This window comes from Micromys minutus (assembly GCF_963924665.1).
Source record: "Micromys minutus genome assembly, chromosome: 29".
Classification (NCBI taxonomy): Eukaryota; Metazoa; Chordata; class Mammalia; order Rodentia; family Muridae; genus Micromys; species Micromys minutus.
In genome coordinates this window covers 32,480,461-32,622,590 of record NC_137964.1, presented here as the reverse complement: position 1 = coordinate 32,622,590, position 142,130 = coordinate 32,480,461, and the positions used below count along the sequence as shown (strand labels likewise).

The 142,130-nt window shown below is 48.2% G+C and overlaps 5 protein-coding genes and 1 pseudogene across 10 annotated transcripts; 2 read left to right on the top strand and 4 right to left on the bottom strand.

Moving 5' to 3' along the window:
- Positions 1-1,615: 1,615 nt before the first annotated feature.
- Positions 1,616-25,486, bottom strand: CABP1 (calcium binding protein 1; the record flags this gene model as incomplete). Of its 4 annotated transcripts, none has more annotated exons than XM_080940678.1 (7): positions 1,616-1,723; positions 5,232-5,379; positions 5,590-5,699; positions 7,478-7,621; positions 8,142-8,172; positions 12,299-12,478; positions 24,893-25,486. In XM_080940678.1, 7 exons carry the CDS (start codon positions 25,484-25,486, stop codon positions 1,698-1,700), a joined length of 1,233 nt encoding a protein of 410 aa, XP_080796804.1. In that variant the 3' UTR covers positions 1,616-1,697. The 4 variants fall into 4 exon arrangements, with proteins under 4 accessions (XP_080796804.1, XP_080796806.1, XP_080796805.1 ...); XM_080940680.1 differs by lacking the exon at positions 24,893-25,486 and adding an exon at positions 17,859-17,903; XM_080940679.1 differs by lacking the exon at positions 12,299-12,478.
- Positions 25,487-64,807: 39,321 nt separating this feature from the next.
- Positions 64,808-67,645, top strand: POP5 (POP5 homolog, ribonuclease P/MRP subunit). Its single transcript, XM_080940685.1, has 5 exons — positions 64,808-64,842; positions 64,919-65,061; positions 66,081-66,230; positions 66,395-66,478; positions 66,558-67,645. The coding sequence occupies exons 1-5, from the start codon at positions 64,823-64,825 to the stop codon at positions 66,668-66,670; spliced, it is 510 nt and encodes a 169-aa protein (XP_080796811.1). The 5' UTR covers positions 64,808-64,822; the 3' UTR covers positions 66,671-67,645.
- Positions 67,646-67,827: 182 nt separating this feature from the next.
- Positions 67,828-96,968, bottom strand: RNF10 (ring finger protein 10). Of its 2 annotated transcripts, none has more exons than XM_080940656.1 (17): positions 96,371-96,968; positions 86,360-86,556; positions 79,870-80,069; positions 78,334-78,424; positions 76,983-77,167; positions 76,772-76,908; positions 75,752-75,912; positions 75,183-75,308; positions 74,687-74,942; positions 74,350-74,483; positions 73,049-73,166; positions 72,771-72,872; positions 71,825-71,980; positions 69,820-69,920; positions 68,540-68,597; positions 68,302-68,460; positions 67,828-68,018 (listed from the first exon to the last, which is right to left on the bottom strand). In XM_080940656.1, the coding sequence occupies exons 1-17, from the start codon at positions 96,525-96,527 to the stop codon at positions 67,942-67,944; spliced, it is 2,415 nt and encodes an 804-aa protein (XP_080796782.1). In that variant the 5' UTR covers positions 96,528-96,968; the 3' UTR covers positions 67,828-67,941. The 2 variants fall into 2 exon arrangements, with proteins under 2 accessions (XP_080796782.1, XP_080796783.1); XM_080940657.1 differs by having other exon boundaries at positions 67,828-68,015.
- Positions 96,969-101,943: 4,975 nt separating this feature from the next.
- Positions 101,944-120,676, top strand: COQ5 (coenzyme Q5, methyltransferase). Its single transcript, XM_080940870.1, has 7 exons — positions 101,944-102,152; positions 105,514-105,663; positions 108,387-108,608; positions 112,903-113,009; positions 118,867-118,955; positions 119,595-119,706; positions 119,786-120,676. Exons 1-7 carry the CDS (start codon positions 101,951-101,953, stop codon positions 119,885-119,887), a joined length of 984 nt encoding a protein of 327 aa, XP_080796996.1. The 5' UTR covers positions 101,944-101,950; the 3' UTR covers positions 119,888-120,676.
- On the bottom strand, positions 104,760-105,196 carry LOC308439119 (ribosomal protein uL24-like; annotated as a pseudogene). The gene has a single exon. The product of its transcript is annotated as a ribosomal protein uL24-like (transcript).
- Positions 120,677-122,506: 1,830 nt separating the features above from the next.
- Positions 122,507-124,926, bottom strand: DYNLL1 (dynein light chain LC8-type 1). The gene is made up of 3 exons (XM_080940691.1): positions 124,806-124,926; positions 124,501-124,638; positions 122,507-122,919 (listed from the first exon to the last, which is right to left on the bottom strand). Exons 2-3 carry the CDS (start codon positions 124,630-124,632, stop codon positions 122,782-122,784), a joined length of 270 nt encoding a protein of 89 aa, XP_080796817.1. The 5' UTR covers positions 124,633-124,638; positions 124,806-124,926; the 3' UTR covers positions 122,507-122,781.
- Positions 124,927-142,130: the final 17,204 nt, after the last annotated feature.

The following is a 142,130-nucleotide window of genomic DNA, read 5'->3' as shown; positions in this document are numbered from 1 at the left end:
AAGCTAAACCCACCGATTACAGTGGCTCCATTCCACATCGCCAGGTTGCAAAAGTCCATGGCCGACTACAAACGACAGACCCTAAAGATAACAGAAACCTATGCCCCCATCGTGGGCTTCACCTCCTTACACCCAGGAAACAGGTTCCGAGAGGGCGCACCGCTGTATACAACTACCCAGAGTCACACAGCAAACAAACCTAACTGCCACAGAGCAGCAGCCTGACTCAGCCCTTGACACCCCTTCCTCTCCCCTCCTAGGGCAGGCCAGGCCTGCTCATGCCCTGCAGGAACAGGGTCGCACTCCACAAGCATCTGTTTCCATCAAGTCTGTCTCTCTGACCAGTCTGGAGTCTCCTGGCAGTCAGGAGGCAGAACGGCCCCTGCGCGGTGCTTCCTTCTCCGGTACTCATCTCCTCAGACAACCTTGTCTCTCCTGTCCTCTGTGTTAGAAGGAAATAAGGGGGAACCCGCTCAAATGGTAGAACACTTGCTCTGCTTCCCTTGAAGCCCTGGGTTTGGTCCTCTGCACCACACAACCCAGGGCTGTAAGGCACCAGCCCTCCTAAGGTAGGCAAGTCTGTGTGCGTGCGTGCAGGATCACAAGGTAAAGGTCAGAGCTGGAGTGATGTTTCACCGGCTAAGATCTGGGTTCGATTCCTAGCACCCATATGACAGTTTATAATTGTCTGGTAACTCCAATCCAGTTCCAGGGAACCCAGCCCCTCTTCTGGTTCCTAAGGCACCAGGAATGCACGAGGTGAAGAGGCACACAGACCGGCAAAATGCCTGAGCTCATAAATAATAACAGTAAAGTGCAGGGTTATTCACGGCTCGGTGAGAGGCCGGCTAGAGACTCCGCCAAAAAACTCAGAACAGGATCTTACTTGAAGCAGCTGCCCAGCTACTTCAAGTCTCCCTGTTCAGAGAGGCCACATTTCCAGGGTGGCGGTGGTGCAGGCCTTTGATCCCAGCACTCAGGAGGCAGAGGCAGGTGGTTCGAGTTTGAAATCGGCCTGGTTTACAGAGCAAATTCCAGGACGGCCAGGGCTACACAGAGAACCCCTGTCTCAAAAAACCAAAACTCAAAAACTAACCCCCACCCCCAAAAGATGCCACATTTCTGGCCTATGTGATGTACAAGAATAGAAGTTGCCGGGTAGCGAATACTCGGTCAATGTATGTGGCCGGCCAGAAAATCCACCCAGTTCTGGGAGTGGAGAGGGTTCTGGGGAAAGGTGAATTTCCTCTATCAGGCACAAAGCAAAAACTGTCATTCTCTGCATTTTTTTTTAATTGGTTCTGAGATCAAAGGGCTAGGCGAGCTGGGACAGGCATTGGGAGGGCGCTGAAAGGCTCTGCCCCGGGGCAGACATGCTGTGTGGGGTCTGCTGGCGGGCTCCCTGGCCCACCCAGCCAGCAGCGGCTGGGCACATGGCACTTGGCGCCTTGCGTATCCTCTACCGGCTTGGCACTGTGGCCTCCTCGCCGGCGGGCGCCCCCTTTTTCCAGTTGCAGGAGTTGTGAGTCTTTCACAGTGCGGAGGGGTGGGGGTCCGGGGTGGGCACCTCCCCGGGGTGCAGGCAGGCCCCATCCGCCAGTACATCCTGGGCTCTCGGCAGCTACTGCGGGGTGAGGCGAGCTCAGCTCTTCTCCCCGCCTGGGAGTTGGCAGACCTGGAGCAGCCCCTCGGCGGCCTCAGCGAGACATCATCCGGACAAACTCTGGGAGGGGACAGGAGCGGGTGGAGACAGTGACAATCAGCAAAGGACACCATGGCCAGGCCTCTCTTCATCACCTCTGAGGCTGTGCTGTCCCCCACCCCCACGCTCCATCTTTATAAAGCAGCCCTGAGAGCCTCTGGTCTGCACGTCTGACCCCTGCAGACATTCGCACAGCTCCTCTCGGTGGGGTGGCCTCACCGGTCTGACCCAGCCTGATATTTCCAGCGCAGTCCCCTGGGTATATTACAGTTTTATGGTTTTGGTTTTTTTTTTTTTTTTTTTTTTTTGTTTTTTTTTTTTGTTTTTTTTTTTGTTCGTTTGTTTGAGTTTTCTGTTTGTTTTGTTTTTAGTCCATTCTCTTACAGAGGAAGATCTTGGCTGTGACCAGGATTTGGCAGATGTGTTTATAAAAAGATAAGGGGGTGGGGAATGTTCTGATGGATGTGTGGTGAGGTGTGGGGAAAGAAGGTACCCCAGCGGGGCCCGTGCTGTGGCATTCCTTTCCCCTGAGGGACCAGCCACATATAGAACAGAATAGAGTTTATTCAGGGCATGGGGAGGGGAGTTAAGAGGGTAGGTGAGACAGAGAAAGGCAAAGAGAGAGACAGAGAGTAGGGAAGTAGGGTCGGGCCACATGTGGCGGGGGTGGGGGAGAGGATGAGGAGAGAGAGAAAAAGAGGGTAAGAGTGAGGAGGGGGCAGCCCCTTTTATAGTGTCAGAGGTTTACCTGGCTGTGGGGCCGGGCAACTGTTAATAAAGCAGCTACAAACATCCATATTGGGAATTCTACACTGGCATACACCTTCAACTCACTGGGATAGATACCCCTCCTTTATTATTTTAAAAGAGACTTTTCTCTTTTTTTTAAATGTATGTGAGTATACTGTAGCTATCTTCAGACACACCAGAAGAGGGCATCAGATCCCATCACAGATGGTTGCTGGGAATTGAACTCAGGACCTCTGGAAGAGCAGTCAGTGCTCTAACCACTGAGCCATCTCTCCAGCCCTTATCTCTATTTTTAATGACTGTGGGTGTTGTGAGGGCAAAGGAGGCCATGAGGTGTCCTGGAGTCGCAGGCACCTGTGGGGCATGGGATGTGCTTGCTGACAACCTGGAGCATCTCCCTTAGCCGGGTTTCTACATCTGACCATGGAGGCCCCTCTTCACCCAGTATCACTCACTCGCTCTTCCCTTGAAGGCAGGCTGTTCCCAGAGAAGACCTCCTGACCCTTGTGTTCTGGGCACAGGCCAGCACACATTCATCTTGGCTCTCCACCCAGAAGGCAAGTTCCTAGAGCCTAAGATGAGTGTTACTCTTCCGTATACACAGTGCCAAGAATGGGGCCACGGCTGACTCCAGCCTTGGTCTGTATCCCAACTCTCTATGCACCTACCCACTCAGTGTCCTGGGACTCTCTCTGTGTAGATCAGGTTGGCCTTGAGCTCACAGAGATCCACATGTTTCATATGAGGTGATAGAAGTACAGGCCAGAGCATCATGAGAACAAGAAGCTATACATATAAAGCTATTTATAAAAGCACATGCTGCATATTTTTTAAAACAACTTTTAAAAAAAAAACCTATGTGGATCTTCCCAGACTGTGAGGTTTTTTTTTTTTTTTTTTTTTTTTTAAGATTTATTTATTATATATGAGTACACTGTACCTGTCTCTAGACACACCAGAAGAGGGCATCAGATCCCATTACAGATAGTTGTGAGCCACCATGTGGTTGCTGCGGATTGAACTCAGGACCTCCGGAAGAGCAGCCAGTGCTCTAACCACTGAGCCATCTCTCCAGCTCCACATGGCACATATAGAATAAAGGATTGTCAGGAGTTTTATTGATTCCTTTAACTGCTGTTGATTAGGCAGGTGTGTCAGCTCACATATTCAATCCCAGCACTCAGAAGGCAGAGGCAGGTAGATCTCCAATTCTGAGGCCAGCCTTTCCAACATCAGTGGTTTTCAACCTTCCTAACGCTGTGACCCTTTAATACAGGTCCCCCTGGTCTAATGACGCCCAACCCTAAAATTATTTTTTGTTGCTACTTCATAGCTGTGATTTTGCTACTGTGATGAATCATAATGTAAATATCTGAGATGCAGGATTTCAAATATTCAACCCTCTGAAAGGATTGTTCGACCCCCCAGGCTGAGAGCCTCCGGTCTACAGGACAGGTTCTAGGCCATCTAGGGCTACAGAGTAAAACCCTGTCTCAGAAAGAAAGAAACAAAGAAAGAAGCTATCTAGTGAATTCTAGTGAATGTTATCTATGTGTGAGGTGTTTATTGTGTAGTAAATGTTGAGATAAAGGACACAAAGTTCCTCTTCTCTCAAATTTCAAAGTCCAGTAGGGCAGCCATCCGGTACAGGGTGAGAAACAGGGACGGATCTGAACGGATATGCAGGTTAGGAAAGAGGAGGCTCAGTCTGCAGAAGAGGGAAGCAGGAAGGAGTCTACTACTGGATATTGGAAAACAAGTAGAATTTCACTCAAGGGTGGGTGAGATGGCTCAGTGGGTGATTGTTGCAGAGACTGAAGATCTGACCTTGATCCCCCAGGACCCATTTGACAAAGAAAAGAACCGCCTCCTACAGGTTGTCCTCTACATTTAAGCTATTGAACGTGTGTGTGTGTGTGTGTGTGTGTGTGTGTGTGTGTGTGTGTGTGTAAGCGCACACACTGGATAGATAATTAGATGGATGATTATAGATTAGATAGATAGAAAGGAGAGAGAGAGAGAGAGAGAGAGAGAGAGAGAGGAAAGAAGAAAGGAAGAAAGAAAGAAGGAATGCAATTTAAATGATTTATCCCAAGTGGTAAAAAGGAACCAGGCACAAAAGCCAGCGTATTCACGGGAAGGCCTCACAGAGTCACATGTTTTAGGCAGTTCAGATGAAGGAATATTTAGATGCTATGGCTGGAAAAGTGAGCTGTGGTCAGATGTCAGAGGCCTAAGGTCATGCTGAGGAACTGAGATGCTCCGAGAACAGCATGAGAGAGCAAACAGTGACAGCTGGGACAGACTGACACAAAGGTGGACAGATATACAGGATGCAGACCTGACGGGGAAATGACAGGACAGACAGCTCAATGGCTGCAAGGACTGATGGAACAAAACACAGAAGCAAAGGGGAGGGGCGTGGCTGGGAGCCCAGGTACAGAGACGTATGCACCGGTGGACGTATAGCCGAATGAATGGATGCAGAATAAATCGATAAATGCACGGATAGATGTTGTACCGATAGCCTTTAGAGACCATGACAAACTGAACAGACACCTGGACGGATGAAGAAATGAACAGGTGAACGGTATGAATGACAGACAGGTAGAAGGACGCACGGACGGGGATGGCATGGGTCGCCATACACAGATAAGTTGGAAGAAAGGCAAGGGGGCATGGCAAGGTACAGAAAATTGAGTGGATTGGTGATTTCCTAGTGCGCCTGCGCCTAGAGGGCTCCGTGGCTGGCCCGCCTCACACCCGTTTCCCCGCCTACCTTCAAAGTCCACTCGTCCATCTCCATTGAGGTCCACGTCTCGGATAATTTCCTCTATGTCGCGGTGTCCCACCTGATGACCCAGGAGCTTCCTCATGGCCTCTCGAAGCTCGCTCGTACTTATCTCCCCGTCTCCATTGGTGTCAAACTGGAGAGTGTGGAAGGGTGAGAACTGAGCGTGGATGGGCGGCAGACCCCAAGACCGAGCGGGGTTCCCCCTGTGCCAGGGCTCCTCTCCTATCCACGACCCCTCCCGCAGTCTGGGACTAGGATCCAGGGTTCAAAATCCTTTATAGTCATCCCGCGATTGGGACTCACTCAGCCCGCCCACCCCTGCCTGTCGACACCTGTCACTCACCTCCCGAAAGGCATCTCTCAGCTCCTTTACACCGATCATATCTGCCGTCTCCGCCAGGAGTTTAGGGCCCATCAGTTCCACAAAGTCATCAAAATCCACGTGGCCGCCCACTGGAGCAAAGAAAAAAAAGGGGGGGGGGACTAAGCTACGTTTGATCCACACGCTCTTCATCTCTGACTCAGCAACCTCCTCGGACTCCTCCATTCTGGATCCGGTGTGTGACCGAAAGCAGCGAGGTCAGACCACGGACATAGGGCTTGTCAGGAAATGACTCAGGGTGGCCAGGGAGCCCGAAAGGAAAGAGTCACAAAGTGGACAGAAGGAAATATAGGAGAAAAACATCAGGCCGCAGAGCCCGGTGAGGTGTCAAGATGAAGAAGCCAAGACGCTCTTGGAGGAAGGCGGAGGGAGGACGGATATTCAGCGTACCGCACCCCAAGCCTTACTTTTCTCGAGCTGTGCATTTATTTATTTTATGTATGTGGGTACACTTTTGCTCTCTCAGACGCCAGAAGAGGGCGTCAGATCTCATTACAGATGGTCGTGGGCCACCATGTGGTTGCTGGGATTTGAACTCAGGACCTCTGGAAGAACACTCAGTGCTCTTAACCACTGAGCCAGCCCTGACTACAACTTTCAGTGACTGCAGGAGATCCAGCTGGAGGAGTGGGGATAGGGGACCCCAGCATAACTTTTCTCTGTGTTTGTACACATGCATCTATGTGTATGCAGGCACATGCGCATCTATAAAGGCCAGAGGTCAACGTTAGGCACAATCCTCCATTGCTTTTCATCCTACTGTTAGAAGCACAGTCTCTCACTAGCCGGAGGCTCACTAACTCAGCTACGGTACTAAGTCAGCAAGCCCTACCGTTCTTTACCTCCTTAGCCCGTACTGAGTCACTTGGTTTTCTCCTAACCACCACCACCACCACCACTACCTTCACTACCACCATCATCTTCCTTGAGACTGAGACTTATTATGTAGTCCAGGCTGGCCTCAGACTTGCTCCATAGCTGAAGGTGACCTTGAACTTACATATATTTTTTAAAAGATGTATTAGTCTATTTTATGTGTATGGGTTTTTTACCTACATGTTTGTCTGTGCACCACATGCATACCTGATGCCCCACGAAGCCAGCAGAAGGTGTCAGGCTCTAGAGTTACATCTATGAGACTCCGCATGGGCGCTGGGAATCAGACCTGTCCCCTGGAAGAGCAGCCAGTGCCCTTAACTGGGGGACCGCCTCTCCAGCCCTCATCTAGAACATCTGCACCTCTGTCTTCCAGGTGTGCTCTCAGCACAGGGGTTCGGGGTGTGGTGGGGACAGGAGGATCTCAGAGGCTTGCTGACCAACCCTGCTTAGCCAAATCAGTGAGCTGGGGACATGTGCCACCAAGCCTGGTCTACGCATCCCTAAGGACCAAACCCAAGGCTTTGAGCATGCTAGGTCAACAGCATTCTACCAGCCCAAGCTACACCATCGCCATACCAATTCCTTTAGCAGGCTCACACTCCAGTGTCCCCTGCAGCAGCTGGGCTGAGTCTATCCTATATGGGCCCCTTCCTGTCCCTTCCCATTTCCCTGCCCCTTTCCTTCCCTTGTGTGACAAATGCCTCAAACCCAGATCCATCCCTGTTTCTGTAGAACCCAGATAAAGACACAGGACCTTGTAATACCCACAGCATCCTCTTACTTCTTGCTGTGAGCCCAGTTTTAGGCTGCTGCTCACCTAACGCCCTGACTTATTTTCATTGCCTTGTCACGACCCCGATTTACATGGGAGGAAACCGAGGCTCAGAAAGGACGAGCGGTTTGCATTGGGCCACAAACAAGATACAGAAGTTGATCCCAGGCCTGTGTGACCTGGACGGCAGCAACTCACGGTTCATGTTGATCTGCTGGGACAGTTCAATGAGCTCCATCTCAGTGGGCATGTAGCCCATGGTACGCATGCAGTTCCCCAGATCCCGGCAGTTGATGTAGCCATCTTTGTCCTTGTCAAATTCTCGGAAGGCCTCTCGGAGCTCTGGGGAAGTGAGCCGGGGCAGGTGTGGTCAGAGATGGGACCCAAAGAACTCTTAAAGTCAAAGCAGCCCAGGGCCAGCCCAGAGAGGTATGCCCTGGTGTCCCCTAGGCCCCTGGCTTGCCCAAGGCTCTCTACAAAATGATCCTTGCTTTGTCCTAGGGACTGTCCCAAGCTGAATCTGCCTCTCCTCCCACCAACACCTGGAGGCAGGTGTATATTTTTAAGTTCAAGGCTGGACTAATTGGCAGAGTGAGTTGGCTGGACAGACGGAGTACAAAGAGAAATCTTGTCTCAAAAAACCAAACCAGCTGGGTGTGCTGATGCACACCATTAGCCCCAGCACTCAGGAGGCAGAGGCAGGTGGATCTCTGAGTTTGAGGCTAGCCTAGTCTACAGCATGAGCTCCAAGATAGCCAGGGCTACGCAGAGAAACAAAACAAAGCAACAATAAAACAAAATAAAAACCACCTCCTATGCATAGGGAGTTGAGCAGCCCTTTCCCCTAAGAGCCCGAGCTTACCTTCAATCTCCTCCGGCCGTAATGATCTGTCCTGAAACAAGAGAACATGTCACATTAGCAGCAGCAAGGGACCTAGAATATACAATATGCCCATCCTATGGGGGCATCCAAGTGGCAGCAGGCAGTAGTGGGGAGGTGATGGGAGGTGAGCAGAGGTCTGTCTGGACCTTGAGGGAAAAATACGGAGTCTCCAAGTCTTAGAACCCGAAGGGCATTGACAGAGATGTCCCACACCCAATAGTCCCTGCAAAGACTGGACCACTGAAGAGCTGCTTCCTTCTCCAGACACAAGCTGGAAACAGGGCTGGTCCAGAGGCAAACCTGTAAATAAAATAGGACCCGGGGAAGTCACCACAGAGGGAAGAGGCCACCTTGCAACACCAAGAGGAGCCTGGCAGGAGAGGCCTGCGCAAGATGGAAGATGGAGGTTGCTACAGGAGGAGAGCAGGTAGAAGCCACTCAGGCAACCCCAAGAGAGGAAAAGGGGCTCAGGGAACATGAGGAAGAGCTGGAGTCCAGCTTCCTGGGCACCGCCCCACCTTCTCCCATGCCCGTACCTGGCCCATTATAAGACTCAGCATAGGACCTGGGGGCTCCAGTGTCCAAAAGCTGCATATCTGTAGCTTCCAAAGGACCCATATCTCCAGAGGGAGCTAAAGAAACCCCGCATCCAGGTATTAAAACTGCTGCCAGAGAAGTTTTCAAAAAACAAAGTTTAGAGGAAGTGTGAGGTAGGCCCCTGATGATGACGCCATCACCCAGGCTCGCCTGTCAGGTCCCTGATGATGACGTCATCATTACCAGGCTTGCCTGGCAGGCTTCCGATAGTGACTGCTATCACCCCAGGCCTGCCCAGGAACTCCTGGTTCAGAATAGGTATGGGTGCCACATTTCAGAGTTCCTGCTCTCTGCCTTAGGACAGAGAGAGTGAGAGGGAGGTCTGGCTACCCTACGGAGGCTCACAGCAGGCACTGGCTCCCATATCATTAACACGGACATACAGGAACACCATAGTGAATGTGGGGTATCTCAGCTGTTTCAGTCAGTGGAGCCAAGAAAGGTGGAAGCCACGGAGACAAAGGCACCCAGTCTGAGGACCATGTCAAAGGGAAGGGTTACGTTGATGTTCAGACTGTATGAGAGTTTGGCATGAGCAGGCTACAGACTTCTCACGTCCTCTCAGCGGTTATTTCTAGCTGAGGGGAAAGGGTTGCTCCAAGGGAGTTTGTCTGTGTGATGTGGTGTGGCTGCAAAGCTTTTTCCCTTCCGAGGCTGGTACACAGCATGATGGTCACTCCTGCTCCCAGACGGAAATATAGGTTCCTGGACATTCTGGGGGTAGCCAAAAAGACATATTTCCATGTATTATATCACCAGTAAGTGATAATAATTGTACAGTCATTCTTCACTATCAGCAGGAGATTGATTCCAGAAACCCCAGGCATGCCAACATCCAAGGATGCTCAAGTCCTTTACGTAAAATGGCATGCTGTTTTGCATATAATTTACATACCTCCTCCAGTATACTTCAAATCATCTCGAGATGACTTGTTCTATTTATACGATGCAAATAGTTGCATTATTTAGGAAATGGGGACAAAAAATAATAACTGTGCGTTTTCAGGGTAGGTTCGAAGTTTTGTTCCTCTTACTTAAATATTTTTAAAGACTTATTTTTATCTGATACGTATGAGTGTTTTTCCTGCGCGTGTATACGTGCACCACCGGCTTGCCTGGTGCTCCAAGAAGCCAGAAGAGAACAGCAGATGCCCCGGAACTGGAGACACACACAGTTGTGAACTCCAGGTGAGTTTGGGGAGACTGAACTCATGTCGTCTGCAAGAACAGCAAATGCTCTTAACATCTGGGCTCTCTCTCCAGCCCCAGATGCAAGGTTTTTTTTAAAAAAAAAATTATTGTGTGGTGGTGTGGAGAGGCAAAGCAAGGTACTACCTCACAGTGAACCTACAACAGCAGCCCTGGGGGCTGTACCCAGGCTCATCCCTGACCCCAAGCCCCATGCAGGGCAGTGGGGAACATGTGTTGTGTTCTGGAGTAGTTAGGGTAATACACTGGCATATGTAACACTCCTGGGGTTGGGGGAGAGCAGGCAGCCTTGGGAACACGCGTGTTTTCTTCCCAGTTTGTGCGGTTAGGAGAAGCCCTCAGAACCTAGAGTCAGACAGACCCAGGTTTAAGCTGCCTCCTAGCTGAGGGTCACTCCTGCTTCTGAAGCTAGCCTCCTCAGCTGAAACATGGGTGAGTGCTAGCATGTGCCTCATAAGGAGTTCGTGTGCATTCCCCAAAACATGTATTTAGCATGTGAAATTAAACCAATGTGATCTACAAATATTTGTATCCATAACAGCCTCATGACCTGCTTCCCGGGGACAACTCAAGATCCCTGTAGGAGGCTGTTCTGTGCAGCCACTAACCACCCATGGCTACTAATATTTGAATTGGAGGGCTAGGTATATAGTTCAGGATAGAGTCCATGCTTAGCATATTCAAGACCCCCAAGTTCAACCCTCAGCCAAAACAGAGCTTTTTATTAAAATCAAATGAAATAAAAAATTCCATTCATTAACCACATCCCTAGAGGGTAACTAGGGTAACTAGCTCTGAATAGGTGCTGCTACACTGGGTACCACAGCGCAGGAGACCAGGAGAGCATCTGAGCCCATGGCATTGCTGCTCAGGACACAGAATTAGGCTGTCTGAGTTTGGAATCCTGTTCTGACACTTGCTGGTGTGACCTCAACTGCGTTACTGTATGGGACTTAGTCTCCTCACTGTGCAGGCGAGGAGAACAGAAGCCCCTGCCTCTGGGAATTGGACCTTCTGGGAGGCAATGAACCAAGACACTTAACATAGCGCTGGTTTCCTCAGCACACTGTAAGGTTCTCAAGGAGTCTCATATACTTGTTCATCTACATACATGCAGGTGTGTGTGCACAGGAGTGTGTGATTGCATTTGTAGGAGCGTGTGTGTGTGTGTGTGTGTGTGTGTGTGTGTGTGTGTGTGTGTGTGTGGAGGGTGGGGGTCAACCTTAAATGCTTTCCTTAGGAGCCTTCCAACTTTTTATTATTATTATTTTTCAAAGATTTATTTTTTTATTTTATGTATGTGAGTACACTGTAGCTGTCTTCAGACACACCAGAAGAAGGCATCGGATCCTGTTACAGATGGTTGTGAGCCATCGAGTGGTGTGGTTGCTGGGAACTGAACTCAGGACCTCTGGAAGAGCAGTCAGTGCTCTAACCACTGAGCCATCCCTCCAGCCCTTAAATTCTTTTTTAACTTGTAGGTTGTGCGTGTACAAGCACATGAGTGAAGATCCCTGGGGGGTGGGGGTAGAAGGTGGCAGTAGATCTCCATGGTACTGGAGTGAGAGTCATGTGTGAGCTATCTGATATGGGTATTGGGAACTGAACCCAGGTCCCCTAAAAGAGCAACCACCAAACCACCTGGCCACCCTTGCCCCCTCCACCTTATGTTTTAAGATGAGGCCTCTCTCCCTGGGGCCTGAAGTTCACTGGTTCTGGGCCGGCCAGTGAGCCTGAGGATCTCCCTGTCTCTAACTCTTCCTCCTCACTGCCATTACGTCAATGCCATTGCATTTTAGTGGGTGTGGGAACCCAGTGCCGATCCTCAATCAAATACTCTCTCTCCAGCCTCTACTCTTATTATTTCATCTTTAAAGCTTTTTTAAAAAAAGAGATGTATTAAAAAGAGAGAGAGAGATGTATTTTATGTTACATGTGTATGAGCGTTTTGTCTGCATGAATATGTGTGCGTGACATGCATGTCTGGTGCCCACGGAAGTCAAATGAGGGCATCAGATCCCCCAGGAACTGGGGTCACAGATGCTTGTTAGCCACCAAGTGTGTGCTGAGAGGCAAACCCGGGTCCTTTACAAGAATAGCCAGTGCTGTTAACCGTTAAGCCATCTCTCCAGCCCCCTGCCTTAATCATTTCTTGCTGGTAGATACAGACTCACTTTGGAACCATGAGTGGGAAACTTCACGAATCAGATTCACAAGTTGGGGGTTTGTCAATTGGGGTTGCTATGTTACAAAACCCCCTTTTCTTCCCTGAACCTCCTCATGCCATGTGAAGCCAGGTTGAGCTGGCTGCACCGGGTCAACTTACGTACAGGTTGTCTGTTCTCAGCGAAACCCTTTCGGAGAAAAATGCAGGCAGGACCCAGCAGGTTATGCATGACGGCACAGTTCTGGGCCAACACCATGAGTGGTCCAGGGAGCTCACCGCCATCTGCCAGCCCATCCTCGCTTGTCTGCACCGCCATGTAGCTGGTCTTCTCCTCCTGGCGCATCTTCAGCCAGAACCAAGCAAATAAAAAGAGAGGGGAGGTGTCACCTCCATGTTCACCTGGGCCCTCCCAGCCCCGGCCTGGCTGTTGCTTCTAGAAGATCCTCGAGAGTCACAAGATGAAGTCCTGATTGCTTTACCGTGTACAAGGGTGAATATGTAATTAATCCGACTGATGGAGACTCCAATCCTTGGCTGAAATGTCCCATGGAGAGTTAGATGTGATGCTTGAAGCAGGCTGTTCTGGAGAACACACACACACTCATACACACACACTCACATACACACACACACACACTCACATGCACAAACACAACACGTATACACAGAGCATCACATCACACACTTGCGTGCATGACGTTCAGAGTGAAGCCGAGGGAGAGGTATCTACCCTAACTCAGGAGTGTCACACAGAACCATGTCCTGTCCCTAAATGTTTCCAGTGTCCCAACTCAACCCCGGAACCTAAATCCTGTCTCCCAGACTTCTGGTAGACTCAGGCCCTGCCCTAGTAAATCAATGAAAAGGGTGGCGAGGCCCCGCTCTCCCACCCCCACCAGTAGAGCGATACAGAGCTGGTGTGACACAGAACAGACAGCTCGTGCAAGTCTGTTTGTGACTGGAGGTCACAAACCCATGCCACTGCTGACAAAGAAGGCAGGTGGGGGGTGGGAGTGGGGGGCAAAATGGATGCTGTGTGCTCACTCTAATGGGCAGTTCTATTCAGCGCACTCTAGCCCTCAGGTGCCCAATCTGGTTCACAAAACATCAGTGGCTCAGACAAGACCCACCTGTGCCCAGGCTCCACCTGTTCGTGACGGGCTAACTGGGCAGCCTCCCAGCAACGCTCCTTTCCTACCCGCCCTCTTTCCCTGGCTCCATGCCCAGGCTGGCCTCCTTGAGCTCCAGAGGCTGAGGCAGGGGCCTTGCCATCTGACCAAATATAGCTGTGCTCTCAGGCCCCAGGCAGCCTGAAGATTCCCACACAGTTATTAAAAAGTCAGCACTGCCCCACAGACCTTCCCCTTAGGATAGCAGCGGTGTCCAGACACAACATGTGGCTGGATCCGGGCCTCCCAGAATTCCCAGTGCCTCTCCAGGTCCAGCACTGTGCCCTGCAAAGGACAGCCTCTCTTCAGTGTGGGAGCTTGTAGCAGAACTTTCCCAGGGACAGCGGGTTAGCTGGACTCCCAAGAGAGCTGTCTGTCTGAGACACACAGAATTAGATGCTCACCATCCCAACGAGCCCTCTTCTAACTAGCTGCCTCTAGCTAAGCACACACACAGGTATGGGGTGGGGGCAGCCTGTTCTGTTGAAACTTCCCTCGTCTTCTTCTCTCAAGCTTCTCCCCAAGCCTTCTGGGAGTTGGTAGGGGCTTTTGATGGAGACTCACCTCCAGCCTCTTAACACCCTAAGCCCCTTCCGGACCTCGAGAAGGAGATACAGTGGCCCAGACCAAGGCTCAGGGGTCATTTGTAAGGAATCTCTGAACTCGAAGGGCATCCACAGATTGAGGCTCATTCTAGCTTGAATCTCTACTCCATGTACTCACGCCTCTGAACCTATGCTGGAAATGGCAAAGACCAGAAATCCCTTTCCTCTAGGAAGGGGTCCTCAAGAAGCCCGGGGCTGGATGGAGGGCTAGCTCCAGGAAGTAATCTTATCAGAGATGCTTGTGGAAAGCAGACTTTCCATTTCTGGCCCAATCTCACACATGTTGGCTCAGGGGAAGCACAGACTGGGGAGGAGAAGGAGGAGGAGGAGGAGGAGGAGGAGAAGGAGGAGGAGAAGGAGGAGGAGGAGGAGGAGGAGGAGGAGGAAGAGGCTGGTGGCACAGAATCCTAAGTATTTTAGTGTGCTGGCTCTGGACATCGTCCTGGGAAAAGCTCTGGCTTTGTGACCTTGTGGATTCCTTGCATCTCCCCGTCCAGCATCCTCCACATTCTTGGAGGTATCTGTAATCCACAAGGCTCTAGTGAGCCAACAAGTGAGCTACGTACGGCCTATAGAGCGCTTTGCAGAGCGTTCAGAACGCAGTAAGAGCCAAATAAATGAAGTTGCCGTAGTTACCGCAATGAGGCAGACAATGATGTTGGTGGAGCAAGTTAAGAGATGTTGGGAGCCAGAAGGCATTTACTTCTGGCTCCAGGGGAAGTGGGGGAACATCTGCCAATCAGCAAAGAAATGAAAAGGATGGAGAGGAATTTGCACCCACAAAGGATAAGCCAGTGGTGGCTGGGAATTTCCACTGCATCTCTTGAGTATAACTCTTCCTGGCACCACGGTGCCCCAGAAGGCAGCCACTTTCCCCCAGCCAGCAAAGATTGCACCTGACAGCCGGAAGTAGGCTACCTATCATCGGGTTCTTCTTTCCCAGCTTCCACCCAAGGAGCCGGGCCAGGGGCCAGGAGTGCCTAGCCTGGATCCAGGAGAGGCCAGAGTATTAGAGAATGCTGTGACCTCTGGCTCTCTAACAGTACAAGCTGCCCAAGGGCAGGCGGGTCAAAACTCCCCGATTGCGCACGCTCAGGGAGAATGTGAAGGGTGTGTGCTCAATGAGATGGGAGGGGGCAAGTTGCTCTACAGAGCAGGCAGTTGAACTGGGCAATCTCGAAGGTCAGATTTTGGAATTTATAAATAACATTTCTGGCACTGGGAGAAAGAAAGAAGAAAAAAAGCATGCACAGAATCCCAGTCCCAAGTTTACACAGTGCAGGCTCTCAATCCTGAGCTCTGCTTGCTAGCGACAGAAGGACCTCAGAAACCCTTATCTCTGGGCCCAGCTCCCTTCTCTGCAAACTAGCCAGGGGAAGTATTCAGAAGAAAAGAGAGAGTGAGATGGGCAGATGTATGATATGTTGTAAATAATCAAAGAAAGGAAGGAATGAAGGAAGGAAGGAATGATTCCTAAGAGTCCTGATCGGTTCTCTCAGGGACTCAGAGCCTCGCCAGCTGCCCTGTGGCTCAGTGGTAGTGGAGGAACAGGCTCAGCATGTGTGAGGCTCTGGTAATAAAGTCCACCTGGGTGTGGTGGCTCACAACTACACTATTTTTTTTTTAATATGCAGCCAATAAGGTAGTAGGATCTTGAGTTCCGGACCTGCCTGAGCTATAAACAGAAGCCTCATCTCAAAAACAGCGATAATGACCACTGATCTGTTCTGTTTTTCTTTCTATTCTTAAAAAAAAAAAAAAAAGTGTGTGTGTGTGTGTGTGTGTATGTGTGTACTGTAGCTGTCTTCAGACACACCAGAAGAGGGCATCAGATCCCATTACAGATGGTTGTGAGCCACCATGTGGTTGCTGGGATTTGAATTCAGGACCCCTGGAAGAGCAGTCAGTGCTCTAACCACTGAGCCATCTCTCCAGCCAAGTCCTGTTCCTCCGATGATAACGAGAATCCTAACACGTGTCTAGTGCTATATATCTTGCACTGTGCACGGTGCACAATCATTTTGAGAGTTAAATATCAGGCGCTGGGCGTGCACACGCCTCTGATCTTAATGCTTTGGAGGCAGAGGCAGGAAATTTATGAGTTTGAGGCCAGTCTGGTCTACATAGTGAATTCCAGCCAGTTACAGCTGTACGGTAAAATCTTGTCACAAAACAAAACAAACAAAAACCAAACCAGAGAGAATAGAAAGAAAAAGCTTAAGTATTATGAGACAGGTGTACTGGCTCATACACATAATCCGAACACTCAGGATGCAGAGGCCAAAGTCTCAGAATAAAGCCCTTGTTTCTAATAAACAAAACAAATAATCAAGAGCTACCTACCAGGCCTCGGCAGTGTGTAAAGGTCTGAGTTTGATTCTCACAGATACACACGTCGCGACGCTCGAGGGAATTAAATCTCAGAAAGTTAAGGAATTTGTCCAAGATCACATGGCCAGAAAGAGGAGCCCCGTGTGGTCTGACTTCAGTGCTCTGCGGTGGAAGGGGAAATGGGAGGAGGCAGAGAATAGAACTTGCTCTTAAGAACCATATCCCTCTGCGTTGGCATTTGCCGGTGGTTCTCTAATTCAGATCAGCTTTTGGCTCCCCAAATTACCTCCCAGGCAGAAGCCTCCCCTAAGAGAATGGCAGACTCCGAGGCACAGTGGAAACTTCAGCCCTCTGAGCTGCCCAAGGAATGGCTGAAGATTAAATGGAATTTGATGTGAGCAGCTTAGCCAAACGAGGAAGGCGACAGGCTAAAAAGCCCCAAGTGTCCTAAATTGAGAGGTCAGAAACCTAACGGGGGAAGATGAGGCGGGACCTGAGTGAAGGCTCCATCAGCCAATCCAAGACCTTCGCGGAGTCACCTGACCCCCAAAGCCCCGCCCCCTCAATTGGCAATCATATTTCATATTTGGAAATGGAAAACACTGGAGCCTGAAATCTTTATCAGTTTATGACCTGACTACAACCATCCGACAACATATACAGAGCCCAGGCCGAACGAACACACTGCATACACAACCCAGACCCTCCTAAAGATGCCCGAGGGAGAGAACGCTCGCTTTCTCAAAGGAATTCTTTCGAAAGAAGCCCTGGCGTGCAAGTAAATCCACCCTGGAAAGTGACACGTACAATCCTGACCTACATATCTCTTGGGCACCGTGTTTCTCAAAAGAAGCCATCCTGGCTTCTAAGACAGCGTGGTCCTGACTCCCACGCCTGACTCAAGAGTTAACTGTGGGTAGACTCAAGAGGGAAAATTTCCTTGGTTAATATGGTTCCTTCAAAACCCATAGTTTTGAAGGCTTCGGCCAGTGATTCTCAACCTGCAGGTGACGACCCCTTGGGCAAAGTTCTGTCTCCATGAATACTTACATTACAGTTCATAACAGTGGCAACATCACAGTTCAGGAGTAGCAACAAAAATGATGTTATGGTTGGGAGGTCAGCACCACATGAGGAACTGTGTTAAAGGGCTGAAGCATTAGGAAGGTTGAGAAGCACTGTCTTAGTGGGTACCAGGGAGACCCTCCGAACCCTGTGGCCTGCCCCTGAAGGCTCTCCGATTCTCTAGACTCTAGGGTAGCTATGCACACCGACATCCTAAGAACCCATCCTTTCCATGTTACAACCCTGAAGCCCCAAAGTCACATGATCTCTCTCTTGCCTCTTTCGTGAATCCCAAATATGGCTTTCCGGGACCCCATGACCTCCCGCCCCCAACCCCAAGCAGCTTTAAGCCCTAACTTTAGCTCAGAGCCTGTCTAGAACATAAGAATCTGCCAATGAAAGGTGTCTTGAAGTCGGAAGAGGAACACGGTTTTGGAGAGACACCCTGGGAAGGGTAGAGAGCGTCAGATGCCCACCCACTTCATCCCCTCTGGGGTAGGCAGCAAGATGCCCCCAACCCCAGTACCAAGACTTGGAGGGTCCAAAAACATACCTTTCTTGAGAGGTTTCTTAGTGGCGACTTGACACAGTTGCCCATCCTACACTGACACAGCCCCTTTGGTGGTCTCTGGGTCCATGAAGGAGGCTCCTGGGGGGCCAGAAGATCTCAGTCTGGGTCACTGCCAACCCCAGCGACTCTGCCTGTGCTGCTGTCTCTCCAGGGCAGAGCTAAGCTGGAGCGCGCGTGCTCCTCTGCCTGCCTGCTCCCGTTGATTTTTTTTTTTCTTCCTGGCGGTTTGTATGTGCGTTTGTGTGTCTAGGTTTAACTTTCTGGTTAGTTTCTTAAGGAGCCAAAGGCAGAAGGGAAAAGTGCATGGCACCGGAAAAAAAAAAATCCCCTGGAGAGTAGATCACAGAGGGCATTGGTGCTGGGAAGCCTTTCGGGATCATCAACATCAGATTAGAGCATTAGAGCTGAGCCCATTCTCTCCCCTTCCCTCAAGCCCCTCCTTCCCAATGCTGCCAAATATGCAGGGAGATGGCCTTGGGGAGGGGGACCCAAGGTGGCAGCTGCGGCTGGGAATTAGGCCAGCAGATCCAGAAGGGGAAAGCTGGCTAGTTTGGGCCCCCAAAACCAGGGTGCCTCACAGCTTGCAAAGCTTGCCTTGCGCAGGCGCGCGGGTGCATACACACACCACACTAACCACACACATGCATGCACACACAGGACCCCAGGGAGATGTATGCCTCGTCTGAAGAGCACTAAGCCGGACAAGCATGCCTCATCAGCCACTGGCAATTCCAGCTGAATGAACAGCAAGGTGGTTCTCAGTTGAGGGCCTGGGAGATCTTGTGACGTCTCTGTTACGCTCCATTTTTCACACTTGCCTCATCCTTGACATCGAATGAGGCTCCGGGGCTGGCAGCCCAGCTGAGCCCACAGCTGTCGTCTGCTTCTTCCTTATGCTCCCTCTGCTCTGTAAAGGCTCCCTGACCCTTGGGAAGCCAAGCGATGGCCTTGAGGGGAGCAGAATGAAGGCGGTGCTGGCACAGAGGACGTGGCCAAGGTCTCTGGACCTTCCCATCCTCGGCCCAATCCTGACCGAGGGTCTTTCACTGGCTTCGTTGGAGTGCAGAACAGGGAGGCTGCCTTTCTAAAATGGTCCTCGAAGTCCCACAGTTGGAACTGTACAGACGACTGGATGGTCCTTGTCCATCCAAATTCTAGCTTTGGCGAGAGAATTCTTCTCATGCCTCAGATGTCCGGGTTTGAGCGCTGCAATGGTAGGCGGGTACTCAGAGAAGCATTCCTGTTTCCGTGCAGCCGGCTTCCCCCCCAGCAGGGGGCGCCAGAGACAGCCCAGGAGGTTGACCCACTCCCTGGCCCCTGATGCAATCGCAGACACCAGTCCAGACTGCTTCCTCTCCCAGGGACTTTGTCCATTAGGGTGTCTGGTCAGAAATCCCATTAGGGAAGGTGGCTGGGTGCCTTGCCCAGTGGGTGGCACAGGCTTCTTCCTACAAGGCTAAAAAGGAGGTCGCTGGCTGGTTCACTATGGCTGTGGTGACCAGGGAATGGTTTAGCCAAGGCAGTCTCTTGATGCCTTGTTTGGGCCATACTCCTGGAGGAGGGGAAAAGGGAGGGGCCACTCCCTGAGCACAAAAGGAGGAGCATGGGTGGAAACAACTAAAGGGCCGGAAAGAGGGTAAAGATGCCAGAAAGCTGGAGGGGGGCGGACAGCTAACGGAAATGCAAAGCAGCGAGGAGGAAGCACTCGGCTGGTCCAGGGGTCAGGGTCAGTGACCTCTGATGAATGGGGAAGGATCTGGGGTCTCAGGTTGAGCCCCGGTGCTGCCTGTGATCGCCTTCCACCCCTGAGCTTCAGTTTCCTCCGTTAGAAAATGGGACTTTCCCTGACTGGCTAATACGGCGCATACAGGAAAGCCTGCGGTACATAATCGGCGCTGATAAGTAATTATTCAAGTGGAAGGAGGAAGTATCGTTTGCCCGGCGTTTATGTGCCGGGTGCTGTGCTTGGCTCCGGGAACAGTGAAGCGGAACAACAGCAACGGGAGTTTACATCCTCACAGGTGGGCAAGAGAAAGTGAGGAGCAGGATTATTTTACTCTGTTTCAGATACACGCTAAGGAAGAGAAACACAGGAACGGCTGGAACCTGTCCTGAAATCCCTGGTGCAGTGGGTGTGGGCGGCTTTCTACTCTCTAGGGAGCGCTAACCTGCCTCTGGCATTAAGACCCACTGAGAGTGGCTGGGGAAGTGCTTCTGTGCTGTGCGCTTGCTGGTCTTGCAGAGGACCGGGGTTTGGTTCCCAGCTCCCACAGGGCAGCTCACAACCTTCTGTAACTCCAGTTCCAGAGGAGCTAATGTACCTCTTCTGAACTCTGAAGGCACCAGGCACACATGTGGTACATATACATGCAGGAAAAAAAAACATTCATACACATAAAATAAAAAAATAAATAAGTCTTTTTAAAAAAAAAGATAAAAGACGCACCGAGGATAAGACGCAGAGTCAGACCGATTGCAATGGGTCTGATTCACTTTGGAACCTCTGGAGCTTGTCTCTTAGATACTAGAGCACCTCCTTTGGACTTTAATGGGTGGTTAGTGAAACAATACTCACCAAAGGCCCTGCCCAGTGTCTGGCGCCTAAAACCTGTCCCCCTTCCTCTGCTTAGCACTGGTCTTAAAGGGCTAGATGCAGCATCCACTCATGCAGTTATTCAGCCCTGGTGACTCCTGCCCCCTGCAGGCCAGACTCAGATATAACAGGTGCTTGTCGACCTTGGCTTTGTATGGCTCTGTCCTTGGAAACTAGAGACAGAAGACAGACAAAACCAACCAAATGCTTAAAGAAAGCCCATCCTGCCAGGCCGCAAGATTGTGCAGTGGGTCAACGTGCTTCCTGCTGAGCTTCACAACCTGAGCTGGAGTCCTGGGACCCACGTGGTACAAGGAGAGAATCAACTCCTGAAAGCTGTCTTCTGACCTACACTCTACACACACCCACACACACACTTGCAATACATGCACACACCTTTGCACACATACACACGTGCACACACAGGTACGCATGCTTCTGCCTCCCAAGGGATGGGATTCAAGGTGTGAACCACCACACTTGGCAGACAGACATTTTAAATAAATAAACTGTAGGAAAATTCAGAGTCCATTCTGCTTTGGGGTAAGAGTGGGGTTGACACTATTTAGGTTTTAAGGTCCAGAAGGACCAGATATGGGGTTTTAGAGCCTCCTTAAACTAAACTGGGCAGTGGGCAGAAGGTTTGACCTTCCCTTAAAAATGGAGCAAGGCTGAAGGTTGGGCGTTTCCTCTAAGAAGTGAAGAGCACTTTGTGGCATACACCTTTCTTATACTCTGAGCTTCCCTGGGCCTCTGGAGCCACGCTTTGGATTCTGAGTGGGATAATAGGATCAGAGAGTGAGAAGGCTGAGCCCATTGCTGGCTATCCCTGATTAGGAGGGGGCTGGACTCAGGCCTTGACCAATAGATCTAGCAGCAGCATATGAACATGGTGATAACCCAGTGTCAGGACACTCAGGGAGAGAGCTGGGGTACAGCATGAGGGATGCCCCGTGACGCTTCTGATGACTTCCCTTCCTGGCCAGCTCAGTGCCACTCAGGTGACAGGTGCTACCGTTTATTTACTGTGTGACCTCTGGCAGGCACTGCCCTCTCTGGAGCCTGTGTTCTCGTTTCAAAAACGGGAGATGATGACACAAACCCTCCGAGGACAGACTCTGGTAATTTCGTTGTGGATTCTGAACTGAGGTTTTGAGTACCTCGGCCGATGACCGGAAACAGCTGGAGCCAAACGCAGGCATCCAGACCTCCCAGAGCGTGCTCATCCACTGACTCAGCCATTCCTAGCATCACGACTGATGCAAACCACAGGCTGACCTTCTTTTCCCTCATCCCAGGCCCCAAAGGAAAGGCAACAGATATTCACAGTCCTCGTCTTCAAGATGCGGGCTGATGCAGTTGAACCCACTGGACCTAAACCATCACGGCCCCAGCCCAAGTCCTCATCAGGGACAGGGAAACCCACGAGTCACTCACAAACGCTGTGATGCTTTTGCCTGTTGTGTGGACAGGACTGGTCCCTCCACATCAAGAGAGATGTTTCCCTGGGGTGGAACCAGAGCTGGGGGTGTTATTTGCTTTTAGTCTTCTCTCAAGCTCTGGAGCAAGAATGGGTGTGTCCGTACCTCAGTCTTCCAAGGCCCAAGTCCCCACAATGTGCTTACTCAAGGCTGTGTCTCACACCCCACAGTCTGCCTGGGGATGTGGGTGATCGGTCCTTACCTGGTAGAACTAGGGACAGTTTACTGACATTGAGCTCTGAGCCCATTTTTTTAAAAGCCGTCCCTGCCCGGCACAGAGACAGCATCCCTTACACAGCTAACTCAGAAGGTTCTTTTAATGGCTGTTAATGAACACTGTCACATGATCGCAGGCTGCTCCTTAGTCTGTGCTCGCTGTGAACTGGGCCTCTGAGATCCTTCATCTCCTCTGACCCTCTTCACTCACAACCCTGCTAGGCAGCTTTTCCTCAGTCTCATTTCTGGATGAGGAAGCCACTGCCGCTGAGAGAATGACGACAAGGTCACAGAGATACAGAGTGACTGAGTTGGAAACTAGGGATCTTGTACCATCCCAACACCTCAGCCTTGAAGCCACAGTGTCTCCCGACAGGCAGCAGAAAAGCTTCAGGTTGTCACTGGGGGGATCTTACTTCCCGTTTTCCCAGGTGTGGAGAGTCTATCTGGATACCTCTAGTGTGCCCAATCATGGCTCTCTCTCTCTGCTGCTACCACAAGCAGCCTTATAGTTAATTAGCATCAGCAACACCAACATAGATGCAGCCCTGGCTTAGTGGCACAGAGCAGAGCAAGCTTTATACCTAGGCCTGCACAAGCATCTAAATTCCCCAATTCTCCTTGAGACACTAGAATTGATCTCTTTCTTTTTTTCAAATAAATAGAAGCCCTGATGAGATACAGCAATTCACCTAAGGCTTAAAAAAAAAAAAAGAGAGAGAGATAAATAAGTTAGTGGCGTGTGAGCAAAAGACCCTTTGTCCTCAGTGGATCCACCTAGAACTTTCTGTGTTCAGGACCCCACTTTGCCTTCTCTAAGTCTCCACCCTGTCTCTAAGGTCAGAATGTTCAGTGCAGGAGAGAGCAAGGAAAGACTACTTCCTCCTAGGCAAAAGAGACTGAAGGATCTGACCCCCGCCCCCACCCCCAAGCTGGGTTAGTTGTCCTGATCACACTGATCCCTCAGAGGAGTCACCAGGAAACTCAAACTGAATGTGCTGGGGGGTTGGGGGAGGAGGAGAAAGTCTGCAGCTCTGAGAGGCAAGAGGTTCCAGAGGGAGGTAGTAAATATTTCATGGAACCTTCCAGCTCCTCAAGTGACCCTGTGACATTTCAGATCGTGGAGCTGGAGAATAGTCTCCACTTAATGGCTGAGCAGTTGGAAGAGGTGAGGAGCAGGCTGTTGAAAAGCTCTGATCTCAGACTAGGGCCTCTGCAGGCAAATGCTGCAAGTGTAGCAAGCAACGGTCCTTACCCCCAGATTACTGGCAAACTGAATAGTCAGCCTGTGACTGGGCACCTTCCAAAACAGCCCAAATCTTGACTATCCCACCGCTCCCTTCCTAGACTACCACCAATGCCCAGGAGAAAGTAGGTGTTCAAAAAATGCTTGGTAACAGAGTGAATCTCAATTCCCCACCCACAACACAGCGTTTGGGTGACAACCCAGTCCAGACCCACAGATCACTCCTAACATGCTTCCGCTCCTTGGAACACACAAACCACTGCAGTGAACATCTCCCTTGGCACGTAGCCAGGCTCTCTCTCTCTTTCTCTCTTGCAGGGCTCTGCATCCAAACCTCTACTCCTGAGCGTGGCTAACAGGGCTCCCAGGAGGAACAAAGCCAGGTGCCGCTGGCCCCATCACACCATCTCAGCAGTCCCGTGCAGCTCCTTTCATGACAGAGCCCCACCTGCATTAGCCACTGCAGAGTAGTATTTTGAAAAGGAAGCGAGCAGTTCAGAAGCCAAAAACACACGCGGCCTCCTGATCCCGCACAGCCAGTCGGGAGCTAGATCCAACCACGGAAACGCTTAGACCCCTGCATCTAAAACCACGCCAACCTTCTGATTGCGAACTCACCGACTCCGTGCGTTCGATTCAACTACAGACTCAGAACTAGAGAAAATCTTGGCTGTGCTCAGAAGTTCACCGGTTCCCGTCTCCCCTGCGACACAATCCTACACTGTAGCCTTGAGCTGTTGATACATTCCTGGTTGACTGGAATCCTTGCCAGGAAGGTGGGGAAGGCGTGCAAGGAACAAAACCGAGTCACCAGTGACCTCTTAGTGGCCTTCCTGACCCTAGAAGGCACACCAACTCAGGCTTGGATTTTCTGGGTCTTATCCCACAATTGTCTAACTGCCATCCAGATGGCATCCCTGGAATACCATCTTCCTTAAAACACTCTCAAGTTCCAGATGGAGCCGTAGGTCTGGACAGACCCTTCATGCCTGCCCAGACATCTCTTTCCCTCCCCATTTTTCCAGTCCCCTAACTTTCCCCAGTCCTCTGTGGACACTCTAAGTCACGGCTAGTATAAATCATCGGCAAGCAACTCGGTGTGCTCCCAGGCCCTCCCCTTTGCCGCTCAGACTCCAAGCCCTTCGCTCTTTCGGGTCGCCAGAGGCCAGAGGAGCGGGTTGGCGCCGCCTGCTCCAAGCGCAGCTCACGACCCCGGAAAATCTCCCGGAGGATTGCGGAGGTCCCTCCGGCAGGTGCGAGGCAGGCTCGGCTGAGCTGCGCCCAGGAAGAGGCCCGGAGTGTGGACAGCGCACAGGGTGCTGAATCAGACACGGGGGTGGCGGAGCGCCAGGGCCGCGGGAGGACTGGATGAGCCGAGGTGCGCCCCGACTGGGCAGAGCAAGAAGGGCCGGGGACGCGCCGCCGCCGTAGGGTCCCGAGCGCCGGTGCCCCGAGCGCGGGCGAGGGGCGCGGCCCTTACCTGGCCGAAGGCGGAGCTGAGCATGGGGCGCAGCCGGTGGAGGAACGGGTCCGCCTCGGGGGTGCCAGCGGGAGCCGGGTCCCCGCGACCCCGCGATCGCAGGGAGCCCCGTAGACCAAGAGCCGGGGCCAGTCCCCGTTCCTCCCCATCGCGCCCGCGGGCCGGCGGTAGCGTCTCCCGGGGCCTGCAGTGTGCCTGGGGCAGCCCACGCCGGCTCCCGCGCGCGCCCTCGTCCCGCGGTACGGGCCGGCACAGGGGCCTCCGCGAGCTGGGGTCCCCGCACGGTGGAGGCGAGCTGGGGCAGGGATCGGGCAGCCGGCGGCCACGCAGCCCGGGGTCCCGCGCAGAGCTGTGGCGGGGAGCCCGGCTGCCCCCGCTCGCCGCCGCCGCCTTGAGCAGCGACGTCTTGGACTCGCTCTTGGCGATGTGCGAGCTCATCGCGGCGGGGCCCGCGCTCGCATGGCCCGGCGGGGGTGGCGCGGGGCCCCCAGAGGGCAGCGAGCGGGGCGCCCGGCGGGAGCCGAGCCCGAGGACGCGCTGCAGGCGGGCGCCGTCCCCTGGCCGCTTAAATGCGGCCCCGTCGCCGCCGCCCATGTGACAGCGCAGCCTCTGCGCCCGGAGCCTCGAGCTCCCGGCGGCCGGCGCTGCGGATCTGGGGGGGCAGCCTGCTGTCCCCCGAGAGCCCACCCCCGGCTCTCCCGCGGCCCAGGTGCCGCCGCGCCCCGCCCCTCGCCCCGCCCCGCGCTCGGGGAGTCCCGCTTCCGGGCGCCTCTGGTGGCCAAGGGGGCGCTGCGGCACTGAACGTGAGCACTGGGGAAGGGGCTGGCTAACCTCCCCCAAGGAGACTGGCGGAGCCCCTTATCACGCGCGGAGGATTCCCTCAGTGTCCGGGATCGGCCGGTCGCTCCCAAAGTCAAGCAAGGGTGCACTTTCCAGAGAGAACAACTTTGGCAATAGGACCAAAGGGGTGCAGGACGCTAGAGACTTGGCCAGGATGCAGGCACTCCGTGACACCACCCAGACAAACGCAGGAGCCAGATGACCTGGAAGGATAAAGCTAGGAGTGTTTTTATGTATCACTCATCCGCCTTCCACAGCGTGTAGCTGGGACTAGGATTGTCCCGGCGAGTCAGCCACAGAATTTACAGTTGCCACAACAGAAGAGGAGCCAGGTGGCATCTGGCTGCAGCTACCTGTCCCGGAAGTGCCTGGTGGTGGTCAAGTTCCAGGTAAGACCCATTTGCTATGCTTGTTTCTCCATCCAACCGTTACCTCTTGCCCTTCTAGCTGTTGAGAGACTCCTGCCCTTGGTAGGCAGCCAGGAAGTCACACTGGGCTGGCTTCGATCTCAAACCCCAGCTCCGCAGCTTGCCGTCTGGGTAGCTCGGGCAAGTGTCATCAGCCTCCCGAGCCAGTTTTCCCCTTTCTGTGAAATGCAAATGGTTCTTCCAAACTAATTTCGAGGTGACATCAGAAGACATGGTGCACGCGAAAGACCTGACCGGGAGCTGGGACGGGCATACATGTGGTTAGCAGCTTCTCTCCGGTCTGCACCCCCTGAGGCCCTTGTACGAAGGTGCTTAGTAGTAGGGGAGCTAAGATTTGGAGGTCAGGACCTCGCTGTTCTAGACTGCCCATGCTCCGCCCCTACAACCTGCTCAGCGCTTAGCCTCATTAGGATAGATGGGCAGATTCCCAATATTACTTGGGCTCCGAGGAGGACCCTCTTTGCTGCATGGTGTATGTCTACTCACATGCGTGCAAGAAAGAAAGATGGGTCTAGATGTGGTGACATATGCAATCCCGGCACGTGGTAGGCTGAGGAAGCAGGATCGATAAGAATTTGAGGCCAAGTTTGGCTTCAGAGTAAGACCCTGTTTAACTATTTTAACCCTTATGTGGGGGGGGGGGTTGGAGGGGACCTGGGTGTGGTGGCACATGTCTGTAATCCCTTGGGAGTTGCAAACAGGAGGATTAGAATAAAGAGCTCCAGGCCAGGCTGGGCAACACGAGACCCTGTCATAAAAATCAATCAATCAATCAATCAATCAATCAATCAATCAGTAAGTAAAAGGAACAGGCAAGGTGACACACCACTTTAATCCCAGCACTCAGAAGACAGGGACAGACAGATCTCTATGAGGCTATCATAGTCTACAGAGTTATAGGCCAGTCAGGGCTACACAGTGAGACGCGTCTCAAAGCAAGCAGGCAAGCACATACACAAATACCAACCAACCAACCAACCAAACAACCAACCAACCCCAGCATGGCCAGGAAAAGCAATTACACAGAACAAAAATGAACAAGAAAATGAACCAGCATTTGGAGGATTAAAGACAATGTACACGCAACATAAACCTCAGGAGATGAAGAATTGAGCGGAATCCCTCAGGAGCCGATAAGCAGCCAGGGCTGACTGTAAATCCCTGCTGTGCCTGCCACTCGCTAACCTTTCTGAAGCCTAAACACTCCTGGGACAAACCTCTGTCGACTGCTCGCTTTGGAAACCCAAAAAAGCTGGGCATCTCTTACACAGTTATTAACGCAAACGAAATAATATGTGCCTAGCATCTGCTGTCCAAACATGTGTCCATTCATCTAGCAAATACTTGCTTATGCGTCAAGCCATGCAAGGGTTGGAACTTGGGCCCAGCAGATGCTGAGCAGCCACTCTGCCGTGCACTATACCCAAGACTAGACAGTGCCGTGGACAACTATCAGAGGAGACATCTCTACATATAAAGTATACAATGACCTATGTCTCCTTCTGGGAAAAGATGGATCTGACAGAGCAGAGAGATTCAAATACCTGGAGGAGAGCGTGTGTGTTCAAGAAGCCACCAGACAAGGAGGGCTGCAGTGAATATGAAGGTGGGAGGAAGGGAAGGCAGGGGCCAGATACTTGAAGACCTTGGGTAGTAGGACTGTTCATAACAAGACAGCATCGTCACCGTGGGCGTGAGTGTGGAGATACGGCAGCAGGCAGGTGTTGTCCCAAAGTACAGGTGAGAGGTGATAAGTCCGGGACTGGGGTGACAGTTGGTGGAGGTGTTAGGAAGGGGTGAGATTCATGAGATGGATAAAGAATGGTACAATCCAGCCAGGCAGGGTGGGAGGTGTCTGAAGTCCCAGCATTCTGGAGGCTGACGATGGAGGACCTGGGGTTCAAGATCGTCCTTGGCCACATACAGTTCAAGACCTGCCTGGGTTGTGAGAATTACGAGAAAACCTCGACACAAAGCAAGACAAACAAAGTGTAAGATCCGGTTGTTCTCCAGGGGGAAATATATGTATATCTATACATTTATTTGATATATATCAAATCGAGGAGGAAGACAACTGTAAAATAAGGAAACCAGGCAATTAGGGAATTACAGGCCAGGTTCTGTGGAAGCCCAAAAAGAGAACCTTCAGGGAGCCAGAGAAGGCTGCAGAGAAAAGTGACATTCAAAAAAAAGGTGTTTTTGCTTAATTAATGTACAAGTGCTCTGTTCCATATACACCCACCTGCCTGAAGAGGGCATCAGATCCCCCTATAGATGGTTGTGAGCCACCATGTGGTTGCTGGGAATTGAACTCGGGACCTCTGAAGAGCAGTCGGTGCTCTAACCACTGAGCCATCTCTCCAGCCTCTTTGAAGGGCAAGTGAATTTCATCGACTGACTGAAGAAAGTCAGGGGAAGGTTGGTCCACGTGAGGATGTCAGGACGTCTACAAGGATGGATGAGTGTTCTTGAGAAAGTGCCTGGCTACTGAAGAGGAGGACATAGATGGAGTTGTGACATAGGCCAGGAAAGGTGCTTGGAACATGACATTGGAGAGATTGTACTTTACCCCACAAGTGATGGGGAGTCCTTGAAGAAGCAGGGTAGGGTGAGGTAGGGTGGGGGTAGGGTGGGGTGGGGTAGGGTGGGGGTGAGGTAGGGTGAGGTGGGGTGGGGGTGGGGTGAGGTAGGGTGGGATGGGGTGGGGGTGTGGGTAGGAGGATTGGAATGATGCTAACAGAACTACATTTTTTTATTAGTTTGGTTTGGTTGCTTGTTTGCTTTTAAGCAGCCATTTTGGGGGAGTTTATTATTAAGACTGGAGGAACAGATCAGTTAGGTCAACTAGGTTCACAGGACTAACGGAAGTTAACAAATGCAGCTTCCTGGTCTTCATCAGGGCTCACCGGGGTGAAAGGGAGAAGGATGTAGGAATTCTGAATCGGCAGCTCTGCCTTGATGTCTCTGTGGGGGACAGCAGAGACAGAAAGACCCCCGCAGCTCAGGGACCAGACACCCTACACCCACCCTGTTCTCCAAAGCTTGATAAAGTGGCGTCAGGAGTTACATCGTACAGGGGTGGGGTGGAGGAGGAAGAAATCCCAGAGGAGGGTCCAAAGGTTCTGCGTATGAGTTAGGAAAGAATGAGACATGGGAAGCCTTGTTTTGGGGACCCAGGAAGTGGGTCATCTGAGCATCAAGTATGACCCAGAGTCTGTGTCTATGGCCTGGACTTTTGCGTGGAGCGCAGGAGACCATGTTCATTGCCACACAAGCAACACAGGATGAGCTTTGGTGAGGACAAACAGAATCAACAGAGACAGCAACGTGCTGTCTCCAATGATAGGATCACTCTTCCTGGGGGGGGGACTTTATATTCCACAAGGCCAATAAAGGGCTGGAGAGGCGCCTCGACCATTAAAGGCCAGCTCACACTTCCAAATGTCAAGCGTTTGGTTCTCAAAGAGCAAAAGAAACATTTTCACTGAGATGCACAAAACCAGCCACAGCAGAGCATTAATGTGTTTCTTCTGGGCACCAAGCACTGGGAATAAATATCATGCATTTCCTCATCGATATTGCTTTATTTGTTCCTTACATTAAAAAAAATCTACTTACTTCGTGTGTGTGCCCGAATGTGTGTGTGTGTGTGTGTGTGTGTGTGTGTGCACCACATACATGCTGGAGTCTGTGGGGGTCAGAAGTGCGTGGCATCAGGTCCCCTTGGAGTTATAGGTGGCTGTGAGCCACCGCGTGGATGCTGGGACCCAAATCTGGGTCGCTGCTGAGCAAGAACAAGTGTTCACTGCTAAGTCATCTCTCCAGCCCCCACATTTTACTTATTTATTCAGGGGGAGAGAACACACCCCAGGATGTGGAGGTCAAAGGTCAAGCCAAAGGCATTCTCCTTTCTACCACTCAAGTCCCGGCCCTTGAATTCAGTTTGTCAGGCTCGGAGAAGAGTGCCTGTTATTTCCTGAATTACAGCCTAGCCTGGTCTCCAACTTGTAGCAATCCCCCTGCCTCAGCCTCCTGAGAGCTGGGAATGCAATCATAAGCCACACCTCAATTAGCTTCTTTGTGGATTTTTTTTTTTTTAAAGTCTGACAGGCAAGTAAAGTAGATATAATGAAGAATTTAGCTCAGATGTGGGGAAAATTGCAGACATGTTATTAAGGGATAGAAAGCTGTGGGCGTGGAAAGAGAAGACGGCGTGCCTCACCGGTGGGGAGATGTAATGAAAACGTAGTCAGTATGAAGTACCCTACCAGGTAGAAACCGTTTTCAAGTAACCCTTTGGATTATACCTACCTCTTCAGCTTTCAACGTGCCTTCCCACCAGGCCTTGCGTACACCTTTGGGTGTTACTGTATTATAATTGTTAAGTAATGACACGTTGTGCTGCCATTTGACTGTGAGATTCAACAGGTGAGAAGCGTGCAAAAGAAAAACTGCTTCTGATGTTCTGGAAAGAAACCCCCTCACCTCGAAAGGGCTCTGAGACAGGGGAGAGGGGCTGGACCATGGCATCAATCGGGAAGAATTGCATCTGTCTGTCTTATGACTCAAGAAAACTCGCAAAGGAGTTGGGCAGGGAGAAGGCCGCATTCCCAATGTGCCCACGTCCCCCTTGGAACACCACTGTTTGATGACGTGCGGCTAACCAGAGCCTGCTTCTGGCTGCTGCAGTCTTGCAGGGCTGCCCGGCATTTACACGGTGGCTCCTGGATTAATTCTCCGGGACACCTCATCTCTGCTTGCTTCTTTCTGTTGTCAGAATCTAATTCTGCTCTTAATCCCCCCTTGTTTTCAGATCACACAAATCTCTCTGTTAGGTTTCAGAAATCTGGGATTACAAACTGTTCTCAGGACTCCGAGGTCATTGGTGAACACAGGAGAATGTTCTCCTGGGAGGCGGAGGGGAGGGTCTGCGCACTCAAGAGAGGATTCCTTCCAAAAATCTGCTTTTGGCCATCAGTGCTCGTTGCTTAAGAGGATTTCAAGATTTTCCAAGTAAAATGAAAAAGAGTCTGAGCTATAAGAATGCATATTTGGGTCAAAACCAAACGCATTTAAGACCAAGCCCATCGCCACATGTAAATAATTTAATACAAACCACAAAACAAGCAGGAGAGACTGAACAAAAATAATCAATACTGACAAGAACGGACAACTGGAACAGCCTGAGGGTATAAATCATGGCTTTCAAAATGGCAGCATTAGAACTCATTTGTTACATGGATGAAGGAAAAGGAAGGCTGTTATTTGTTTTGATGCTTAAGCAAAAAAAGTCTTGCCAAAGAGAGAGACGTTCTGTCCCACAATGATCATTAACTGCCCTCCTTTCATCATCTTTACGTGTTTGTTTATCGTAGGGAGCATGGCGGTCTTTGTGCTTACAGACACGCACTAGAAGGACCCAGAATGTCATGCGCACAGGGTCCTTCCTTCAAGGGAAGGAATGAAAAACCCATTTTCTGTTCAGACAGCTGGAGCAGATGTGCTTTCTAACCTGGTGACTTTGGTGCAATCCGAGTGGCCCAGGATGTTCCATCCGGCCCACTCTCATAAGCCTGTCTTCCTCAGTCCATCTATAGAGACGCCTTTACTGAGGGTGACTATCAACTTTACTAAGAGTTTTAATGGAGTAGGCTTTGGGGACTGAACTCAGCCATTAGGCTTGGTTGGCATCAAGCGATGGGCCATTTTGCTGGCACTGGCTGCTCTTTTCATTTAAAAAAAAAAAAAAAAAAAAAAAAGGTGCATCTAAGCTGTGCATGTAGCTCCAGGGTAAAAAGCCTGTTGGGCACTCAAGGGGTCCAGGTCCTGTTCCCAGCGTTGCACACTCAACCGATTTTCAGCTGCCAGGAAACACCCCCACCTTCTTGTCCCATTTTGCATATCCCTCTTTCCCTAAGGACAGCTGTTCTCCCTCAGTCTGGAAAGCTGACTGGTTGAAGAAATGACAGTCCCCAGTGCCTTCCCTTCCACCAGCCGTTTTGTGATATTGTATTATCCAGGCTGGGCTATAACTCACAACCCTTAGGTCTTAGCCCCCCAAGGGCAGGGATTACAGATCGGACCACCATGCCTGGCTTCTTAATTCTTCAAGCCTGATACTGAGAGAACTAAGTTAGCCAGAGCCAGGCTGACTCCATGACAGGCTGAAAACTGGCTGTTTGGGAGACTAGGCCTAAGTTTCTGTTTCCCAGAAACGAGAATCCAGATCCAGGGACCTGCGGTCAGCCAACCACCGCCTCGAGCAGCCAATCCGAGGACATCTTGTCATCTGGTCTGAAGTAAGAATGGGTGGCTAGAATGAGTAAGCCACCCCTTCGGAAGTCTCCAGAGCCTAACCAATTGTAGAATCAGTCAGACCCCTGGAGACAGAGCTGACTAGTCAAGGTAAAGGCGCACACACCTCTCCCTGGGATTCCCCTAACAGACCATAAAAGCGGAACCTGTGATTTCGCCAGAGGTCTCCATTCCCCAAATGGGGAGGCAGACCTCAGCATGCAGGAAATTCAGCTGAAGAAACGCTCTTTGCTTTGGCACCCCATTCGAGTCTGGGGTTTCGTTCTTCAGCGAGATTCTTGAGCCTTAACAATGCCATACACTCAGTGTTCTATCAGCCAAGTGCATATCGACGCACACAACACACGTCACCGTCATATCGATGCAGTCTCCATTAGACAAGAGGCAACCCAAGTTCAGATGACCGACTCCAATCACAGCGGCCCCTTTACTTACTGTCTTCCTGTCTCGTCACCACTGGGTACCCAACTCCTAGCACAAAGACCCTATCAACATCATGGATGCTTGTCTGATACCGTCTTATTTTTATTTTTTATATAGATTACGTTTGCTGTTCTGCCTATACGTATGCCTGTGTAAGGGTGTCAGATGTCCTGGGGCTGGAGTTATAGATGGTTCCAAGCTGCCATGCAGGTGATGGGAATTGAACCTGGGTCCTCTGGAAGATCAGCCAGCTCTCTCATCTGCTGAGCCATTCTCCATCCCTAATACTTATTTTTAAGTCCATTATGTTTACTTATTTAGTGTGTCCGTACGCACGAGCACGTGCCACGGCATACAGAGGTCAGAGGCCAGCTTTTGAGGCTCTGTCTGTTCTCTCCACCAGGTGAGTCTCGGGAACCAGACAGGTTGTTCATGTCTTACTCTCAGTTAGTGAGAGAGTAACCAATTAAAAAGAATCAAGATGGGTCTAGAGAGATGGCTCAGCGGTTGAGAATACTGTCTGCTCTTCCAGAGGTCCCGAGTTCAATTCCCAGCAACCACTTGGTGACTCACAACCATCCGTGATGGGGGTCTGGTGCCCTCTTCTGGCCTGCAGGTGTATATGCAGGTGGAATGCTGTATACATAATAAATAAATCTTTAAAAAAAAATCAAAATGAATGTGGGGGTGGGAGAGCACACCTGTAATGTCAGCTTTTGGGATGTGGAAACAGGAGGCTCGATAGTCCAAGGTCATCATTGGCTGCATAACAAGTTCAAAGCCAGCCTCAGCTACCTGAGTGACCCTGGTTCTCTTTTCTTTTAAAGGACGTTATAGACATTTTTAATTAGTCCTAGGCATTGAAATGTAACTCGGTAGGTAGAGTGACAGCCTCGAGTGCTCAAAGCCCTGGGTTCAGCGCCAGCCTATAAAAACCTGGTGTGATAGGGCACATGCGTGTACGCTCAACATCCATTAGGAAGAGGCAGCAGGATCAGGAGTTCGAGATTGTCCCGAAAGGAATGGCGCACAGAACACATCGGTGCCGTCTCGGACTCCTATGCTTACATTCAGTAGAGGATGAGAATTCAAAGACCAGCCGACATGACATGGCTAGTTTTCTCCCCAGGACACGTCATTTCCTTTGTATGCGCAGCCAGGACCCTGAGTGGCCTGGAATCATTGACGTACAGAGATGACCTTCAAGGACCGGCTGTTTTTGCCACGGCCCGGAGAGTCCTACGTTTGAATTGCCGGGAGGTTCCACCCATGATCAGAGTCAGCTGACGATGAGGTCTGCGAACAGGAAGGAAGGTTACGGTTATGGCTCTTGGTGCCGCGTCTGGCCCCGCATCGAGCAGGCTGCAAACAAGGTGGATTTGGTAACAAAGAAGCCCACAGCACCACACGGGAAAACAGAGAGGCTTTAGAGTTCCGGAGCCTCTCAACAGACTCAAGTATCTATCAGATGAGGTACCCGGAGGCTCCAAAGTATGTTTACCTCTGGGCAAGGACTATTTCGTAAACACGCACAAAGCAGGCTCCTTTGCTTCTGAAAGCTGGCCTATACCTCAGTGCCTCTGTGAGAACGTCCAAATATTGAGGGCCTAGCTGGGAGGCTCTTCACCTTACAGAGCCATGAGATCATTTTTCCTAAGCAGAGGCGACATCACTGGCCTAAGGGTACCGCCCTATCTAGGGAACAATCCTCTCTACGAGGATGTGACTTGCTCTGGGCAGATCGGCCTACCCTCTGAGTTCAGGCAGCCCCGTTTCTACTCTGTCTACTTTAACAATCTAGACTACGCAGGGTCCAAGCTGAATGCAGAAGTCTCTAGCTAAAAAAAAAAAAAAAAACGGAGGAGGGCTTTGGGGGAGGGGAGAGCCCTTTCGACTTCACTTTCTGCTCTCTTTTTATCGGCTTTCGGCATTTTCAATTAATCTTGGAATGGTCGCTGAAGGCAAGAAGCCAGCGGCGCTTAAGGAATTGGGAAAGTGCAAAGTGATCCAGGGAAACGGGCAGCGAGGGACCCCGCCGCTGAGGCAGACGCTGTGAGCCGCTCTCAGGAGGCTGGCGAGGCGCGCGCGCGGGTCTCTGCATTGGCACCATCTGCCGATTCCTCGGGAGGACAGAACAGACCAGCGAGCCATGAAGATTCGATTATGTAATGCTGGAGGATCGCTTGTTTTCAAAAGGGAGACAAATGGAACGAATTGATTTGTTTGTCAAAGTCATGTCACTAAAGGAGACCAGTCCCCTCCTCTTCCTGGAGGATCTCATCACTGAGGGGAGTGATTTCACACGCTCGGAAAACAGGAGCCCAGGACTCACAGAGTCAGCTCAGATGCTAACAGCAGCGCTTGGGCCGAAGCCCGGTGAGCCACGCGGTAGAAGAAAAGAACCAACTTCAGCTAACAGTCCTCTGACCTCCACAAGTGCACACACCCACCCACCACGAAATAAATAAATGCAAGACTGTAATCCACTCCATTCATAAAAACAAGTCCATTTCCAAAGTTGTGCTGGCAAACCCTTTTCTGGCTTCTCTGCTTGAGAAATGACCGTTCTGCCGGTAGCTAAAGGGCACAGCCACAGCAAGGAACATTAATGGCACCCCGCCCCCAGCTTCAGTTCCTGTCTGACCTCTCTTGCTTGCTTTCAGGGAAGTAACATCTAATCTTGGAACCAATGGGGTCATATTATTATTCAGAACTCTAGAAAGTGCTTTGGAAGCAGGGGAAACTGTGTGTGTGTGTGTGTGTGTGTGTGTGTGTGTGTATCCTTGGTCCTCTCCAATTGGGTGTTGGGGCAAACTCTGGCTTGGCAGTAACCGCTTTACCTGTGGAGCTATCTTGGTGCTCTCCGCAAGCATCTTTACTTCTCACACCCCTCCAGTCTTCCCGATCCACACCTTCCCGTTCTTCACGCTATTCTCTGTCCTGGGTTTTCCCTCCGGGAAGGAGCCTGGCTCCCAGAATCCTCCCTTTCTGGGTTCTTTAACTTCCTTCTCAGCTGTCACATCTGAGTGGTGGCTGCTATTTCTATCTCCTTGGACATCTTACCAGTCTTACAGGTTCCTTGTGCCCTTCCCAAACCCTGTAAATCATCCCTTTATTAAATCCTCCTCTGATCGTCTAATTTGGGCGTACCATCTGTTTCTTCTACAGACCCCGTGTGACACACACACACAAGGTCACATCAGCCCGTGTTAGACCCTGCACCGCGTTAAACTCAAAAAACAAAAGCAGTAATACAGTAGGCGACAGCTTCTTATCATCGGTCTATGCATTTACCTTTCCCCGAAGCTACGCTAACAACGTAAAGAGAAAGTCTAAACCCTTCTTTACAACATAACTGTGCAGTGGGGTTTGTACGAGCTAAATATAATTCCGAGAACAAGCTTCTTCGTGCCATCAGAATTCATGTTAACACAACTATAAAGAGAAAACTCCAGAACTGATGCCCCAGAGTCAAGATTTAACAGAAAATATAGTTCAGTATTTAAAAAAAAAAAATCAATCCAACAAATAAACCAGAGTCGACGTGGCCAGTGAGTTTTGGGGAGGTGGAGGAAGTAACAACAGTCATGTGCTGGGTGGGATGGGGTCTTATTTTTATGAAATATATGTACTTTCAAAAAGGCGAATTTGGGCTGGTGAGGTGGTTCTGTGGGTAAGGGTTTTTGCCAACAAGCCTGACTACCCGGGTTCGGTTCAGGGTAGAAGGAGAGAATCGACAGCCTTAAGTTGTTCTTTGACCTCCACAGGCCTGCTGTGGCACACACACCCCAACCCCTCCTCAAATAAATAAATGTTTAAAAAACCCACAGAAACGGGGCCCACTGTAGCAGGATCTGTCGCAGGTGCTCCCATGCTCGGGAGGACGAGAAATCACAGAGTGCAGGTTTGAGACCTGCGTGGGCAACAGAGGGAGACCCTGTGTTTCAAAAGGGTTAAAACAACAAACAAACAAAACTGGGCTCAAGAGATAGATCACTGTGAAGCTTGCAGAGGAAACAAGTTCAGGTCCCTATGTAGGATGGCTCATGATATCCTGCAATACCAGCTCCAGAGGTGAGGACCTCTGGCCTCCTCTCACACCTGTGCTCACAATCTAAAAAAATAAATACTTTGAAAAGTTAGATGCAAATTTCATTTCTATAAACCAAACAGTATGTTTCCTGATCGGGAAGCGTGTGCTATTTGTTTGTATAATAAGTTAGTAAAATAACCACCTTTTGATGTCCTGAACCAATTACGGATGGTTGTGAGCCACCAAAGTGGGTGCTGGGAACTGAACTCAGGACCTCTGGAAGAGCAGTCAGTGCTCGGAACCACTGAGCCATCTCTCCAGCCCCAAATAACCACCTTTTGATGTCCTGAACCAATCAAATCACGAGGCACATGGACTCATTGTCCTTCTAGTGAGATTTATCCTCAGTCTGCAGGGCGGAGTGCTTGTCTCCCGTGCTCCTGAAATAGCAGAAATTATGAAATGGAATTTAGAGGAAAGATAAGGGAATTGCCATTTATAGACCACACAAAAAAACTCAAGGCAATTTGCATCTGTTGGGCACATTTAACCCTGAAAATAAACACGTTTTCCATTGCTTTCTTATTTTCTATATCCAAAAAAAAAAAAAAAAAAAGCAAAACAAAACAAAACAAAAACCTATGTAGAAAAAAAATCAGCACGGCAATCCACTTTTTTTCTTTTTCAAACCAGAAGGCAAAGTGAAAACGTTATTCGGTGTAGGATTATAACACTCACATCCACAGCTTCGACGGCTTCCTACTGCTCTTGGGATCGAGTCCAGATTTCTCCACACAGCCGGGCTCCTCTTGAACATTCCTACTCTCAACCCTCCTTGCTGCCACTGCCTGAAAGTCCTTAGCGGTTGGTTCTTGTCCTGCTGCAAGCTCTCATTATCTCAAACCCATCCCTGCAATCTCCACAAAGCTTACACTTCCCGGGGAATGTCTGTCTCCCCAGCTGGGCCCATGGCACTGTCTCATTAATGCCAAACACCAGAGAAGGGAGTGCATGTAGTTTTCTGCTTGATGCTGGCCGTTTGCCACCATTTCGGTCCTTGGTCCATTTCTTCTGGCCCCAGGAGGGTTCCCTGCACTGCCTCTCATAAATACCAGGGCAGTCTAAACCAGGTAGATGGGCACAGTCTTATAATCCCAGCCAGCATTCAGGAGGAGACAGCAAAGACATCAGAAGGCCAAGGTCACCAAGAGTGAATTTAAGGCCAACCTGGGCTACTTAAGAGTATATATATTGTTTAAAATAAAACAATTTTAAAAATGTTTTAAAAATATATATTGTTTTAAATAAACAAAGGAAAAATAAACTGTGTGGAAGTCAACAGAACTTTCCTGAAGCCTCTGGAAGCTATGCACTCTGCCTTGTCCTCCCCCTCACACATATGCTAGTTGGTGGCTTCAGGATGGGGAGTTCCCACTGAGGTCCCAAGGACAGTGGGAGGTCCCTCAGGCCTCTTACCTGCAGAGTTGGAGCCCCTGGTCACCTGACTATGGTCGTGACTGACAGCTTTATGTTTGTTTGGATTTATCCAAAGGTTGGAGACATAATGTTGGGATAAGAACTCAGATTTCTCAGCCTCTCAAATGTCTGTGCACTCTGAGGTTCCTCTTGGTATTTCCAAAAGTCACGCTCTGGTCTGGAGCAATGGCTGAGTTGGTAAAAGTGCTTGCCTCAAAAGTACAAGGAACTGAGTTGATCCCCCAATTCACATAAAAGCAGAAATGAGCAAACACCCTGAACTTAGGCTTTGTGCACCTTACGAATCCCAGTACTGGAAGCAAGAGGTAGATCCTTGAGCTGCACTAACTGGTCAGGCTGGACAAACCAGTGAGCTCAGGTCACTGAGAGGCCCTGCCTCAGAAAACAAGGTGGAAGGTACCTGAGCAGGTGCATCTCTGTGTGTGTGTGTGTGTACACAGATACATACATACTTAATATATACACACATACACATAACATTTTTAAAAGGTAAATTAGGGTTTGGAGTTGTCTTAGTCAGCATTTCTATTCCTGCACAAACATCATGCCCAAGAAACAAGCTGGGGAGGAAAGGGTTTATTCAGCTTACACTTCCCACATCGCTGTTCATCACCAAAGGAAGTCAGGACTGGGACTTAAGCAGGTCAGGAAGCAGAAGCTGATGCAAAGGCCATGAAGGGATGTTTCTAACTGGCTTGCTTCCCCTGACTTGCTCAGCCTGGTTTCTTATAGAACCCAGGTCTATCAGCCCAGGGATGGCTCCACCCACAATGGGCTGGGCTCTCCCCCCTAGATCACTGATTGAGAAAATGCCTTATAGCTGGATCTCATGGAGGCATTTCCCCAACTGAGGCTCCTTTCTCTGTGATAACTCCAGCTTGTGTCAAGTTGACGCAAATCCAGCCAGTACAGGAGTGACTGCTCTGTGGTTCCGACCTACTCAGTCCCCAGCACCATCAGGACCACTCTCTATCGACTCCAGACCCTGGGGTCCGATGCCCTCTTCTGGCTGCTGGCGGAACTGTATGCAGACGGAACCCATAGGCAGATGTGGAGACTGAGGAATGGGGTGCCTTGCAGGGTGGGATGTGAGGTGGCATTGTGGAGGGCCTCACGGAGACACTGGCTGCTGACTTGAGTGAAAACCTCTTCCTCTAGTGACAGTGATGAGTCCCCAGGAGAAATAAAGAGGCCGTTGAAGCAGAGGGTGAGGAGGGGAGTAGAGGGTCCCAGGACAGATGGAGTCCAAGCAGGCATGGACACCACAAAAGCTTTGGCTCCGCATCTGGACGTGGTAGAGCACACCTTTAATCCCAGCACTGGGGAGGCAAAGACAAGAGGATCTCTGTGAGTTCAAGGCCAGCCTGGGCTACACCATGAGACCGTTTCTAAACAGAAAACAGTCTTTGGTTTCAAATAAGATAGAATGGAGAACGGATATAGCCTAGTCAAGTAAAAAGGGCAGATGCTATTCCATCCATCCCTCTGTCCATCCATCCATACCACTGAGAAGCCAACTGGACACCCCAGAGTGACCCTAGGCGGTTGAGTGTGCTATTTGTGCTGACTACAAAGCCCAGAAGAGAAAACAGGATTCTCAGCCTTGACCTTCCTCCTGCCCACACTTCCCTGAAGCTGGGGAGAATGGCCCCAGGCAGCTGCAGGGCTCTGCACTCCGAAGGCTCTTGGATACCTGAAGGTTATAAATAGCATCCCCTGTAGCGGGAAGGAATTGAGATGCTCTGTGAGTCAGTACAGCAGAACTACAGCCCCCCATACATGCATGCATGTGCGCATGCGTATACACACACACACACACACACACACACACACACACACACCAGACCTCCCACCCACCCCTGGCTTCAATATTGCTCTTCTAGGATACCCCATCTGAGACACCCCCCCCCTTACCACTTAACCAAGCCAGGGACTCTGCTTCCACGGCCCTTTCTGCCCTTCTCCACTTCTTCCTTCTCCCACGTCCCACCTTCTGGAAAGCCAGGAAGTCCACTGTCTCATTAGATCTGAGGCACGGGTTTATATAAGGTTTCAGCTCAGATTCTATAGTTGGTCCTACCTGGATTCTGGGTCCAACTCTTTGAAGTCTGTAGTCTGTGTGTGTGTATATCTGTGTGTCTGAGTGTGTGTGTGTGTGTGAGTCTATGTGTGTGTGTGTCATTGTGTATGTATGCCTGTATATGTGTGTGTGTGTGTGAGTCTCTGTGTGTGTCTGTGTGTGTGTATTTGTGTGCCTGAGTCTGTGTATGTCATTGTATATGTGTATGTCTGGGTGTATATGTGTGTCTGTAGTCTGTGTGTGTGTGTGTATCTATGTGTCTGAGTGTGTCTGTGTGTGTGTGTCTGAGTCTATGTGTGTGTGTGTCATTGTGTATGTATGCCTGTATATGTGTGTGTGTGAGTCTCTGTGTGTGTCTGTGTGTGTGTATCTGTGTGCCTGAGTCTGTGTATGTCATTGTATATGTGTATGTCTGGGTGTATATGTGTGTCTGTAGTCTCTCTGTGTGTGTGTATCTGTGTGTCTGAGTGTGTGTGTGTATCTTTGTGTCTGAGTGTGTCTGTGTGTGTGTCTGAGTCTATGTGTGTGTGTCATTGTGTATGTGTGTCTGTACATGTGTGTGTCTGAGTCTCTGTGTGTGTCTGTGTGTGCCTTTGTGCCGGAGTCTGTGTGTATGTCATTGTGTATGTCTGTGTGTATATGTGTGTCTGAGTCTGTGTGTGTGTAGCTGTGTACATGTACATGCATGTGCTCACGTCACAGAGCACATGTGGAGGTGAGAGACCAGGCTTCAGGGGTCAGTCCTCTCCTTCCACCCACGTACGTCCATGGATCAACCCCAGGTGCGCAGGCTCGGTTGTAAGCACCTTTCCTGACTGAGTCATCTCAGAAGCCCGCCTCTGCCAATCCTGCGACCCCTCGACCTTCACTTCACTCACGACAGCCTCGTTCATAAAATGAAGAAAAGAAGAAGAAGAGGAGGAAGGTGGTGATGGTGAAGGTGACCTTACCTGCTCCGAGGAATTGTATGAAGAGTCAGAATCCGGTGCGCAGCTCCGACTTTGGCAGGCAGTGGTTGCTCAGCAAACGGAGAGCTACAGGCCCTGTGCTCGACTGTCCTACAATCCAGACTGACAAGAAGACAGCTGCCATCGATCCACTCACACCTGCCGTGACCTTGACGCCTGGAATCCTGACCTCTAATATCTCCAGCCTTGGAAACTGAGTGTCACGGTCCGTCATAAACAGGAACCTGGAAACCAAGTCTGGGAGAGAACCATGTGGCTTGTCCAAGGCCACACTGTACCCCATATGGCAGAATCTGTAGCCGGCAGAAAGACTGTCATTTTGCCAGAGGCCCAAGGACACAAGCAGATGCTGTGTGCGCTTTCCGCTTGCCTGGCTAGTGGATCCAGCTTTTGAGGGGAGACACTCTCTGCTTCTCTCCTCTGCCTTGCAGCCCACCCCAACCCCCCAAGGATCAGGTTCTTTTGTTTCATTTTTATTTTTAAGTCTGCTTGTATAGTTTTTTTTTTTTAAGTTTCTTTTTAAAAAAGATTTATTTTATTTACACGAGTACACTGTAGCTGTCTTCAGACACACCAGAAGAGGGCATCAGGTCCCATTACTGATGGTTATGGTTGCTGGGACTTGAACTCAGGACCTCTGGAAGAACAGTCAGTGCTCTTAACCACTGAGCCATCTCTCCAGCCCCTCTTATTTTTAGACAGGATCTCCTGTAGCCAAGCTGGCCTTAAACTCACTATGCAGATGAGGATGACTTAGAACTTCTGATCTTCCTGCCCTACCTCTGGGGTACTGGAATGATGGGTGTGTGCAGCCTTGCCTGGCTTGTGTGGTGATGGGGATAGAAACGTGATAGGCAAGAGCACTACCAACTGAGCTACACCCGCAGCCTGTTCATAAAGATGACTAATTCAGGCACACTGCCTCACGCCTATAATCCTAGTGTTTAAAAGACAGAAGCTGGAGTTCCAGGCACATGGTGAGACCTTGTCTCAAAAAAATTTTTTTTTCTTTATATTTTAGGTATATACTTATTATGTGTATGAGTGTGCCTGTGCATGTCTATGTGAACGCAGATGCCCTCAAAGTCTAGAGGTGACAAAGTGGTCCTCCTGGGACTGGGGTCATGAGGTGCCTGACGTGGGTGCCGGGAACCGAACCGGAGTCTTCTGCAGAAGCTGCAGGAGCTCTGAATGCTGACTCATCCAACTCTCCAGCCCCCGTCTCTCTATATCGGGTGCACTGCCGTCTTTCCAGTATTAAATTATGCTCATTATTTATGCATGAGAGTTGGCCGTGTGTGCCCCAGTGTGCAGGTGGAGGTCAGAGGACAGCTCGCAGGGGTTTGTTCTCTCCACGTGGTGTGTCCCAGGGATCCACCTCAGGTCATTAGATGTGGTAGCAGGTGGCTTTACCTTCTGAGCCCTTTCTCTTGACCTTATGTATTTGGTTTATTTCTTTCTCTCTCTTTCTTTCTTTCTCTTTCTTACTTTCTTCTCTCTCTCTCTCTCTCTCTCTCTCTCTCTCTCTCTCTCTCTCTCTCTCTCTCTCAGTGCAGCCCTGGCTGTCCTGGAACTCACTGTGTAGACCAGGCTAGCTTGAAACTCATTGAGATCTGCCTGTTTCTGACTCCTGAGTGCTGGAATTAAGGTTGTATCCCACCAAGCCTGGCCCTTGTCTATTATCTAAGGAGAAATGTTTAGGTATGATTTTGGCCTCACCGATTCCCATACCCTTTGCTGTCCCAGGGGTGCTGATGGAGCCCTTTAAATTCCTTTCACTGTGTTACAGGCCATGTGTTCAGGCTGCCGGACAAGCCTGGGTTCTCACCTGGCTCTGTCATTTTCTAGCTGTGTGGCTTTAGGCAAGTTCCTTCATCTCCCTGGGCTTTGTGCAGTACGTATTAAGTACTCTATTATGTGACAGGCAACCACAGCCTCCATCTTTGGGAACTTTTCTTTTGGTGGGGAGGGGTCATAGAGACATAATAAGTGAGCGAATAACTTCAGAAGGGCTATGTTAACGAAGATCTCAGAACAAGGGAATGTGATCCACACTGGGGGGGGGGGGGGGACTTCAGGAAGAAAGTGACATTCAGCCAGGGCAGCATGGTGGTGTACACCTTCAATGCCGGGAGGCAGAGGTAGAAGGGACTGGATCTCTGTGAATTTGAGGCCAGCCTGGTCTACATGATGATGAGTTCTAGGATAGCCAGAGCCCCATAGAGAGACGTTTTTCTTAAAAAAAAAAAAAAACAGAAGAGAAAGTGCCATTTGTTCTGAGTTTGGTGCAGGGAGCTGAGAGCAGAGAGGGAAGAGGTGAAGTCAGAGCACAGGCGGCCCTGTGCATCACACAGCTCCGGATGCGGCAGGGGACCAGGCAGAGAGCATCCAGCAGGCACCCAGGATACTGTAACCGTTAGGACTGGCAATCGTCACTGCTGTCCTCCGTCGGGGACCCTCCTGGCGCTCCCCTTACCTCTCTGCCGGTCCTCGCCACCACCCCTCCCGGATGGCAGGAAAGGGATGGATCCCAGCAGCCAGGAAGCCGCATCCCCCACTCCCTCCTCCCTCCTGTCTTCCTCCAACCCCTCCCACCGCAGCCCAGTGATTTTCCTGCCTCTTCACAAGGCGATTTTATTAAACATCTCGAAAAAATATTCTCTCACTCCCTCTCTCTTTATTTATAAAAATCAACTTAACACCCTGCTCCTTTGTTCTATTTGGATTCTGGAACAGCCTGGTTTATATTTAGCCGAAATCCCGCTCCTTTCCCCGCAGATTCCGGCTCAGCCCCAACTACAGGGGCACAGGGGGTGGGGGGCGCAGAGGGTTTGCAGGGTTGCTCCCCGCGGGAAGAGAGCATCCTTCCCGTGCTAGCTAGAGATTCCAAGTCCAGGCTGGGCCAACTTCCCGGTCATCCTCTATCTCACACACATGTCCCCGAGGGAGAGAGGCAGAGGGCAGTGGAGTAGGAAGACTGAGCCCTAATCCGTAGCCAGGCTCTGAGGGGCAGGTGAGTATTTGTGTGTGGGCCTGGGTTCAAGTTCAACCTCTCCTCAATGCCCTCTCACGCCTTGCCCCCGTGATCCCCACCTCTTCAGGCTGCTGAGGAGAGGCAGAGGGTGTCCCCATGCTTATGACACTTGAGCTGGCAAACCGGGGCTATCCCACAGAAGTACGCACAAGGAGCTCTGAGCCACACAGAAGCCGCTTCCTCCACAAAGCCTTCCAAGATTAAGTCCCATCTATTCAACTAACAGCACCTACCAACTCACACTGAAGTTCCAGAGACAAGATGAGCCAGGGCCTCACAGGACGTGACTTGAGCAGATCCGGAGGTGGACAAAGCCACAGTTGTTTTCAAGAATACACAGGCTTGCTCTCCCACCGGATCCCAAGAAGCACTTGGCACACAGGGACTCCACACAGAGCAGTGCTTCCGGCTGTAGCTGGGGGTCCGAGGACAGTATACGCTTCCAAACTTATCTGGCAAGGCCCTGGTTCCATCACTACTACAAAGGGGGCGGGGCAAATAAATTTGAACGATGGTTATAAAAACCGGAAGAAGGAAGGAAAAGAAAGGAAGGTAGGCTAGATCCAGATGTAAAGTTGGGAAGGGGCTGTTGGGGCTCTGAAGTAGTGGGAGGCGGCAACAGTGGGTAGCTGTGACTGAGGCTCATTTGATACGCGTTATGAAGCTGTCAAAGAATCAAGAATTTTAATAAAAGACATTACTTTTCAAATTATTGTTGTTAATCATCATTAATTTCAACGTAATCTTCACAAAATACGAAAGTAGCCAGTAAGAAAATGCAGAGATGCTTAAACGTCAGGAAGCACAAATGAAAGCCACCAGATCCTACAAACAGCTTAGAAGGGCTAAGCGCATGGCTAACTACCTTAAGGCCTTACGGTGATCAGGCAGTCTTCAGCTGTGAGAGAAATCAAAGTCTGTACACGGCCCAGTGCACGTGAACCTCAAAGACATGTTTTTCACCAGGTGCACGACACATGCCTGTGATCCCAGCACTTGGGAAACTGAGGCAGAGGGATTGGGAGCTCAAAGCCAGCCCTACTATATAGCGAGACTCCATCTCAAGGGGGAAAAGATCAGGGCTGGAAAGACAGTTCAGTAGTTAGTAGCATGTGCTACTCTTGCAGAGGACTTGAGTTGGTTCCCAGCACCAACCACAGGTAGCTCACGACTACCTGTAACTTGAGCCTCCGGGAACCCAACATCTCTGAGTTCCCTAGACATCTGCATTCGAGTGTGCAAGTGTGCATGTGTGTGTGTGTGCGCGCACACACACATAAATTTAAAACTAAAAGTCTTTTTAAAAAAAGAAAATAATCAATAGAAAGCATATATATGTACATATATACATATATATGAAGACACATGTATGTATGATAGCATATACTTAGAATTATGGCAGGTGGTTCTGGAAACACTACACACCTTTAATCCCAACAGTTGGGAGGCAGAGGGGGATAACTGATCCAGCCTGGTCTACAGAGTGAGTTCCAGGACAGCCAGGACTATGAAACCCTGTCTCAAACACACACACACACACACACACACACACACACAAGCGAACACTTATTACTGAGACAAGGAAAACAAAACCAGCCATGTCAGGCAGCGCCTGCAAGATGGCTCAGAGGATAAAGACGCTCGCCAGGTGAGCTCGACACCCTAAGTTCAACTCCTGGGACCCATCCATGTAAAAATGGAAGGAAAAAATTGACTCCATAGAGTTGTTCTCTACCCCTCCCAATCCCCCTGCTCTGTGGTGTGTGGGCGCACACACAACGATCGTCCATTTTTATTTATTGCCTTCTATCTGCGAGTGTCTGCACATGTGTATGTGCGCCACATGCATGCCTGGTATTTTAGAACACAGAAGAGGTGTCACATCACCTAGAACTGGAGGTACAGACAGTGGGGAGCTGCCATGTGGGTTCTGGGAACTGAACCCTGGACCTCTGGAGGAGCAGCCAGCGCTCTAACCACTGGACCACCTCTCCAGTCACCTCTCCAGTTCCACCAAACCTATATATATATATATAGGCAAAATGACTGAACACAATGCATTTATAAAAGACACCCTGAGATCGGCCGATAACCACAAGATCTCAGTATCTTTAGCTGGCAGGGAAGTACAAATTAAAATCAAAACTCCGGACACTCCTGCATATGTGTCAGGGTGAATTTCTCAGATGAGCAAAGCATCTAAATACACAGTGCCGGTGAGGATGTGGGGTGTGGGGCAGCAGATCTGCCCGGAAGACTGACAGCTGCTTAGGAAGCCAAACACACACCTGTCTCTGCTCACGATTCTTACCTGAGAGAACTGAAATGTGTATTTATTCGAAAAGCCGATACACGACTTTCATAGCTTTATTCTTAAAAACAAAACTTAATTTTGTGTGTGTCCCCGCCTGAGTGAGTATATGTGCAGCAGTCCAAAGAGGCCAGAAGAGGGCATTAGATCCCTTGAAACTGGAGTTACACGTGTTGTGGGTGCCGGGAACTGAATATGGGTTCTCTGCAACACGGACTTGTGCTCTAACCCCTGAGCCGCCTCTCTAGCCCCTCTGGTTAGTTTTATTGTCAGCGTGATACAATCCAAAGTCAGCAGGAAAGATAGACTCTGGGCTGAAAAATTATCATCAGATCAACCCAGTGGCCATGGCAGTAAAATGTGTTTGTTTGTTTATGGAGATAGGGTTTCTCTGTGTAGCCGGAACTCACTCTGTAGAGCAGGCTGGCCTCAAACTCACAGAGATCTGCCTGCCTCTGCCTCCCAAGCACTGAGATTAAAAGTGTGCATGCACCACCACGCCCAGCCCTTGTTCTTTCTATGGGATAGATACTGCTCAGCTTGATCTAAGCTCTAGGGCTCAAGCAATCCTCCTGCCTCAGTCTCCCAGCTAGCAGAAACTACAGTAGGTACCCATTGCACATAGGACCTCGGGTTTCAAAGCAGGGCTCAGGGTAGGTCCTGCCTCTTGGCATTCAGTCACACCTTCCTTGCTGATCAGGGCTCCCCTGAACCCCTGGGAAATATGGAAGTGACAGTCTACAGGTTTTGAGAAAAGCCCACAAGACACACCATGGTCTTGCTCTTGATGGATTTTTCTGTAGAAGCCAACATCAGGTCCTGAGGGCACATGCGCAGCCCTGGGGAAAACCACCCGCCTCTAGGGTAGCCAAGGTCACCCAGCCAAGCCTTTAGAACATAAACTATGTGACCACTCCTGACCTCTGGCACCACAACACTCAACCTCGATACTCCTGACTTCTGACTCACAGAAGCCAAGCAAGGTGTCTGTGTTGGTGGCACAAGCCTTTAATCCTGGCAATCGGGAGACACAGGCAGGTGGAGCTCTGGGTTTAAGGACAGCCTGGTCTACTGAGGGAGCCAGGGCTACACAGAGAAATTCTGTCCTGAAAAAAAAAAAACAATAAATAAATAATAGGTAGGTAGGTGGATAGGTAGATAGATAAGGCAAATCGAGATAAAGGCAAATCGCAAAGTTTTGTGTTATTATTCAGATCAGCACAGGCCCAGTGTTGTCACAGATGCTAAGGGAACCTGGGACAGGACGATCAATTGTGCTGAGGAAGGAGTTCAAGGCCAGCCAGGGCAGCCATACACAGCAAGCCCCTGTCTCACGAGTCCGTAATTAGACGCTGCTGTTACAAGTTATTACACTTGAGGGTATTTTGTTTTGCAGTGAAGTCAGCCAGCCTTCACTGAGCACTAACCCTGCGATTTGATCTCTCCAGGTGTGGTAGCACACACACCCCGGTAGCTCAGACGCTAGAGCAGGTGGATGGCTCAGAGTTCCAAGCCAGCCAGGGACGATACACAGTGAGACCCTGACTCAATAAATAGGGGCTGGAGCGATAAGTTCTTAACTGCTAAGAACATGCCCTGCCCTTCTACAGAACCCGAGTTCAGTTCCCGACACCCATGTCTGTTGATTCACGACCACCTGTTAACTCCGGGTGGCGGAGGGACTGATTCATGGCCTCCCAGGCCCTGCCTTCCTGTGCACATAGCATGCAGGTGCACAGACGTGCACACGGACAAGCCAGCAGGATGTCTCAGTGGGTAAAGGGGCTTGACACCAAGCCTTCCCACTAGAGTTTAATCCCTGGGACTTACATGATGGAACAAGAGAACTTACTGCTGAAAGCTGTCCTTAGACCTCCACATGAACACTGTCATGTGCACACTGAGGCAGGTGGATGGCTGTGAGTTCTTGGACAGCCAGGGTTACACAGTGAGACCTTGTTTCAAAATAGGAGTTTGGCCAACAATAAATAAGTCTTAGGGAGTGAAGAGTAAATTCAAGGCCGGGTATCCTCAGTTATGTACCAAGTCTGGGGCTAGTCTGGGCTACATAATGAGCTCTGGGTCACCAGGGTTGCATAGTGTCTGGGGCAGGGGGTGGGGAACCCTAGAGAGGGGGTGAAAGAATAAAAAACAAAACCTCCCTACTTTAGATGGAAGTAAAAAAGAGCAACAAGAAAAGGGATGCAGAAGAGACCGGGAGGGCGAGTCCCTGCGTTCTGTGGGCCCCAGGACTGGTGTGACCACAGTCCCTCTTTCCTCCCGACCTAACAGTTGGTTTAAGCCAAGACCCATTCCAACATATTCCCCACCCCAGCCAGGGTCAAAGCTGGTGAAGTTCTGAGCGTGGGGATTAACATAGCCCCAGGACACCCAGGAAGCAGCCCCAGCGAGACAGCTATTTTTGAAAAGCAAGCAAGGCCTGCAGGCGGTCCTGGCAGAGCCTGGAGCTCGAAGATGGCTGAGCAGGGAGCAGAGGAAAACAGACAGCTAAGGCAAAGCCCACGCCCTGTCCCTATGACGTCAGCCCCACGCACCGTGACATAAGACAGTGGTGGTGGCAGCGGCAGCAGGGAATTGGGCGGGGCATCCTTGCGCTCCCTTGGATGCACTTTTATAAATTGTGGTAAGATATTCATAACCTAGAATTCATCCTTGGGAATTTTTAACAACTCCCTCCCGGGGCTGAGTGACATTGAGGACCGACCGAGTTCTTGCTTGGAACAGGGGAGTGTGGATACCAGCCAAAAGTCTTAGTTCACCAAATGGTGCGGGGAGGTTTTGCTCTATTTCAGAGCAATTCTGAAATTGGAGGGCAGCTCATTGCTCTGGGGCAAAGCCCGGGCCAGGGATCAGGAAAGAGCTGATGTATTCCATCTTGCTAAGGGAAGCTGGAGAGGAGATAAAAGGAGAGGGGAAGTAGGGGGAGAGGAGGGGACAGAGAGCAGGTGGGGGGGGGCGGGGCATGGGCATCCAGAGCCAGCCATCAAGTCCCCCAAAATAACTCCCTGCTTCTGCAGGAGAACCTGGAACCAATCAAGGTGGGAACAATCCAAAAATCCAGCAGAAAGACTGCGGGAAGCATTGGGGGCTGAGGACAATAAGCAAAAGATGTATTTGTCCCCAAGAAGGGTTGTTGTCCCAGAAAATGGTTCGTTTTCCTAAGGCCTCCATTAGAAGAGCCCCAGTGGCTGACATATTCCTACTATGTTCCCCATGTGCTACTGCACATAGCTAACTAAGCCTGTGGACTCTGAAGGGAGGCTGCTGGGATTTGAACACACACAAACTGCCTGTCTGTCTCTGTCTCTCTCTCCCTTTCTTCCTTCCTCCCTTCCCCAACCCTTTGGTTTTATTTTTTTTTTTTTGCTTTGTTTTGTTTTTTTTGGGTTTTTGTTTTTTTGTTGTTGTTTTGAGACAAGATTTTCTGTGTCCTGGAACTTGCTCTGTAGACCAGCCTGGCTTTGAACTCAGATCCTCCTGTCTCTGCCTCCTGAGTGCTGGGACCTGTGCCTTTGGCTGTGGATCCCTCATCAGACGGCTTTCCCACACTAAGCCTCTGTTTCTTTCAACTGGAAAGTTGAGGATTTAATTCGTACTTGCCCTACAGGAGAGTTGAGAGCAAGTCTTCAGTGTTTGGCAATTTTTATTATGAATCTGCCCAGTAGTTCGGAGGTGAAGAGAATTAACTTTTATCTCCTCCCCCATGAGGAAAGAGAGATTCCAAAGCTATCCTCTGACCTCCACATGCATGCTATGGTAAGCAGCACCTCCCAATTAGAATGGGGGGGGGAATAGCTGTAGAGATGGCTCAGTGGCTAAGAGCACTTGCTGCTCTGGTTAAAAAAAAAAAAAAGTTTGGTTCCTAGCACCCACATTAGGAGTTTACAACTGTAACTCCAGTTCTAGGAGACACAGCGCCCCCTGCTGGCCTCTGTGGCATCTGCACACATATGGTGCACATAAACTCATGTAGTCACAAGTACACAGAAGGAAAAATAAACAAAAATTTAAAATAAAGTTACTGGTTGGAGAGATGGCTCAGGGGTTAAGAGGACTGACTGCTCTTCCAGAGATCCTGAGTTCAATTCCCAGCAACCACATGGTGGCTCACAACCATCTGTAATGGGATCTGATGCCCTCTTCTGGTGTGTTTGAAGACAGCTATAGTGTACTTATATAAATAATATAAATCTTAAAAAAAAAAAATCTAGATTTTGATCCACCCCAACTGTCCTGGCCCCTCACCACCTGGGGAAGGAGGACAGTAGCCTGCAAGCAGCTTCCTGCCCCTTACTCGCCCCCTCTCTCCAGGCAGAAAACCCATTAAGGACACTGGAAATGGTCTCTGAGCATTCAGGGTTCATCGAGGACATGTTGCTTTGGACATGCTTCTATATGCCCTGGTCAACACCCCTTCCCTTTTCTGAGCCTCAGTGGGAGAAATGATTTCTACCAAAGGCAGTTATCGAACTAGGACCCGAGTGGCCTCAAGCTCTGGTTCCCCGTTGGGCCGGACAGCCCATTAAGCCTGATCGTGAGGTTGAGCTCCAACCAATGGGATGAGACGCAGTCACCACATGCAGTCCTTGGTCATGTGGTTCCTAGCCCCCCATCTGGGTTGTGGCACACTGTTTACAGAAGGGGATTGCCTTGCTCAGTTATTTCTTTGTTTTGTGTGTTCCTTTGGGGACAGTGAGGTTGTTCCTCTACCGTCTGTTTCCCTAGTGGCAGAACTTGGGGCAGTAATGGGAGATTCTAATCCTGGGGTGTCTACCGTTTTGTTCTCTGGCTCTATGGATGTTGGGGGTAAAGGATGGAGCCCAATGCTTGCAGGCTGTTCCCCTTCCTCTTCCCCGGGATGAAGGCCAGGGAATGGGGCCGGCAGGTGCTGCCCACTGGAGAGGCTGCAAGAGAGTCATCCACAGCCTGTCTGGCTCCCGTGTGCCATGCACTGTCCCATATACAGGGAAACAGCATTGTACAAAACAGATGACACTAGTGTCGTGTCTTTGTGAGACTTTCCTAACTGGGGGAAAGAGAGCACCAAGTAATACAACAGCCAGAATAATTTCAGAAGGGGGTGCTTTGTGAGCAAAATGAAGCATTGTTGCTGCTGCTGCTACAGTTGCTGCTGCTGCTACTGTTTTTGGACCAGGCTAGCTTCAAACTCATTATCTTGCTGAGAATGACCTTTTCCTCCTGATCTTGCTTCCACCTCTTAAGTGTTGGGAATACAGTCATATGCCACAACATTCTGCTCAGGAAAAAAAAAAAAAAGCCACATCTTTATAAAGCATGTCCTGTGGGCCAGGCATTGCTAACAGATGTTAAATCATTCAAGTCCTTATGACAGCCCTGTGTGACTCAAGGTAAAGTCACCACCCTTATTTAATACATGACGGGAGGAGAGCAGAGAGAGGTTATGTATTTTTTCTAATGTCACACAGCCCTTAAAAGGGAGAGATGACACTTGTACCCAGGTTCCACCCAGGGCTGGCTGGTCAGGGCAGCAGTAAGTGGGGCAATTTGTTCAGGGAGGCGTTCTGTGAAGAGGCTGACGTTTAAGCCGAGATGCAAAAAGACAAGTGGAGTTCAGGAGGCAGAAGGTTCCAGATGGTGAGAACACTGACTGTAAAGACCCTGAGGCTGAAACGCAAGGCAGCCAGCTCTGGCTGCAGCAGAGGACACATGAGGTCAGATGGGGGCCAACTCAGACACAAGGGGGTGATAGGACATCTAATCCCTCCCCTGGGACATTATGAACCTTCCTTGCTGTTCTGAGGGACACTCAGACATGTGGCCTAAAACGTTTTTTGACAGGAGCAAGGGTTTCTTCTCCCCAGAGTCAGGCCAATTAGCCTCCATGGTTCAGCCTCTTCCCAAAGCATTCCCAGGCAGTGATCTTGGTGCCTGAGAGGATGGAGGATGGCTTTATCTTTCCTCACCCAGACAAGGAAACATGGAGGAATGCCTAGCTGCTCTTTTGGGTGTGTCTTAGTCACGGTATCTATTCCTGCACAAGCATCATGATCAAGAAGCAAGTTGAGGAGGAAAGGGTTTATTCAGTTTACACTTCCACACTGCTGTTCATCACCAAAGGAAGTCAGGACTGGAACCCAAGCAGGTCAGGAAGCAGGAGCTGATGTAGAGGCCATGGAGGGATGTCGCTTACTGGCTTGCTTCCCCTGGCTTGCTCAGCCTGTTTTCTTATAGAACCCAGGTCTACCAGCCCAGGGATGGCACCGCCCACAATGTGCCTTCCCCTCTTGATCACTAGTTGAGAAAATGCCTTACAGCTGGACCTCATGGAGGCATTTCCCCAACTGAGGCTCCTTTCTCTGTGATAACTCCAGCTGGGTCAGGTTGACACAAAACCAGTCAGTGCAAAGGCCAGAGTCTAGTCATAGCCCAGAGAGGGGATGCAACATCCCAAGGCTTCAGGGGGAATGTTGGGAACTGGAAAGGACCCCTTCATACTTTAGACTGGCCCAGTGTGGTCTGCAATGCATCTTCCCCTGTGTTGATATTAGGAAAACTAATACCATGTACGGTAGTTGTGGAAATTAATATGTGAAAGGCATGTTCTGGGGGCTAAAAATGTTCTCGATATAATCTGAACGGTGATATGGATATAGCTCAATGTTTTTTAGCATGTAAAGCCCCTGGTCCTTTGTTAATACCATATACTGTTGGCTAGCCTTAGTATGAAACGTTCCATAAATATTTGTTGAGTCAGTCCCAGGACTTTTCCATAAAGTATTTATCTTTTATTTGATCCACAATACTCTTGAGGCCTCAGACTCAACACTGTCTAGGATTGAGTTCTTTTATTCATCTGTGTCTTCCTTCTCCCCCAGGTTTCCCTGGCTGCCCATGTCTTCAGCTCAGAAGGGACGGCTCCCAGCTCTAAGGAGGCAGAGAAAGTGGATCTCTGCGAGCCTGGTTTATATAGTGAATTGCAGGCCTTCCAGGCCGGCCAGTTAACACTACAAAGTGAGACCTGGTATCAGCAGACGACACACACATACAATTCCAGTCCTTGGGCCGAGTGGTCCACTGTTTTTGCTTCCCAGGTGTGGGTAGTAAAGGTATGTGTCATCATTTCTAGTCCCAACTCTCTTTAAAAATTAAAGATGGGGCTGGAAAGAGGGCTCATTGGTCTGGATTCCCTCTTCTGGCTTCTAAGGGCACCCCACATCTCACAGACACACACACACACACACACTTTTTGTTTTTTTTTAATTAAAAGAGGGCTAGCAAGATGGCTCAGTGAGTAAAAACCCTCCCAACCAAGCTTAATGACCCATGTTGCGGGCAATCATCATCACAGGTGATCTTTTTGGGATTTCCTGGCAGAGGGAACCCCAAGTTGTCCTCTGACCTCCACATGCATACAACACCACGTGAGCCCTCCATCCCCAAAACACAGATGTACCCGAGCACAGATAAAGTGTTTAAAGCATAGTTCAAGGTTATTGCTCATTAGTCTCAAAACTTCAAAAGTGGGGGACAGGGTGATATATAAGGGCTGTGGGGGAGTGGAAGGGGGCCCTCTGTTCTCTTAGTCAATCAGGACGGCTGCATCCAATCACCATGGACTGGGGGCGGAACTCTATCCCATGGAAATGGATTGCTAGCTCCGGAAGCTGAAGGGGTTGGCTCAGCCAGTTCTGGAGGAGTCCTACTTACTGGTTTGTTCCCCCTGGCTTGCTCAGCCTGCTTTCTCAGAGAACCCTGGACAGCCAGTTTAGAGATGGCCCCGCCCACAGTGGGCGGGACACTCCCATTAATCTCTAATTAAGAAAATGCCCTACCAGCTTGTCCACTGGCCACTCAGATGGGAACATTTTCTCAGCTGAGGTTCCCTTTTCCTAGATAACTATAGTTTGTATAAAGTTATAAACTAGCCAGTATAACAACTACCCTTAAAAAAAAAAAAAAAAAAAAAAGCAAGCAAGCGGGCTGGAGAGATGGCTCCGAGGTTAAGAGCAGTGATTGCGTTTCCAGAGGTCCCGAGGTCACTTGGTAGCTCACAACCATCTATGAGGGGTTTCGATACTACAGATCATAAATAAATAAATCTTTAAAAAAAAAAAAAAAAAGGGCAGGGGCATGGTGGGGGGGGAGGGCAGCACTCTGGAGACAGAGGCAGGAGGATCTGAGTTCTAGGCCAGTAAAATAAAAAGCTATTACTACTAATGGTGTGTGTGTGTGTGTGTGTGTGTGTGTGTGTGTACATGATGGTGTATGCGTGCCACAGAATGTCTGTAGAGGGCAGAGAACAATTCTGTGGTATTGGTTCTCTCCTTACATCCTTCCATAGGTCCTGGACATCAAACCCTCTGAGCCACCACACCGGCCCTGAAGTCTCCCATTTTGTAAACCTTACTTTGTGTATACGGCTCTTCCTACATGCCTGTCCGTGCATCCTTTGTGTGGCCGACACCCGAGGAGGTTGGAGTGGGTGTTGGATCCTCTGCCATCGAAGTTCTAGATGATCGTGAGCTGTCATGTGGGAACCGAACCTGCGCCTCTGCCACAGAAGTTCAGCACTGAGCTGTCTCTCAAGCCCCACTGAGGTCTGTAGGTTTGAGATAGGGTTTTGTTCTGTGTAGCCCTGGCTGTTCTGGAACTCACAGAGATCCTCCTGCCTCTGCCTCCTGAGTGCTGGATTAAAGATGTGCACCACCTTCCCACCACTGAGGTCTTTTCTTCAGGGTACTTATTTCACTCAGGAGGCTTAAGAACTGTTCTTTTTTAAAAATTTATTTATTTATTATATGTGAGTGCACTGTAGCTGTCCTCAGATATATCAGAAGAGGGCATCGAATCCCATTACAGATGGTTGTGAGCCACCATGTGGTTGCTGGGATTTGAACTAAGGACCTCTGGAAGAGCAGTCAGTGCTCTAATCACTGAACAATCCCTCCAGCCCCATGACTGTTGCTTTCTTACCACATTTTTCAATCTTAAGGCATTGGGTGGCCACCTACTATGTGCTGGGTGCCATTACTAAGCCTAAATTAGTGTAGCTCACATCCTAGGGAGCTTTCTCTGAGCCAGCCACTATGCTAGGTATATTATTTTGAGACTGGGTAGCCCAGGCTGACCCAGAACTAATAAAGATCCACCTGCTTCTGTTAGGATCAAAGGCGTACGCCACTGTGCCCAGCTCGCAGTAATTTTGTTTTAAAGCCAGCATGGGTGACCCTGAAACTTGTGACTTAAGTTCTGCTTCACATTCATTGAGGGCGGGTCTGCATCGGTGTCTCAGCAGGGTTTGGGCTGGGATGGCTCCATTTGTGTGGGTAGCAGTCCTGTAGGCTGGCCTCTTATGTTGGGACAGTTTGACCTCAGTGTCCCTTCATGGAACCTCTCCATGGGGCTGAGGCCATTCACAGAATGGTAACTGGCCACCCTCGGCACATGCTGGTAATCCTGGTACCTGGGAGGTGGAAGTTGGAAGATTGAGGGTTCAAGGCCAGCGGGGTTCAGGCAGGCAAACGTACATGCAAATAGAGCACTCTGCACAAACAAATCTTAAAAAAAGTAATATCCATCAACAGAAAACAGCCATCAAAATGGCTGGGGGCAGTCAACTTGTCTGACCATCATAACCAGTATGGGAGGTAGGTATTTATTGGGCTCAATATGTTATTTATTACTTGGTATGGGGGGATAGGATCTTGATATATAGCCCAGGTTAGCTTTAAACTCCACAATTCTCCTGCCTTATCTTCTCATGTGCTGGGATTACAGGCATCCATTACCACATTAAGTTTATTGTGCCCATTTTATAGGCCGGGAAACTGAGGCCCAAGAGCATGCAAGACACGGGATGTGGAGGCTGGCTGTAGACCAGGTAGGGGCTGAATTCTCAGCCCTTTACCCACCATCCTGTATTCCACATCTCTAAAGCCCCCAAGTCTTCCTTACCTGTTATTCTGGCCTCTGCCTGACCATGTGACTTCCATCATGTGACTCTCTCTGGATCATAGTCACTGATCACAGCAGAGGTAGTGAGTGATAAAGGACACTTCAGGCCACATCAACCTGGCCACTGGTTGATGCTAGTGACTGACCAGTTCAGACCGAGGAACACTGTTGAAGCCTGGACTGTCACAGACAGGCTACCACATGTAGATCCCTGAACTATTCCCCACACACACCTACATACCACGCTAGGGGTGGGGTCTAGCCTCTGCCTATTCCCAGCCCCCAAAGGCCCCGAGGGAGGCTGAGGCAGCCACCCCCAGATGTCTATTCCTGTCTTTGGCCTAGCGCCGGGCTGGGGAAGCAACAGCTATTTTGAGACCCTTCTCCCTCCAAGCGTGAGCGGTGGGAAGGTGCTGGGAACATCCCGAACTAGGAGGCTGTCCGTCACAGACTTGCCCTGGATGTTGGCCACCCCAGGATTCTGTAGCTCTGCCGCTTTCTGCAGCTGAGGTGACGGTCCCACTCTGAACACTGCCATCAGCCTCGGATAACCAGAGGACAGATTCCAGGGAATTTTTGCTGGAGTCCAGAGCACGGTGGGACTGGCACTGGCCATTCCAAGCACGGACAGGAGTAGCTGGACCAGACCTGCAGGCCCCAGAGGCTGCCCTGAGCTTATATTCAGGAAAGATGTGATGGTGAGCCAGGCGTCCTCAGGACCAACAGAAGCAGCCTGATCATCCCCAAGAAGAAACCGAGAGTCGGGGGAAGGAACCGGCATCATACGCTGGCTCATCGATAATCCCAGCATTTCTTTTGCAGAAACAGCTACATCAGCTCAGAGGGCTCTGCTTTATTGTCAGCTGAGGTGAACGCTAGCAATAATATGCTTTGGGGAGACTGGGCCCAGGAACCAGGAACTTCTTCAGATTATGAACCTAACTATGCATACATGTGTCCAGTCATCTAACCTATACATACATGTGTCCAGTCATCTAACCTATACATACATGTGTCCAGTCATCTAACCTATACATACATGTGTCCAGTTATTTAACCTATGCATACATGTGTCCAGTCATCTAACCTATACATACATGTGTCCAGTCATCTAACCTATGCATACATGTGTCCAGTCATCTAACCTATACATACATGTGTCCAGTCATCTAACCTATACATACATGTGTCCAGTCATCTAACCTATGCATACATGTGTCCAGTCATCTAACCTATACATACATGTGTCCAGTCATCTAACCTATACATACATGTGTCCAGTCATCTAACCTATGCATACATGTGTCCAGTCATCTAACCTATACATACATGTGTCCAGTCATCTAACCTATACATACATGTGTCCAGTCATCTAACCTATGCATACATGTGTCCAGTCATCTAACCTATGCATACATGTGTCCAGTCATCTAACCTATACATACATGTGTCCAGTCATCTAACCTATGCATACATGTGTCCAGTTATTTAACCTATGCATACATGTGTCCAGTCATCTAACCTATACATACATGTGTCCAGTCATCTAACCTATACATACATGTGTCCAGTCATCTAACCTATGCATACATGTGTCCAGTCATCTAACCTATGCATACATGTGTCCAGTCATCTAACCTATACATACATGTGTCCAGTCATCTAACCTATACATACATGTGTCCAGTCATCTAACCTATACATACATGTGTCCAGTCATCTAACCTATGCATACATGTGTCCAGTCATCTAACCTATACATACATGTGTCCAGTCATCTAACCTATGCATACATGTGTCCAGTCATCTAACCTATACATACATGTGTCCAGTCATTTAACCTATGCATACATGTGTCCAGTCATCTAACCTATACATACATGTGTCCAGTCATTTAACCTATACATACATGTGTCCAGTCATCTAACCTATGCATACATGTGTCCAGTCATCTAACCTATGCATACATGTGTCCAGTCATCTAACCTATGCATACATGTGTCCAGTCATCTAACCTATGCATACATGTGTCCAGTCATCTAACCTATGCATACATGTGTCCAGTCATCTAACCTATGCATACATGTGTCCAGTCATCTAACCTATGCATACATGTGTCCAGTTATTTAACCTATACATACATGTGTCCAGTCATCTAACCTATGCATACATGTGTCCAGTTATTTAACCTATACATACATGTGTCCAGTCATCTAACCTATACATACATGTGTCCAGTCATCTAACCTATGCATACATGTGTCCAGTCATCTAACCTATACATACATGTGTCCAGTCATCTAACCTATACATACATGTGTCCAGTCATCTAACCTATGCATACATGTGTCCAGTCATCTAACCTATACATACATGTGTCCAGTCATCTAACCTATGCATACATGTGTCCAGTCATCTAACCTATACATACATGTGTCCAGTCATCTAACCTATACATACATGTGTCCAGTCATCTAACCTATACATACATGTGTCCAGTTATTTAACCTATGCATACATGTGTCCAGTCATCTAACCTATACATACATGTGTCCAGTCATTTAACCTATACATACATGTGTCCAGTCATCTAACCTATGCATACATGTGTCCAGTCATCTAACCTATACATACATGTGTCCAGTCATCTAACCTATGCATACATGTGTCCAGTCATCTAACCTATACATACATGTGTCCAGTCATCTAACCTATACATACATGTGTCCAGTCATCTAACCTATGCATACATGTGTCCAGTTATTTAACCTATACATACATGTGTCCAGTCATCTAACCTATGCATACATGTGTCCAGTCATCTAACCTATACATACATGTGTCCAGTCATCTAACCTATACATACATGTGTCGTCATCTAACCTATACATACATGTGTCCAGTTATTTAACCTATACATACATGTGTCCAGTCATCTAACCTATACATACATGTGTCCAGTCATCTAACCTATGCATACATGTGTCCAGTTATTTAACCTATACATACATGTGTCCAGTCATCTGTTCAGAGTGTTGTAACAAAACTCCACTGTGTGTTTTAAACAATGAACATTTTTTTTTTCACAATCTGGCAAAGCCCACAGTTGGTGTCTGATTAGGACCTGCTTCCTGGATTATATACAGCTGTCTTCTTGGGGTGTCCCCAAGTAGCAGAAAGGTTGAGAGAGCTTCTGGGGTCCCTCTCATTGGGGTACTGTTACCCATCTCGAGCATCTCAGCCTCTTAACCTAATTATTTCCAAGTCACCTTCAAAATACCCCCTCTCCTCACCTCATGGTGAGGTTAAGATTTCAACACAGGAATCATGGGATACAAGACCATGACTGCCCAACATCAAGAGAAACTGGTACAGAAGGCCACATGGGAGCTCAGCACAATGGCTCCTTTCTGTAATCCTCGGGAGAAGTGGAGTGATCACCCCAAGTCTGAGACGTTCCAGACCAGCCAGGTTGACGCCATGAGTCAATGTGTTAAAACAAGAGTTGTAGGCTAGCCTGAGCTACTACTCCCTGTGAGACCCTGTTTCCAACTAAGGGGGCTTGGGGGTGGCAGAGAGGGATGCAGTTCTTGAGTAGTGTGCAGGAGGCCTGGGTTCAATCCCCAGCACTGCATAAAACAAAGTTCAGTGTAAGGGCAGGATGCTCAGGGCTCGACACAGAAAATTCAAGGGCAGCCTGGGCTACAGGAGGGAGGCTGTCTTAAAAAAAAAAAAGACACAGGATAAAAAGCGAATTTCTCTTCCTACTTAACACTTCTAATTTCTCTCCCCAGAGGCAGCCACCATCAACAGTACTCTTGTGTCACCTTCTGGAAATTTCCCATGCAAATAAAGACAAGAAAGCGATACGGATTGTAGCCAAATACACTATCTAAAGTGGGGTGCGTCTGTACAGGCCTTGGATCCCAGAACTGAGGGAGTTGAAGCAGGTGGGTCTCTGTGAGGTTGAGGCTACCCAGGACCTTGTCCTAACTGTTCCCTTAAAAAGAAAGGAAGGAAGGAAGGAAGGAAGGAAGACAGAAGAAACCCTCCACAAGAGTGTCTGCTTCAAATGCTACTCCTGAGCCCTTGCCTGTGTGCAGCTGAACAAGTAAAACAGGATAAATAATATCAAATGCACACCTTATAAAGTGGCTGTGATGGTTAAACGCGCGCACACACACACACACACACACAGAGTCTTAGAGAGACACTGTGGTGCCTTTTGCCAGGTCATGTCAAATAAAGGTCATTTTCGTTCATCTTGTCCTTGGAGAAAGGAGTCTAATTAACAATCATTGCACGGGGATTGGAGAGACTACTCAGCAGTTAAGGCCAGATGCTTATCCAGAGGACCCTGGTTCTGTTCACAGCACCCACATGGAGGCTGACAACCATCTGTAACTCCAGTTCCACGGGAACTCACGCCCTCTTCTGGCTTCCACAGGTACTGCATGCATGAGGCACACAGGTATATAAGATGGCAAAAACGCTCAAACTTACACACACAACCCAACCAAACAAAAACCCGTTGTGGTATACATAAAGTCCGGGTGGAGAAGGAGCAGTAAAGCAAAGATTTCTGCCCTTGGCACTTCATATTTATTCGAGGAGTGAATGATCCCCAAAGCCAGTGGCCGGGAAAGATGTCCACGGGGCAGCAAGATGGAGAGCTCCATCTGCGGTTGAGGGAGGAAATGTGCTCTAACCTCCTCCACACAGTGGCTCCCCAGGCCCTTGGTCAAAAAAATAGGAACGTCAACTTTACTTAAATTGTCTCCATACCCATCTTATCCTTTTCTTTAAACAAACAAACAAGCAAGCAAACACAAACCCAACAGGGCTGGAGAATTGAGGCACAGAGCAGTGGCTGCTGGGAAAACTATCAAGTGTCCTGGGCCAGCATCCTGCGTGGCTGCAGCATCTAGACTCTAAAAGAGACTCCCTCGAAGCCAACGCGCCAGGAAGAGCATCAGGGCTGGGGGTGTTCCTTGGCAACAGAGCACTTGCCTAAGCACATTCCCAGCAGCTCAAAATAAAAGCACCTTAAAGCTGGGCCTAGTAGTTCATGCCTCTCACGCCAGCCCCCAGGAGGCAGAGATGGGTGGGCTTCTGTGAGTTTAAGGATAACGGGATTTACCATAAGGCTGCCCTGGACAGCCAGGGAGACTATCTCGAAGAAGAAAAGAGCGAGCAACCGCTCAGGGAAAGCACACGCACCTTGTAGCTGCCTCCTGCCGTCTCCATGTAGAGGTAGGGTTAGGAGTGTGTACGTGTGGAGGACAACTTCCCAGGACATCCACTACGCAAGTCCCCGAGATCCAACTCAGATCTTCAGGCTTGAAGGCAAGCTCCCTTCCCCACCATCTCACCTGATTCCCGACTGACCATTTTAGCAACTACCCCAAAAGCCCCTCCCTAGGGAGTTATCCAAACTTCTAGTCTGATAACGGTTAGGTGAGTTGTTTCGAAGTAGGTTTTTAGAAGGCATTGCCTGAGCTAACCTTTTGGTTCTGTGGCTGATCCAAATGGTCAGCGTAGGAGTGGGGGACGTCAAACCAAAAAAGCAGGGAACCCAAGCTCCACTCACCCTGATCCGACCCACGCACATCTGACCTGGACTAGGCCCGGTCTTTCCAGAACCACGGTAATAATAGTAAGCGAAACCACCCCAGGATGCGGGCGGTGGGTGATGAATGGGCTCGACGCACGGGTTTGGGCTCAGCGGGGATTAGGCTCCATCCCTCGTGAGTCATGCCTGCCTGCGTGCGTCCGCCTCCCTAAGCCTCAGCCCCTTCCTCCGCCTGACGCCGGCCCACGGCTCCCGCCCCCGCGCGGCGGGGACCCGGGTGATTGCAAACAGCCGCCGGCCTCATTAGGAGACGTGTAATTAGCGGCTGGCGGAGCCGAGGGCGGGGGCTAATTACCGCCGGGAGAGGCTGCGCCGCCGCCGGCCCACCGAGAAGCGTCTGGCCCGCCCGGCTGCCCCGGACCGGGGTGCTTCCTCCGGATGCCAGCCACGCGCCGCCAGCCCGGGCCAATGAGGCCCCACCTACACTTGCATCCTAATAATCCCTAATAATTGGAACTGGGGGGGGGGGGGCTGAGCGCTTAGAGACGCGGGGTCGTCCCGGACAGCACCGGGCCAGATCCGGGATCCGAACCCACGCCTATTGGCTACGCTACACCAGATAGACAGTGAGCGCCGGAGTAGAGCTGAGACTTTGGAGACGGATGCTTTCAATGTTAAATTCCGGGCCTGTACCGAATTAGGTACGTGACTCCCTTCAGCCTGGGACTGAACCGCATCTATAAAATGGGCGCAGGGTCAGGATCCAGAGACTGGTGCTATTTTTAGGGAGGCGGGAGCGTGGCGAGCTCCGGCACACCGTAGGCCTCTGGCACCCCCTACCGGCCTAGGAGGGCGCTGGTTGTGGACAAAGGTTGCCGCTAGATTACAATTGTGATCCCAGTCTGAGAAGCGAGATCTGTGGGCCCTTAATGCCGTGGGCTAGGAGAAGAAGGAGAACTCATCTTGCAAATAGTCAGCTGTGAAATGTCTTGCTTTACGCTACCACACATGGCCAGGTGAGGCCATGACAGCTGTACAAATAACGGAGGTGGGGGGAGAAGGAGGAGGAGGAGGAGGAGGGAGGAACCAACTACTCAATGTTGTCCTCTGATCTCCACCTTCCAGCCGTATCAAGTACACACCTCCATATTTCTACAACAGATAAATACATCCATTTTTTAAAAAACGACCCCGCTACAAAGCCTGGCACCAAGAAACCCAGGATAACCAGAAAGTCTGTAGACAATGTATATGAGGTCCATCAAGGGAATGCTGACCGTCTTAATGGTGCATTTGCACACTGCAATACTGAGTGCACAAGGCACAAGGAATGTCTGTAGCAGCACAGGCGACGGGGAATATAGTCAAGCAGCTGACTTACAGGTGTGTTGCATGGCGCAAGCATGCCGTAATATATACACATCCAGGCCAAGGCCTCGCAAATGTTATCTCTACAGAAACAGAAACGATGGCTTCTTCTCGCTAAAGGCTTTGGCAAGGACCTGGGAATTTAGGGAGCACTGAGGCTTGTCTACATCTTAATAGGGCAGTGGTCACACAAATCCACCCCACTCAGTCGCACCATTAAGAATGTAGAAGATAAATGAAGTATACCAGGTGTGGTGTCACACCCCTGGAGTCCCTCCCGGCCCCTGGGAGGCTGAGGCAGTATTGTTTCAGGCTCCAAGCCAGGCTGAGGTAGAGTGAGATCCATTTTTTTTTTTTTTAAAATGCAGGGGAGTGGTGGCACATGCCTTTAACCCCAGCACTCAGGAGGCAGAGGCAGGCAGCTCTCCAGACCAGTCTGGTCTACAGAGCTGTTTCCAGGACAGCCAAGGTACAGAAAGAAACCCTGTATCAAAAACCCAACAACAAGAACAATAATTTGTTATCTATTAATCACAAAGATATTCAAATGAATGAGTTGGAAAAACGCATTTTAAAAAATTATAATTCTCTAGTCTTAACAGACAAAAAAAGGGGCTGGGTGTAGTAGTGGAATGCATTGGTAATTCCAGCGCTTGTTAGGAAAAGACGGGTTCAGAAGTTCGGGGTCGTTCTTGGCTACACAGTCTGAGGTTAGTTTGTGGAAAAAGAGACAAAGAAGAGAGGTGGGAAGGGTACTATATTGTTTTTGAAAACCACTTGACAAAACTCACCTCCACAAAACTGTCAAAATTCTCTCAAAGAATGAGGCGTATTTGGCAGTACTGGAAGCTTCTGCTCTTTTTTTTCCCCTGCTCTGACTTCTTAGGTCCCAATTCCTGCGACACTCTCGGACTTTAAGTGCAAGGCTGGCCTCAAACGTTCACCTGGAGACCCAGAGAACCTGAGTGCAAAATCCCCAGCGCTTGCCTGAGGCGGACGCATGCGCTCTTACGCTCGCCGGGAGAGGCGGAGCGTGGAGATTGACAGGGCAGTCGGCCTGTCGTAGCCTAGTCCCGCCTTCCTCCGGCATCCGGCGCGGACGCCATGGTGCGGTTCAAGCACAGGTAAGCAACATCTCCTGGTGCCGTCCCCGCTCCGTCCCCGTGTGCCGGGCCGCGCTTACCCCGCTGTCCGCCGCAGGTACCTTCTGTGCGAGCTGGTGTCCGAGGACGCGCGCTGCCGCCTGAGCCTGGACGACCGCGTGCTGGGTGGGCTCGTCCGCGACACGATCGCCCGTGTGCACGGGGCCTTCGGCGCCGCCGCCTGCTCCGTGGGCTTTGCAGGTACGAGGGCACCGCATACGAGGAGCAGGGTGCACTTTGTGGGGGGAAGTCCGGCCCAGGAGCCGCGTTTTGTACGGTAGTGGAAGGTTCTAAACAAGCGAGAGTGCAGCGAGTCCAAAACTGAGCAGAAAGTGCCGATCGCGCAATGAGACAAAGCGAAAAGTTCAATACCCAGCCCCGGGTGTGTGCCGGAGGGATTCTGTTTACTGCCCGTACTAGTGGGAGACGGGTGTTGAATTTATGACTTTAGCATGTTTTAAAATGTCACAATTATCCTTTGAAGTTTACACCGCCTGACATCGAACAGACTACACAGTAATTCTCATATGGAAAGGTAGGATGAAAGCCTTGTTTTTCTTCAAATGTCACTTTTTTAGCTTAGCTCCTTCTACCGCAAGCACACTTGAATTACGCAGAATCAAACATACATAAAACAAAGCTTACTTGCTTTGGGTGAGACTCCCGAAGAGGGATCTAAGGAACCCTGTTGTTTTATGGTTATGACCAGCATTTTCTCCAGCAAGGATTTTTTTTTTCCCCCCTGCAGCGTTAATAATGATGGAGCTGCTCTCTCCATTCTTTGATCGGAGTGGTCAGCGACTACTTGACAGTGGAAGTTTTCCCCAAACACTTCTCAAGCTGGGTACTGTAGCCCATGCTTTTTACCTCTAGCTTCATCCCCAGGGAGCAGAGGCAGGTTCCAGGCCAGCCAGGATGACATAACTACCGGTCTAGAAGCAGAGCAAAAAAAAACACCACCAAACTTTCAAGATTAGGTGTTATGAGCACATGCTGATCTTTCAGAGAGCCTGGATTTCATTCCCAGCATGTGGAGCTCGTGTCTGAAGGATGACACCAGGCATTCGTACAAATTTCGTACATGCAAGCAAAATATCACAAGATTAAAAATCTTTACTATGATGCATCCTCCCATGTGACATTTGCCTGTGATAGGGTTTTTTCTGGTTGGTTTATTCTGTGAATGGGGAAGGGCTTCCTAATTTTCCTTTCCACTGTAGTTCGATACCTCAATGCTTACACTGGAGTAGTGCTGCTTCGATGCCGAAAGGATTTCTACCAGCTCGTGTGGTCTGCTCTTCCTTTCATCACATACTTGGAGAACAGAGGACACCGTTATCCATGCTTCTTCAACACATTACATGTGGGAGGTATGAGTGGGGTGTATGGTGGCTGTTGTCATGGAGTAATAGGTTCAGAGCAGTTGCAGGTGGGTGGGTCTTCTGCTATCCACTGAGAACAAGATGTTCCTCCTACCACCCAGCCCGGAAAGATTTCACAAGCTGTTGTCCACAAAAGCTATTTCATGTGCCAGGTACCATTAGAACCTGTCAGAAGTTCCTGATTCGGTACAACAGGAGACAGCTGTTGATGTTGCTGCAGAATTGCACGGATGAAGGTAAGCAAAGCCGGGCCAGTGCCAGCAGTCACTGAGGCTCAGTGGGTAAGATGCCCAGGGACATCTTCCTTTGCTGTAGGAGAACGGGAAGCCATCAAGAAGTCTGTCTCAAGAAGCTGTCTGCTGGACAGAGAGTCCGTTGAAGAGCTTTCAGACAGTGCTGGTGAGGAGGTTGCAGAAGCAATGGAGTGACCTTGTTTCCAGGCCCACTTGTGGGAACAGGAAGTGACAGCAGCATCCCACAGTTCTCCAGTGGAATGACAACCAGAGCACAGGTGACCAGCTTGAAGTGGAGAACTTGCTGCCTTACGTTCTATCCATGGTTGTGAAAGCTCTGTGCAGACATTTTATTCATGGGTGTTTTATATTTTATTCCTAAACCACAAAAAGTACTGTTGGCCAGGTCTATAGCACTTGCCTTGAATGTGCTCCCTGTATGGTTCTAGAGTTTTAAATATTCCTAGACCCTTAATAAATGAATACATGTAAATCTGGGCTTGGTGGCACACCTCCTTAATCCCAACACCAGGGAGAGAGACAGGTCTGGTCTACAGAGTTCCAGGACAGCCAGGACTCACAGAAATTATTTAGGATCAGTTCAGTACTGTGTCCTAGGACAGCAAATAGCAGGGTCCCCAGTTTACCTTTGCTCAGGTGACATGACAGGAACCGTGGCTTTCAGCTAGCCCCAATGAGGTATGTACTTGGGAGGGTGCTGGCTGATGAAAATATCTAAATACTTTGGTCCCAGCTGGAAGGATTGGGAGGTATTAATTAGCCTTGTTGAAGAAGGTGTGTTACTTTGTGTTTGGGGTGGAGAGGCTCTCTAGCCCACTTGTGATCTACTTGTTCTGCCTGCTGTGTTGCTCCCGGCTTGCCTGTCTGTCTTGCAGAGCTTTTTGTTTCCTTTAAATTTAAAACAAGTTGGGTTCAGGAGCTGGGGTTCAGAGATTAGAATCTTAGAGATTCAGAGCACTCTGGCTGAGGATCTGGTTCAGTGTCCAGCTCCCACATGGAGGCTCACAAACAAATGTTAAGTTGCAGGAGTCCAACAGAAACAGGCACACAAAGACTGCAAGGGGCTGTGAAATTACCCTGGGCTACCTGCTGGTTGAGATAGCAGAAGCATTTACCAGGAAAAAGTTTTAAAAAGAAGATTGTAGAACAGTGGGGACAAGCCCAAACTTCAGTAAGCAGTGCTGCTGCAAACAACATTGAAGGAGTCGAATAAAAAGGGTGTCATGAAGGCGTCTGTTATGAGTGTCAATACTTTATTTTGGTGTAAAGAGGGGAAGCTGGAAAATACACTGTATTTAAAATTTTCTTGGTTCCCCTCACTTTGTGGAAAGACCCGCCCCCCGCCCCAAGCTAATCAATCTGTTCAAACTCAAACATTTAAAAATTACAGCAGCAAAACAAAGCACAGAGAAGAAACCCGATGGAGAAGGCGCCTGGGCAAGTAGTCACTTGGTGTGGACGACCGAGGTGCTGAACAGCAGCTTCTGCTTCTGTCTCTTCCTCTTCTTCCCGCCTCTGTCTTCTGAGGGGAAACAGTGAGTGCACTTAGCTTACCCTGCCAACCCATGACCCTGACAGGAGTGGGCACTGAGGGTGAACAAGCCAGAGAGCACGGGGTAGCTCAACTGTAACTTTACATCAGGAGACCTGATGATCCCTGAAAACATGCAGAGTGCACATGCAGGCAGGGAAAACACTCGTTCACATAATAAAGACTTCCTCAGAATTCCACTTTTGGACCTTAAGAATTAACCTGGGTGGAAATAAGACACCTGCCACTAACCTGAGCTCTGAGCTGCACTTACCAGAGAGGGGGTCTGAAGTAGCTGGTGTGTCCAATTTCATGAAGGCTGCTTCAATAGCTTGGCTGAAGGAATTTTGGAAACTGGGCACAGGAACACGGTCAGAATTATCACTCTCCCCATCGCTGTCCACAGGGGCGGGAGGAACCAAGCTATTGTCCTCTGGAAAACAGGAGTGTTATGATTGTAGAGCTTACGTGAGGGGATGGGCTCAGATCTGCCCTTTCCAGCCCACTCTCACCTTTCTTTGGAGCAGTTTTGGGCCACCCATCTGCTTTTGCTTTGCCAACCCTCAGCATCTGCCAAATGGGACAGAAGGAAGAATGTCAACGTCTGGCCAAATGTCCTTTCCAGGATATTGCTAGTCCTTCACAGGACTGTCAGTCTCCACCCTGACCGATGACAGCAGCAAAGTGTCCTCAGCCATGAGTTAGGAACTTCTTCTCTGCCCTTCTCAACCAGCTGGGTATGGTCCTTCACACCAATAACTAGTATTTGGGAGGCTGAAGCAGGAGGATTACCTTCAATTCAAAACCAGTCAGAACAATGTGAGTTTTAGAATAATATGGGGCATAGAAACCTTATCTCAAAAAATAAAGACAAAACTGAGCATATAGTTCCCTCTGGGTTGTTTTTGTTTTTATTTTTTTTTAACCCTATGCAGGTGAGAATCTTGAATAGCTCTGACTGTCCAGGAACTCACTCTGTAGACCAGACTGGCCTCAAACTGGGATTAAAGGTATTTGCTACCACAGGCAGCCTACCTTCCAGTTTAAAAAGCCGTATGTGCACAGAGCCTCCTCTGAAAAGCCTTACTGTGCTTTTTGTCCACCCCTCTCCCCCTGTATTGGCTTTCAAATGAAGCCTTAAGCCAAGGCCTGGTTATTTTCTATACATATGGTAAATCAGAATAGTCCCTCTGCCCTTAAAAGGAACTGCCTTCATTTTACATGATCAAAGCTTCTACCATAAGTTTCACCTCGTAACCTTTTCTGGTTGAGGGGATAGAAGTTCTTTTATTTTGGGACAAGTGCTGGAGACACGGGCCTGAACGGACTGCCTTTATCATCTTCCACTGGTCATTTTCCTAGTCCTATGGTTTTTAATCTGAGTAGTATGACACGGTGCCCATAATCACCAATAGTTGTTCTCTAAGAAATATTTTAGGTGTTTAATCTAAATATTTTAGGTGTTTAATCTGAAACTAGTCATGAGGAGATATCCAAGGTCCTAATTAACTAATACAAGCACAATTGGTTAGTGCGAGGTGCTTATAGGAATTAACTGATATAGCCCTTGCCTAGAACACTATCCATTTTATAAGAATTTAATAATGATCTTAAATAATTAAGACTTAAATTCTCAACTACTTCCATGAGCTTTGTTCTCAGCTGGCTGGCTGCCCTCTACAATAGGTAGCCATTCTCACCTAGCTGCACTAGAGATTGGTATCCATCCCTGGAGAGGTTCCCAGATAAGCAGCAGAGCTCATGTGAGCTGCCTCTCAAGCAAAAGATTTACCTGGGCAAAGGAAAGGAAGGGAGAGTCTTCTTCCAGACTCCCAACGCAGAAGGAGGGACTGCCCTGACTGGCAGTGGGTGACAGAGGGGTCAGCAGAAAGTCTGAAAGGAAATCAGAGACCTGATTACATGAGTCGGCTTCCAAAAAGTCAAGTATCCTTCTAATGAGAAATAACGAGAGCCAGGCATGCTGGCAACTACATGTGACCACTCCGGCCATGTAGTGAGGTTCAGACCAGTCTGGCTTCTGAGTAAGGCTTTGCCTCAGAGAGGGAGAAGGAGATGGGGAGGTGAATGGAATCAGGTCTGGATAACTGCTATTAACTTCCCCATAAAAGAAAAACTGAACCTTGGTTCAAACATTAATCCTGCTATGTTCTTATACAAAAGCAGTAGGCACTGCCTACTCCACGAACACAGAGAGGGGCTTCTTGAAGCTACTGTGACACTGGGATACAACCACAGCAAGACGACCCTGCCCTTAAAATGCTACACCTCCCACTGTAAGGTGCACCAATGAGTTCACAGAGTGAGACAGCAGGACTTTCTAAAGGAAAAACAAAAAGGCTAGCTAGCTCTCATAGACCAGATGTTTGCTGTGGACTGGTTTTATGTGAATGGACAACTTCAATAAAAGAAACATCCAGATCACTATTATGGCTGCTATGCCCTGGCAGTCAGGATTCAAGACACACAAGTCTTCCTCCTAGAGTCCTCTGTAGGGGTCCATTCTTTCTCACTTACAGCTTTGCATCCCACACATCAGTCTGCTGCTGCAGGCAACCGCTAGGCTTTGGGTAGCGTGCATCTTGTCCCTTTCCTAGTAGCAAGCCGTTCCACACCCATCCAATGCTATTTGATACTTTCAAACTATTGTGCCTTAAATATCCACACTCGCCAAACAAACAACACTAACGCTAGGCAAGGAGAACTCTATGCCCCACAGTGTGGCCAGTAATCTATGCAACTTCCTTCTCAATTAACTGGAAAAACATGGTTACACAGCCTATAGAAAACAAGTTCTAGCCCTGGTTCCTGGCACTAAAGTTCCTGGGTGTTATTACTCTCAGGGTCTGTGCTGCAGAGTTTTTTTATGTCAACTTTACACAAACTAAGGTCAGCTATGAAAAGGAATCTTAATTCCATTGAGAGAATGCCTCCCTAAGGGTGACCTGCCTTTATGCAAGTCTGCAGGGCTATTCTTCACTGATGATGTCAAAGGCCCAGCTTACCTTAGCAGATGGTCCGTGCTCAACCTATAAAGTTTTAACTAAGCCATTTCTCTACTGTGTACTCAGTAAGTCTAACTTTGCCCCTACAAATTACAATCAACATTACACAAGGACATTGTAAACATTAAACATGGGAATAAAAAAAAAAGCAACAGATGAGTCAAAAAAACAATGCAAGTTTTAAGAAGCTGCAAGGTCTAAGAAGTGAGTGCAACCAATGGGAAAGGGTAACCAAATGGTAAGAATTTAACCTGGCTTATGACTAACTCTCAGGGTTTCTCACTTGGGGGCTGGAGAGATGGCTCAGTGGTTAAGAGTACCGACTGCTCTTCCAGAGGTCCTGAGTTCAAATCCCAGCAACCATATGGTGGCTCACAACCATCTGTAATGGGATCCGATACTCTCTTCTGGTGTGTCTGAAGACAGCTATATATAATAAATAAATCTTTAAAAAAAAGTTTCTCATTTAAACTGCAATGTCGATCAGAGCTGTGAATTCAGACATTAGGAATTTGCTTAGGGTCAAGGCCTGTAACTAAGAGCACTCATGCTTCTTGCTGATTGACTTGAGTTTGGTTCCCAGCATCCATTAACTCTAGTTCCAGGAGATGGGACACCCTCTTCTGACCTCTAAGAGCATTAGTTATGTATGTAGTACACATACATACAAACAGGCCAAAAAAAAAAAAAAAACCTCTTATACATAAAATTTAAAAATTAAATCAAATTAGAGCTCTAGCTAGTAGCAGAATTCACCACATATCAACTATTTACCTGCATGGGAACCTGGACTTCTACTCAGAGGAGACAGGGATAGGGCCCCATGGCCCTCAGTGCTGGTGGGACCCAAAGCAGAATCAGAGGAACAGGTGTAGGAATTGAAGGCAGGAAACTGCTGAAGGTTCTCGAGGGGAATGTGGACCTCGGGATCTGCAAAGCAAAGGCAATGACAGGTCTGTTTACAGGAGTCTGGAAGGCCTGGAAAACTCAAATGAGAGTCAGTCTCCCCCCAAAAGACTGGATGTTATACAAACCTATGTAACTTCACCACTAGGAAGGCACACAGCTCAAGGTCAGCCAGGCCTAACAGTGAGCTACTGTCTCATAAACTTCTTGAGACATTTGTTTTCTCATAGTTAGGGTGTGTGTCAACTACAAAGTTCTAGAAGCCGAAACACATCCTTACTCCACACTCCACATTAACCAGTGCAAGATGTGTTTACCATTCTAAATGGAACCCAAAAACCAAGTCCTTCCCAGCCAGGCACTAAAGCCCTTGCTTTTTCTGACTTTCTTCCCACGTGGGTCTCCTCAGGCAGCCCGTGCTCCCTGTGAAGCCCAGAGTGGCCTTGAACTCAGGATCCTCTGATTCCAAGTTTACAGGTCTAGCTCTAGTCCTAGGTCTCCAGTGGGTACGCATGCTCCAGTTACTCCAACCCCCGGGATTTAGCAACTGATTCTTCGAGTTGAATCAGAAACTGCTCCCTGCTCAGCAGAGATCTCTTCTCACACCCAATCCTGGATGTTTCCCCTGGCACACTGAGCAGCCTTCCATGATAGGTAATTAAAGGTCTGTCACCCCAGCCGTGGTGCATTTATCACCTTCACTACCTCAGTACAGGGAAGAATGAAGGAAACAACTGGCAGTGTAGGCAGTGTAGGCATGGAGCTGCACAGAATCACAGGGCAAAGCAAGCAACGGAGCGAGCTGGAAACTTACACCTGCCCTGTCTCTTGTTCTCCTCCAGTTCAATTCTGCGCTCTCTGCGACGCTCCTCGCGAGCCTTCTTTTGGCGCTGACGCTTCCTTTTCTCAATGTCATCTGTGGGTTGGTCAAGTCATAAGGAAGACAGATCAGCCGCCACAGCTACATGAGTATAGCTAAGCCAGTGGGGACAGCAGACCAAGATGGATGCATCAAGTGTTTCAGGATTCAGCTCAAGCCCCTCCTCCCACTCTGGGTTGCACATACAGAGAAGGAGAATGGGGCTTTCTCACCTGAGAACATCTCTAGGGTTTCCTTAGAGACCACAGGAGGCTGCAGAGCCAGTTCACAGATGCTGAACTCACAGGTGAGTGGCAAGTGAGAGAGATATCTATGACGCTGTCGGACATCCTACAAACAGAGTCGATGCTCAGCTACTCTTGAGAGCAAAGAACCCCAACAGCGCATGCTCAGCGCACACTCAGCACAGGACTATGCTGCTGCTCTAGGAAAGCCTGACCCATGCACAGCCTGCACTGAGACACCAAACTCAGGGCTCTTTGGACTACGCCACAAGGGAGTAGACATCCTGGTACCGGACGACCTAAAGCTGTCACTATTTCTGACTGTTAGGTCCTCACTCAGAGCAGGGCAGAGCACTAGCTCACATCTACACTGGGAGCCAACAATAGTGCTAGAGGGAAGGAAAAGTAAGGCACAAAGCCTGACTGCTAACTTCAGTTTCTATTCTTTTTCTCTATTCATTTCATGCAATACAATTTTGTACAAATACAGCATATTTTCTAAATGGCAAAACTTCACACATGTAAATCATCACACCATAATTCAGAGTTATTTCCAAACTCATATCTGTGTAACCTAGCTTAAAGCATCCAAGCACTTTGGGGGTTTGGAATATCCCTTTCAAGAAGTAAGAAGAGAGAAAGAGCAGGGTGTGGTGATGTACACCTTTAATCCTAGAGCTCAGCCAGCCTACACAGCTACTACACAGCTAGTTCTAGGGTAGCCAGGGCTTCATACTGAGATCCTGTCTCAAGAAATAAAATAAATAAAAATAAATGTAAAGGGTGTGTGTGGAGGGGTATGAGACAAGAACGAATTTCATTTGGAATGAAAAAATAAGATGTCAGTAACCCAAACTGTAGCAATGACCAAGACACAGGGGCAGTATAAACTGACACAGCCCTAGCACAATCAGAGGCATGTGGGGCTGTTACTCAAGATTACAATAAGCTTAAAAAACAAAAACATCAACCCCCACTCCCCCGCCCAAAAAAAAAAAAAAAAAAAAAAAAACCCCAGAAACAAACCTGAGCAGGTCTGAGATGGAAATAGGAGGATCAGAAGTTTAGGCACTCTTGGCTGTACAGCCTAGGCTGCATGAGAAAGCATCAAAGCCAAGAAATAGCCAAGTGCAATGGTGCATCCAAGTATGAAGCCACCTTGGTCTATAGAGCAAGTTGCAGGACAGCCACACAAATGAGCACAGTAAGGGCCTAAGGACTTGCAGCCTTACTATGGTGAGGTCTACCCCAAACAGTATCATCACATACTGTTCTACATAAAGTCTCACCTCAGACATGGAATACCCGGCAATCTCTACCACAGTTGCTGAGATCTTCTCCGGGCTCTGCTCCAGGCTGCCGTACTCCCGAACAAGGCAGCGCACGTTGACAGGGTGCAGGAACATGTGCTGTCCATCTTCCGCTAAAGACAAGAGGTCTATCACAGAAGCCTGGGCCAGCGTTCAGCATGGACCTCTCCAAGCTAGACCCACCATTCCCACTTGCTGCTGAAAAGCTGTGAGCCAACCCCCAGGACCTAACAGATACCCCCGATCTGTTCAGAGTAGCAACCATCCATCTCCTTCAAATACCTGAGGCAGCCCAGTCCTCTTCCTCAGGACTCACCTTGGTAGAAGTAGTAACAAGGAGAACTGCTCAGCTGTGTGAAGCCTGGCTTAGTGATGGGCTCCTCCTGGCTCAGCTCAGTACAAACGGTCCCCTCTCCAAGACTGTCATCGGCTACCTCTGAGTCCTCACAGGCTTCTGGCTCTGATGCTGCTTCCTCCTCCTCTACCAAAGGGAGAGCGAGAGGACCAGGGGGGTCCAGAGAACAAACTTGTGCAGCTTCTTCATCAAAAGCAGACAGATACTCTAGCACACCCTGTTGGAACAAACCCCAGTCAATTAGAAAGTCCTATGCCCTGCTTCACGAAATGATGTGGCAGAGGCAGCCTATGTCCCCTAGGTGTTGACCTGAGCTTTCCTGTTCATTACCACCCCCCGGGAAAAGGTAACAGATCTAGTCATGAGAACACAGTCAAGTCACCATCTCTTCTTCACAACAGTGCCACCCTCACAGTGGCATCTGAACAAGTCACTCCCTTGTGACAGGCACACTAACCTTCCTGGATTGAAAAGCAGACTCCTGGGCCAGGGGAGCCATCAGCACCAGTTGTTCCAGAGCAGCCACAACACCAGTGACCTCCCCTTTGCTTTCAGCCACTCCTGACAGAGCTTCTTCCCGAATCTAAGGCCACCAGAAAAAAAGAACAAAGCAGACTCACTGTGAAGGACAAGCAGTGATTCTCGTGACTCAAGCAAAGAACCCCTGATGCAGGACACGGGCTACTGAATTCCTTTCCTGGCTAATGCCACTTACTCCAAGATCTTCCCTTCCTGAAACACTCTCCCCACAATGTTTCCCCAAACACCTTGAAAACTAAATGTAAGTATGTTCCTAGACAAGTAAAAAACTACCTTGCTTAATCAGGAATTCAACTCAACTAGAAATCCCATTGTTACAGTGAGTCCAAAAAAAAAAAAAAAAATCATTTTGAGGTGTTGCCTTAGCCTAGAAAGTCTGAAAGCTCTCTGCGCCATCCCCTTTCCTACTACCACTTAAATGGGCTTCCAGCCCCCCACCCCTCCAGGAGCTAAGGGAAGTCAGTTTTCAGTTCCCAGTGTACTCACCTTAACCTCCTGGATAGCAGCCTCAATAAAGCAGGACTCAGGAGTGTGCTTCTCCTCTGCAAGCTGCTGCTCCAGTGCTACTTTCTCTTCCAGAACTACCCGGTGCAGCACCTGCTCCTTAGAGGCCAGCAGCAACTTGGAGTACTGGCTGTGCTGGTCGTCTACAAGAAAACCAGTGGATCAGACACAGCTGGGGGTGGGGGTGGAGGTGAGGGCACACGAAACACAACTGTCTGACACATTCCTTCTCAGCCCTAGGCAAAAAATGGGGCTAACAGTACAACCTCCTGGAAATATAACAAGTATCTTAAACTGGGTTCTTTCAAAGAGCCTAAGAAGCCAGAAGAAGTCACAGCCACTAGTTCCCTAATAAGAATGTGATTGACCCATAGGTCTAACCATAGGAAATGGTCGGGAAGATGGTTTTCTAAGAATGAGGCTCTGGCATGGTGGCCTTTAATCCCAGCACTTGGGAGGAAGAGGCAGGCAGATCTCTTGTGAGTTCCAGACTAGTCTGGTCCCAAAAATGGGTTCCAGTCCAGCCAGGAAGACCTAGGGAAACCTCATCTCATACAAAACAAAACCCAACAATATATGTCAGCCAAGCATAGCCAATCCGTCTCAGGAGTGAGTGAACTGAGGAGGCCTCACTAAGATTCAGGGGAAGGATCATGGATGACTTATTTCCTTCCTTCCTTCCTTCCCCAGTACTGTGGGTTTTTAAACAACAGAGTCCCATGAAGTTCAGACTGATTCCAACTTGTTATGCAGCCAAGGGAGACCCTGAACTTCTGATTCTCCTGCCTCAGCCTCCCAAGTGCAGGAATCTGAGGTATGCACTGCCATGCTGGTTCCTCCCTTGTATTCCTGCTCTATCCCTGTGCCGCATCCTCTACCCTTGCTTTGAGACAACTTCTCACTATGCAGGTAGGTTAAAATTGGCTTAGCCAAAGGACAAATTCTATGATTAGTAATATGCACGTAATATTCCTTAAGGACTATTTACCCTCTCATGCTTACCTCCTAGATTAATAGGATGGTCTACGTTCATCCACTTGGATTTAGGCAGGGCCACCAACACTCCTTTCTCTCTCTTCATCAGCTGCATTGTAATGGTGTCACCCACAACATACTGTCGAGACTCTGTGGCAACAACACTGAGACAAAGACATTTAGCTGAAGCAGAGTGAGGAGGCAGCAATCTAGGGTCTAAGTTACCTCCCAGTCTTACCTCTTGAGATCCTTCTTGTGCACAGAGCTGTAGCAGATGGGACATTTGCTCCAGGTTTTCTCACTGAGTGAAAGATAGTGCAGGATGCATGCCCAGCAGAAAATGTGCCCACAGCGGGTTATCTTGGCTGCAGTGGGTGGATAGAGGCATATGGGGCAAGATGGCACTTCATGGCTACAGATGCGCTGAAACACAACGACACCGTGTCAGAGCTTTTAGACCTGAATCGGGGCTGAGAAAGGCAAATGCCTGGTGAGACTGCTGAGCAATGAAGAGCTTGCTGCTCACAGCCATCTGTAATGGGATCTGATGCCCTCTTCTGGTGTGTCTGAAGAAATTGACAGTGTACTCATATAAATAAATCTTACAAAAAAAAAAAAAAGAACACACTTTAAGCAAAGTAAGAAAGTCACAATCACGATCTAATCCAACAGAACAGGTAACAGATACTTGAAGAGTTCTACATTACAATTAAAAAAAATATATAAATCACACGATCCCACTTATGTAATTTTTAAATATACTTATAACAGCAGGTAAAAAGTCCAGACCTAATTTATTGATAACTTCCACAAGAGTGGTGAAGATCTTCATTTTGTGTCTACTTTTCTAACCAATGTACATAAGTGGTTTTTTGGTGTTTTTTTTTTTTTTTTTTAAGATTTATGTATATGAGCACTGTTATGTTCTTTAGACACACCAGATAAGGGCATCAGATCCCATTACAGAGGGTTGAAAGCCACCACCTGGTTGTTGGGAATTGAACTCAGGACCCCTGGAAGGGCAGTTGGTGCTCTTAACCACTGAGCCATCTCTCCAGCCCAAAAGTATTTTTTCTTATAAAGCATCCTATAACATTCCCAGGTGATTTTATAAATTTTTAAAATAAGAAGAACCCATATTTGTCAAACTAATCACATACAAGAAAGAGTGATTGTTATTTTGAAAGTAGCTGTCACACATCCCATCAGGACCAGCAAGGAGACATGTAAGTTCATGACCTCAGCACCAACAAACACAGCAGAGGCTTTGCAGAAAACATATCGCCTGCTAGTTTGATATGAATTATGACAAGGGACTGCCAATAAAGAAACGTCCATGTAACTGGGCTCAGCCTGGTCCCGCTAATAGACTCAAGGTTATGACCTCCTCAAAGAGGGTTGGTAGATCCTTTACTGCTTATTGGACCTTGGAGCAAAGCCTTCCTCAAACCTATGGTAACAAAGGGAAAAGTGTGCCACAAGGCCAGTCAGAAACCATAGCCCAAGTTTAACAGAGCTAAGAGCTGCTGTGCACAGGCAGCCTTTATTCAGCTCCCCTCTAGTGACTTAGAAAACTTGAAGTCACTCACCACTTGTTCCACAAAGTCCCAGTTGACTAAGGTGTCAGGGTCAGCAAAGTGAGCTGCGTAGTCTTGGTCTTCAGACACCACAAACTGGCAGCTGGAAACAGCAGGAAACACAGGCAGAGAGCAATCTGTCAAAATCACCAAGACCTCACAGAGTTCCCCACTTCAGGAGCAGCTGTGGGTGCCAAGATGGGGTGGCATGGCCCCACAGACTTCAGCCTCAGGTATGAGCCCTGGCTCTGCAAGGAGTCCAATCTCAACAGGAAGACGCCCAAGCATTTCTTCTGCTTCCAAGCTCTAATAAGCTCCCTGTTGTTCTCCCCTGAACTAAAATTAACCCAGACTGAGACTTCCTCCCTCAGCCCTTGGACCCATGAACACAGCTCATCCTCAAGGCAGTGGGAAGCTGCTCTGGAACACTGGAGTGCAGTCCAGCTCATACCGAAGGCCCAATCCAACATCTAATGACTCCGACAGGGGACGGGAGGGGTAGAGCCCACTTTCCTGCCTACTCCATCTTTCTCTGTCCCTAGCAATGAGTATTCTTACAACCGTGGAATTTACCCCCTGGCCTCCACACACACAGGAGCACAGGAATACATGCTGGAGCTGGCAGTGCTCTTGCTGAGCTTGGCCCCCAGCACTCATGCCCGGTGGCTCCAGCTGCCTGTAACTGCAACTCCCAGGGACCTGCACATGTACCGCTTCCAACACCAATGTACACATAGAACACACAATTTAAAATAAATTCTCTGGAAAAACAGAGTGCCTACCTCTTTTTTGTTGTTGTTAAATAAAGGTTAACAAAAATTTATGTGTATGAGTGTTTTTTGCCTGCATGTGTCTGTCTGTGTTGCAAAAGAGGGCATCAGAAGGCCTGAAACTAAAGCTATAGGTGGCTGTGAGCTGCCATGTGGGTGCTAGGAATCAAACCTAAGTCTTGTAGAAGAGAAAACAGTCTCCAAACCTCAAAACCACTTCTCTAGCCCACTGAGTACTAACTGTACATTCCATCAAAGCCACCTGCTAACTGGAGTCCAAACCTCGAGGGAACCAAGGCATCTCTTCCTGCTCACAATGGCGGCCTAGCTCCAACAATCTACAGCCTAAGAAATAACTGTGGGAACTGAATAAAGAAAAGAACCCCAGTACTTGGAGTCAAGTGTGCCCTTTGACCCAGGGCGGCCTGTCCAGAAGGACTCTCCTATGAAGACTTCTGTTTGCACCCCAGTTCTTCCTCTGCTAGGCTCAGCACATGAGCACAGGAGTCAGAAACTTCTCTCTGCTCTCTACCCTCCATGGCTGGACCCACTGAACAGCAGAACTGAGTGCACACAATGTTCCTAGTCCCGGAAGTCAGGGCAAGCGCTATCTATGCTGTCTAAACACTGAGAATACTCACTCAAGCAATATGACAGGAAAAAAACAGAACAAACTTCTTTGTGTTTCTTCATGACTGTTTAGATGAGGTTTCCTCCCAGAATTCCATTCAACTATCCAGTTTCATTTCATCTTTGCCCTGGAAATGGAAATACTCACTTGGCCTGTAAAAAGAGTTCCTTGTTGAAAGGCTTGTGTCCCCACTTGTTTCTTTTCCCCCAGCTGCCATGTCCACTGCCTTCAAAGTGACCTGCCTGGCCACGGGGTTCAAAGGTGAAATTTAACAAGTGGTTCAGGTTGATCTTCTTAGGGCCAGAGAACTGGGCAGGGCTAAACTCTGCCCGCTGAGCCTCTGCTACCTAGAAAGAATGACAGCATTTTAGAGTGAAAGATTTCGCCAATTTACATCAGAAATCAGGACAGCCCCACCTTCCACACGGCTGAGAATACCAAAACACTGGCTTAAATGCTCACTTAAGACGTGCATGGCAGTGAGGACAAAACTGCCTTCAGCATCAGCATCCCCTAACTGTCCACTCTGCCCCGCACAGCCTTCTCTAGTCATTTAGAAACACCAAGAGGAACTTAGCAAATTAAACTTTCCATAGTCCTGCCTTCTTTTATTGGCGGTGTTTAGTACTTAGAGTCTCATAAATGCTAGGCAAGCATTTTACCTCTACGTCAAACCCACACCCACAGCTCCACAACACCTTCCCCACCCTTTAAGGCTTTAAGTCTGCTGGGTGTGGAATGCCTTTATTCCCAGCACTGGATGGCTCATGCAGGTGGATCTAAGTTGGAGGCCATCCTTGTTTACAGTCAGGACTACACAGAAAAACATTTTTCTCAAAAAATTAATTGAAAACTTAAGTGTGCATGCACATAGAGCATACACAGAAATGAGTATAGGTGTCTATGCACACCGATAGACCCTGTGTGGGTGCTGGAAATCAAACTCTGATATCTGTAAGAACTATATTCTCGAAGTGCTGATCCTTCTCTCTAACCCCACATGCCTCCATGCTAGAGCCATATTGGTCTGGGGGTTCATTCTGGCACAGTGACTAGAGTCACGATTGGGAAATGGAGCAGGGCAGCCGCTACCTGCCAGGTCACTGGATCCTGAAGGACTCCTGTCTAAGACGCCATCACTGACCAATAAAGAAGACTGATGGAATTAGAACATGGAGGCAAACTAGGTGCAACAAGAAATAAACCTGTGGGAACTATATTCACAGTTTAAAAGGTGTCAGGACACCAAGGTCCTCACTAAGTCCTCAACAACCCAGGCGCAACTGCTCACTCGGGTTCCCACTCCTCTCTAACATCCGTTGGGCTGCTCAGTGTCAGTATGTCCTCCTTGAAATAATGATCTGAGGAGCGCAGCTGTGGGAAGATCTCAGAGGAGGATTGCTCACTCACTCTCCACCCCAAACTCCAGCTATTTGATGTGTTCTCTCCACCAGAGCTGTATCTTCAGTTCCCCATTCTCTGTCTGTCTGTCCGTCTCTCATTTTTTGAGAAGGGTTTCTCTATGCAGCCCTGGCTGTCCTTTCTGGATCTCCCTCTGCAGACCATGCTTAGCTTCCAACTCAGAGATCTGCTTGCCTCTGCTTTAGTACTCGGACTAAATTAAGGTCAGGGCCACCAGCCCTGGCTCTTCTTTAACTTGTTTTTTTAAACCCCAAATATTTATTCATTTATTTATTTAAAAGATTTATTTATTATATGTGAATACACTGTCACTGTCTTCAGACACACCAGAAGAGGGGAACAGATCTCATTACAGATGGTTGTGAGCCACCATGTGGTTGCTGGGATTTGAACTCAGGACCTCTGGAAGAACAGCCAGTGCTCTTAACCACTAAGCCATCTCTCCAGCCCCCCCCCCATTATTTAATATACAAACAAACAAAAGAAAAAAGAAAAAAGGAACTCCAACAACAAATGTAACAATTCAATGTATAGTCAAACTTAAAGATGTTTAGTAAGCTCATACCAGCAATGCCAGCACTTGAGAAGGAAAAAAACAAAACCCAAGAGAATTCAAGAAATAAACAGTAATAAGCAAAAAAAAAAAAAAAAAAAAACAGTAGCCTGGAGGTGGTGTCACATTCCTTTAATCCCAGCACTCCAGACACAGAGGCAGTGAAGTTCAAGGCCAGCCTATTCTACAGAGTGATTTCCAGGACAGCCAAGGACACAGAAATTCTGGTATACACTATCATCACAAATTCAGCTACCAGGTGTGGCAGCTCACACCACTGCAAGGGGGTCTCAGCCTGTGTTACAGGGCGAGTTCTAGGCCAGCCTGAGCTATAAAGTATCTCCAGAAAACAAAACAGCTATGGCATACAATTCCACCATTTCCTTCTTCACAAGGCACCAAACCCACATCAATGATTTTGAATTCATACACCCCATCTCCCGCCCTGCAACACACACACTCTGTCGGGGCTGGAGAGATGATGGCTCAATGCTAAGGAACACCAAGTGCTTGCCCAAGACATGGATTGGTTCCCAGCACTCACATGGTGGTTCACCAATTCCAGTTCCAGGGGATCCAACACTCTGTTCTAATCTCACTGGGCGGACACACACACTTGGGGACACACACACTCGGGGACCCACACACACACACACACACCTGGGCAAAGGACTCATACGCATGAGTCAACTTGGTCAAGAGCATCCACGGCTCTTTTAGAGGACTCTGGCTCCCAGCATCCACCCAGTGGCTCACAACCATCTCTTCCAGGGAACCTGAAACCTTCTATGTACACACATGAAGGCAAAACACCCATACATTGGTAAATAAATTTCTAAAGCTTCTGGCCTACTCAAAGACACTCCCCCATAATTCCTATCTATGTTCCCAGTACACCAACCTCTCAGTTCTTCTCCATGACCCTCATCCTCCGCCTGTCTCAGGGAAGCACTCCTATGGATGTATCTTCTAGGCTGTGCTATCTTACATAGCAGCTACTGCATACACACAGCTCCTGACCACAGGAAATGTGACGTCAGATACAGGCCTCACCATGTACACAGACTGGCCCAGGGTCAGGTAGTCCCAGTCTCCTGACTGGGTTACGGGCACATGTTACTGCACCAGCTTCTCTCCACCTTTCTACTGTGGCAATTAGAGTTCCTAAAGCCATGCTGCTGAAGCCGCAGCTCAGGGAAAGCAATGACTAGCACAGACCAGGCCCTGGCTGGATCCCCAGAACTGCTAAAGAAGATAAGAATCGCCTGGTGTGGTGGCACAAGCCTTCAATCCCAGGGCTGTGTAGGCTGAGGCAGGACTGTTTAAGGCCAGTCTCCTGGTCTACAAATTTTCTAGGCCAGCCAAGGCCATGGAATAAATAAGTCCCTGTCTCAAAATCCAGCACTCGTTGCTCATGAAAAGGACCAGGGCTCAATGGGCTCAATATTGAGCAGCAACATAGCACCTTACAGAGATTATAACTCAAGTTCCAAAAGATTTCACATCTTCTGGTCTTTTCTAGCATCTGGCTCAAGTAGTGCACAGACAGACAAGTAGGAAAAACATTCAAAACACATAAAATAAAAATTTAAAAATCAATGTAAAAGAAAATAATAAATATAAATAAAACACATGAGAGTTTGGGGAGGTACAAAGAAGCTGTGTCTGAGACACAGCCTCACTATATAGCCAACGATGGCTTGAGTTAGCTCTTCCTAACTTCTACCTCCCAAACGCTGGGAGTGTAAACTTGTGGCTTACTTTTCCATTAGACCACATCGCTCTATAGGTTACACCATGCTGCTGACAAACACTTCACTGTCATAACTGAGCATCACTGTAATGGAATTACAGTGTCCGTAATTCTTGTTTATGGGGTTGGTGGATTGTGTTTGAGACGGGCTCTCACTCTGCATCCCTGACTGGCTTGGAACTCACACTCTAGAGCTTCAACTCAGAGATCCACTGCCTCTGTCTGGACAGAGTGGAATCAGAGGCATATGCTTCCACAGCTGCTTAACTGCAACAACTTCCCTCAACCTCATGTCTACCTCAGGTTACCACACCAACGCCCTAATCTCCAAATCCCTTTGCTTATCTGGCTTAGTCCTGTCCAGTCATCCTTTAGGGTCATCCTTCCTATCATCTGAATTGAAGCAACAAAACCTCCCTGCCCATCCCCCAGGAGCGCCACTGCAGTACACTTAGAATGCAGTCCCACAGGAAGTCTCAATGCAACAGACCCTTAGACTCCAGCAGCCATGCTGCAATTACACAGTGCATTCATCCCACTCCAGACCACCTCCATCCCTCAGGCTCCCAAACCCACCCTCTCAGTTCTCCTAGTCTGAGACAACAAGCACCAAGAGCAAAGAATGCCAGCTGCCTGCTGCCCGCCCCCTATAGCCATGCTCAACCAGCAAAGCTCTTGTATTCGCCGACCCTGCTGTCCCTTTGACAGATCAGTCAAGGACTATGCAGCATGCCCACGTTTCCCTTGTACCTTCATCAGCCACCCCATTAGGACAGATAATATTGTTGCTTCCCTACCCCTAACTATAAAATCTCACCTGGCTCACATTTTTTCTGATTTTTAAAATTTTTTAAAGTTTTTGTTTATGTATTCTTTTAAATGTAGGAGTGCTCTGTCTGCAAGTCAGAACAGGGTATCTCTTTATAGATGGTTGTGAGCCACCACGTGGGTGCTTGGACCTCTGGAAGAGCAGCCAGTGTTCCTAACCATTGAGCAATCTAACCAGCCCAATACTTAAAAAGTTGTATTAAGCCAGTTGTGGTAGTACATGCCTGGAATGCCAGTACTCAGGAGATAAAAGATAGGCAGACCTCTGAGTTTAGGGCCAGCTTGATCTACAGTGTTCTAGGTCAGCTAGAGCTACACAGTGAGACCCTGCCTCAAAGGAATGACTGGATGAATTGCAATAGGTAGTTGGATCCATATAAATTCAAGTCAGCGTGGTCTATACAGAGAGTTCCAGGACTATACAGTGAGACCCTATTTCAAAACAAAGCAAAACAAAAAGATCTCATTAATATTTTAAAGATTTATTTATTTAATGGGAGCTAAAGAAATGGCTCAGTGGTTAAGAGCACTGACTGCTCTTCCAGAGGTCCTGAGTTCAATTCCTAGCAACCACATGGTAGCTCACAACCATCTGTAATGACATCTGATGCCCTCTTCTGGTGTGTCTGAAGACAGCTACAGTGTACTCACATACATGAATAAACAAATCTTTAATAAGAAATACATACAAAATTCATACCAATGAGACTAGCTGCTTTAAAAAAAAAGAGTACATGCTTCTATGTTCATATCTATGTGTTGGTGTACACATCAGAATACAGTTGCTAGAAGTCACTCCAGTGCCCTGGCGCTTGAGTTACAGGGGCTGTGAGCTAGCTAACCAGAATGGCTTCTCAGGAACCCAACTCTGCAACAGTAGCAGGGCTAAGCCATGCCTCTCTACCTCTTCTCACCCTTAAAGCCATTCCCTTACCTCTACACTTCCCTTGATATCACACTGCTGCCCATCCCTGCCCTTCCTTCCTCCCTCCAGCCTCCCTGGACTGTACACCACCCACATGACTCAAGGCCAATGACCTACCAAGTGACCTTTACACTGTCTAGTCCTACTTACTCAACCTAACAGCAGCACTGAGCAAAGGGACCAGTACCCTCTTGCTGGCTCCTAGTTCTTTGTACCAGCCCGCGTGTGCACCTTCCCAATTCAGAAGTCAGTCCTTCAATCTGACCCCTTACAGCATCTATAGTGATCACCTACTTGTTCTGCTGCTTTAAATACCAACAGTGTTCCTTCCCTTGCTTCATTCACATCTCTCCAATTTACCCCTGTAGCCCGACTGACAGCACAAACCAGAAATCTCAGCCCTCCAGAGGCCAACACAGTAAGACCTCTCAAAAACAAGTAAACAAATAAAGAGTTCAGTTCCTAAGGCACTTCTATATCATTATTACTAACCCTACTCTCCTGCCTACACCCTCAGGTAAATTACATACTGGTTACTGACACGCCAGACTAGAGAATTAGCCCCTAGAGAACAAAGACAGTGAATACTGTTTAATGCTGTGCTTGGAACTCCTTAGGTGTACCTGGTACACCAGACAAGGACATAAAGTAATCCTTTTAAAGTGTATCTACTGCATCTGCCTTCTTCTGTATGGCTTACACAGCATGGATAGTCTAACAAGACACCAAACCAGTCATCTTGATAAGTACTTAGGCTACTTCCTAAATCCAGCAACTACAACCTTCACTCTCAAACCAAACCCAGATAACTCCTAAAGATGGGCATCTGAGACTTAGGAGCTCAGCATTTTACTCTGCAAGACAAACACCAAATCTTTTATTCCTTAGGTGTTCCAAAGGACACAGGAGAGGTAAAAGTGACAGTAAAGTTCAACACCCCAGCGGGTCGCCTTGACAATGAGGTCTCCTCCCCCAGGGGGTTTTCACAGCCCCCTGGGGAGGAAAGAAAAGGCTCTAAGCTTTTCTTAATCCCCCAGCTGCTCAGACAGCCTGGTGGCCTGCTCTGCCTCCACTCACACTCCCTGAAGTGCTGAGACACAGAGGGAAAAGCCAGACCCAGACAGACATCTCCACCAAGGCCACTCTCCTTCCATACCTCATCTCGTCTTCCACCATTAGAAGAAGAGCTAAAGGGTTTGCTGCTGCCACCGCCCCTTTGAGGAGGCATCTTGTTAAAAGTTTTGCTTTTCTGTGAATTGGAGCGACGGGACTGGTTGTTAAAATTTTCATTTTTGGGGTAGGAAGGTTCACGCTTGCGATTGTAACGCTTGGATCCATTTGAGTTCTTTCCATCTGAAAACAAAAGAAATAAAAGTAGTTAGTTGATGTTTTCCCAGACAATTCCTGTTTATCTTCCAGCAAAGCTGTATTTAGTAAATAAGGGAAAATGGGCCTTTCCACAGCCTCTGAAAAAGCTAAGCTTAGCCCACCGCATTGGTGCTTTGAAGAACCACAGTAAGGTCGGCTTTTGTTTGGTTTCAAAGCAGTCATTCTGTGCTAGAGAGATGTACCTGGTCTGCAGGCCTGACAGGAAGAGGACAGGCACTGCCCTTGAGCGAAATATAGTGTAGTCTGTACATCTTCACATGTACTCCAGACATACCAACATGCCCGGGCACAGCACCTCCCACTTTGGTCCTAGCACTCAGAAGGCAGAGGCAGGTGGATCTTGAGGCCAACATGGTATAAAGTACATTACAGGACAGCCAAGACAAAGAGACAGTTGATCACAACAAGTCCTGCATCAACTTGCTGTGGAACCCACAAAGTTAACAGAACACACGCTGAGCTCTAGGAACACATCAGAGCAGTTCAAGTTACTTTTTAAAAATGTCTCTTGTTTTTTCCTTCAATTAAATAAAAAATTAATATCATTAACACCAGAACATACACTTGATTATAAAAATAAAATATAAAACAATTGGCAATACCTGTAAAGTATTACTTTATTAAGTGCTTTATTTCCTCTCCCTCCCCCTCTGTCATAGCACCCAGCTTCCCTTCAGCCTCAGGCCCTGAACACTGAGCCTGCAGGCAGCCCACACTATGCCTGGCTTCTTTCTATATGCTTGCCCTGTGTCCTATACAAAATGTTCTTTTGTAACTTCATAAGCATGTTTTTTATACCCTAGTCTTCAGCAAGGAAGGCATGGTGGCTCATCTACAAGATCATCCTGGGCTAGACAGTGAATTCCAGGCCAACATTGCTATAAAATGAGCTCAGTCATCGGGCTTGGCACCAGGTTTTCTTACTCAGTGAGCTGAGATGATCCAGTGGATAATAAACGATGCCAGTGAAAACATACAATGGAGTTCAGATGCCTAGAACCCATGTAAAGTAAGGCATGTAAGACAACTGCCTGCAACTCCAGAACCCAGGAGGCAGGAGGCCAGGCTTGTTAGATTAACTAGAAATCAGCAAGTTCCAGTTTCAGTGAGAGGCCCTTCCTCAATCCACAAGTAAATAAATAACATATGAGTGTGATCAAGGAAGACACTTGACATCAACGTCACACCTGTGCACACACATACAAACAAGCTTATATACTTGTACACGTCACACACATATAAAAGCAAAAAACAGAGCCAAGAACTATGGCACACTTATAACCCCAGCACGTAGGAAGTAGGGGCAGGAAAGGAAACTACAATGTTCAAAGACAGCCTGAGGTATATGAATCTGTGCCTCAAAATAAAGTTGAAGTCTAAAGAGGTGGGTCAATGCTAAAAGCACTTGTTTCTTTTAGAGGACCTAGGTTCAGTTCCCACCTGGTGGTTCACCACTGTCTGTAACTCCAGTCCTAAGGCATCCAATGCCCTTTTCTGACCTCTGTGGGCACCAGGTCAGAATATGGTGCACACATATAAATGCAGGCAAACACACACATAAAATACTTTTAAAAAAATAGTTACCCATTCTTCAAGATCACAATTAATGGCTACACAATTGCTTGCCATGAGCTAATAGAGTAATATAACTAATACATTTACTAATGTCTTTTTATGCTAGTTTAATAACAGTACTGAAGATTGCTTTATAAGGTCTATACAGCCATGTCAAATATTCAAAGTGAAATTAGATTATGAAATACAATCATAAAAGCCCATTACATATCCTGACATTGCTTTGTAGAGATTAATGATGGCTGAATTATATCCTAACAGCCACCATAAAAGAGAATATGAAGTTCACCACATTCCTGTTAAATCAGTAGCAACTTGAATAAACTTTGGTTAAACAAAAGGATTTTATCTTAACTTTATTTGGATTTTTGGTTTTATTTTTAAACCTGAGTTTCACTAATTAACAAAAAATTCTTTCAGTCTATCTGCTGACCAACTATATTTTGCATAAAGAGCCTGTTTGCTTAGTTTCATTGGGAGACAGGGTCTCACTGGCCTCAGACTCCTTAGGATGACCTGAAACCCAGTTCTCCTGTCTACCTCCCAAGTGCTAGAATTACAGGTGTGCACCAGAGTCTGGATGTCCATTTTTCTTTTCTTACTAAAAGGTAAACTTCAGGAAGTTTGTTGCCAATATCCACAAATTACTAATAATTTTTTTTCCTTTTTGGAGACAAGGTTTCTTTGTGCAGCACAAGCCTTCTTGGAAGTCACAAAGATCCACCCGCCTCCCAAGTGCTGGGATTAAAGGTGTGTGCCACCAACACCTGGCATTAATAATGAAATTTAACAAGGAACCTGTCAGTACACTATATAAGCCAGTACTAGCTTAGAAAGGGGGGAGGGGCAAGAGGCTCAGTTGAGTATATAAAGTGCGCCGTCTGCAAGCATGATCCCCACATTAAGGGTTGAACATATCGAGTGCACAGCGCCAGCCCAGGGGTGGTAGATGCAGTTCATTCCAGGGGCTTGATCAACAGCCAGTTTAGTCAAAAAGGCAACTTCCCAGTTCAGTGAGAGATAGTCTCAAAAAACTAAAGTAGAAGCAATGGAGGCTCTCCCGACACTGATGTCTGTCTCCACATGTACATTCAAGGGCAAGAGCAAGTACATGTGCACACACACTAAGAACCATAAACAATGAAAGGTGACATAGACCAGCATGTTAGAGTGACTGCCACCAAGTCTGAGGACCTGAGTTCAAGTTCCCAAACCCACAGGGTGGAAGCAGAAAACCTAATCCTGCAGCTGCCTTCTGACCACACACACACTATGGCATGCTTCTGAGCCCATGAACCTGTGTCTTCTGATCTTCACTTCCCTGAGAGGTACAGCCAAGAGCAGCTTACAGGCGTATGGCCCTCCACCACTTCAGTTGGCAACGGCTGCTGTCAAGCACAGCACCACTGGTAGCAGGTAGAGGGTGATGGATCTCCTGAAAATCGGGAGTTACTGAGAGAGATATATGAGCTGCCAAGTAGATGCTAGGACTTGAACCTGGGTCCTTTGGAAGAGTAGTCAATGTTCTTAATTGCAGAACCCTCTCTCTCCAGTCTCAGCAGAATGTAAAAAAAAAAAAAAAAGATGTGGGGAGAAAACAGTTCCAGAACACAAGAGATACGTCACCATCCAGTGTAGTTTAGTAGCAGTGTTTGCCTGGCATACAAGGGCCTAGGTTTGCTCTCCAGCGCATAAAAGAAGGGCTGGGGACCCTACTGAAGAGAGGTCCCTCACAGCTTGTGTAGCCTGCCGATGAAGTAGCACTCAGGGAAACCGCTGTTTCTTCATTGTTATTAGCACACACAGGGAAACGATTTCCTAAGACAGCACTGTGTGTTTTTAGGTCAGATTACAACTGACCACATAAGGATTTATGACTCCAGGCTTAAAGACCAACTCCCCTCTCTCTTGGTGTTCCAAATACCTCACACTCTGAAGAGAGACATCGCAAGTGAGAAACTGGCTCTTATCTCTAAACCCAGGCAACGCGCAGCTGAGGACTGAGGTACTGTCCTGCCTGGGACCCAAAGATAAAACTCATAGTGCTATTTCTGAAATGTTTGTAGACAACTTGCCAGGACATGCTAGAGAACAACTCAGGGAGAAACTGCCCTCCTCTCGTAGAGGGAACAAGAGGAACCACATCAGATTTTGGAAAATAAATTCAAGTTTCTAGAAGAATTTTATAATTTTTTTTTGTCTTCTCCATTTTTAAATTTTTTGTTATTTTGTTTCTGGTTTGTTATTTTTGTTATTTTGTTTAAAGCTCAGAATGGTGGTTCCCAATTCCAGGGTCACTTCTAGGGTTTTAAGATTATGTATAAAGGTGCTGGGGTTGCAGGAGGTTGAGGGCAGAACACAGAGAGCTTAAGGCCAGCCTGAACTAAGCATCGAGGCCAGTCTAAAGAATTAAGGAAAAAGAGGTGGGGGATGAAGGCCAAGCAAGCTGAGCCTGGAACAAAGGCCTGAGATCTCAGCTCCTCAAGAGGCTGTGGGCATGAGCTCACAAGGCCAAGGCCCGCCTGCTTAGCTACAAACTCAGTTCAAGCCAATCCCCCAGGTGACCCTCAAATGATCATTTTTGGGCTGGAGAGATGGCACAGTGGTTAGAGCACTGACTGCTCTTCCAGAGGTCCTGAGTTCAACTCCCAGCAACCACATGGTGGCTCACAGCCATCTGCAATGGGATCAAATGCCCTCTTCTGGTGTGTCTGAAGACAGATACAGTGTACTCAGATACCACAGGTGTGGTTTTCATAAATTAAAAAGAGAGAGAGAGATAAATGATAACTTTTAAAAGGGGCTAAATAAGCTTCTCAGTGGTCAAGTCTCAGCCTAAGTTACACTAAGCTCAATACCCAGTGTCAAAAATAAATGGGTAAGAGGGCTAAAGATACTCAGGAGTTAGGAATCCCTGATGTTCCTTGTCCAGAGGACCCACACAATCTGTAACTGCAGCTCCAGGCAATGTCATCTCCTGGCTTCTGAGGACACTACTCACCACCACCCACCAAGAAATCTTTAAAATTAAATAAACAAGGATTTGCGTGTAGAGGCATATGACTTTAATCCTAGCTTGGGAGGCAGAGGCAGGTAGATCTCTGAGTTCAACACCACTCTGATCTATACAGTGAGTTCCAGGTCATCCTAAGCTATGCAGAAAGACACTGTCTCAAAAAGCCAAAATAATAAAAAGTAAAAAAAAAAAAAAAAAAAAAAAAAACAAGGAATGTCCAGGACCTTAGGGATCAGAAAAGGTCAGACAAGGTAGCTCACACCTTTACGCCTGGCCTTCAGGAGACTGCAGAATTTCTGTGTGTGCTTGAGGCCAGCAGGACTGAAGAACAAGACTCGAAGGGCTGCAGGTGAACCTGAGGGAACTGCAGCACAAGGCCTCACACCCTCATGTGTAAGAGTCCCCAGGACATGCAGCCAGAGCTGAGAACTACCAGGAAGTACTATCAAGCCGCTGTCCCCAGTTGACAAAACTATTAATTAGATGATGCAAACTCAGAACCTAAGATTCAGAACCAACAAAAAAGAGGCCTAAAACTTTAATCCAGCTCCTTGTTTCGTATTTCCAAAATGGAAAAGTCTGACAACTAATTGCAGATCTACTCCATCTCTCTCCAGTGCTCCTTACCAATTCAAAGTCACCAGTCCTTCATAGACGTGTAAAATCAATGTTCTAGGCTTAGTTCTAACAGGTGGAACAACCTAGGTCAGAACAGCTGCCAGAAGTTTCTGCTGATGGTTCAAACTGTAATTACAAACCAGCTACTTATCCACCATCCACAGTAGTTGACAAGAACCTTGAGGGACCAACATGTGCCTCAGTCACCTGACAAGTCCGATCCCACTGAAGTGGGAGAGAGATGCTCCTCTTTACCATCTACCAGAACAGCAGCATGTGTCAATGAGCAGCATGTGACCTGCTGTCACATCACACTGTCATGTTTTTTCTGTAAATTAAACAGAATAACTGTATTCTAGTTACTCAAAAAAATTCAATGAATTGAGAAAGAGAGTTCAAGCAGGCTGTTCAGGAGATCAAGTACCAGGACAGCCAGGGCTACACAGAGAAACCCTGTCTTGAAAAAACAAAAACAAGGGGCTGGACAGATGGCTCAGTGGTTAAGAGCACTGACTGCTCTTCCAGAGGTCCTGAGTTCAAATCCCAGAAACCACATGGTGGCTCACAACCATCTGGAATGAGATCTGATGCCCTCTTCTGCTATGTCAGCAACAGCATACTCATATACATTATAAATAAATAAATAAATAAATAAATAAATAAATAAATAAATAAATAAATAAATGTTTTTTCTAAGGAGCAGAAACAAAAACAATTTTAGAAAAAACACTGAAAACATCTTCTACAGTAGTGGCACATAGTTGCTATGATTGGAAAGCTTTGCTTAACATTGATAGACATGATGGTTCTCATCAACTGCACCCACTGAAGTTAAGAGTATTAGAATTCAGTATAACACTCACTGGAGGCTGGGTGTCCAGCACAACCTTTAACCCTAGCTGTGAGGGGACAGAAACATTCAAGTCTGATTACCCAGTAACCCAGCTTCTGATCCCAGATGACAGGAACAATGTCAGCATAGTGTTTCACATCGCCAACCTCAAAATAACTGCTTCATAATGCCTGACCTTCCCTTAACCTCCATGGCAGTGCCTTCCGCCTAGGGAGGAGGAACAAGAGCAGGCTTCTGGACAGGGACTACAGCTGGCCTACAAATCTCTGACTTCTCTAAATATTTACTTCCTCTGTTCTTTCTACATGGCATCCCCCGTCCCTAAATTTCTTCTCTCCTCTGGGCTGTGTTGTTGGGACAGTCCCTTGGTAAACTGTTCTAACAGTCTTAGCCCTATTGGAAGAAAACTGTAGAAATATAGCCAGAAAGGGAATGTTCTGTTAAGTACATGAAGCAATTAGCCAAGGCCAAGGCTGTGAATAGAAAAAGATCAAGGACCGCCTGGTAGTCAGATTTATCTATAATTTATCTATAATAGCATGCCAGAGAAGGCAAACGTAAGCTAGCTACGGGAAACACCAAATCTATTTTCATGTAGTTAGAAAGCAAAGGGCCACTTATACACTTACACAGCTTCTAAATACCAAGGGATTCTTTTACACGGGACAAGGGAGAAGCTGAGCCAGTGATGGAGACGCTCACCTAAAACACCTGGAAGGTACACAAAGGACCATCAGGGACTTCAAGGCAGAATGGAATTTGGTTCCAGAGTCATGAAAGTGTCTCCATAAACCAAATACATTCTGTGGATTTTTCTTTGTGTTAGCAAAAGAAAGTAAAACTGTATCTTTATTCCCACTCCCTCTTTCAGCCAGGACTGAAATTCCAGAGATCCTCACAATGTCCAACAAAAAGAATCCAGTATAGGAAGTGAGGAGTCCATCTCTCCAACAATCCAGACTACCTACATCTCCAAGTCACATCTGCTTCACTAGCAGCCTTCTCAACCACAACAATGCTTTCTCATGTTGCTTGGCAACAGGGTCTTACTATGTCACCAGGCTGCCTGGAACTTGCTCATTAGCCCAGGTAGCATGATCCTCTGCCTCAGCCAATGGGTGTTGGGATTACAGGCTATGCCCACCACACTAGGCTTCATGTGTATGGGTGTTTTGTTTGAGAGTTTGGCTGCACACCACATGTATGTTTATAACTGTGGAGGCAAAAGACAGCATTGTGGAGCTGAGAACAGAACCCAAGCCTTCTGTAGGAACAAGTGCCACTGAGCTGCCTCTCCAGCCCCTGCTTCATTCATAGTTCTGTGGTTGTTTTATTAGGGTTCTAATGTGTTTCTGAGGGTCAAAACCAGGACTCTGAGATGGTATCTGTCTTTAATTCCAGATGGTCAAGGAGCTTACCACCAAGCCTGACCAAAACTATCCCAAGTAACATGTAAGGGGGGAAAAAGTTTATAAAGAAAAGGTTAGTCAGGAAAGTGGTAAAATGCCTTAATCACATCAGTTCTTGTTTAATCTTTTAAATGTATCATTATCCTGTGTGCAGGATGTGTACAGAAAGGGCCTGAAGTCAGGTCTTCCTTTCCTCCTCTCAGAGGGCAGGTAAAGGGGTAAAGCAAGAGCTACAACTGCAGGGCATCCTCTCTCTCTGAGCCCTCCTACCCTCCCTCATGTCCTCTGCTAAGTCACAAGCTTTGACCTGCTCACTTATAATATAAACAAAGCATTTATTGCTGCTGACTCATGCATGAATGTATTTTAGTGACTTAAGGAGGGCCCTAAGATACTAGTTGAGAATTCTTGGAGAATTAAAGTTTAACATCATCTCTACAAGCAAAGTTACTCTGAAAAACACTCAGACCTCTCTCCAAAAATAGCCAAGATAATTTACAATAAAGCTACACATGTGCAAAACCCCAGACTTAGTGTATATAGGTCTAGACTTGGCCTTAAGTAACACTAATACCTGCTTAGACAGTTAAGCACTGGTATATCACAGTGACAACTGGTCTCTACCCAAGTTCCACAGGCAATTTCTACAAGTCCTCAGGTATACCTGGTGACAGGGTTTGTCATACCCTGCAGATAAACTCTCAAAGTCAGTAAGCCTTATAATTTTGGTGTGTGGTTTTGTTTTGTTTTGTTTTTAATGCTCTTAATTTGAGGTGGTGGGGGATGCTAAAGATAAAATCCAGGGCTTGGCATATTCTAGGCAAGGGCTCTACCACTGACCCACACCCTCCAGCTTTTTGAATTTTAGACTGTTAGATCTAAAGTTCCCCATCTGTTACACATGCTCACTCTCACAAAAACACCTTGCTGAGTCCACATAAAGTTGCACTAAAATACATTCAGAGATGTTTGGCACTGGAAAACCAACTGGTATGCTCTTCCCTGGGGAAGACCCCCTCTCCCACTCACAGCTTTACTAAGTTGCCTATAGTTCTTTGTGTAGGGTTGAGGCTTCCCATGTTCATGTTAGTTGATATGGAAATACATATCCCCCATATACATGTTTGTTGACATGTATTACACACATACATACATGTGAAAAGAGGATATGAATTTGAAGATGAGCAAAGGTTACATATGAAGCTTTGGAGGGAGGGAAGGGAAGGAGAAACACTGTAATTAAATTACAATCTGCAAGTTAGTAGTATTTGAGATTGTGGAGGCACTGGAGTGAGAGACAAGTGGATCTCTGGGTTCCAGACCAGCCTAGCCTACAGAGTGAGTTCCAGAACAACCAAGGACACAAAATTACAATCTCAAAAATACACAAAAACCTTACATTGCTATTACTGCCAACATAATAAATGTATAAAAGGGAACAAAGATTATACACAGCTCTGAAACATGGAGAATGCTAGATTCGGGATTCTGTCATGTCCTAACCTACAGCTTAGTTTATTCTCTGAGAAGGAACAACTCCTAGATAGACAGATAAATGACTAATGATATCACACATAAAAGCCTACCCCTGTACTTTGCAATAATCAATACGGGGTAGCTATTACTATGTTATAGCAATACTAGGAAGCCTGACTAGACTACACACACATACACACACACACACACACTCAGTGAAAGCCAAACCCCTATAACCTACCACACACAAATAGGCATGATATTTAGGCAAATATCACTCTAAGCGCTTAACTCATTTACTTAATTGTGTACACTGCCTCTTTTACAGATAAGAAACTCAATGACTGGACCTAAAATAACAATGCAGGGTCTGCATGTTTTACCCTCACTGGAACAACGTCATGCCAAGATGTGTTCTCTAGAACAGAGGAGCAGACCTCGTGCCAAATTTAAATCTTAAAATCCTCGGGCCTCACCCTCTCTTGAATGCTACCCAATGCTAATCCAACACAAGAAGATAAAACAAAGTCAATTGTTTTACAGTTCCGACAGATGATGAGTCACACAAACTGGGTCTTGAGGCCTGCTGTGAGGTGCTTGCCACCTGGATGACCTTAACTCTTCCAAATCTCAGATTCCTCATCTGCAAAATGGGGCTAAGAATAGCGCCTATTTCAACCAGCTGTTTTGAATATGAATGCAAGGGCCCAAATTAACCACGCAGCGCAGATCAGCTTAACCGTAAATACTGGATGTCTGTGCAAGCGAAGGGTGGGCTGTTTGCCACTCCCCACCTACACCCAAGTGACCCAGCAGACGGCCGGCTCTTACCGCTCTTGGGTTTAGACTCGCCTGCCGGCCCCGCCGAGGCGGAGCGGGGCGGCTGTTGCCCTTTGCTGCTGCCCGAGGAGGCGGAGGAGCTGTTGGAGCCGCTGTTCTTGTCCATGTCGGAGGCGGTGGCGGCGGCACTGGGGGAGCTCTGCGGCATCAAAGGGGGCCTCGGCGGCGACGGCGGTCGGAGCGGAGCGGGCGCGGCGGGGACCCAGGCTCATGGCGTTCAGGGCCGGCGGGGGTCGGCGGCGGCAGCGGTTCTCGGCCTTCATGGCGACATTTTTCCTTGTTTCCTTCCTCAGCTTCTCAAAATGGAAGGAGAAGCGGGAGGTGGGGCTGTGAGGCCCAGAGGCGGCGGTGACCGAAGAGGAGGAGGAGGCCGGGGCTCGGAGGTCCGGGCCGGGCCTGGCGGGGCGGAGGCTGCGGGGGAAGGGGAAGCGCGGGAGGGTCGCGAGCCCCGCCGGCCGGCCGGACACGCTCTCCCGCCGCGGGGCAGGAGAGAGGGCTGGTTGTCTCGGTGCCGGGGACCGGAGTCTCCGACACAGTGACCAACACTCGCCTCTGGGCCGAGGCCGAGCTGCTCCGGGAATGGCGACGAGTCGCCAAACAGCATCTCCAAGAACCCGGATGGACTATTTATATAGTTGCCAAGTGGGCGTGATGCATTCTGGGAAGTGTAGTTTTCACTTACATCCGGGTCCTAGGGGAGGGACCGCTGTAAGACTTGTTCCTGCCAATGGCTTTTTCTCTCTTCCCTTTTCCCGGTTTCTCCTTTCCGCCCCGCCTCCCTCCCGCGGTCTTTCTTTTTGAGACAATTTTCATTATGTAGTCCTGACTGGAACGACCCACTGTGTGGAACAGTCTGGCTTCCAATTCACATATCTTCTGATCTCTGCCTCTTTAGTGCTGGGTTTTTGTTATTTTAATGTGTGGGTGTCTGGCCTCCTATGATCCCAAGCTAGCACGTGGTACACAGACATACATACAGACAGACAAAACACCCATACACAACAATTTTTAGAAAGCCAAGTGGAATGTGATGGCACATCTGCAATTCCAGTGGACAGGAGACAGAAATAAAAATTTTGGAGCTAATTGTCTAGCCAGACTAGCTGAAACGGTGAGTCTACCTAGAGACCCTGATTCAGTGAAGAATGTGGAGAGTCATGGTTGAAAACACGCAACATCTGCCTCAAAACTCTGCATACACGTGTGCATACGTCTAAAAATTTTCATACATGTATGCATGGCACATTCATAGTGGGACCCTGTCTTTAAAAAAAAGCAGGAACCAGACTCTTACTTGGTTCCTTATTATCAAAAAGTATATTAGATATTATTTAGTATGGAAGGAATCACAGTTTAAAGTGACATAGAGATCCATAGAAGTATAGTGGGTGGGGGGGAGATGGCTCAGCAGTTAAGAGCACTGACTGCTCTTCCTGAGATCCTGAGTTCAAATCCCAGCAACCACATGGTGGCTCACAACCATCTGTAATACATCCCATGCCCTCTTCTGGTGTGTCTGAAAACAGTGCACTCATATACATAACATGATTAAATCTTTTAAAAAGGAGGTATACTTTTTCATTTTTCTGCTTGTTTTGTGCGTATAGGTGTTTTACCAGTTCGTATGCCTGTGCCATGTGTGTGCCTAGTGCCTCTAGATACCAGAAAAGGTCGTTGGATACCCTGGCACGGGGATGAAAGCACTATGTGGGTGCTGGGAATTGAACACAGGTCCTCTGGAAGGATAGCTAGTGCTCCTAGTTGCTGAGCCACCTCACCTGAAGGGACTCTGAACAGCCTGAGTGGCCAGCCTAAGTGTGGTGAGCATTGCTCTGGCAGACTTGGCCTTCTCTCCCAGGTCCCTCTGCCTTGCCAAAAACTGTTAGATTCTCTTACTAAAGCCAGTACCCAGGGTCTGTTCCCTTCTTTGGCCACTTGCTCCTCCTGAGGCTGACCTCAAAGTATTGAAGTCAAGAAATCAGAAGCCTCCTTTGACTCACCTAGTTAACATGCCCACTTAAAGTTAAACACATCATCCTAACATGGTGTTTCCCCTTTTACCTTTATAAACTGCTATTTTCCTATGGGCCAGGACTCTCTCCCCTCTATCCAGAGGCAGTCCTTCCTCCTCCAGGACAAAAGCCCCTCCCTCTCTCCATTGCTCCTTTACTTCCCATCTTGTCCCCTTTCCCTTCTTCCTCTTTGTCTATCTCCTGTCTTTGTCCCTTATTCCTGCTCTCTGTCCCTCTCAGACAACTTGTACTAAGAACTTGGTCTTGGGGGTCCTGAGCAATATTTTTCCTTGCATCACCGACCCCCAAGGAATTTGGTTTTGTTTGTTAGTTTTTGACAGGGATCTCACCTTTTAGTCCTGGCTGGCCTGGAACTGGAACTTTTTATAGAACCACTCTGACCTCACATTTACAAAGATCTACCTGCTTGTGTCTCCTAAATGTTGCCTTTGTTTGTCCCCCTCCCCCCCCCGTGTGCGTGTGCGCGCATGCGCGCGCGATGTGCGCGCCATGGTTCCCATGTACAGTAAGAGGATAACTTGTGGAAGTCAGCTCTTTTCAACCAGAATGAAATTCAGGTTGGCAGGAAGCACCTTTATACTCTGAGCCATCGCACGGGCCTACAAGTATCCCTTGAAAAGACTTCCCTGTAATGAGACTTGAGAGAGGCGCTGTGGTCAAGAATACTTGCTCCTTTTGTAGTTGGGATTTGGTTACCAGCATCCACATTGGGTTGCTCTCAACCATTCCTATTTCCAGTTTCAGGTGTTTGGCGCCCCCTTCTGGCCTCCGAGGGCACCAGCCACCCATGGAGACACTTAGCATTCATAGAGGCCAAACATATAAAACAAAAATAAACGGCCTGGGTGTTGTGCTGGAACACTTCCTTAATCCCAGCACTTAAGAGGCAGAGACAGGTGGATCTGGATCTCTGAGTTCGAAGCCAGCCTGCTCTACAGAGAGACCCTGCCTGGAGAAACAAAACAAAACAAAAAGGGCAATGAGGTTGTCAGTTATAGATAGAGTGCTCCCAGCATGCTAGAGAGCCCTGGGTTCGACCCCAGTTGGGAGAGGAGCAGGACATGGAAAGACAGAAAGCAGCTGGTGGAGGGCACTTCAGGGAGAAAATGTTTTTATTTTTTGAATTTTTAAAAATTTGTTGCAGTTTTTATGTGTGTTTGTTTGTTTAGACAGTATTTCTTCTATGAACTCAGGACCTCTGGAAGAGCAGTCAGTGCTCTAACCACTGAGCCATCTCTTCAGCCCTTTGTTCTGTTTTTACAACAACGTCTGGCTATGTACCCAAGGCTGGTCTCATACTCTTGATATTCCTGCCGTGCTCTCCCAATTCTGGTTTGGTTTTATGCTTTCGTTTGTATGTGGCGAGGAATATCAGGTATTGAATTTAGAGCCTTGGACACGCTAAGCAAGGACTATACTTCGATCTGTTTTCTGCTTTTTATTTTGAGATAGGGTCTCACTGTGTAGTCAGTGCTAACTTAGAATTTGGAATTGTTCTGCCTGAGCACCCCAAGTCAAGTAGCTGGGATTACATAGCTTCACTATCACGTTGAGGTTTCTTTACTCTTCAATTACACATACACACATACACACACACACTGTACTGGCAACTTCTGTAGGTCAACTTGACACAAGCTGGAGTTACCACAGAGAAGCTTCCCTGGAGAAAATGCCTCCGTGAGATCCATCTGTAAGGCATTTTCTCAACTTGTGATCAAGGGGGGAGGTGTGGTGGTGGGTGGAGCCATCCCTGGGCAGGTGGTTCTGGGTTCTATAAGAAAGCAGGCTGAGCAAGCCAGGGCAAGCAAGCCAGTAAGTAACATCTCTCCATGGCCTCTGCATCAGCTCCTGCCTCAAGTTCCTATCTTGTGTGAGTTCCTGTCCTGACTTCCTTTGGTGAAGAACAGCAATGTGGAAGTGTGAGCTGAATAAACCCTTTCCTCCTTGCTTCTTGGTTATGATGTCTGTGTAGGAATAAAAACCCTGACTCTCTGGCACACACACACACACACACACGAGAGAGAGAGAGAGAGAGAGAGAGAGAGAGAGAGAGAGAGAGAAAGAATGCCTCAGTTGGAAAATGTAATGTGGTGTCCAGAAGGAACAGCTAAATCCTAAGGTCTGCTCTGACATATAAGTAGAAGTACAGGGAGCTCTAAAATTCTGTGGTGAGACTTTATTTCATGTAACAAAGGCACGAGAATACCAAGTGTGTGGATGAATAATTTTTTCATTCTGTCATTGATAAAAATGGAACCGAGGGGAAGAGAAGCCCAGTGCAGGAGGTGGTCCATCTGTCAGGTTACACCAAACAGAGAAGACACTCTTCATTTCAGATTCCTTTCTTAGGGTCCTTGGCACCTTCTCCTTGTGAAATGTTTACAGAAAATATACATTTAAAAAGGGATTTAAAACAGAAACAGAGATCCAAGCAAAATTCAGCAACTTCTATACTTGCTTTTGCACAAGATGGTCTGTAATATGTTATCCTTTCCATAAAAAAGATAAAATCAAATTAAGACAAAAAGAAGCCATGTCTAGTAATATTGGTCTTTAAGCACACCTACTAGGAAGATCAAAAGTTCAAAGCCTGTCTAGGTAACAAAGTGAGTTCAAGGCCTTGCCAGCTTTAGTGAAAGTCTATCTCAAAATAAAAGATAAGGGCTAGCGAGATGGCTCTGTCGGTCAGAGTGCTTGCTTTGCAAGCCTGTGTGTCTGAGTTCAATTCCCAGGGCCATGGAGAACTGACCCCTGAAAGTCACCTACCTCCTCACTTCCACACATGAACCATGGCATGTGAGAACACTCACACGCACACACATCAAAAAAGACAGAAATAATAAACATTTTTAAAGTAAATATACTACCAGTCCGTGGTGGCACATGCCTTTGATTCCAGCACTCAGGAGGCCGACAGACACAGGCAGATCCGTGAGTTCCAGGCCAGCCTACAGAGCAAGTTCTGTAGACCATACCTTGTGTAAGATAGCCAGGGCTATCTCAAAAAACGGACCTCTAGGTTCCACAGGCACCTGCACTCACATACACATACCCACACAGACACACAACTGTACATACTTGTGCGTGTGTGTGTGTGTGTGTGTGTGTGTGTGTGTGTGTGTAAAATTTAAAAAAAAATCAAACCATGCAATCTTGGTCTTTTAACTACATGCCTCAATTTCACCCAGATCCTGGTAGAGCACTCCGGCACCTGGCAGAGCCTGCAAGTTCCTGCCTGGTCTTTACCACAGTAGTCTTTTTTAGTCCTAGCTAATACTACTACTGGTTGGCAGGATGGAAATATGGCCGCTGAAATATATTTAGGGCCTCACTCTGAGCTCTCCTTCTTCCTAGTAAGCTCTAGATTCAGTCAGGGAACACAGGTAAAGCTTTCAGGTTTTCAAATCCTCAACCAAGCAGACTCCTTAAAAACAGGCGTTTTAGGGTGCGTCCCACTAATATGTCTCCTGCCGGCAGCCGTCACCCACCTGGTGACGCAACCCGACTTCTCCCAGCCCGCGGTCGCAGGAATTTCAAGATGGCGGCGCCCAGGATCCGTGTTCTGTGGCGCTATTGCGGCCGCGGGTGGTCGCGAGTAACCGGAGACTGCAGGCTCCCCGGGTTTCATAGATCCAGGCCATGGGCCACGCTGAGTGCGCGGTCCTTGTCCCAAGAGAAGCGAGCAGCAGAAACGCACTTCGGATTTGAGACGGTGTCGGAAGAGGAGAAAGGAGGCAAAGGTGACAGGGCGAGAGGGTGGTTGGAGCGACCTGTCCGGGCTTCTGTTTGGTTTCCTTTACTCATCTAAGGGTTGATTTGATCCTCTAATGGCCCTAGAGTTCCTTACAACCCTGACTTCCGAGGAATACCCACCTCCCAGACGCAGCTTTCCTTTTGGGACTCATTTTCTGTAACTCCGACTACAGACCTATACCCGGCGACGCGTCCTCCCGTCCCCATTTTGACAGTATTTCTCTGTGTAACTTTGACTGCCCTGGAGCTTGATATGTAAGCCAGGCTGGCCTCGAACTCGCAGAGATGCCTCTGGAGTGCTGGGGCTAAAAGCGTACACCACCAAACCCGGCTTGTCCCTCTTAAACACTGCGTGGCTCTTAACTCTCATCAACTGCGAGATTGTCATACATGCCAGGTGCCGCGTAGACATTTTTCCCACCCATTTCTCACTTCAGTTTTCCACTAGTGACTCTTGTTACTGCTTTTCTTAGGAAATATAGAGTTAAGGTTAAGCAAGGAAAAACTTGCACAGTTTAAAATGGTAGCCAGGAGCTGGAACTATGGCTCGATTGGTAGATTGCTTGTTAGTTCCTGCAGCTCAGTTCCATTCCTGGCACCACATATATTGTGTGTGGTGGTGTAAACTTGTCTTCCCAATACCTGGGAGGTGTATGGGGGAGGATTAGAAATGCAAATGAATTCTCTACTATACCGTGAATTTGAAGCCAGCCTCAGACAGGGAGATCCTGCCTCTACAGAGATAATTACAAACTTGCTAGTAAGTGGAAGAACTACTATTCTAACACAGAATTTACGTTCTTATTTTCTTACTAAGGAGAGACACAATCCCCTCCCTTCAAACTACTGTTATGTACTTATGATGTAGCAATGAAAATAATCTTAGGGTCACTACGACATGAGGAACTGTACTAAAGGGTCCTGGCATAAGGAGGTTGAGAACCACGAATTATAACCAATTCCAAGGGATCTGAGGGCCTCTTCTGGCCTCCATGGGCACCAGGCACACATGTGGCACACAGACATACATGTAAGCAAATACTCATAATACATATAATACACATAAAATAAAAATTAATGTATTTTGAAACATCCAACAGATGGGATTTTTCTAACATTTTAATGGTTCTTAATTTTGGCTTAAAAGTTTTTTTTTTTAAGATTTATTTATTTTATGTATGAGTACACTGTCATTGTCTTCAGACACACCGGAAGAGAGCATCAAATTCCATTGCAGATGGTTGTGAGCCACCATGTGGTTGCTGGGATTTGAACTCAGGACCCCTGGAAGAGCAGTCAGTGCTCTTAACCACTGAGCTATCTCTCCAGCCCAGTTTAAAAGTTTAAATCCTAAGAAAAATTATAGTTTTGAGGATAGTAATGTTGTTTTATTTCTGTTTTAAAATGTAACGAGTGATTCAAGCACTTTATTCCCTTGTCATGGAGCTTAACTATAGTGATTAAGTATACTTCCTATGACTTGGCAGTTTCACCCCCTTTGAAGCTTTCATCTGGAGGATGGAGAGATAGCTTGGTCAGCTTCTAGCCCCGGTGCATTCAACATCATGAAACACTTCCGAGGGCCCCTTGAATGGAAATTCTAAAAAATTCTATATTTGTATGTAGTGTGTGTAAGAGTGTGTCTGTCTGTCTGTCTGAGGGCTTTGTTGCAGGTGTCAGTTTTCTCCTTTGCCATTTGAGTCCTAAGCTGAAAACTCACATCTTCAGGCTTGGAGTGTTCTACCCCCTGACCATCTCCCTGGCCCTGTGGCAGGTGCTCCATCCACTGACCATCTCCCTGTGAGTTTTACTTCCTGCCACTTCTTCCTCTGAAACACCTTGAATCTGATTGGCAGAATCCTTACACCTCCCCTGGGTTAGAGAGTTCACCTTTACTCACAGGGTTCGTCCTCTGCCTACTGAGTCACCTCTTCCGAGTGCCTCTGCCCTGACAAGGGTCCTCGTCCCCTGATGTGCTCTTTGTTGCTGTTCTTGTTTGCGTTGAGGATTGTGTCCCAGAGTCCGTCATTCAGTCTTGGTCTATGCCCTCACTCCCTTGCTCTCTCCCTTTTTGTTGCTCAGTTTCCTCTTTCATTTCTCTTAAGTATGCAACATGGGTTTGTCACCAAGAGACAAGGAAACAGTAAAAGCATCATGCACTGGCCTGAGTGTAAACTGTCTATAAAGCCGATGATGTAACTGTTCACTGATGCACATATCTCTGCTTTCCTTTCAGCCTTTTTTGTTTTGTTTTCTAGGCAGGGTTTCTCTGTAGCCTCTGCTGTCCTGGAACTCACTCTGTGGTGCAGGCTGGCTTCATACTCAGAGCTCTGCCTGCCACTGTGTCCCTGAGTACTGGGACTGAAGGTGTGTGTGCATCACTGCCCGGTCCTCCTAGTTTCATAATGAGTCAGGGAATGAAGAACTTCCTGAAGCTTGTATTTCATGCACATACTCACAGTTAACCCAGCATCAGGTTGGGATGGTGATGTTGGACGTTAGGAAAGAGGTCGATTCCTTTTCTTTTCTTTTTCTTTCTTTCTTTTTTTTGACTACTGAAGCAGTCTCTAATGAAAGCCATGCAAGAGATGTCTCTACTCTTGCATCTTCTCAATCATTTCTCCCTTGTATTTGCCCTTCTCCTTTTCTACTTATCCGGACGTGGATTTCCTCTCCAGGGTCTTCTTACGGTCCTTGTCCAGCTTTAGCCTGGTGACACCCGCCTTGCTGCGGTGGACGCCCACATGCACACTTGTGCCGTTACCCTTCTCTCGCTGGACTCATTCAGTGTAGATGATGTATTTCTTCCTGTGCACTTGGACCACTTCGCCAATCTGCTGGCTTTTGTAGTGTCCTCAAACAACCTGAACTTCATCATCCTTTCCAATGGGTGTAGACCGAACATTATAATAATGTCTCAGCTCTTTGGAAAGAGGGGAAGACATGATCTTCTCTGAATGTGAGAAGGTGCATTGAAATGCCGTTTGCAGTTCTTGCTTCGGTCAGAAGTCACAAAGGGATTGGACTTCATTCTGGCATCTGCGATCCGGTGATGGCCACAAAAGAAAAGAGCAGGAGGTTGATTTCTTTTGATACAAGGTCGTGTTGAGGTCTAAAGAAGTGACTCTGATAGGGTTCTTGCCTACTGTGTGCAAGGCCCTAGATTCAGTCAAGTACCACGAGAGGATGAAACGTAATGTTAAGATGTATCTTGGGCATGGAATATTTTGGCTTAGTGTCACCTTGCAAAGACGGGTGCTTTCAATAGGGGAAGCTCCACTTTGTCTTCATTAACATTTCCCCAAGTCACTCCTGTTAGTCACAGTCTGTCTGTCTGTCCTGCGTCAGTCTACCAGGTGTTTGAGAGCGTGGCCAAGAAGTACGATCTGATGAATGACATGATGAGTCTCGGCATCCATCGTGCCTGGAAGGATTTGCTCATCAGGAAGATGCGCCCGCTGCCCGGGACCCAGCTGCTCGATGTGGCTGGGGGCACAGGTAATGCCGCATGGCTCACGTGGCTACCTCACCAGCTTTGCGCCTGGCACTTTTCTGTTTGTTTGGTTTTCAAGACAGGGTTTTTCTGTGTAGCTCTGGTTGTCCTAGAATTCACTTTGCTTGCAGACCAGGCTGGCCTCGAACTCACAACAAAGATGCCTTTGCCTCCTGAGTGCTGGGATCAAAGGCATGGCCACCATCTCTGGTGTGCCTGGCGCCTTTCTTCCCTTTTATTTAAAAATGTGTTTATTTTATGTATATGAGTGCTCTATCTCCATGCATGGGACAAGAGGGCATCAGATCTCACTACAGATGGTTGAGAGCCACCATGTATGTGCTGGGAATTGAACTCAGGACCTCTGGAAGAGCAGTCGGTGCTCTAACCACTGAACCACCTCTCCAGCCCCCGGCACTTTGCTGACAGAGCACTTTGCAAGGCAAAAGGCCAGTGTTTGTGACATTTCATCATCTGAATGACTATTATATCTGTTTTTGTTGTTGTTTTGTGGTGTTCAGGACTGTGTGGTCTTGGCTGGCCTTAAACTCACTGTGTAACAATCCAAGCTGACCTTAAAACTCCTTGCCACCCACTGTCCTCCTGCCTCTGCCTCTCAGGTGCTGGGATTACAGGACTTGGACACCACACACAGCTTGGGTCCACCCCCCCATTTTTTTTCCTCCTCAGTGCTGGGGAGTAAAATCAGGGCTTCTCAAATAAGTTAAATGCTGTGTCATGGAGTTTTGCCCCAGCCTGTTCTACCTTCCCTTTAGCCTTTAACCTACTTTCCTTCTGTTTGGAGAGAAGCCTTTTCTCACATTACATAAGCTATTTAGGACATGAACTACTTAGGCCACCCTCCAGTCCAGCCAGTTCACTCCTTCCTCGGGTATCAAAACATCGCAGGTACCTGGAGAAAAGTGTTAACGTATGTGTCAGAAAGTCTTTAATCCCAGTATGTAGGAGGCTGAGGCAGGAGGGTTGAAGTACATTCAAAGCCGGGTTGGTTTCTAGGTGGTCGAACCTGTGAGGCCAGACTGGGCTACAGATCAAGACCCTGTCTCAAAACCAGAGGCTGAAGAGGTGGCTCAGTGGTCAAGAGTTGATACTCGAGGCAGGGCCTCACTGTGTACCCCTGGCTGTCTTGGAGCTTGCTTTGTAAACCGTGCAGAGATCCAACTACCTCTGCCTCCAAGCACACTGGTTAAAGGTCTTCGCCACCACTGCCTAACATACGCACCTAAAATGCTAATCTTCAGAAGATTAGGTCAAAGAGACAACTTGTCATCCCTCAGTCCATAACAAACTTGAAGACGGCCTAGGCTACGTGGGCCTACATCTCAAACACAAAGCAGCAGCAGCAACAACAAAATGAGTAGAACACATGCTTGGGGCTGAGGTGTGCTCAGTGGAGGAACATTTTCCTAGGCTCATTCTTCAAACCCTTGGTTGATGGCAAACGCCAGGCAACAACAGACCGAGTCAGCTACATATGCCAAGCGAGTTGTTTAGGGATGACAGAGTCCCTGGGTGATCCTCACTGCACAGCGACCCATGGTTGATGTGAAACCTGCAGAGACTGAGTCCTGTACTGCTTATATTTATAAAGGTCTGCTTCTCGTTTCCTAGAGCTTTTCTTGTCTTACTATGCAGCTGTGGCTTGCCTGGAACTTGGTACATAGATCAGGCCGGATTTAAAGAGTTGCCTGCCTCCCAAATAGTGGGGTTACAGGTGCATGTTTTTTTTTTTGTTTGTTTGTTTGTTTGTTTTTAGAGACAGGTTTTCGATGTGTAATAAGCCCTGGCTGCCCTGGGCTCACGTTTGAGACTAAGCTGGACTGCTTTTTTTTTTTTTTCCTGAGATGGGTCTTATGCTGACATTAAACTCATGTATTTGAGGTTGTCCTGGTCCACTTCCCTCCAGAGCTGGGATTACAGGCATGCAACTAAAAACCTGGTGTACGGCATTCTGGGCACGGAGCTCCAGGTTCTGTGTGCTAGGCAAGCACTCTCCCAACTAAGCCTCACCCATAGCCCTTAATATGAGAATCAGTGAGCCCCAGTTGTGTGGGTGATTATATGTGTGGGTACACATATAATCCCAGTACTCAGGAAGTGAACACACAAGGACCTAGAGGTAAAAATCATCCTTAGCTACAGAGTAAACTCATGGCCAAACTGGGCTACATGAAGCAGTATCAAAAAAGAAAAAGAAAAGGGGGGCTGGAGAGATGGCTCAGTGGTTAGAGCACTGACTGCTCTTCCAAAGGTCCTGAAATCAATTCCCAGCAACCACATGGTGACTCACAACCATCTGTAATGGGATCTGATGCCCTCTTCTGGTGTGTCTGAAGACAGCTACAGTGTATTCATATAAATAAAATATGAGTAATTTATATGTATTCATATAAATAAAATAAATAAAGCTTAAAAAGGAAAGGAAAGAGATGAAGGGGAGAAGGAAGGGGGAAGGTGGTCAGTTTACTTTAATCAGGGATGAGAGCATGCATCTGTAATCAGCTCAGGAGGCCATAAGAGGAGGAGGAGTTGAGGGCCAGCCTCAACAACATAGATGTATGTATTGTCAGGGTGGCAGTGAGGACCTGTGCTCTGCTGAAAGGAGTAGAAAGGCCCAAAGTGTATCCCCTTTGCCTCCTTTCGCTTAGGGCTTGGAAGACTGTTTGCTTCATTGTTTTGCACCTTTCCTTCTGTTGGCTTTCCGCAGGCGACATTGCATTCCGGTTCCTTAGTTACATTCAGGAGCAGCATCAGAGGAAACAGAGGAGACAGCTGAGGACTCAGCAAAATTTGTCCTGGGAAGAAATTGCCAAAAATTACCAGAATAAAGAGGATCCCCTGGGAGGTTCGCTTGTCATGGTCTGTGACATCAACAGGGAGATGCTAAAGGTTGGAAAGCAGAAAGCCATGGACCAGGGATACACAGCTGGTGAGTCCCTCGGCAGACACTGCCTGTGTACCTAGAGCAGCTCATAGGTGTGCACCAGGATTTGAGCAACACACTAAGCTTGACCAACAGTTTACACTCTGTGGCCCACAGAGCGTAAGGATCTTTTCTCGTTATAATTGTTTTAAATGTGTATAGGTGTTTAACTTGCACATATGCCTCTGCAGCATGAGGGCTCTTGGTGCCTACAGAGACCAGAAGAGGGCATCAGATCTCTTAGAACTAAATTACAGATGATTGTGAGCCAACTGGATGTTGGAACTCGAACTCAGGGCCTCTGGAAGAACAGCCAGCACTCTGAACTGCTAAGCCATCTCTCTAGCCATTGTTAATTTTTAATTATGGTTCTTATTAATGGAGATGGGGAGAATTATGTCGGTGCCACAGCACTCCTATGGAGGTCAGAGGCCGGCTCATGGGAGTTGGTTCTGGGAATAGAACTCATGTCATCAGGGCTGGCAGCAGCCACCTTTACCCACTGAGCCATCTCACTAGCCCTAAGAATCTGCTTTTTCAGGGTTTTGTTTTGTTTTGAGACAGGATCTTAACTGTATGTATATAGCCTTGGCTAGCCTGGAACTTACGCTATAGACCAGGCTGGACTTGAACTCATAGCAGGATCTTCTGAAGTCATGCAGTTTCCTTTTTCTTTCTTTTTGAATATTTTCCAGCACTGGGGGGTTGAACTCGGGGTCTTGTACATGCAGACTGTGGTACCACTGATTTTACATCTGGCCATTGAATATTTTAAAATACTTTCCCTAGCTAGGTGTGGTGGGGTGTACATTTAATACCAGAGCTTGGGAGGCAAAACCAGGTAGATTTTTGTGATTTTGAGGCTAGCCTGATCTACATCATGTGTTCCAAGCTAGTCCAGACTACGTAGTGAGACCATTTTAAACAAGTTACACAAAAGCTTGCCCTTCATATTTGCAAGGTCACCAATGGTGCTGGATGTAGCCCCCTCATGACGCAGCTTTCCCACAGCTGGACTGACTCTTCCTCACTGGCATGGCAGTGCAGGCCACCAGAGAGACCAGTGTATCACCAAAAGTCCTCTGGGCAGCATCAGCATTTCCCCCCACCCCCCCAAGGAATGTCTGGTTGTTTTAGGCCAATTATTGTCTTCCTCCTCCTCACACACAAAGAAGGAGCTGCCTAGACGAACTACAGCCCACTTGGCCTTCATGATGAAGGATTCTTTGTCAGCTATGCCCACTCCTCAGAAGGCAGTCACTAGACAAAGGCACTGTGTGCCTTACTCCTGCTGACACATGTATTTCCCTTCTCTGGTGCCGGCCGTAAGGAGTGAGAGCAGTAGACGACAGGTAATGTTCTCTTTCTGGAACCGTCTGTTCCATCGAGTAGTTATGCCCGCTTAGGAGGCTGTTGTTTGTGACGAGGTGTCATTACCCAGGCTGGCGGGTCAGGCTGGCTTGCAGTGCCTGGTAATCAGTCCTACCTCTGCCTGCCTCACTAGGGAATGGAAAAATAAAGCCACCTAATGGTTTTGAAGCTGGGACTGAAGAGACGGCTCAGTGACTAAGAGAGCATACTCCTCTTGCGGTGGATTCCCAGCATCCTGAAGGGCAGCTTACAGCTGCCTGAACTCCAGTTCCAGGGGCTCCAGCACTCTCTTCTGACGTGTGTGGTTCACTCACACACTCAGGCTTGCACATGGGCACATTAAAACACAAACTCAACCAAACCTTTAAGCTAAAGGGTTGGAATCTGTCCTCTGCTAACATTATTCAGTGTAGAGCCATTAGGCACAGACTCTGGCACGGCTTTCCGTCCAAGTTCAGTGCTGCAGCAATGTCATCAGAGCCCTTGGGGGCAGAGGCAGGTGGGCCTCTGAGTTCAAGAGTAGCCTAGACTTTCAATGACCAAACAAAGAATGTTTCATTTCTTTTTTTTATTTTATGTGCACTGGTGTTTTGCCTGCCAGGATGGCTGTGAAGCTGCTATACCTCCTGGAACTGGAGCTACAGACAGTTGTGAGCTGCCATGTGGGTGCCGGGAATTGAACCTGGGTCCTCTGGAAGATGAGCCAGTGCTCTTAACCACCAAGCCGTCTCTTTAGCCCCTGGAGGTTGGTTTCATAAAAAGGTAAAGACTAGAGAAAACAGAAGGGGAAGGGTTAAGAGCTGATTGGCTTTCCCAGAGTTGCTATCCGCAGATGAGTCTGGAAGGGTAGAGACTGGTCAGCTGCAGGCCTTTCTGGTTATGACTTTCCTTTTGTAAGGATTCATATCAGAGGAGGTGTGTTAGTCCCCAGCTCTGTCTGGCTCACAGCTTATTTTCTGCCTGCATGCAGGAACTTGAGCATGAGAATTCCACGGTGATTTTCAGTCTGGTCTCCTGGGACCCAATGCAGCTTATACCAAACAGTAGCCTTTTGTAACATGTCACAGTGCTGGGGTCTTTTCCATTAATTTGCCCTTTTTCTGTATCTGTTTGTGCCTCTGTGTGCGTGTGTGTGTGCACAAGCATATTTCTGTGGAAGTCAGAGAACAGTTAGTGAGACATAGTTCTCTCCTTCCACTGTGTTGTGTCCAGGGGTCAGACTCAGTGTTAGGCTTGATGGTAACACCTTCTCTGATGAGCATCTTGCTGGTCTTAGTTAATCAGTTAGATTCAAACCCACATCCTTTAGAACAATTATACTGATAAGAATCTATCATTTTCTGAACTCAGAACCAGGCCAATGATGCACGCCTATAATCCCAGATGTTTTGGGGGCTGAGGCAGGAGAATCAAAATAAACTCCAGGGAAGTCTGGGCCTGAGCGAATGAGTTCCTGGTCAGCCTTGGACAATTTCATTACATTCATCCCAATATAAAAAATTTAAAAAGAGCTGGAGATGGAAATAGTGACATCCATATATAGTCCCAACACTCAGGAAGTGAAGGCAGGAGGATTCCTGCAAGTTGGTAGAGGCACATGCCCATAACCCTATGGCCCAGGAAAATCATTCAAGGTCATTCTCATGCATTTAAATTTTCTCCCAGCATGGGTCTGTCTTACTGTTTCAGAGAGAAGGGGGTGAACTTCATGTTAAGGCTGAACCCAGGGCTTTAGGCACACCAACTATCTATCCTGTCTCTGAGCCTTTCACACTTTAACCTGGTCACATTTTCTTTTTAAAGACTTATTTTTTGTTGTACATGTATGTTTTTCTTGCATGTATGTTTGTGCACTGAACACATGCCTAGTGCCCAGAGCAGTCAGAAAAGGGTGTTGGATCCCCTAAAACTGGAGTTATAGAAGTTTGTGGCTACTAGGTGGGGGCTGGGAATTGAAACCAGGTCCTCTGTAAAAGCAACAGCTACTTTTAACAACTGAGTGATCTCTTGGCCTAGCCCTTCTTCAAATATTTCAACATAGAATCCATGGCTGGGGGATGTGTAGCTGTGACAGCAGCTGTAGAAATAGGTACAGGCTAAATTTTATACTAGTCACTCATTAAATCTTCCAGTTTATTTCCATTTTACAAATAAATTGAAACAAAACCTGGAGTAATAGTGTGGTGATCTACCTGAACTCAGTTCCCTGTGCCCATGTTGACAGTTTAGAACTCTAGCTCCAGAGGAACCAGTGACCTCCTCCGCCTGTCTAGGCCTAGGCCTCTACCACACGTGTGGTAGACAGATAAATAAATAAGAAACCAAAAACCAAGAGTACTTTTGAATATATCATAAGGGCTGGGAGTATGGCTCAATGGCAGAATTCCTGCATAATGTGAGGCTCTGGGTTTGATGCCCCGCCCCCAACTAAAGTGGAGGACCTCACTAACTAACAGTAGACGAAAGTAGTCTTTAACCTTGAGGCCGTGGCTCCTCAGCACAGTGCTAACCATGAAGTGCCTGCTTGGGAAAATTGCTTAGGTTAGAGCTAGATGTGTAGCTCAGGGCAGCATTTGCCCAGCACAGAGTGCAAGAGTTTGTCCCCAGCACTGAGAGAGTATGCTGGTAGGTAACTTTCCCCAAACAAGAGAGGTTCTGAAAATTGGAGGATAGCAATGAAGGCAGCGGGAATACAGTGAAGGCAGGGGTGTCATGCTTTCTGTTGCAATCCATGGTCCCCACAACACCAAGCAGTTCTCAAATTCTCCTTCACTTCACTTCTGACATTGCCCAGACCTTGTGTCATGGGCTCCGTGTCACTGGACTGTCCCCACCACATTGGTGCCTAGGGCACTGGCCTCAGCTTCTCCTGTGGTGCATGGGAACGGCTAGTGTGCCTCTGTACACCAGAGCTGCTTTTGTCTTCTAGGACTTGCGTGGGTGCTGGGAGATGCTGAAGAACTGCCCTTTGATGATGACAGATTTGATGTTTACACCATTGCGTTTGGGATCCGGAATGTCACACACATTGACCAGGTATGAATTGCTGCATGCTCAGCTTCTGTGACTCTGAGGATAATGGTGTCCCTGGAGTGGACCTGCCTCAACTGAGAATAGGGAAGAGCCTTTTCTGGGCCCAGTTCTTAAGAGGAATGACCATTTTAATCCTAGAGGTCTCTTTCTCCTCTTCCTCCTCTATGTATTTATTTGTGGTGTGTGTGTGTGTGTGTGTGCGCACGCGCGTGCTGGTATGCTTGGCCCTGTGAAGCATGGCTTCTACATAGATGCTGAGGATTTGAACTTAGGTCCTCTCACCCCACAGCAAATGCTCCAAACTATCTCCATAGTCCTCTCCTCTTTTAAATGTATACAGTTTTCACTAATGTACCTGTACCTGTGTGAGTCTATGTGCATCTTGTTCACAATGCCCTTGGAGACCAGAGGGTGTTTGGTCCTCTGGAGCTGGCGTTATAGGCGGTTAAAGGCATCTGATATGAATGTTAGGGACTTGAACTTGGGTCCCCTGCCTGAGAAGTTTAAGTGCTTTTAGCCATCTCTCCAACCCTAGGGGTTAGTTCTTTTTCTTTCTTTTCCTCCTTCCTCCTCTTCATTCTCTTCCTCCTTCTTCCTTTTTCCCCTCAAGACAGGGTTTCTCTGTGTTGTTCTGGCTGCCCTCGAACTCCTTCAGTAGACCAGGCTGGCCTTGAACTCAGAAATCCAGCTGCCTCTCTCCAAATCCTGGGATGAAAGGCATATACCGCTACCACCTGGCGACAGGTTTCCTTTTTCTCAGCTGCCAGTTGCTTTAGTCAGGAAGTTGAGCCAGAATCACAGACCGGCTCTTGGTTGCTCAGGTTGGAGCCCACATTCTGGGTGGCTGGGCCTAGCTGCGGCACTCCCTGTTTCTTCTTGGAGAGCTGTGTAAGTTTGCCAGTCAGAGGCATGGTCAGACAAAGGAAAGGGCACAGATGCTCTAAGGCAGAAGGGAACATAGGTTTTCTACAGCAAGAAGGGAATGTTCTTTTCTGATAGGACTCAGCTCTTTATTTCTACCTGAACATTCAGTTCAAACAGTTTGTCCATTTGCAACTGGCTTCTGTGATATGGCCTCCCACTGTCTGACTCCCTAACTTTTGGGGGAATACCCTTTGCAGCTATTGCTCTGGTTTGAATACAAGTAGTACTTTCCAAAAGACCTGAGGGTGACACTGTTGAAAGGTTCTGTGGACCTTTAGATGGAGCCTTGTGGGAACCGCATAGGTCAGTTGAGTGTGTGCATGCCTCCTGGGAGTGTGGGGGCCTCCTCCCTTCCTCTTCTCTCCCCATCCGTTTCTTTGTTTCAGTTTTCTCTCTCCCTTACTCCCCCCCCCCTCTCTCTATACTGAGAAACCAAGATCAAAAGGACAGGGTAGGCAGTGGTGGTGGCCCCACCTTTAATCCCAGCACTTTGGAGGCAGGGGCAGGCGGATCTGTGAACCTGAACTACACAGTGAGCGTCAGGACAGCCAAGGACACAGAGAAACCCTGTTTTCAAAAGCAAATGAACCAGAGGGAGCGAGTGAGCCAGAGTAGGAAGGATAAAATTTGACACCAAACCTAACAACCTGAGTTCAGTCCCCAGGACATACAAGGTAGAGGGAAAGAACCACCTCCTGCATGTAGTGAGACTTTGGCTTCATTTTAGTCCCGGTGTGGGTTACGGGCTGCTTCACACTGTTCGACTCAGCTGGGATCTGCCTCATGCCCGAAGAGGGGAGTGATTTTGCCAGGTGCAGATAGTTTCTGCAGTTGGGTGGTATTTGGAATTCTGGTGACCTTTCCGAGGATAGATAAATGCTAGTTCCCCAAAAGGCAGGTTGGGTTGTTGGGTGAGTTATTAAATAGAGAAAAAACAAGAATAAGAAATCAATATCCTGACTGTGAAGATCGGGCTTACCCCAAGGAACTTGATGCCCTAATCAGGAAGTGGTCTAACACAGGGCATGGAACTTACCATGACTTACTGTGTAGACCAGGCTGGCCTCGAATTCAGATTTACCTGCCTCTGCCTACCCAGGGCTGAGATCATAGGTGTGGGCCACCTTTGTGTGTGTGTGTGTGTGTGTGTGTGTGTGTGTTTTAAATTTATTTAATGTGTGTTAGTACACTGTTGCTATCTTCAGAAACACCAGAAGAGGGCATCAGATCTCACTACAGATGGTTATGAGCTATCATGTTGTTGCTAGGAATTGAACATTCAACTCAGGTCCTCTGAAAGAGCAGTAAGTGCTCTTAACTGCTGACCCAGCTCTCCAGCCCTTTTTCTTTCTTTTTATTTTTTCTTTAATTAAAAAAATACAGAGTATTTTGTAGGCAGTGTCGTGGAACATGACTGTAATTTCAACACTGCAAAGGCAAAAAGTGTTCAGTTTGAGACCTGCTCTACATAGTGAATTCCAGGCCAGCAAGATCTTTGTGACAATATCCTGTCTCCAAAAACAAGCAAACAAACAGACCCAAACAAATCCTTTTTGTTCTTTTGAAGCAGGGTCTCTAACCCAGGCTGGCCTGGAGCTTGCTGTCTTTGAACTTGCAGAGCAATTCTGTTTAGTTTCCCAAATGCTAGAAATATGGACATGGGCTACCACGGCCAGCCTAGAACACCAAATCTAAGATGAGAGAGAGGGGAGCGGGAGAGAGGAAGAGAGAGAAAGGACCCTCTTTTTTAGACAGAATATGCTATACAAATCGGTCCTTTCATGTAGTGAGAAGGTTTAGTGTCTTTTCACATTCTGTGCTGTGTCTGACACCAGTCTTGGTGGGGCTGGGGGGTGTTCCTACACCACAGAGCTCTCTGCACACAGCCAAGCCACTGAGTGCCGTCTAGTTCTGACACCAGCTGCCTGGACTTACGAGAACTCCAGGCTGAGGGATCTGTCCACCAAACTGCCCTCCTGCTCACATAAATTCCTCACTGGCTTCAGATCAGAGGGTTTTGCAAGTCTCTTTGTGGGTTTGATCATTTGCTAGGAGGTAGTTCTTCTAAGCCAGGCATGACAGGCTATGCCAGCAGTTGCAGGATCTGGGAGGTTGAGTGAGTCCCAGGCCTGAGTCCAATATAGTTAGAGCCTAGCTTTGCTGCTGTTTTTGAGAAAAGGTCTCACTCTGTAACCCTGTCTAGTCTCAAACTTAGCATATAGGCCACCTGCTTCTAGTCATGACTGCTGGATTAAAGGCATATAGTGCTTGTATGAGACCTTGTCTCAAAGAGACAACAACAAAAACAAAAAACAAAAAAAGCAGGCTTTGTTGCTTCTTGGCTCCCAGGACAGCAGTTTGTTCTGCTGTGTAGACCCATCCTGTGATTCTTCACCAGAGTGACAGCAAATGTCCACCCTGTCAGCCTGGAGCTCACAAGACTGTAAGCTAAGACGAACCTTTGTCTTTAGGTCACTGTGCCGCAGTTTGTTGCAGCACAGGGTGACCAGCACTGCACTTTGTAGCTTGGCTTTTATGGCCTTCCTGCATCTGCAGACAGTTTATTAACCATTCTGACTGAAACATGTCTTTACCAGTTGTGGTGACTCACACCTGTGATCCATCGCTCTGGAGGCAGAAGCAGAAGGATCATTGCAAGTTCCAGGCTACAGGGGTCTCTGTGATGACTTCTCAGCCCACAGTCAGGACAGTGACAAGACTGTCTCTCTCTCTCTCTCTCTTTCTCAAAAACCAAAAAGAAAGATTAAATTGAGTAGCATCAAAGTTGAAGATTGTGTTGGTGAAAATTCCCTCCCACCCTAATCTCCAGCTGTTCTGTGCTGTTCCCAAATAGTCCCCAGTTCCTGTGTGTCTTTATAGACATGGTTCGTGCCTGTTAAGTGTACAATCAGGCATGGTGGCTTATGCCTGCAGTCCCAATGCTTAGGGGGTAGGGGGATGGCTCCCACAGTTAAGTGGCTCAGTCCACAAGGCCATCCTCAGCCATAGAGGAGAGTCAAGGAAACAATATGTACAGGGTTGAGTTTGTTGTTGTTTTGTTTTACAAGATGTGACATGGTCCAGCCTGGCCTCATTCTCGAGTTACTTTTACTTCTGCCTTCCCTGAGTGCTGTGGATGCAGTCTTGTGCCTCTGTCGTGACCAGCTGTGGAGCGACTGTGTGTGTGTGTTCCTGTCTTATGTCTGGGTCTCTGATGTGAATCTCTATGTAAGTCTGAGAATGTGTGGGTGTGATTGTGTATGGTTGTGAGTGTGGGTGTATCTGTGTGTGTCTACACGTGAGTGTGCAGGCGTGGTTGTGACGGGCTGGGGTAACACTATGGCACACACATGGAGGGCACAGGATAACCTTTACGTGGGCCCCAGGGACCCAGCTGAAGGTGGCCAGGCGTGTGCCTTTCCTCACTCGGTCACCTGTCTCACTGCCCCCTCCATCTTATTTTCTGAGACAGGTCTGTCACTTAACCAGATCACCCACTGCTTTTAGCTTAACCAGCTGCCAGGGAGCCCCAAGAAGCCCCCTGTCTCTGCCTCTCCTGCTAGCTGCTGGAAGATTCAACTTTAGATGTGTAAGATTCGTAAGCACATTTCCTACCAAGCCACTGCCAGGTCCTAATTCTCTTTCTTTTTAATGGGAACATTAGCACGCTAAACAGTTCCCCATCATGTTGCTTTTGCTTTGTTAATCAGAGTCTTGTGTACCCAGAGCTTGAATTCACCAAGCAGCCGATGCTGCCCTGGTTTCCAGAGTGCTGGGCCTATAGTGTGACACCTCACACCCAGTTCATTGCAATTTTAACTTTAAAATCTGATCAGGAGGCAAAACAGGCAAGATCTCTGTGAGTTTGATGCTAAGTTGGCCTACACAGTGCGTTCTAGGCCAGCTAGGCTGCATAGCGAGACTTCATCTCAAATATATACTGAGGAAAAGGCCAGATGTCTTCTGGGGCTTCAGCTAACTGGTAGAATATTTGTCTAGCATGTGCAAACCCCTGAGTTCAGTCTCCAGCATCCTAAAAAAACATATACACACCATAAACCTGTGATTGTGTATGTCTGTATACATAATATTAAACTCAGGGCTTTTATAGATGCTCATTAATAATCTCATTAAAGCTAACCTGGCCTTAAACTCACCCTATAACCCAGTCTGGCCTTAAACCTACAGTTCCCTGTGCTCTATCTCCCGAGGAGCTGGGGTTAGGGGTCTGAGCCATTGGGCAGGCTTATATGATGATTTTCCTCCATGTTGTCACATAAAGCTCTTGGCGGTGGTGGTATACACCTTTTATCTCAGCACTTAGGAGGCAGAGGCAGGTGGATCTCTGTGAGTTCAAATACAGCCTAGTCTACTGTGTGTTTTTCCAGATAGCCAGAGCTACACAAAGAAACCCTGTCTCAAAAACAAACAAAAAATAAAATGAATTATCAACATACATGTCATTTTCTGTCAGATAGAGTCCTTAAAATTGTTATGTTGGGGTCTGGAGAGATGGCTCAGTGGCTGATCTTCCAGAGGACTCACGTTCCATTCCCAGCACCCACAGCAGCTCATGAGTCTCAAACTGCAGTTCCAGGGGATGTGATGCCCTCTTCTGACCTCTGCAGGTACCACTTACACAACGGGTGCACAGACATGTAGCACAATGCCCACACATGTAAAGAGGTTTTGGAAGAAGTGTGACCCGTAATTCTAAACTTTATCCTTATGGAGCTATGGCCTCTCTCTGCATCAGTGACTTTCTCTAGTCCTTGACCGCAGTAGCCTGTGATGTGGGGTAACTTCTGCATTGTAGCTCCTAAGGCTGTAAAAGGACTTTATGAGGAATGTAATGTACATAGAAACTAAACCAGCCTCTGCCTCTTGGCACCGAGGAGAGGTCTGCTGAGGCTTTTCTTCTCCATCTTTCTCCCAGGCTCTCCAGGAAGCCCATCGAGTCCTAAAGCCAGGAGGACGGTTTCTCTGTCTGGAGTTTAGCCAAGTGAATGACCCCCTCATCTCCAGGTTAGCACCAGTGACAGGCCTTTATAAACGTACCCACCAAAAGCTCTCTATCCCAAAGTGGAAAGGATGTAGTCAGTGAGCCACAGACTCTGACTGTGAGTTCAGAAGCCCAAAGGAAGGGGCACCTTCAGAGGCCAGTGAGTCCCACATGGAAATGCATAGGCAGGAAGAGCCTCGACCAGTAACCACAGGCCTACCCAGGAGGCTATCCACCAGTTCAACACTTGCCTTGTCTATATAATGAGTTCCAGGCCTGGCTATTCTATAGAATGAGACTATCTCAAACCCACTGGCCAGCCAAAAACTGAAAAATCAGGAAATTGATTTCCAGCTTCCTTGGGAAAACCAGATCCTCCATGCAGGTATGGGAAGCAGGATTAGCTGCCCCTCCTCCAGTTTTATGGAGCTTTGTCACGCGCTATGGTGTCACACGCTATGGTGTCACACGCTATGGACCTCGGCCTTACTCTTGGCCCACTTGCCTTATTTCAGGCACTTGTTTGACCGCTGTAGACACCTGAGACCTCTACCTTACTGTATTCTGATTACTGTGAAGGGATGGAGTCAAACACATTATTGTCCTCCCCCCCCCCCCCAATAGCTTTGGCTATCTTGAAACTTGATCTTTTTTTTTTTTAGGCTTTATGATCTGTATAGCTTCCAGGTCATCCCTGTCATTGGTGAGGTCATCGCAGGAGACTGGAAGTCCTACCAATACCTTGTAGAAAGTATCCGGAAGTTTCCAAATCAGGTACAAAGCTTTTGTAACGTACAACAGAATCCATAAAAGTGAAACCTAGGCATCCCATGTGACTTTTCTTGTGTTTCAGGAAGAGTTCAAGAACATGATTGAAGACGCAGGCTTTCAGAAGGTGACCTATGAGAGCCTGACCTCAGGGATTGTGGCCATTCACTCTGGCTTCAAACTCTAGCACCTTTTTCTATTGTGGAGCACAAGCCAGTCATTTCTACTGAAGCACGGGGCTGGAAGATCGTTTCCTTGATGAGACAGTAGCTGAGCATTCGTCTCCTTAAGGCTGTAAAACCTGGGATTCATGTTCTGCATTGACCAGCCTCAAGAGGAGGAAACTGATTCCTGCCTTTTTTGAAGCTCTCATTAATTAGTAGCTGCCCAGGCTGCTGAAGCCTTTCAGAATGTGGCCTGGTTTTTGCTGGACTCCTGCTAAGGCTTAGCTGTGCAGTGTAGAGTCAGAACCAGCACGAATGCAGCTGTGACACTTATCCACAGCTTCTCTATGACAGATATGTTCTCAAGGGACAATGAATGGATCTCTGGAACTCAAGGAGACTTTGAACCAGCTCTTCAGACTAGAACTGAATCTAGGGCCAAAAGCCACACTCCACGTCAGAACGCTGACAATGTCAGCACCCCAGCCGGTGAGGTGCTCAGTGAGAGATCTGGAGCTGAGTGCAGCTCAGTGCAGCATGTACTTGGCCCTGTTGAGACCCTGGGTTTGGTGCTCACCTGAAGCAAACAGAAGCAGAAATCTGTGAAGCAGTGAGCTTACAATTTGGGTGTGGTTTACTTTCTTGGAAGAGGAGACACAATGTATGTCTGACTTCTGTCTTCAGTGCTGGTACAGAGACAACATCCTCGTTTCCGGGCACTTACATGGTAGTTTACAACTCTCTGTAACTTGTACTGGGGAATCCAGTGCCCCCTTTTGATATGGTGGGCACTGTGCACACATACATGCAGTGATATATATAAAAAGTTAAATAAAAATCTAAAAAAACATGAGCCCTGGATGGCACAAAACTGATCTCAGCATTAGAATTGCCCCAAGCTGAGCCAAGCCTGCAGAGCAAGTTCCAGGCCAGCTAGGACTGCATGTGGAGCTCATACTTCTCTCCAGAAACTTAGCTTAGAAGAAAAAATATTACTATGCACATAGCCTATTTCCTCCAGTCCCAAGGATGACCTAGGCAGAGCTTGATCTCACTGCCCTCCATTGTGATGTTAGGGGGCTTCCCATGTATGTTGAACCTGACACTAAGAAACTGCAGAAACCAGTCAGGTGTAGCAATGCACACTTCTCATCTCAGGAAGCTGAGGCCAGTATTTATACAAACATTTGTTTTTTTAAAAATAGGGTTATTTGAAGGGGCCTCAGATGTTACTTTTTGGCCCAGCACACTAGGGGTCATTTATGGATCACAAGACCTCACCTAAAGCTAACTACTGATGTCTCAGAACAGTAAAGAGCATGAGAAAATACTAAACCTTAGAGAACTAGGTATTTTGTTTCTCAGCCAGCTGGAACCTGTTAGCTTTTAAATTAACAGGAAGGAGCAGGCACTGGGAGAAATTCCATACACATCAAACCAATTTTATTTCTACAGCAACATTTTCTCAAATCTGAAGCTCCTGACAGTAAACATGGGCCAGATCATATTAGATTAAACCCCTCAGTGTCCAGCCATGTGGCCTTGCACCGTATCAATTTGATCCTGTTGGGTTTCAAATGAAAATAGGTCATAAAGTAGAGGGACTCAATTCACAGAAACCTGTTCAAATAGATAAACTGGATTGCCCTATCTGTGGTTACCTGGCTCCAAGTACCCCACATCTTTTCTGCAGACAGGAGACAAAACAGTGAAACAATCAGGAGGGATGCCCATCTATCTGCAACCCCAGCACTTGGCAGGTGGACAAAGGAACACTAGTTTAAGGTTATCCTTAACCATTAAGTAGTTTGAGGCCAGACTGGACTTCCCAAGACACTGTCACAATAAAAATAGCCTTTCAAGATGACATATGGGAGACTTGCTGACAGTCCAAGTCTTAGAATCTATACACAGTAGAGAACCTGACTGCCACAGGCATACACATGAACAGCAGTTTCACACTCCTGGTCCTGACAATGTCTAACCAAATTCAAGTGGATAAACTTGCAAAGCGTAACTGACCTAATGCTCTAAGAAGCATCTTTTGCCACTGCATAACAGCTTTTTGGCTTCTTAAAAATCACAATGACAGCCAGGGCTACATTTTTTGAGAAACTCTCAAATCTCCAGTAAACACACTTGTGAAAATAAACAGGCAACATTGCAGGAACTCTTAAGATTCCCAAAGTTAAGTGTGGGTTGGCTGCCTCAGCCTCTACCTGCAGAAATCTATGCAGGCTTTTCTCCTTAGGCTACAGTAGCTCTAAATTGCCAAGGGAGAAACTTGACTACAGACCCACAGCTTTACTTAGGTCCTTAAGTAAAGCTGTGACTCACATTTACTGATTTCTGAGCACAGCTAGTGAATTCAACAGCCTAGCAAGCCAACTCTCATCCACGCTGGCCTAGAACCTACACTACTTACTTGAGCCTCCCAAGTGCTAGGCTGACAGGGATGGGGCCTCAGACCTGTAGCAAATAATCCAAATAATCTGGAAAAGCAGGTATAACCTGGCCAACATTCCATCAAGAGAACTGAACTGTCTAATCCTACAAACTATGGAGTCCTCAGACTAGTCCTAGTCATTTATCAGCTGGTAAGCTTGTCAACCCTAACTTCCTTGAACAAACTAGCAGAGACATTTACATCTCCAACAGATTTATTTTTAAAGGAATGACCTAAGGGAGAAAAAAAATGGGGGTACAGAGGTATGGACTAGAAAATAAATACAAATGTAAGCTGTTTTACTAATTTTATAACCACAAAAGTGTACAGAGAATGATGCCCTGTACAAAACACAACAGATGCAAACGAGGTGTTCCCTTAGCAAGGCTGAAGACTCAGTCTCTGGTGTTTGGAATTTAGGATGCAGTCCTTGTTTTTGGATGGATCATGTGTTTGGCACAGTCCATGCGTTTAACCAGATTTGAACAGAAGAATGGCCACCTGACCCAGGTAGAAGTAGATGAAGTGTTTGGTTTCATGTGTCACATAACTACCGAAGTTCCGGCCCACAATGCAGTGCCAGGTGGGGTTGTACTTCTTGTCAAACTCCTGGGAAGAAGAAAACAATTTTAGTGGTACACCTGGAAAATTCAGTTTCTAGAAAAGCCAGAACTTTGAGAACATGAAAGGGCAATACTGGCATTTCTAATTGTCTCCACACTGGGATAGGCACAGGGTGCGCGCTACCATAACCCCAGCAAATTCTTACAAGAATGTTCCCTAGGTCTAAGTCACCAACCTAGAACAATAATGCGACATGCCTGCAGCCTGAGGTAAAATGGGGATGGGAGCTACGGAGATCAAAGGTCATTCTCAAGGACAGTTCTGTTTCAGTGACCACTTCCTTAACTATTTTGGGTGTTTTTCTGTTTTGAGTTCTTTCTAGATGGGGGTCTCTCTATGTAGTCCTGACTACCTGGAACTCGATATATAGGTTGGTTTGGTCTTAAAAAAATCAAAGAGATCTGCCTGCCTCTGCCTTCCTAGTGCTGGGGTTAAAGGACCCATCATTTGCAGCCCACCTGAGTTCAGCAATTCGATGGCTGTAGATGACATCAGCAGTTATCAGGTTGTTCCTGGTAACTATCCTGCCACTGTATTTGCCATGTGCCCCAAATCCAGCAAGCCAGTAGCCGCCACCGCTGCCGCCGCACCCCCGCACCCCCCCACCCCCCTGCCCTGTTGCAAGAACAAAGTCTCTGGATTACCATCTAAATCAAGCTGGGCTGAAAACTAAATGCTAGAAACAGAATCTTGCAGTTAAGTATCCTTTTAAAATCTCTCTCCTCCACATCTCCTACTCGGTCTTAAAGATTACCAAATTAGAGATCATCTGTTACCTGATTCTCCCATCCCAATGGACGTTAGAACTAGGAATGTACTAATCTTTTTCACTAGATGGATCGAACCAGGGCCAGAGATGATGTAAAATTCTTTAGGGTTCCTAGCATGTCATCCGGCCCTCAGTAAGAAAACCTAATTTATTAAGCAGTATGTCTCTTACAATCCAGATCCACATACTGCTGCGTTTTCAAAAAAAGGCATTCATTTCTGTTCCATGTGAGTCTTTCATCTTCCCGTTCTCCACTCAACAACCCTCCCACGGCTTCGGCTTCAAGTTTCCTTCCAGCAAACATAGCTTGAGAAGTTGGCGGTCTTGCCAGCTTTCTACAAACTGCCATTTACCAAGCCTCCACCCAAGCCCCCAACCACCACTACCACCCACTTTCCCTGAACTGTCGACTAAGTCCCGGCTGGAAGGCTGGCAAGATCTCCTAGCCCGGCTGGAAACACCCACGCAGGCGCGCAGCCCCCCCCCCCCCAACACCCAGATGGATCCTCGGCGCAGGAATCCCACAGTAGGGGGAACTAACTGCTCGCTGCTCCCTGATCTTGGAAACCGTTGCTAGGTGGCGCTTTCCCCCAAGGAGCTGGGGGTTTAAAAAAAAAAAAAAAAAAAAAAAAAAACTTCTGGCGTTAAGGGTCTGGTCTTCCCCAGAGGACCGCAAAATCTACTGCGTCCTTTCTAGAACTATCCATACCGAGCCACCCTAAGCGCCACAGGAAAACTCTGCCGGGCGCCCAGAATCGGGGGAAAGGAACTACGCGGTGCCGGGTCCGGGTCCTCACCTTCTTGATATGGGCCGCAATATCCTTCTCTATGTTGTACTTCTCCAACGCCTGAGTAGCGCACTCCACCGAGTCCTGTTGCATCTCTTCCGACATGTCTGCATTTTTGATCACCGCCTTGCGGTCGCACATGGTTACCTGTGGGTCGAGGCGCGGGAGAGGGAAGGGTCGGGATGCGGGCCGCGCTCGCTGCCCTCCCGACCGGCGCCCCTGAGGACGACGCCCCCCCACCCGCTTCCGAGGCGCAGCTCCCGCGGCCCGTACGGCAGGCCTGGGGGTCGGGGAGGACCCGAGCCCGGTCTCACCGTGGAGCAGGGGCCAGCCGGCTGCTGCGAGCTCCTAGGGAAGGTGCTGGCGCCGCTCAAGCAGCAGAGGACAGCCGGTCACTACCGAAGCAGTGGCGCATCTAAGCAGCCCCACGCCAGCCGCCGCCGCCTAATCCCTAGGCCCCGCCCTGCGCCCGCGGCCCCGCCCCCGACGCTTGTCGCTATTGGCGGGTCACAGCCACCAGCCTCTTTCTATTGGTCCGTGGATTCAATGGTTCCCTTAGGATCTTTCCCCTGCATTTTGTTGCAGACCACAATGCACCGCGCACAGCGTCGGTTGCCCAGGCGATGCGCCGCACGCGTGCAGGCCCACACACCCTGAAGGCGGAGCCCGGGTCGAGTGGCTGGCTCCCGGACCACCCAGCAGTCTGGAAGGCTGTGAGGGCGGGCTTCTACCGCTCGGGCCCACTGAGGTTAGCCCAGGGTGTGTTCTGGAATCGCAGGTTCTAGAAGATCGGGAGCCGCCGCCCCAGATGCCGCCCATTTCCACCCCCACCCGGGGTCCGCACGATTTGCGGCCTTTGACAGGTGGCCTGGAGTTTTAAAAGGTTCTTCCAAAGCAAGGGCGAGCCGCCGATTAGTTTTAGGGCTTAGTTTAAAGCTTTGCTGTCTCATTCCTGAAGTTTTAAGTGCGTGCGTGTCTGAGGCGGCCCTGGGTTTGAGAGGCAAGTTCTACGCTCCACCACTGAGCCCTGTTTTCTTTTTTGTCTTTTCTGCCCATGCCCTCCCCACCCTACGGTCTCCCTGGGTTGTCTAGGTTGATCTGAAGTTCGCAGTTCTTTCTTGGCCTCCCCCTTGCGCCATCACACCAGGTTAAATTCCTAATTTTAGAACGAGACACTACATGTTTATTTCATACTGTAGCCCTTATAGAGTTGATACTGACCTAGAAAACGGTAGAACGATAGCCTAAGGATTGAAGGAGAGATTCGAGAAGGGATCATCTTCAGGAGGTAGAGCCTGTCTGCCAGGCAGTGCAGACCTCAGGATCTGGAATTTGGGTGGATGTCGAGTGTGTACAGCTGAGGCTTCTTGCTCAGATAAGCTGCCCATTTTCGCAAAGTTTCTTGGTTGAGGATTTATTTGTAGAGAGGAAGAAGTATCATGATGAACAAGAAAGTGATCCTCAGAGGTGAATCCTCTGGCATAGGTACATTTATGACTAATTGTACCTACCTAATAATAAATACATAAATACATAAAATAAGATCATGATAACAGTTAATGGTAAACCCCGTACCTCACATGCATCATATCCTGAGTTATGATGATACCCAGTACTTCAGAACAAAGTGAAAGGTGATCAAAATCGAGGTCTTGGGAGTCGAGTCATCCTAGCACTGTTTAAAGCTGTTGTCTCTTATTTCTAACAGGGGACTAAGTGTAAAAGGAAACCACCTGATAGGTGTGTGGGAGCATTAAATAAACGAATGCTTGTGAATTCTCAGCACGGTGTGGCTTTTATTGCTGAATGAATCTTGCTGATGATTCGTGTTGACCCATCAAACCTTAAAATGTCTGTAATATATATTTTTGGAACCCCTTAAAATGATTTTCAGGTTGTATAAATCCAAGTTTTCTGTTTACATTTTTGCATTTTTCTCTTTACCCACATTCTAACCTAGAACCCTTGTTTTGTTGAGAAGCTCTCTCTCTCTCTCTCTCTCTCTCTCTCTCTCTCTCTCTCTCTCTCTCTCTCTCTCTCTCTCTCTCTCTCTCTCTCTCTCTCAGCTGGAGCCTCAAATCACAGAGATCCACGTGCCTCTGCCCCCAGAGTGCAGGGATTAAAGGCATTCACCACCGAAGGTGGCTGACCTGGAACCCTTTTACACTAAATTGCTCAGAGGTATCCCATTCCCAAGTTGGGGGGGGGAATAATAAGAGTAGGGCTAGAGAGATGACTCAGCGTTAAGCGTACTGACTGCAATTCCCAGCAACAACATGGTGGCTCACAACCATCTGTAATGGGATCTTCTGGTGTGTCTGAAAACAGCTACAGTGTACTCATAATAAAGTAAATAAATCTTTAAAAAAAAAAAAAAGTAGTGAGAACATCCTCACTTAAAATGCATTTATCAATCAAAGGTGCTTCCCAGCTTCCTCTCTGATCTTAACTAAAAGGCCAGGAAGCCATTCTAGCCTCATTTCCGATGGAGGATTGAGGACAAATGAGACTGGTCAGTGTATTTACCAGCTTTGACCTCCCACTGCAACCCATACGTGCTCAGCACGAGACCCCTCATAACAGCTTTTTCTTTCTTTTTTTAAATGTTTACAGATGTTTTGGTTGTATGTCTGTCTGCCTCATATGTCTGGTGCTCACGGAGGCCAGGAGGGGGCATTGGAACCCCTGGGTCTGGGATTTCTGCGAGTTGCAAACTACCACGTGAGTGATGGGAATTGAACCTGGTTCTCAGAAGAACGTCCATAATTGCTGAGCTACCTTTCCAGTCCCAAGGGGACTGTCTTTATTTACCTTCTTGACAGAGGTGTGCAGCTGAGGATGACCTTGAATTCCTGATCTTCCTGCTCCCACATCTCAAGTACTGGAATTCTAGGCACGGGCCCCAGTTTTAAGGGGTACAGGAATTGAGCCAGGCCTGGCCTTGTGAATACCAGGTAAAAACTCTACCAACTGAGGCACTTTCCCTGCCCTGTCTAACTAGATATCAGCTTGAGGGCCACCCCCCCCCAAATTCCTTTCGGCCTCTCACCACCATGCTGTTAAGTCCCGAACACTTAGATTTCCTCCATGAAGTTTGCCTTGTGCTTTTTCCAGAGGGATTAGCTTATCCATTGCCTTTCCTGATGAATGTCCATGTGTCCTGCCTCTCCTGCTCCCTAATCTAGCCTCAGCATCCAATTCATTGTCTAGGGCTAGGGATGTAGCTCAGTGGTAGAGCTGTTGCCTAGCATAAGAAAGGCCCTTGGTTTCCCCCTATGCCAGGAAAGAGTGTACTCAGGAAATCTGACTGAAAATGGAAACCTTCTAGGTCTTATGATGAGGGATTGAAGGGGCAGGAAGATGGCTCCAGAGCTTACTGTGCAGCTGGGGAACCTGAATGGGCCCTCCAGGAAGTCCACACAGACAGGAGAAAGCTAACCCCACAATATTTTCCTCTGACTTCCACAAGTCAGACATGGTTCATGAGCACTGCCCCAGGCCAAAAATAAATAATTTTAGAAAACAGAAGAGGGGAAGGTAAGAAATATGCTGCCTTTTTGTTGTACCTTTCTTGTGAGACAAAGGTCTTGCTGTGGAGAATCGTATGTAGATGAGGCTGGCCTTGGACTTACAGAGATCATCCTTAACAATATGTACCATCGCACCCCACTTTTCTTCTTTTCTTATAAAAGGTCCTCTGTAGGGGCTGGAGAGATGGCTCAGTAGTTAAGAGCACTGGCTGCTCTTCCAGAGGCCCTGAGTTCAATTCCCAGCAGCCACATGGTGGCTCACGACTATCTGTAATAAGATCTGATGCCCTTTTCTGGTGTGTCTGAGGACAACTACAGTGTACTCTTATAAATAAATAAATCTTTGAAGAAAAAAAAAAAGGTCCTCTGTAGTTAAGGTAGGGCTGGCCTTGGACCTTCAGTCCTCCTACCTCTATCTCCTGAATGACTTAGAAATGGCTATTGCCTGTGTGTGCTTGCATGCCTTGATGGGGGGAGAGCAAAGAACGAGTTTAGAACATCATCTATCACTCTGTCTTACTCCTTTGAGACAGGGTCTCTCCTGGAACCTGGAACTCATGGTTTCAAACCTCTGTGTCCTTCCTGTCTCTGTTGTAGGGCCACAGGCATGCAGGGCCACACTTGGCTGACCTGTGGTTGTGGCAATTCACATTTCAGTCCCCTGTTTGTGCAGCAAGCTCTCTTAACCAATGAACCATATCCCCAACCCAGCTCCTCCTCCTCGGAGACTGGGTCTCAATCCAGGCCAGCCTTAAACTTGCTATGTATCAAAGACTATACTAATTTCTGATCCTCCTGCCTCTACCTCCCAAGTGGAATTACAAGCATATCACCATATTCACTTTGTTCAATGCTGGGGCGCATGCTCTCCCTCCCTCCCTCCCTCCCTCCCTCCCTCCCTCTCTCTCTCTCTCTCTCTCTCTCTCACACACACACACACACACACACACACACACACACACGTACTGGGCAGGGTTGTTGTTTAGTAGGTAGACGGCTGGCCTCGCACTTCCTACTGTAGCTAGGATGGATTGAACTGCTCCTCCTGCTTCCACCTTCCAGGTGTTCTGGGTTAATGAAAGCCTCCAGACAGACAGACAGACAGACCAAGCATAGGTCATTTCTAGATCTGCTGGAACTGCTGCTGGTGCCACAGTAAAGCTCCCTGAGAGCCCACCACGCAGAACCCTGCAGATTTCCTAAATCAGCCTCAGGACATTTTTCATCTCTACAGCACCTCTGTCATCATTGATTCTTTTTCTTTATTTCAGTTCCTATTTTCACATGTGTGTTTATTGGTGTGCCACATGTGTATGGGCATCCAAAGAATCCAGGAAAGGGAGTCAGAACCCCTGGTACTGGAGATACAGGCAACTGTGAGCTGCCTGATATGGGTGCTGGGAACCAAACACATCCTCTGCAGAAGCAACAGGTACTTTAGTTGCTGGGCACCCTCTCCAGGCTTATCTGTGGTTCTTGTTTTATTTCTTTATTTAACTTTATTTTATGTGTCTTGGTGTGAGATCATCAGGTCCCTTAGCATTGGAGTTACAGATAGTTGTAAGCTGCCATGTGGGTGCTGGGAACCGAACCTGGGTCCTTTGGAAGAGCAGATGGTGCTCTTAACCACTGAGCCATTTCTCCAGCCCCTTATCTATGATTCTTAACCTTCTGTTATCTGATTGGACAGAGAAAGGCGAGAGGCACTAGTAAAGAACAACTCAGTGTGTCTGTGAAGGCGTTTCCAGGAAAGACAGAAGGGATAGAACCCGCTCTGATCAGCTACAGTGTGTGTGTGTGTGTAATCTTAAAAAAACAAAAAACAAACCCTGCTCTAGAGATGGGTGGCATCATCACGCAGACCTCAGGCCTCGGTGGAATTTAAGAGGGGAAGGTGAGGGTGGGGGAGCTGGGAGGTACCTTCATTTAGGTGGAATTCTTGTCTGTCATATGAATGGCCTCTGGTTAAAACACAGTTAACAGTAAAGAAAAAGACAACAAGAAGGCAGAGAGCAAGGCAGACAGCAGGGTTAAGGCTGTGAACGTGCTGCCCTGCTAACCTCTCCTGGCCAGGCACTGATCTGAACTCATGAGTGAGGAAACTTTCCAACCAAGCACCGGGGAGGCCAAGGCAGGAGTCCCCAGCCTCAGCTCAGCAGGTGAAAAGTTGAAAGGTCACCCATCCATAATAGGATTTGATGCTCTCTTCTGGTGTGTCTGAAGATGGTCACACTGTACTCATACGTAAAATAGATAAATATTAAAAAACAAAAACAAAACGTTAGCCTAGTGTGTTGGCACTCAGGAGGCAGAGCCAGGTGGAGCTTTGTAAGTTGGTCTATAGAGTGAGTTCCAGGAGACGTAGGGTTATGGAGAGAGACTGTGTGTAGTGAGTTTTGGTGTTTTGTTTTGTTTTTCAACCCAGTTCTGTGAATATGGTTTTGTTTGGATGCTAGGTGTGGGATATGGGGCTGTCTCAGACTGTCCACAGCCCCTAGGAGGGGCGTGATTTTGCCAGCTGCAGATAGTGTAATTCTGGGGACTCTGGAGAGGGCCTGGAAAAGCAGCTGCTGCTCTTGGCTGCTGCTGTTACGGTTTCTCAGGTGGTCATGAGCGAAGAGAGAAGTTATTGGAGATATCCTGATGATGATTGGACTCACCCCTAATCAGCAGGAGGTGGTCTAAAGAGGTCTACAACCCCTTCCCCAACCTTTGTCTCCTACCTACTGTTGTGGGGTTGGAAGGGAGGTAGAGGTATAAGAACCCAATAACATAGTTTAAAAAAAAACATTGTCAACAGAAAGGAAGGAAGGGAGGGAGGGAGGGAGGGAGGGAGGGAGGAAAGAAGGGACCGTCACACACGGGGATCAGAGTAGTTGGTCCTTCAGCTATATGTTACCCAGGCACACTGAGCAATCTTGCCAACTCAGCTTCTAGTTCTTCAGTGAAGAAAACAGCTTCCTCATATTCAGTGGCAAGGCTTATATTAAAGTCTCTAAGGACCTGCTCCAGATACAATAAATGGTAGCTGCTGCTGTCACACCTGAGCCCTCACCCCGTGCCAAGCATTCTAGACAAGTGAACCTGCTCAATTCACACCAACTCTCAGATAAGAATTGTTTCCTCATACACAGAGGAAGAAGATGAAGGTCGGAGAAGTGAAGTCCCTTGCCTAAAGTTTCCGTTAGGAAGTGACAGGTCTCAGCTCTGCAGCTGGTCCGTGCGACCCTTGTAGAAGGGATCTGTGAGCTTCCCACGTTTCTAGACGTGCAGCCCTGGTAACTACTCCCTAAATACACGTCAGCTAGATCAACGGACGGAGGTATGAGAAGATGGCTCGTTCCTCTCTTTTGTTTGGGACATGGTGGTTACAGGAACCAGTGCATGCTAAGCAAGGGCTGGAACACTGAGTTCTATGCCGGTCTTATGTGGGTCATTCTGATGAACTCAGGGTCATCTCCTTAGCTATAAGTACACACTTGACTCAGTCCTTGACTGTCCTCATCTTCCCTGGACAGAACCACCCTCGTCTTTGGCCACCGGGCTTTCCTGGGGCCCTGGGAAGCCCTTTCAGGTTGTCACATGAGGTAAAGCAGCGGTTCTCAGCCTTCCTAACGCTGAGACTCTTTAATACCCATGCTGAGGTGACCCCAACCATAACATTGTTTCATTGCTGCTTCATAACTAAGTTTGATACCGTTGTGAGCTGTAACCATCTGATATGCAGGGTATTTGTTATGTGACTCCTGAGAAAGAGGCCTTTGACCCCTAAAGGGGTCGAGACACACAGGTTAAGAGCCACTGAGGCTTAACTGGCTGTCCTCAAACACACCAGACAGGATAGCAGCCTGCCCCAACCTTCCCTCACTGCTGGCCCAGAGGTACTGTTTCAGCTCTTTGTGGGGTATCCTTCATTCTTTATGAGACCTGGAGCCCTTTGTTGGATCATGAATTCCTTAACCAACCTAACAGCTCACTCCTCCCTAACCTGAAGAAAGTATAAAGTGACCTTGTGGTTCCAGAGTTGACTCAGAGACACTTCCCAGAAAGGACAGGGAAAGATTGTGAGGTCTGGTTATGAAGAAGGCATGTTGGTATGCAGGGGCTGGCACTAGCCTGGAGCTGGCCTGGGAGCTGAGCTTTGGAGCAGAGGACTATGTTGCAGTGCGGGAGGACTGAGGCTAAGACACTCGAGGAGAAATAGCATCCCCACTAGACACTAGCTAAGCACCAGCCATATAAATATAAGTAGATGGACTGCTGTCCATGGGGCAAGGCAGGCATATGCAGAGATACTGAACAGGCCCCTCAGGTCCTGTCAGTGGGCAGAGCAGCCCACAGTGTGAAAGGAACAGATTGAAAACAGCCTTGTGTGTACAGCCCAACTTGGCTTCCTCTACTAAGTTGTACAGTAAGCTAGTCTGCCTCTTGGCTCCTCACTTCATTCTCTAAAGGAACCGTGATGGGGGAGGGAGACTGCCCATTTGGGAATCATGAGCACCTGTGTTCAGATCCCCCAGCAGCTTCATAAACTCAGACATAAAAGTAAATCCAGCACCAGTGAGGCAGAGCTGTGCAGATCCTTGGAGCCTGTCAACCACCAAGCCTAGTAAGATTGATAAACTACAAGTTCTCAAAAAAAAAAAAAAAAAAAAAAGTGTTGACGGGCCGGCCCGGGGCTTTAGCTCGGTGGTAGAACACTGCAGGGCCCTGGGTTTGGTCCTCAGCTCAAAAACAAACCACATGCACACAAATAGGATTTTATTTCTCAGGGTCTCACTATGTACCTCTGGCTGTTCTGGAACTCACTGTGTAGACCAGGTTGGCCTTGAACTCAAAAGAGCCATCTGCCTCTACTGCCCTGGTGCTGGGAGCAGGTCTTAAAGCCAGGCATGGTGGCAGCGTGATAGAAACCCTACAACTGAGGAGGTGGAGAGGGAAGGGTCAGGAGTTTAAGGACAGTCTGAGCTACGTGAAACCCTGTCTCAAAAATCACTTCGCAGGATGTCCGATAGAGATATCACATTCTGGGCCCATGCACACAGGCTGCAGAGCAGGCAGGCTACTCCAGTTTCATTTCCGTTGCGGAGATGAAGTTACAAGTTATCAGAAACGGTGCATTCATCTTACAGTTCCAGGGAATCAAGGCAGAACTTGAAGTGGTCACATCAAATCTACAGTCAAGAGCAGAGAGAAGTGTGTACATGCTTGCTTGGCTCAAGACCTGCACAGGGAATGGTATTGACCAGAGTAGGCTGGGTCTTCTCACTTAGACAATGCCCAGATCATATTAACTCCAGTACTGACTATGGAAAGGACCTGTAGTCTACCCTAAGAGCCTGGGGATCCAGATGACCTAATAGGTGACCTCAGAATTACTCTGTAATTATGTGCAAAGTGGTCCTTAGTCAACCTAATTATTCAAGGACTCTAAACAAAAGAATAGGTATTTGGAGTTTCATTCCAGCATCTTTATTCTGACTCACTGAGAGACAATCTAACTCTAGAATTTAATAGTTCCCAACACCTTCAATTGGATGGCTGGGATGTGTCTAGAGAGAACTTTGTTCCCTGTGTTGCAGAAATGCAAGAGAGCTGCTGGACATGGTGGCAGTGCCTGCCTCACAGGACCTGGGAAGCTGAGGCAGGAAGACGTCCATAAATTTGAAGTACACTTGGGCCACAGAGTAGACCCTTAACACAACAAAGGGGAAATCAATCGAATGATAGGGCGTGTGACTGTTGTGGCATGTCTGAGGCCCTGGGAAGCAAAAAACTCTTTCCTCCAACTTGTGTTTTAGTAGAATAATATAGACAATAAAAACACACAGACTTGGAGCTAGACAAATAGCTCAGCTGCTCTTCTGGAGTTCCTGAGTTCAATTCCCAGCACCCATATGGTGGCTCACAATCATCTATAATGGGGTCTGATGGCCTCTTCTGGCATGCAAGCATACATGCAGATAGAGCACCCATACATAAAATACATAAATTTAAGAAGCAAACAAAACCAACTCAGGGCTGGAGAGACAGCTCAGTAGTTAAAGTGAAATTCTCTTGCAGAAGAACTGAGTTCAGTTCCCAGCACTCACGTCAGGTGGCTCACAACCGCCTGCACCTCCAACTTCAGGCCATCTGATGCCCTTTTGGATCCTCTGCAGGCACCCGTTCAGGCACGTACCCCCATCCCAAACAGGTACATAAGTAGAAAGAGTAAGGGTATGATTGTAACTCTGGTACTCGCTGAGGCTGGAGATCGAGGCCAACTGTACAGCCTTTGGGGCCAGCCTGAGCTAACAAAACAGGCTTGGACCAGGACAGCAGTGACTCCTGGGATGAGAGGTGGTTAAATTCTGGCTGTTCTCTGAAGATGGAGCTGGCTGCTGATAAGCTGCAGTGTGTGCAGAACACAGGGAAAACGGGCATCAAAGATTCCAGCTGGGCATGCCCAGTTCACACCTGTAGTCCTCGCTGCTAAGGAGAGGGCAAGAGGCTCGCCCGTGCCCATGACGAGTTTGCGACTAGCCTGGATATCCTAGCAAAAGCCTATCTCAAGATGGCTTCAGCCACATGGCCTGAGCAAGAAGACGGAGCCCAGATGGGAAGGGCCGGCAGAGGAAACTGTTTTGCTATGCTAAGTCTGCGATGCTTCCTAGACCTCCGCCGTCAAGTGTGCAATCGGTCAGATGTGCGAGTCCCGGTACAATGTGCAGGCCAGAGCTGTAATCAGGGGAGTCACCAGTTTACGAGTGACATTTAAAGCCACAAGCTTGGATGAAGTCACCACCAAGGGAGGGGTCCCTGTAGACGGAGGACATGCCGCTGACTCAGTATTCTGATAGCGCAGACAAGGCCCCGCCCGAGCGAGCGCACTACACGGCTGGACTTCATTTGGCACCTGTCCAAAAGAAACCCCACTCCTTTCTGGTTCCTCCCTCGCTGCCTAAGTGCCATGGTATCCAGAAGACAGACCTTCAGAACGTGCTCGCTACTTAGTCCTTCCTCTCCTTTAATTCCCCACAGTGCTTCTGAAACTGGAGGAAGGAGAAGGTTGAACCACTGGGCTCTATCCCCAGAGCCTCACGGGTCTCAAGTAACTCAAACTGGCCCGAACTCTGAATCCTCTCTATGTGGCGACACTAATCTTTAGCTCTTTCATTTTTATTGTTTTGGTTTGGGGTTTGGTTGTTGTTGTTGGTTTTTTTGTTTGTTTTGAGTAGGTTTCACCAAGTAACTCTGGTTATGTTCAACTCACGATGTAGACCAGGCTGGCCTCGAACTCACATTCTCCTGTTTCAGCATGTGTGTGTTACAGCGCATGTGAAGAGGTCAGGCAACTTGAGTGATTTGATTCTCTCTTTACAACGTGGAACCTGGGGATGAAGCTCCGGACTGCAGGCCTGGTAGCAGGTACCTTTATGGTCTCTCAGCCCCTGGCCTTTAACTCTTCATCTCCCCGCCCCCACCTCCTCACTGCTGCGATTAGCCCGTGACACCACACCCAGCTCTGTTCATTCTTTCCACAGTCTCTCAAGCACTTACTCTAGCAAGCTTCCCACCTAGGCCTCCAGAGCGTGAAAGGACAAGACGGGACAATTCCTTCCTTAGGGAGGGAGCAGCCACTGAACGTAGGTGTGACCGGATGTGGCCGGCTCTGAGGGAGGTGGCGAAGGAGAGAACAGGCTGGACTAACGCTCCACCCTGGGAGGTAAGGAAGGTTGCTTTAGGAAGTCTCTCCTGAGAAACAATCAAAGGCAAACCGGGTTGAGGGGAGTACACAGAGCCCTCAGTACTGAACAGCATGTCCGAAGGCCTGAAGGGAAAGGAGGGGGTTAGCCAAAGAAGATGAATAACTCCAGTGGGGCGGGGATTGAGAGAGGTGAAGACCGAGGGGTGGGCATCAGTGAGACCCTGGGGTCTTGCGAACCTGGATCAGGGATGTGGCCTCCATCCTGAATTACCAACCGGCCTAAGAGGCCACAGCCGTGAGAAGAGGAAGCTGGGCCATCAGAGTTAAGGAGGGTGGCCACTATGCCGCTAAGGGTCTCATTCCCTCGATTAAGAGTTAATTTAACTTAAAATTTTTTTAAAACAGTCTTGCTCTCTTGGCCTAAGCTACCCTAATATTGGGTAGCAATTAGCTCTTTGGATGTTCTAGAGGGAGGTGAGCCATTCTCACCTGCAGGGAACTCCTCAAACTCAGCAAGTAGCTTCTCAAAGCTACAGGAAATACTTAAAACTGACTGGATTTCGTGCGTCATATGCTTCCCAGGCATATGGAAGCTGTTAAGGGCTGGCCCGTGTCTCTGGCCTTTCATCACAGCACTCGGGAGGCAGAGGTCACAGCACTCGGGAGGCAGAGGCAGGCCTATCTCTGGGTTTAAGGCCAGCCCGATCCCCAGAGTGAGTTCCAGGAGAAACCCCGTCTGGAAAAACTAACAAAATAAAAATAAAAGCTGTAAGGACGGCTGGGAGAGGCGCAGATGAGCTGAGCTCAGCTGGGTATAGCAGGCTGAAACCAATTGGGCTACCTGGAAAACAAACAAACAAAACACCCTCGACTCTCCGCGCTGCCTGCATATTGCGCGCATGCGCGCCAGGTTCCCAGCTTTGATGGGTTGTCTCAGCTCTGCTGGGAGGGTCTATGGTGGCGTCTTAGGTGGTGCTGCTGTCTTGAGTTGGTTCTGCTCCTGTAAATACTCCCTCAGCCATACTCTTGTAAGTAACCCCAATAAAGTTCATCGGGTCACCAAGTTGGGCTTTGGCAGAGGCCCTTCCTTCCCTCTGTGGTTGGCTCCCTATTGGGGTGAGCTAATGTTTTGCTCACACTCCCCTGTAGCAGTGTCACAAACCACTTCCAGCCTGAGATCCCTCTGCTTTGTCCTCCCAACTGCTGGGATTACAAATGCCTGCCAAGGTGCCCAGGAGTTCGTCCATCTTGAACGTCTGTCTGTAGAGTCCCCAGTTCTCTCCAGAGGTGAGGAACGGGGTGCATGAAGTCGTCATGTCACAGCACCCTCAAACTGCCATCTGGCCAGACCCAATGTCAGGATCTCAAGACAAGCACCTATAGTTAGGAGCGTGAAGTAGAAACCATGGAGGAACACCGATACCTTGCTCTTTAACGCTCAGCTAACTTTCATATACAACCCAGGGCCACCTGCCCAGGGAATGGCGCCGCCAAGAATGGGCAGGATCCTCCTATTCAATACAGCCAAGATATACCTGGGGCTAACAAGAAGTCCCAGTAGTTAAGAGCATGGACCTGGGTTCGATTCTGTAGCTCACATTTAGCCCTAAGTTTAGTTCCAGGGCATCTGATGCTGCCTTCTGTCCACTTCGGGTTCCTGTCTCACCCAATGCTTATACACACATCCAGGCACACATCCATGTAAAATTAACAGACATCTCTTTTTAAAATGTATTTTTACTTTATATACGTATTGGTGTTTTGCCTGCGCGCATGTCTGTGTGAGGTGGTCAGATCGTGAAGTTACAGATGGTGCTCCTAACTCCTGAGCCATCTCTCCAGTCCAACAAATAATTGTCCGGATGATGGGTTGTGTGGATGTGAGTGGCATTGAATCCACTGGCCTTATCTGTGAGCTGTCTGATGTGGGTGCTAGGAATTGAATCAGGTCCTCTAGAAAACCAGTCAGTGTTCTGAACCAGCTCTCCAGCCTCGTCATTTGAGTCTTTCTTATCATGACTTCAGGAGATCACGGGAGGTTCTGGCTGAACCATCCTAGCAGCCTATAATTCAGAATGTTTGTCAGTTTGTTTTTGCAGTGTTATTAGGCATTGAACCCATGGCTTTGGGCATGCTGAGCAAGCCCTTTATACCGAGCTGTGTCTGTACCTCTAATTGAAAATAGGGTCTTACCTATTTTCAGGTTATATAATCTAGGCTGGCTTTGATCCCCTTCCTCTGGCCTCCAAAGAGCTGGGATTACAAACTCCTGCCACTACCCCCAGCTTTCTTGCTTTGGCTTTGTTCCCCCTGCCCCAGACAAGTTTTTGCCCTGAAGTCCCCATGGTCTTGACACAGCCTCCATAGTGCTGGGAACACTCCCCTGCATCACTGTGCCCAACTCCCAGCCTGTATGTTTAAAACAATCTAATATCCACAAAATGCCACAGAGAACTGTGTTAGGATAGATAGAGTGTTTTAGAGAGACCAACGGGCACAAATACTCGGGGCAGTAAAGGAACAAAGCCTCTAGAGACAACACAAGCTTAAAGGGAAGTTACAGAGTGGACCACACAGGTCTGCTGGCCCCTAACCTCACAGGGGAGCTGGCTCAGGCAGATAGGGAGGGGGGGAGAGTCAGAGGACAGAAAGCAGCTGGTGCAGAGGCCCAGAAAGAAGGCACAGGCACCCAGCACAGCCTGGGGGAGCTGGGGGGGGGAGGGGCAAGGGGGAAAAGCAGCTGGAAGCAAATCTGGAATACCAAGGCAAGAGTCTGGAGACAGATGGGGCCCTCAGCAGGCAGCCCCACCCCCTTCTCTTCTGGGTTTCTGGCATCTAGCACAGTGCACAGGAGACTCCCATAAATAAATATACAGAGCATCTTTTCACATGTACATGTGTGGCTTTGGTCTGTGTGAGGTGCACACACTCCCATTTACCAAGCCCTCTCTAGATGGATCCTAAGGTTTCTTTCAGTGTGGATGGATCATAGTCACTAATAAGACCACTGACAGACTCTTGCTCAGTCTGATTTTGCTCTCCTTCTGGCCCCTAACAATGCTCCCTTGCTAGTCAGACTCGGAGACCAGACTGCAGTCAGGCTCCTCCCACCTCCACACCTCCACACTGGCATCAAGGCCCCTTTACAATCATTCCATTCAGAGACACACAATAAACATTTGTATGGTAAAGGCAACTCTTTAGACTTACACACATATTCTAACCCAGATGGGTTCTCTTGGACGTTAGTCTAGGCATCCTAAATGAAGTGCGTCTCTAAGTAATTACCCCACCTCCGCCCTATCACCGCGCAGCCCTAGCAGCCCTAGGGCATCCGGCTATCTCCAGAGTCTCTGGCTTTCTTCCTGTCTGTTTTCTTTCTCTCAGGAAGCTTTCCCTCTCCCCTCATTTCCGGCCTGACACCATCTGGTGGTTCTGGTCTCCCTTTGGAAGCCACACCCTCCAAGAATTCTTCTTTGACTGCTACCTGCAGCCAGGCAGAAGACCTGCATACCCCGAGTTTCTTGTAATGACTGCTCTAGTTGACTTTCTAGTTGTCTGTGAAGGGGGTGAGGCCAGACATTAGGCCTCAGCCACTGTTGTATGCCCTGCACGCAGCACACAGCTCCTGGCCAGGCCGGCAAATGTTGAGTAAATGGACCTATGCTGAACAGGCAAAAGAGAGGGGAAGCCACCTGTGTCCCAGACTCTTGATCATTTGCCACACCTTCATGGAATGTTGCCATAGCAAGAAAAACCCGAAACCACAGAGGACAGAATTAACAAACAACAACAATTAGAAAACAAAAAAGGAAAACAAAAAACCTAGGTCCCTCACTGCCTAACACCAGGGAATGTTTGTCAGTGTGACACAGGAGCCCTGCAGACATGTCATGTGTTTCTCAGAGAGGAGCCAACCAGTTAGTCTCAGCCATACACAAAGCAACTCAGCCACTGTTGTACCTGTGTGTGTGTGTGTGTGTGTGTGTGTGTGTATCTGTGCATACTCCCATATTGCATGTTTGTTAACCTAAAAGCCTGGCTTTGGGTTAACATTTTTTTTTCCTTTAAAAATTCTAAAAGAGGAGAGGGGCCAGCAAGATGTCCCAGCTGGTAAAGCTGCCTGCCACCAAATCTGACCATCTGAGTTTGATCCCTGGCACCCCACATGGTAGTGGGGAACAACTCACTCCTATAAGTTGCCCTTCAATTTCCATGTTCAAGCCATCTCATGCCCATAGGTAAACACACAATACATTAATGTTTTTTAAAAAAAATGTAATTTTAAAACAATCTTCAGAGTAACAGAAGACACAGCTCACTTGAGAGCATTCACTCATGGGACCCCAGTTTGATCCCCGGCACAGGATAAAACAGGCATGGTTGTGTACGCCTGTCACCCTGGCGCCATAGAGACAAAGGCATGGGGATCAGAAGCTCTACAGTGAATTCAGAGCAACCCTACGTTCGTTAATGTTAATGATCTTCAGGTCAGCCTGGGCTACGGCGGGAGCGCTGTCTCAAAGAACAAAACAAAACAGGGCTGGACCGATGACTCTGCAGCTGAGAGGACCTGATTGATCCTCTTCCAGAGACCAAGGTTCCATCCCAGTGCCTGTGTGGCAGCTCACAAGCACCTATGACTCCAGTGCCAGGGGACTGACACCCTCCAACATCCTCAACACTAGCACACACATGCAGGCAAACACCTATGCACATAAAATCAGTTAAGTACAATTAAATATAACTCAGCTTCTCGATACCACTAGGCATACTTTGTGTGTGTGAGCACGTGTGTGTATGTGTGAGCATTTGTGCATATAGAGGCCAGCAGTTGACTTTAAGTGTCTTCCACTGTCGTTCCTCACTTTATTTGTTGGAGTAGGAGCTCACACACTGGACTGGCCTGGCAGGCAAGCCCCAGGGCTCCTCCTATCTGGACCAGCCCAGTGGACCACATGTGAATTCTGAGAGGCCAGCTATTTAGCAACTGAGCCATTTCTCTGTGCTAGTTCCCTTTTTAGACGCAGGATGACTAATGACTACAATACAGAGTCAGAACATCTCAATCGCTGTGAAGTTCTAGGCTGGGGAGGCAGTTCAGACCGGTAGGGCGCTTGCCGAGCAGTACAAAGTGGTGGGTTCAACCCCCGGCACCTCATAATCCAGTCGTGGTGACATACACCTGTCGTCCTAGCACTTGAAAGGTGGAGACCCTAGATCAGGGGTTCAAATTCCACCTCAAGTATCTATGGAGTTGGAGGCCAGCCTGAGTCACACGAGGACCTGTATCAGACATAACTGAATCGGTGAGGCGGCTCAGCAGGTAAGGGCTCTGAAGGCCCCTGCTGTGTAGGCATGGGTTACAAGTTCACTCCAGAACCCATGTAAAGGTGGAGGGAGACAGGCAACTGCGTAAAGCTGTCCTCTGACTGCCATGTGTGTTTATTTAAAGAATAACAACGGGGCTGGAAACATGGCTCAATGGTTAAGAGCACTGACTGCTCTTCCAGAGGTCCTGAGTTCGATTCCTAGCAACCACATGGTGGCTCACAACCATCTATGATGGGATCTGATGTCCTCTTCTGGTGTGTCTGAAGACAGATACAGTGTGCTCACATACATACAATAAATCTTTAAAAAGGGTGTGGTGGCACATGCTTTTAGCCTCAGTACTTGGGAGGCAGATGTAGCCTGTAAGTGGAGTCACAGCTATTTACTGTCTATCTCTGATCTGTGTAATGAGTTCCGGGCCAGCCAGAGGTAAACATAGTGAGTCTCTGTCTAAAAGGTAAATAAAAGATGCCTTGGGGAGGGGGGAAAGCTTTAATCACAGTACTTGGGAGGCAGAGGCTGGTGGGTCAGAGTGAGTTCCAGGACAGCCAGGACTACACAGAGAAACCCTGTGGTGAAAAAAACAAATAAATAAACAAATAAAAGACAGGCACGGTAACCCATCTTTAATCCCAGTACTCCAGAAGCAGAAGCTGGCAGGTCTCTGAGAGCTACAAGTCAGTCTGGTCTACATGTTGAATTGCAGTTGGGCTTGGAGAGATGGCTCAGTGGTTAGAGCACTGACTGCTCTTCCAGAGGTCCTGAGTTCAAATCCCAGCAACCACATGGTGGCTCACAACCATCTGTGATGGGATCCAACACACTCTTCTGTGTGTGTCTGAAGACAGCAACAGTGTACTCACCTGCATAAAAATAAATCTTTTAAAAAAAAAAATTCCAGTCAAGGCTACATAGTGAGACCTATCTCAAACATCAGGTATATTGAGGACCGTGTCTACTCATAACAAATGAGCAAAAATAAGGCTCACAGCTGTTACAAATTCCGGACACTCCTTGCTTTAAATAACCTCATACAAAACGAGGCTCTCTCCCCACCTGCCTGGCCACATGCAAAAACACTGCCT

Coding starts and splice junctions, on each gene's coding strand:
- POP5 (XM_080940685.1), top strand. CDS start 64,823: ATGGTGCGGTTCAAGCACAG. Junction 64,843..64,918: donor ATGGTGCGGTTCAAGCACAG/GTAAGCAACATC, acceptor TGTCCGCCGCAG/GTACCTTCTGTGCGAGCTGG. Junction 66,231..66,394: donor CAACACATTACATGTGGGAG/GTATGAGTGGGG, acceptor TTCATGTGCCAG/GTACCATTAGAACCTGTCAG.
- DYNLL1 (XM_080940691.1), bottom strand. CDS start 124,632: ATGTGCGACCGCAAGGCGGTGATCAAAAATGCAGACATGTCGGAAGAG. Junction 122,920..124,500: donor TTGCGGCCCATATCAAGAAG/GTGAGGACCCGG, acceptor TCTTCTTCCCAG/GAGTTTGACAAGAAGTACAA.
- COQ5 (XM_080940870.1), top strand. CDS start 101,951: ATGGCGGCGCCCAGGATCCGTGTTCTGTGGCGCTATTGCGGCCGCGGG. Junction 113,010..118,866: donor ATGTCACACACATTGACCAG/GTATGAATTGCT, acceptor TCTTTCTCCCAG/GCTCTCCAGGAAGCCCATCG. Junction 118,956..119,594: donor AATGACCCCCTCATCTCCAG/GTTAGCACCAGT, acceptor TTTTTTTTTTAG/GCTTTATGATCTGTATAGCT.
- RNF10 (XM_080940656.1), bottom strand. CDS start 96,527: ATGCCGCAGAGCTCCCCCAGTGCCGCCGCCACCGCCTCCGACATGGAC. Junction 78,425..79,869: donor GAACTCTTTTTACAGGCCAA/GTGAGTATTTCC, acceptor TGCTGTTTCCAG/CTGCCAGTTTGTGGTGTCTG. Junction 75,309..75,751: donor CTGCTATCCAGGAGGTTAAG/GTGAGTACACTG, acceptor TGGTGGCCTTAG/ATTCGGGAAGAAGCTCTGTC.